The following is a 144,179-nucleotide window of genomic DNA, read 5'->3' as shown; positions in this document are numbered from 1 at the left end:
AATACAAATTTATCAAGTCCAAACACAAGGTAGCTACTGTGAACCGTCGAGGAGTTCTCTTCACTGTCCCTCATCTTCATCACCAGACCCTTAATACAGTCACAACCCATATAGGTGGAAAGTACTCATCAATACAAATTAATCAAGCCCAAACAAAAGGTGACTGCTGTAAATCCTTGACGAGTTCCATCGTCTGTGTTTCGGCTCCATCATCAGACCAACTCCAAACCTTCATAAAGTTGTAGTGGTTTAAAATACCTTATGGAAACACTAACAAACGTACTAGCCGTCTCTATAACTTTCGAAAGTTCCCCTCAATTTCTCTAGGATGCCATCATCAGATCCTGACATGAAAAAAATGGGACCACCCTGGAAGTAAACCCTACAAAACAAAAAAAGATTTTTTAAAGTCGGTCCATAATTGACGGAATTATCGCTGGACATACATAAAAAAAAAAAAAAAAAAAAAAAAAAAACATACATACAGCCGAACGTAGAACCTCCTCCTTTTTGGAAGTCGGTTAAAAAACCTAAAATGCAGCAAATCAATGAAAATAAAACGGAAGCTACATGTGATTCCTACGATGTTTTTTTTTTTCTGGCCAAACTCCTTGAATAATAAGATCATTTTTTTTTTTGGTATAATATTATGATTTTTTTGTTTTGTAGTTCTGCAAGAATAAGAGGAATACTTCTAACAATTGTTGGAATATTCCAAACAGTAGGTGGAATAGCATTATTTGCTACTGGACCATATGTATCTTACGAATGGACGTGTTATATTGGTCTAATTATGAGTGTTGTTTTTACACTCTGTATATTATTTATACCAGAAACACCGATTTTCTATGCACTGCAAGGTAAATTACTTTTTTTATAAATTGATGGATAGGTCAGGCATAATTCGATATAATTACAAAGTACTTATATACCTACGTATAATTTTGTTTTGTATAGATTTAGTTAATTTTCTTATATTACCTATTTTAATTTGTCTACATCTACTTAGTTATACATCAATCTAAATATATAAAATTCAAAGGTGACTGACATAGTGATCTATCAATGCACAGCCCAAATCACTGGACGAATGGGGCTGAAATTTGGCATGCAGGTGGATGTTATGACGTAGGCATCCACTTAGAAAGGATTTTGATCAATGCTACCACTAAGGGGATAAAATAGAGGATGAAAGTTTTTATGAAACTGTCAATTTAAAACCGATTTGGCTGAAATTTAGAATGGAAATAGAGTTTACTCTGGATTAACACATAGGCTACTTTTTATTCCGGAAATGTCCCGGAACGAAAAGTGGACATCCATTGATAATGATTATTATAAATACAACGAAAATTATCTTTTTATCGAGTTGATTTGATTTGTAGATAACGATGAAGATTTAAAAAAAGTATTACAAGACTTGGACAGAATGGACGATATGGACGAACTGTTAGAGACGAAAGAGGAGCTAAAAACGAGGGACACCAAAAGGGAGTGGAAAGACCTTTTTTCCATTAGAAGCAACAGAAAAGCCTTGTTTGTGGTCGTAGTTATAAACATTTTGCAACACGGCAGCGGGGTTATGGCTGTGTTATTTTTTTCAGCAGCTATATTCGATATGGCTGGATCGTCTATACCATCGAGTCTAGCTATGATCATCATTGGATGTTTCCAGCTATCAGGAAGTTGCGTAACGCCGATATTTGTCGAAAGAGTCGGAAGGAGGATCATTTTGATAACTTCCAGTACGATATGTTGCTTGAGTATGGTAAGTATTTTTGTAGTGAAACTTCTTTAGGCGCATGAGGGTAAAATTTTTACAGATGTAACGTCACGCCGGTGTGCAACGGAAGTGTCGAAAAAGAGAGAGTAAGACAGGGCGAACGTAGCATGAAGCAACTAGCCGTGGAGTGAAAGTAGGGAGCAAGCAAGTGAGAAAGATTGAGAGAAAAAGTGAGATAGAGCGAACGTCGTATCACGCACAATGCTATGGAGTGAGAGGTGGGAGAGAGCTATAGTGAGAAAGATCGAACGAGAGAGAGAATACGAGATATCGAGAAATAATACACGCCATATTGGTTGTGTATTCGTTTACTAGTTAATTATTATATTTTAATGACAAATAAATTCCTAACCTATCTTCCTATTTCCCTTTCTCTTAGTCTCGGAAATCTAAAGTTTTAGATTTGTATAAAAATAAACAAGATTTATAAATAAGTTCGCCAAAGAAGTTTCACTTCTGACTTGTGTACTTTGTACGCACGAATTTTTTTTATTCTTTGACAAGTTTATGACTGACTGCAATCTCACCTGTTGTTAAGTGACGATGCCGAGTAGAAGCCGTCGGAGTATGACTGTAATATACCTACTTGAGCCTCTTCCAAGGTAGCCTACTTCCATCTTAGACATTATTGAATATTAGGTAGTGATCGCAGTCAAGGGCTTGTATAGATACTATATACTTGTCAAAGAATAAAAAAATGTAAAAATCTAACGATAGCAAAAGCGGTCTTAAAATTTGGTGATTATCCTATGCACATTATAAAATAAAGTCCTCAGTCGCGTCTGTATGTTTGTCTTTTTGCATAAACTCAACATTGCTGAACAGATTTTCATTCTTTTCTTGTATATCTGAAACTACATTCGAATTTTAACTTGTTATGCAACCGAGTTTAAAATATACTCTGTAGTATAATTTTTATGTAAGTTTTTATTTCTTTTCAGTTCACACTTGGTTTATACTTCTACCTTGACTACATTGAGAATCCTGTGATAATTCACATAAAGTGGTTACCACTAGTTGTACTAATACTGTTCTATGTAGGCTACGATTCTGGCAAGTATAATTCTATAATCTAAGAGCCGGTTTCACCACATTCTGATAAGTGTCTGATAGCTTAATCACAAGTTTTGTCTTAGACCTTTAAAACCTGGCCTTAGTCTTCTTATATTCTTTGCAATAAGTGTTCATTTAGACGAACCCTAAAGCTTCGTTAAATGAACCCTAAAGCTTCGTTACTCCAGTGGTGGTTGAACCATCTTTCAGACAAGCGAAACTTGAAGCGCGCAGTTAGGTCACTTACGTATTGCAAGAAACGTCAGCTCGAACCTATTTTGCAAAATTAGGCATTCAAACGTTGCCCTACCTAATTCATTTGTAAAGTAGCAATATACGTAGCGCATAACCAAAGCCCGTTTGCCATGAGAACCTATTATATTTTGCGGTACTCTCATTCTGAGAGGAGACTTGAGTTCAGCAGTGAGCCGAATATGGGTTGATAATTATGATGATTAGGTTTTTGTGTCAGCCTTGAAAATTGGGATCACGTTAGCACTTTCCCATGATCCAGGAAACAACCAGTCCTTAGAGATTTCTCAAAAATGAATATGAAAAGGTAGTGCTAATTTGATAAATGAATCACGTCAGATCTTGGATCTCTGTTCCATCTTCAACACATCTTTTCTCGTTAGAATTAATTTGCTCACTGTTACTATAGTAAGAAAACAAACAAAAGGGTATTGCTTTGTTATAAATTAAAACAGAATCAAAAATTTAAATCTGCAGGTCTCGGCATAATACCAAACGCCATAATAGGAGAGATGTTCACGAGCAATGTTAGGAGCAAAGGCTCAAGCGTGACCATGACCACGTCGTGGCTGTTCGGGTTCGCTGTATCAACTGCTTTTGGTGCGCTGTTGGAGGCTGTTGGTGGTCACGTGGCCTTCTGGTTCTTCTCCGCCACGTGTGCGGTAGCAGCGCTGTTCACCATATTCTTTATACCAGAGACTAAGGGAAAGTCTTTGTTGGAGATCCAAAAGGCTTTGTGATTTTGTGTGACAAGTTTGTATTATAAGAAAATTTAAAATAAAAATAATTGAAATTCACTTGGGCTTGTTGTGAAATTCAGAGATACCATTTGGTTTATATTTGGACTTCACAAATATGAACCACATGAAAAAATTTAGAATGTTAAGTTTAAGTTTATTTAATTGATCAAAGTTAAAAAAAGAACATACGCTGTATTTTATCTCCGTATTCCCTCATGCATGGGTTTTACGAAGGGAGCTAGTCCATTTATAAAATATTTACAGAACCCCGGGAAATGAGGGGATAATATATGGCCTATGATACTCGCTGATAAATTAGTTTTCCATTGATGAAAGATTACTTTTAATCGGTCATGTAGTTTCTGAACCTATTCGTAACAAACAAACAAACACACACACAATAATCAAACCTTACCTTACCTTACCTCTGTATAATATTAGCTTACAAAAAAGGTAACCTAATCAATGATGTTAAATATTGTTAGATGAGTTACTAGGTCATGAAAAATGAGGCGCTCAAAAGAGGAAATTCCCACATCTTAATGTTAGTTGTAGTCATCAAGGAACGTTATTTAAACAAATAATACCTAAATGTCGTCAACAATGTCGAGTTATGTGTTCAGGAAGTGTAAAAACTGTATATACATATATAAATAATGGAATTAAAGACAAAATTGTGCATGTGTGTGCTCAGTTTTGTAGCCTATTCAAATCACTGTTTTCAGTGATTTTGTAGAGACGTAACCGATCTGAGGGCCTAGTGGCAGTTTGATACTGTTACTGTCATGTAATGTAAACGCGAATTTCTAAGGAATTGAAACAGCGCCATCTATTGACACTACTGCACAACTGTTTCAATTCCATAATATAAATTTGCGTTTACGTCAACGTGATAGAAACAGTATGAAAATATTGAAAACTCCCACTAGGCACACTGTAGTATAAAAATTATCATTGAACCTAATAGGTAGTAAGGTAAACTATTTTTTTTTAGGTTTTTGTTGTAATAACTTTGGAGTGCAAATGCTTGGAGTTAGGAAGCTAGTGTTACATATCGTGCCTCGGAGAGAATGTTACTTATATGAGTAGCTAACGGTCCCGTTAATTATTATCAATGGCATCTAAAAGTAGTCATAGCATGCCGACCAACCAACAGCGTCTAAGTTCCATATCGCCTCTATGTAGTAAGACCTGGCCTTGTTTTAGGCCCTTAACCCGTCAAAGGTAACGGTCTGTGAGACCGGGTGATTTTAAAAAAATCATATAACTTATGCTACCGCATCGCCCTTCACCCATCGTCCACTTAACCTGCAAAGTAGACGGTTCTGGACTTTTGCTGCCAATCCGGTCTTTAGGACCGAGGTCACCGTTGACGTTAGATTGTCATAGTTTGAGTAAGTATTGATATTTCACATGATGTTCACACTTGCGATTTTTTTTGTTAGTAGGGCCTCATTTTACTCATTTTATGTAAGTACCTGTCACCTGATTAACAAAGGGTTTGAAGGAATTCCAGAAATATATTAATTGGTGTACGATTTTTTTAAATATTATCTTGCTGTGCGTTCTTGTTGTGTTGTGTTTTTTTTAAATCTTAGTAATTTTATATGTTTTAAGCGAAGCTTTTAATAATAAGTAAAATTTAACGAGCTTAGTTAAATACCTTTGTTTGATAGTTTAAGAACATAATTATAATAAAAATGAGCAATATACAGGTTGTCCTGTATAGTACTACGACATATTTTGCAGGGTGATAGCTGACATGAAGTAATTTTTCAGCTTATGGTATGGTATTTATTTACTAAACTAATCTGCAGGTCCTACCTACAGATGATTTTGGTATTTTGTACAAAAATCAATATAACTTAAAAACCATAAAATTTTGGCTAACATATATTGCGTTATTTTAGTAGGCCTTGATGTCAGCTGCTATCATCCTGTAGAGTATATCGTAATACGGGACACCCTGTATATACAAAACATTCCGAAAACTATTTCATTACAATACCCGGTGCATGAGACCGACGTCATTGTCGGTGTAAGTCAAATAGACGTAGCCATTGGCGGGTTAAAATAAGCTGACAATTGTGACTTTTATAATCATTACGTGCAAACATGGTAATATAAACATTATTCTGTTCTCATTTGCACAGATTTATCATAACATGATCATAATCTTAACAACGCAAATACTATTTACTGCAAGGCAGTAAGAAATAAGTGTATGTGGATATTGTATATTGTAGTTGTCAAGTGCTATAATTAACAGGTGCATTGAAATGTTCATGAAAATAAGTGGAATTCAAAGACAAGTACTTATATCGTCATGTTGTAAGTTTTTTTTTTTACTAACTTATCCTAATAACTATACAAATCGTATCCACGTGGAATGGTGGCAAGAATACTAGCTGCATTTATGCATGACAGCCATCCTGGCAGGCTGATCCTTTGCGCAAAAAATGAGCCAGCCCTTCTGTCACCAGTCGAGGCAACTAGCCGCGGTGAAATGATTCGGTAAAATTTTTTGGTCCCTGCGGCTCTATGGCCAAAAAGTCTCCACGGCAAAAGGTACAAATATGTAACTCTCTGTCAGAGAGGCATACTTGAGCCACTTACCGGTTTCATCTTTTTCTGCTACGGCTCCCGAGCAGAAAAAGTTTCTGTTGTAAGTTAATTATATTATTTTCTACCGACTTCAAAAAAAGGAGGAGCTTCGCAATTCGACGCGTTTTTTTTTGTTTGCTTTCATATAACTTCGTCATTTATAAACCTATCTTGAAAATTATTTTTGTATTTGAAACAGTATACTTTTACATTGGTACCATTTCATTTTCATGAAAATCGGTTTAGTTTTAGATAGGTTAAAATTATCCAAAATTACACATCATCCATTTGCGACAAGAAACAAGCAGACCCATCACATTAATATTACAAAGTCATTTTTTTGGTACTTTATGTGCTATCTTTTATTCAAATAAAAACCTTATTTTTTCAACGGTCAACATCGGAACGCTACATCACTTGGCGGTTCATCTTTGCCAGTAGGGTGGTAACTAGCCACGACCGAAGCCTCCCACCAGCCAAAACAGTTGTGCAGTAGTGCCAATAGATGGCGTTGTTTCAATTCCTTAGAAATTTGCGATAATGTTAGTGATCGTCACAGTATCAAACTGCCACTAGGCCCTCTATGCAGACTCTCACTCTATGTCTCTTTTCAGTGTATCTGGGACAAGCTTTAGTTGGTTACTCCAACTCTTGGCCAGGGCCAGTGTTGCCAAAACTCCGAGACCTTCGAACATCACCGCTTCCGTATCTACTGACTGAAACACAGCTATCTTTAGTCGCTACTTTCATGTATTTAGGGGGCATAATAGGTAATTCAATTAATATAGTCCTAGTTGATGAAACAAGCAGATTGTATATTTGAGTCAAAAGGTTAAAACGGGCAGATGTGCTCGACTCTATGCAGATTTGAGGACAGTGGTCCCCAGGTCTGCCAACGCCACTTTATGCCTACCAATAATCTGATTATAGTCTGTCGATTGATTGCAGATAAAACCAAGAAAAAAAAAAAAATTTGACGATAAGTCCATCACGACCATAGGGCCATCGGGTTTTTAGTTTATGTAGGTCGGTGTACCAATAAAGAGTCATTATATCGATTTTCAATGAAATTACATTTACATTGTGTTTTCAATGAAATTACTTATCGTCATTTTATGCAAAGTGCCGTAAGTATAGTAGTGGTATTAGCAAGTAGTACTTAATGTTCTTTCATTAACTACAAAAATTCAGCTCACTGTTGAGCACGAGTCTCTTTTAGAATGAGAGCATTACGGCCTTAGTCCATTACGCTCGGCAAGTGCGGATTGGCAGACTTCACACACGCAGAGATGTTTTTCCTTCACTGTTTGAGACACATGGTATTTGATTTTTCAAAATAGTAATGTTATTTTAACGAAAAGTTAAAATGGATGGATGGTTATGGAGTACCTAAACAAGGTCATTTCATTGAATTAACTATGTTAGATGATCACATAAACGAAAGCGATGTAGTTATTTTTTTTTGAATGGTAAACCGAGATAAGTAGTCTAATGGATATGACTTGTTAGTAAAGAGTAAGGAGTTAGAGAGGGGTAGCGATCGGTTGGCGCGGACGACTTGCGATATAAAGCTCTCGTCGTACGGTCGGCTTCAATATGCTCATGGTGTTCCAGCTGTCCACTTTTCTTGTAGTGTAATTTTTTATGGGTTACTTCAGGTAGGCGGTGAAAGTGACTTGAGTGGAAAAGGGGAGTGTTAGTTAACTTTCAAAGACGTCTTTTACCCTACACACAATGATCAGAAGTGCGTGACTCCGCTCAAGGCCATTATCTGCATTCTAGGGTCGTATTTAGGTTACAGTTTGATTTGTTAATTAAGTTGTCCTGGCAAATATTGTGAATCATACCTTTGTTCGACCTTGGTTTTTATTTTTGTAATCCATATCTGAGTCTGCTAAAAATTGACAATGCATTTTATAAATTATATTTCAGGTCCATATATAGTGTTATGGCTCTCAAACGTAAAAGGAAGAAAGCCATGCTTTATACTAGGAGGAGTTATAGTGTCTATAGGGTACATAATGATGGTAACTACTAGAAACTTTGCACTATTGCTAATTGGGAGATATCTGCTTGGTATAGGGATTGGAGCTATTGCAATAACCAACTTGGTCTACATTGGTGAAATTGCGTAAGTATTATTATCAGGTTATATAAACTAAAATCAGCTTATATAAATTATCAGCTTATTTAAATAAAATAAATCATTATTACCATCATCATCATCGTCATCGTCATCGTCATCGTCATCATGGTCATCGTCATCGTCATCGTCATCGTCATCGTCATCGTCATCATCGTCATCGTCATCGTCATCGTCATCATGGTCATCGTCATCGTCATCGTCATCGTCATCGTCATCGTCATCGTCATCATCGTCATCGTCATCGTTATCGTCATGGTCATCGTCAACGTCATCGTCATCGTCATCGTCATCGTCATCATCGTCATCGTCATCGTCATCGTCATCATGGTCATCGTCATCGTCATCGTCATCGTCATCATCATCATCATCATCATCATCATCATCATCATCACCGTCACCGTCATCGTCAACGTCAACGTACAAGAATAATTATTATTCTAAAGTGATTCAGTTATCACAAGCGTCAACCACCAACTCATATTCATATCATCTCATGACATATGGAATACAGCTGAGGGCCTGTACCAAAAAGAGCAACATCCAAATTATACAAAGATTTCAGAACAAGTTACTCAGGAACATTGTAAATGCACCTTGGTACATTCGAAATGACGTTATTCATCAGGACCTTAAAATTGAAAACGTCGACAAAATAATTCAAACAATGTCACTTGCTCATGAACAAAGACTTCACCATCACGTAAACATCGAGGCAAACCAGCTGCCCAAACCACCAAACCATTTCAGTTAGTGTTTACTGACTAGTAATAGTGTAAAGTGCTACATGGAAGAGCTAGGATTTGGACATTATCTAAGTATAATAATAATATATTATAAGTTTAGGTTAAAGTTAAAACACTAATTAGCCACGTATAAGTAAGCTAGATCGTAATTTTAAGAAGTACCCAATTGGTATTTTACAACAGAGAAAAAAAACATCATCTCATCATCGATGGGTTTAATATATCTGTATACACAAACGTGCTTTGTACTGCACTGTGCACTGTATTCAAAGTTAAATGGACTTCTTGGAAAAGATTGGCTTTACCATATTATTAACAATTTGGTTTCAGATCTGCAAGAATTAGAGGAATACTTCTAACAACTCTTGGAATATTCCAGACAATAGGTTCAATAGTATTATTTGCTACTGGACCATATGTATCTTACGAATGGACGTGCTATATTGCTCTTATTGTGACTGTCGTTTTTATATTCTGTATATTATTTATACCAGAGACACCAATTTTCTATGCGCTGCAAGGTATATTCCTTTGTTTATTAACTGTTAAATAGGATAGGCAAAGATCGGTGTGATGCAGCTAGTTAGTTTGTTAAAATTCAAGTATTTAAATTAAGTGGCTTATTGAATACTAGCCGATGCCCTGCGTAGTTTCCGTTTCCGTAAGAATACGGGGCTAAAATAATATATCGTCTCTCACAAATAAAAGTTTTCAAAATCGGTTCAGTAGATCCACAGATGATCCTTTTATCACCACAAACTTTACCTCTGTATGATATTACAATGTTCTGTATTTCCTTTTATTTTTTTATCTTAGCGTTAAAAAAGTCTTTAATAAATAGTTACGTCAATTATCTTTAAAAAATGGCCACTTCATCGTTTTTGTCGTATTTTTACGTTTTTGAGATTGTCTAAAGTGGTTAATTTAAGTTAATGATCTTGAAAATAGTTTTTTGAATTATGGCAGTGGCAATTATATTTTGTCTTTAAAATCATGGAACTTGATTATTTCGACGAAATCATCTTAATTAACGATTTTTCACAAAAATAACGTTAATACTTGCCATTACACTAATGCCATTTTACGCAAAATGACGATAATTGTGTAATTTCGTCGAAAAAACAAATGTTAGATTAGATGCTAGTGAAACCGAATATAATTATAATAAAATGGAAGGTTTGGCTCATATTTTGAAATATACGCCGAAATACATAAATGAAAGGAAGATAGTCAACCTAATATTAAGTGAACTACTATCACCTAATACGACGCAGCTTTAAAATATGGAATATCATATTTTTAATCGAATTCATTTGGTATATAGACAACGACGAAAAATTAAATATCATCTTTTGAACGAGTTGATTTGATTTATAGATAACGATGAAGAATTAAGAAAAGTATTACAAAACTTGGATAGAATGGAAGATATGAACGAATTGCTAGAAGCGAAAGAGGAGCTAAAAATGAGAGACACCAAAAGGGATTGGAAAGACCTGTTTTCCATTAGAAGCAACAGAAAAGCCTTGTTTGTGGTCGTCGTCATAAATCTTTTGCAACACGGCAGCGGCGTTTTGGCCGTGTTATTTTTTTCAGCCACTATATTCGATATGGCTGGATCGTCTATAAAATCCAGTATATCTATGATCATTATTGGATGTTTCCAGCTATCGGGTAGTAGTGTTACACCGATTTTTATCGAAAGAGTCGGGAGGAGGGTTATTTTGATAATATCTAGTACGATATGCTCCTTGAGTATGGTAAGAATCTCTACATATTTTAATACAAACCCTTCTAATTTAAGTTTATTTTTCCTAAAAGTCCTTCAAATTTAAATTAATTTTTTTTCACATATTCTCCGCGTCAGCCTGTTTACATAAACATTATGGGAAATGTTCAAGTATAGTATATATTAAGTAATAAGTTAACGGCTTTAGTGTATATAATGGCTATAATGGCTTTATTTTTCCGACCAAGTCAAGCCATCTGGCAAATTTTATCGAATACGCCGGGATTACTTTGAGATGGGATATTTCTCTTTTAAATCTAAATTCGAATTTTAAGAACCTGCTGTGAAATCAAGTTTTTAAAGTAGCCAATAAATTAGCTTTTCTTTTTTCAGTTCATACTTGGTTTATACTTCTACCTAGACTACAATGAGAATCCAGTAATCACTCACATAAAGTGGTTGCCATTAGTGTTACTGATAGTGTTCTATGTAGCCTATGATTCTGGTAAGTATAATTGTATTCTCAGTTACAATTGGATCAACAACAAAACTTACGGTTACACTATCTGACACTTTTCAGTGAGTGGAGAAACCGGCCCTCAATCTTACATTCTTCTAATAATCTTCTAACTTCTATTTCTCTCCTTGATCCAGTGGTTTTGGTGGTATAAATTCTTTAAGAGATAATTTTTCTCTTATTCACTATTTTTCTCTTCTGTTTTTTCACTATTAGTGAAAAAACATTTTGATTTCTGTTTATTGTCACCAATAGTCTTATCTATTAATGTTATGAATCTATAAGTGTTATTGAGGTATTTAAAAATTTTAATATTAAGAGTATTTATTGTTTTTCTTTTCTAACAAGAAATTTACAATAGCAGCCAGTAATTAGAGGGGTTACTATGGTCTAAACCATTAAAACCCCTACACAATTAAACTTAATCAATCTCGTGCCTCGGAGAGCAAAAGTTTTCTGTCTTATTATCGTCTCATACCTAATCATCAAAAATTATGACACTAAACCATCTTTAAGCAAAATTAATAACTATAACAATTCAAAAATTAACTCTTTACAGGTCTCGGCATAATCCCAAATGTTATAATAGGGGAGATGTTTACGAGCAATGTCAGGAGCAAGGGCTCCACCGTGACCATGACCACGTCGTGGCTGTTTGGGTTCGCTGTATCAACTGCTTTTGGTGCGCTGTTGGAGGCTGTTGGTGGTCACGTGGCCTTCTGGTTCTTCTCCGCTACGTGTGCGGTAGCAGCGCTGTTCACCATATTCTTCATACCAGAAACGAAGGGGAAAACTTTGTTAGAAATACAAAAGGCTTTATAAAGTTGTCTCTCTTCTGTTTTATTAATGGCTGAAGCTGGACTTTGGTGATAATAAATTCTCTTTTTAATTTAATTTATTATTTATTTTCGATCAAATGATTTCTAAAATATAAAACAAATAAATGCACGTTGGGTGGTACACGACTTATGCCGTGGTACACGAATTAAAGTTCTCTAGTACTAATTATGTCTGTGTCATTATCATCGTTATCATCATCAGCCATTATGCGTCCAGTGCAGGACATATGTCTTTTAAGCAGCGCCAGCCCTCTCTTTATTTGACGTTCTGCATCCAACCAATGCCAGCCATCTTCCAGAGGTCAACAGTGGCACTTATCAGGGTTTATGTCCAAATTGCCACGATAAGCATGCGAATCAGCGATCGCAAAGCTTTTTAATCTTTACAAGTTAGCCCTTGATTACAATCTCACCTCATTGTAAGTGATGATGCAATTTAAGATGGAAGCGACCTTCTTAGGAGGACATCATACCGTTTTGCCGGTAGGGTGGTAACTAGCCACGGCCAAAGCCTTACACCAACCAGACCTGGGCCAAACAAGAAAGAAAACCTCAATCGGCCCAGCCCGGCAGGGGGTTCGCCCAGGACCTCCGTTTTGTTTTTCTAATTGGGTTTTTTTAACATAGTTATGATAAAACATTTTAAAACCCTCACATAATAAGCCCTGTAATTTGATACCCATATTGCAGAATTCGAAAAGTTTCTTTTTCATCTCAAGTCTATAGCGTCTCGCAGTTGTCGTATTAGTTTCTTTTCCACATATCTAAGAACACTTGGGTTATAAAGGCAAATTTAAAGATATCTTAGTTACGTAAATTCGTTCAGCTATTTGGAAGATATAAGGTAATAAAAAATATTACATACAAGATAGCCTTCTTGCAGTCTGGTAAAAAGTAAGATAATAAAAGTAAGTAAGCTAGTCAGTCGGGCTATCAAATACAAATATAACTTTTACAATCTAACTGGTAGTTAAAGAGATTAGCGCGTTTAAGCAAACATACAAACACACTATCGCTGTGTAATATTAGTATAGATTAGGATGACACAGTATACATGGAATTTCAATTTAATTCAACCACCACATGAAATAACCCCATATTATTTATGTGGAGGAAGAATCCAGACAAACTAATGCTATATTTTTTTTAAAGTGAGCCCTAATATACTCAAAAATTCACCATTTCATGTAATAGCTACTAGCCTTTACAATAACAGTATTATTTATTAGGAATTTTTTTCAATTTGCAATTGAATAATATTTGCCAAATAATCGGCTAAATAATTAATACCAATGCAAATAGGTTGGATAACAGTAAACAATAGGAGATTATATTATTTCAGTTATGTCTACCAATTTGCTATTGAATAATATTTTTTCATTTTAATCGACTAAATAATTAATACCAATGCAAATAGGTTGCATAACAGTAAACATTAGGAGATTATATTATTTCAGTTATATCTACCAATTTGCTATTGAATAATATATTTTTTATTTTAATCGGCTAAATAATTAATACCAATGCAAATTGGTTGGATAACAGTAAAAAATAGGAGATTATATTATTTCAGTTATGTCTACCAATTTGCTATTGAATAATATTTTTTTATTTTAATCGGCTAAATAATTAATAACAATGCAAATAGATTGGATAATAGTAAACATTAGGAAATTATATTAGATCAGTTATCTCTATATCACTCAAACTCAAAATATTTACACATTTAGTACATATTTTATTCATTTGTTATTTTCCATGTATATATATACACTGGATTCTAATTTATAATATTCACTGTATGCGTAAATTGCACAGCAATAATTATAACTCAGAATTAAATTAAAATGTAAATAATTACAATAATTACATAATTCAACGATTTCCAAAATGAAATACGACATTCAAATAAGTAAACACATAAAATAGTGTTTCGCTCGGCCAAAGTAAACATATTATTTCCCTTCAAACTAATCTGCTGCAGTCATTCGGTACATCAATATTTGGTGCAATTTAAAGTATATTTCAAGTAGACTTGGTTAACTAATTTAACTTAGTTAGCTTAGCTTACAAACTTGACTTACTTACAAGACTTTGCTAACGGTTCGGAAGGCAGGTTCTGCTGTGAAGAGCTAGCAAGCAAGTCGACAGTTGCTCTTTTAAAAGAATCCGACTCTCTACAAATTAACTACAAACAAACAAAACGTTATACATTAAATTTATTACAAACTAGCTGACGCCGCGCGATTTCACTCGCGTGGTTCCCGTTCCCGTAGGAATACGGAAATAATATATAGCCTATAGCTTTCCTCGCAAAATAGGCGATATATATACATTTATAACAGAAAGAATTTTTCAAATCGGACCAATAGTTCCTGAGATTAGCGCGTTCAATCAAACAAACAAACAAACAAACTCTTCAGCTTTATAATATTAGTATAGATAAGGTTGTCATCGAACAAAAAATAACTTTAGGAAGTTCTTCTAATTTTATTTCCAAGATTCACAAAATGCTACAAATCGTCTTGAATATCCATCAAAGTTTTTCCTTTTGTTTCCGGTATAAAGAACGCAGTGAACAAAAAAGCGCAAGCACACTTTACAGAGAAGAACCAGAATGCTATATGACCTCCGATTATTTCCAACAATGCCCCAAAAGCCGTTGTCACTCCAAATCCACATAGATACGACGTTGTTAACGCCACTGTGGAACCTTTACTTCTGACATTGGGTGTAAACATTTCTCCGATTAGCGCATTTGGAATTATCCCAAAACCTGTAACACATAAAATGATTAAAGTTTATTTAACTGAAAATGTTATTAAAAGAATCATGGAAATACTCGTACATTCCATAACATCAGCAAATCAAGAAGCAGTAAAATGTTTTGTACTAATCCAAAAGTCATCGTAAATCATATTGTACACACTTTTGTAATTTTGGAGCCTACTTTAAATAAAGTTTACTTTACAGTTAAATATAAAAAATTGCAAAAACATAAGAATTAAGAAGACTGTAGCAGTTCAGTAGTGTGACTAAATAAATTAATCGGTTCGGGCAGCAACACATGCTTCTAATTAGAATGAATTATGGTATAGCCACTTGCTCCTCACTATCACCGTTAATATAATTCGAGTACCCAGTTAGTATATGTTAGATCGATGTAATTACCTGAATCGTAACCAATGTAGAATAAGATTAGCACCACCAACGGCAACCAGTTGATTATATCGACAACTGGATTCCCTATTCGATCCAAGTAAAAGTACAAGCCTAATGTGAACTGAAAAATAAAACAAAGTACTTTTTGTAACACAAATACTTAGGTGCGAGTTCGTGAACAGCGGAAATGGAGCTAAATCAACACGATTTGACGGGATTAAGGTGACAACATTTGATTTTGTAATATAAATCCACCAAATATAAATCCATGATAATATAAATCCACCAATTTCCCAACCTTGCGTTTTCCGTGAACTTTTGACGGCCTCCGTGGCCGATTGAGGTTTTCTTAATTGATCCAAGTCTGGCTGGCGAGAGGCTTGGAGCCGTGGCTAGTTACCACCCTACCGGCAATGTCGTACCGCCAAGCGATTTAACGTTTCGGTATGTCGTGTAGAAATCGAAAGGGGTGTGGATTTTCATCTTCCTCCTAACAAGTTAGATCTCTTCCACCTAACTAACTCAGGCGAAATTGTAGTCAAGGGCTAACATATAAATATCATAGCAAGATTAACAAAAGCTTATGTTAACATACAACTTACCATAGTTAAAGAACATATAGCCGTTGATATTAATAAAAGTAGTTTCCTTCCAGCGCTTTCAATAAAGAAAGGTGTTATAAAACCAATTTAAAACACATAATAATGATCATGGAAATGTTAGATTCCAACGTAGATCCAGCTAATTCAAAAATAGTAGCGGAAAAGAATATGACAGCCAAAACACCACTGCAGTGTTGCAAAGCGTTAATAAATGTTACAGTAAATAAAGCTTTTCTGTTACTTTTGAGTGAAAACAAATCAATCCAATCTTGGATATTATTTCCTTTATTTTCATCAGTGGATTCTTTTTGACTTTTTATTATTTTGTCTACGTCATTTGCTCTGCCTAAATCTTGTAGTACTTTTTTTACATCCTCATTTTTATCTGTAAATTTAACTTGAGGTTACAAAATGTTTGAGTCTGATGATGATTCTAAGAACCTCTTTCAATAAGTAATTGAAAGTAGTTAAAAGCAGATCTATATACTTTTTAGTATTAACTTTTTCATTAATTAATTGATTGAGCCTTTAGTGACCTAAGTCTCGTTACTTCATTGTTTAGCGTATGTGTTTTGGGATCACAAGGTCCTAGATTCAAGTTCAAACCTATATATTGGTATAAAGTGATATTGAGTTCTTTTCTTTTTTATGTAAGAGTTGGAAAGTTAGTATAACTCCGAATTTCGAAGTTAAGTAAGTTACCCTTCTCATTCTGAGAGGAGACTCGAGCTCAGCAGTGAGCCGAAATGGGTTGATAACGTAAGTAAGTTAAGAAGCCGGTTCCGATCACTGATTACAAGTTATGCTAGCTACTCACCATCCCATAATGAATTTCATTTCATAAGTCCACATATCTGCAGCGCTGCAAGTACTGACTTATTGGATGGTGACAACTTCTGGATCGGGATATAAACTGATACTAAGTTCTTTTCTTTAAAAATATTTTCACTGAAATATGGGCCCAGAGTGGAAAAGGTGTGATACCACTGAACTTGGAAGAGATGCTGGTCCCGATTATTATTGTTAACATCTCGAAGTCATCGATAGTTTACGAGTCAAACAAAATGATAAAAATTGTAACGTATACTTAATAAACAAATAAGAAACACATATTGTGTTAACAGATCCAAAATTGCTTAGAGCAAAAGTAATATCCAACAAGTACCTTGTATTGCATAGAACATAGGACTCTCTGGTATCCATATTAAGGATAATATGTGAGCTATGCTCAATGCAAATCCAACGTAAATAATCCCATAGTAAGTTAGATATGATCCTACGGCATATATCAGCATTATACCAACATTGTTGAAAATACCTATACCCGTCAATAGTATGCCTCTGATTCTTGGAGATCTGAAAAATATAATGGGTATTGTAAGGGCTCTCGTTCTTATTGAAATAAACTTTATTTGCCATAATACACTTAAATATACAAGATGGTCATACAAATATAAAGTCATAGTGTATTGCCATATAAATGACGCGCAAATTTTACAGTAAATATAATTGTTTGAGTATATATTACTTACCCACAATCATACAATTGTTTTAATTACGAAATAAAATTTAAATTTAAAATTATACATGACATATCAAAACGAAAGTTAGTCTACGTCAGAGTACATAAAACATGATAAATAATAATTAAAAAAAAAAAAGAATAATTATAGATTAAATGAAAGTCAAGCATTACTCCTAATATTAGAATGTCATATTGTAATAGAAACAAATCACTGGCTCATCCCTACACTCGTATCGCAGGCAGCGCACGTCTGCTCTCGACCAATAACTCTCACAGACTGACTGATTGCCCCCACTACCAGTATACATGCCACAATGAACATAGGCACATATAGGTATATATTTAATAGACACAATCACTACAAGTATAAATCCTCGTCTACTTTACTAACGTATTGCCATGGATATGGTTTTAATTCATTCATTAATTCAATTGTGTATAAAGAATTTTCTGCTTTCTAAATTGGTCGGCAGGGTTATTTTATATATCTGAGTACAGAAAGCGCAATGTTGGTAGACCAATCATCAGGTGGACTGATGACAGGCGGCTCATGATCTTGATGATTGGTAGTCCCTACAAGAGGCCTATGTCTAGGGTTGCCAACCGTACTATAATATGTAGTATTGCATTATATTTTGGGTCTGCGTACTATATTCTATTGAAGAAATATATAGTACGCAAAAATACTATATTTTTAGTACTGAAATCTAAGAAACAAATGTTTCATTGTGAAACTTTATATACATTAGTTTTTGACAGATGCAATAGCGTAATAACGAGTCTCGTAAATTAAGCAAACGGTATAAAAAAGAAAATATGCATTTTTTAAATTATTAAAAACCAAAGTTTTTAATACTTTTAAAAATTGCATGTAAAAATCATAATATATGACAATTATAATCAGCGCCGGACCGAGGTAAATTTTAGAATGGAGCGAGATCCAATTATGGCGCCTTTCGCGCACGTAAGTTCATCACATAAATTTCTTTTCGATCTTGTCTTTACCATTTCGGCGCCCCCTAGGATTTGGCGCCTGGAGCGACCGCTCCGTTCGCCGTATGGACGGTCCGGCCCTGATTATAATTTAGTCAAAAAAACCTGATGTAAAAAATCAACAAACTCATGTAGGTTAATGGTTTTATGAAAATAAACGTAAAATACTATATTTTCTTGAAGCATACTATATTTATTTCAAAAAATGTTGGCAACCCTATGTCCTGCAGTGGACGTCCATCAATTGATATGATAATGATGATGATGAAGAAGTAATAAAGTTAGTGAATATTGTTGGAACGAATATATATTTATTTATAATAATAAAGCCACATACTCACGCCACGTATACCCCGGGCCAGATTCGAACCTACACCCTCCGAAATCGGAAGCAGAGGTTATATTAAACATCACGTGTCTCAAACGGTGAAGGAAAACATCGTGAGTAAACCTGCACACCAGAGAATTTTTCTTAATTCTCTGCGTGTGTGAAGTCAGCGTGGTGGACTAATGACCTAACCCCTGATGATGACGATGATGATGATGATGATGATGATGATGATGATGATGATGATGATGATGATGACGATGACGATGATGATAACGATGATGATGATACTCACGCCATTTCACCAATGTACACCAAGTTCATGACATTAATGATACCAAGTGCGACACCTGTCAAGAGTCTACTGATACACATCAGGGCCAAGGTTTTAGCAGTCACCATAAACATGTAGGATACCACTGACATTACTCCACCCGATTATTATTCCTCCATTAGATTGAATTACTACTTAAAATTACATAATTTCTGAGAGGAGACTCGAGCTCGAGCAGCGAATATGGGTTGATAATGATGATGATGATGATGATGATGATGATGATGATGACGGTGATGATGATACTCACGCCATTTCACCAATATACACCAAGTTCATAACATTAATGATACCAAGTGCGACACCTGTCAAGAGTCTACTGATACACATCAGGGCCAAGGTTTTAGCAGTCGCCATGAACACATAGGACACCACTGACATCACTCCACCAGCTATCAGGCATGGCTTCCTGCCCCTCGTGTTTGATAACCAAGTTATTATATATGCACCTGAAATTGAAGAATGTAATCTTTAACTCAAACGGTGAAAAAAACATCGTGAGGAATTTGAATAAAGATTTAACGGCCTCCGTGGCGCAGTGGTAGGCGCGGTGGATTTACAAGACGGAGGTCCTGGGTTCGATCCCTGGCTGGGCAGATTGAGGTTCTCTAAATTGGTCTAGGTCTGGTTGGTGGTTAGCGACCGTGGCTATTTACCACCCTACCGGCAAAGACGATTTAGCATTCCGATACGATGCCGTGTAGATACCGAAAGGGGTGTGGATTTTCATCCTCCTCCTAACAAATTAGCCTGCTTCTATCTTAGATTGCATTACTTACCATCAGGTGAGATTGTAGTCAAGGGCTAACTTGTAAAGAATAAAAAAAAAGGAAACCTGCAAACTTGAGAATTTTCTCAATTCTCTACGTGTGTGAAGTCTGCCAATCCGCATTGGGTTAGCGCGGTGGACTATTAGCCTAAACCCTCTTATTCTGAGGAGAGACTCGTGCTCAGCAGTGAGCCAAATATGGGTTGATATTGATGATGATAAATCTTAATCTAACTTATAACTTATCTTAATAACTTCGATAAGGAAGCTGATAGAAGAATACAGCTTGGTTGGGCAGCAGAATTTAAATCGGGTCTTCAAATCGTCAAACCCCAAAGCTTGAAGACAGAAGACTTTTTAATGAGTGTGTCCTGCTTGTCATGATACAAAAGCGGAAACGTGGTTAGATATTAGTAACTTAAATTATATCTATACTAATATATAAAGCTGAAGAGTTTGTTTGTTTAATTGAGCGCGCTAATCTCAGGAACTACTAGTCCGATTTGAAAAATTCTTTCAGTGTTAGATAACCCATTTATCGAGGAAGGCTATAGGCTGTATATTATCCCCGTATTCTTCCGGAAACGAGAACCACGCGCGTAAAACCGCGCGGTGTCATCTAGTGTAACATAAAGATAACAAGTTTAAAATATACTCCACAAAATTATTTTATTGATGTCCTAAAACGATTAGATAAACTGTTTAGTATGATTAGTTAGAATTATATTAACAGACATGAAGAAATCAAGAAATTATTGTAACAATATAAGGGTACGTAAATTGTTTTGGACTTAAGGAATAGTTTCGAGCCAAATCGTAAACATACTCGTAGGTCGAAATTTCTTTTCCAAATATATATCCTGATAATATTAAATAAATTAAGTCATTAACATTAAATAAAATTGCATTTCATTGTTGATGATAGGTAGTAGATTAGTCCCTACAACCTCACAATTTTTACCTCTATAATGATAATTATCAATGGCTCAAACCCATATTCGGCTCACTACTTATCTCGAGTCTCCTTTCAGAATGAGAGGGGTGAGGCCAATAGTCCACCACGCTGGCCCAATGCAGATTGGCAGACACACGCAGAGAATTATGAAAATTTTCAGGTATGCAGGTTTCCTCACGATGTTTTCCTTCACCGTTTGAGACATGTGATATTTAATTTCTTAAAATGAAACTGAAAAGTTGGTGGTGCAAGCCCCGAACCAAATTCGAACCCACACCCTCCTGAATCAGAGGCAGAGGACATATCAACCGGGCTATCATGACTCATTAATGTTATTAAAACTATTGAATTGTGCTTACCAGCTATAGCTCCCAAATAAGTTAATGTAGCGACGACGGATAGTTGAGATTCAGTAAGCAGATACGGCAGTGGGGACTGCTCAAGGTCACGTAGTAATGGCAGGCCTGGTCCCGCCCAGGCACCAGAATATCCATTTATTATTTGTCCTATATATACTGTGAAGAAGAAGGAGAATCTTTAATGTAGAAATAGCCCGTCCATACGGCGAACGGAGCAGTCGCTCCAGGCGCCAAATCCTAGAGCGCCGAAAATGTAATCCTACTCAACCGTACACAGTACTGCGCCTAATTTTCAATTCACCCCAGAGTATGGTCAAGATCTTCGCGTTCCATTACTTTACACTCATAATTTGTTATAGGTATCTACATATTATTAGGAAACAGGAGAGGCGCCTTAATTGGATCTCGCTCCATTTTAAAATTTACTTCGGACCGGCGCTACTAGAACGTTTAAACAGTGCATTCATCTTATTAAATAATACAGTTCTTCTTACTGCCATGTTGTCTTCAAAAAAGGTATCAATATCTTTTTTTTTCTTGAGAAATAATTAGGAACTTAAACTAACTTATCTTACACAAGTCATGCCCAGGTAGAATGGTGACAAGAATACTGGCTGCATTTCCGCCGGATAGGTAGGCTGATCCTTTGCGAAAATCCACCCCTTCTTTCACCAGAATACCCTTTTTAATGTTTTTAATAAATTACTTACAACATGAAGAGATAATAACTTGCCGTTTCACTCCAGTTATGCGTACAAACATGTTAACAATTTAAATTAAAATTTCACAGCATCCAAATGAATTTATCCACATATAACGCGGGCTGTCTCAGTCGAGTATTATTTAATAAGGTTTTGTGGATACAATCATGCTTTATCTCATATCTAGCCAGATTACTTAGATATGAAATATCTTCGAAACATTAAAAAATATTTTCGCCATTATGTAGGTACAAGAAGCGACTATAGTCTGGCAAGTACGTTGATGACATTCATGATATGCGGGCGACGGGGAGAAAGACTACGCGGGTGTGACATTGTGCGTGCGGGGAAGTCTGGTGAATCAGTCGTTTTCATTCATCGTTACACGCCCCCCGGCTCGCGCGAACCGTCGGGAGTGTTACGAACGAAGTTGTCAAGCTAGTGCGTGCGTTCCGGTACGATTTCGTGTAAAAACTAAAAGGAGTGTGAATTTCATCCTACTAACAAATTAGCCCGCTTTTATCTTAGACTGCATCATCACTTACCATCAGGTGAGATTGTAGTCAATGGCTAACTTGTAGAGAATGAAAACTTGTTTTTAACCGACTTTAAAAGGAGGAGGTTATTTTCTAATACATACAGTACCTTTTACTCCATAACCGATCGGATACTAGCTCAATTGATTTTTTCTAAAAGCTTCATCATGATCGGTCGATTAGCTATTAAAAGATGCTTGATTATGAAGTCTTAATTCTGGACAATGCCAGTTTAAGATGAGTAAAGATTATGTAATTTTTCATAATGTATGAACTCAAATCGTGGCAAAATTGATTAATTCTTCTTATTATTTCCAATGTTATCAAAATTATAAAATCATACATCAATAGAAAACCTTATTACAATAGAGGGTATAGTCGTTTAGAAATTCTTTACTGGACGGAACTAAATCACTTATTAATTTAAATTTATAATAAATAAAATAATTATAACAAATACACACCGTCTAATTCACAAAGAGGCAAGGTACACTAGCACTATTATCCCTCTGGATAGCAAGGCTTAACCTTTGGGCCAAATAAGCGCCAGCTCTTGGGTCACCTGAAGCATGGACCAACTTGTCAGACATAGCATTGAAAAATTTTTAGTATCGGTTGACTATGGAACTAAAGTCTCAAAGGCAAGCGCCACAAATACATAGTCATTCGACATGACCGAGTATTTACGACGCTTACAAAATTGAGCGTATTCAGCAACTGCGCCAGGCGTTTGGGACGTGCGTGATAGATGAGACGCTGCCAACGTATCTACGCAGGTTGCGTCCCATACTAAAGCACGCCCCATAGACCACGGCACTATTGTCATCCCATCAGGCCTCTTGCCGTCATCCCTGAACAAACCGGGAGGTTCTAATTGCGCAGGAATAGCTGCAGTGGCCAGTGGGCGACGAATTATATCGTTAATAGTACCGTGGCGATACAAACGACCAGCGCTTCTGCTGCAGCTAAGTCCATGATGACCAAATTGATCCACGCGGCTACCAAAGGATTGATTAATTGAATTTATTCAGTAGTTTTGGCGTGGCGGCCAACAAAAAGTCAGACATACAGACAGACAAATTAATTAATTTAAATGAAACACTAGCTTTCAAATTTAAATATTGTATTCGTTAAATGTACACAATTATAATTCAAAATTAACTTCAACAATGTAAATACAATTCATACGCGTTTCAAAGTGAAATACGACAGTCAAATAAGCAAAGTAAACATTATATTGTTTTCCCTCAAACCAACGTGCTACAGTCATTCATTTAGTAAATTGGGTGCAGTAAATTTAACTTGAATTTTTTTATTAATTGATTATGAAACACGGCTAAAACTCACGTGATATTAGGTCGGAGTATGACCGACTAGTTTCGAACCCATACGGGGCCCTTAGTCATGAGCTGGTTCTTGCATCGCGGCACGATCCAAACTGCGAAGCGGCTGCGCGACGTGCGCGCTGGGAGAGGGATTGAGTGGTGGGGAATGAAGGTTCCGTTACACTCTACGACGGTTCATTAATGTCATCTTCATTAGACTCGTCTTCTTGTAAGCAAAAATAGGGTTGGGCGAGCGCAGAAGCATCGCCTGATGTGACCCCAAGACTGAAAGAAAGATAGAGGACGGAACGGCTCTCTAAGGGATGAAGTGTCCAATAAGAGTTCAAATGGTCATTTCGCATGATCAGATGAAACCGATAGAATGGATAGTATAAACTTATACCTCTTCCAATTAAGCTCGCCATTTAAGAGCCGATGGACGTTGGGGTCTCAAGATGCTGGAATGGCGACCCCGCACCGGAAAACGCAGTGTCGGTCGACCCCCCACTAGGTGGACCGAGGATATCAAGCGGGTTGCAGGGAGCTGCTGGATGCTGGCGGCTCGAGATCGTTATGCAAGAGCAGTCCAGCAATAGACGTCTATCGGCTGATAAGGTAAGTCGTGAGATCGTAGTCAAAGACTAACTTGTCATAGAATAAAAATAAAATGAGTACAATTACAAAGCGGCTTGAATGTCCAACAAAGTTTTTCCTTTTGTTTCCGGTATAAAGAATGCAGTGAACAAAAAGGCGCAAGCGCATGTTCCAGAGAAGAACCAAAACGCCACGTGACCTCCGATAATTTCCAATAACGCCCCAAAAGCCGTTGTTATCCCAAACCCACACAAATACGACGTTGTTAGAGCCACTGTAGAACCTTTGCTCCTGACATTGGGTGTAAACATTTCACCGACTAACGCGTTTGGAATTATCCCAAAACCTGCAAGAAAAAATATTGAATTAAACCACAGAATATAGAAAATGTTACAGGTACAGTAAGGGTAAGCTAGTACCAGTCAGTCTCCCCAACTGCCAACATCACCTGCTCGTGGTGCACCCTGCAGATGGACTTATGAGGCTTTGGCGACAAACAAATGGGGGTATGTTTATTCACATTGGCTAGATTTTTAAATGGCACAGGCCGGTGTCGGGCAGCATTGACACCGGTGCGAGAATTCTGGCCCTGCGCTAACCAACCCGCATGCCCAGCGTTGTCCGTATCGGGCAATTCTTTGTAGATGGACCAACAAAATATGCTTGGAAGTCCCTACAAAAGTCCTGCACTATTATGCAGTCCTGCATAATAGTGATTGAAACTGAAGATTCGTAACTTTAGATCGAAAAAACTTCAGGTAAGCTACTTAGAACGATAATTTACAAACTCAACATTGTAATTTTCAAATTCATCGCTATTTATTTATTGTTTTATTGCGTCGGATAGAGAGAAATTTATATTTCTCTCTATCCGACAAATTTGAAACTCACACTATTTTACACTTCCTTAGCCAGTTTGTTCTTGGATTGCTGGAATAATGTTTGATAACATGTATCAAATTTTACTCAGTAGTTCCAATTTCAGCATATACTGAAGGTGAATTTGGGTGGTTGATGTGTGGAGAAAAATAAACTAATGCTAGAGAATGAATTGAATTACCTGAATCGAAACCAATGTAGAATAATATTAGCACCACCAACGGCAACCATTTGATTTTATCTACAACTGGATGCCCTATTTTGTCCAAGTAAAAGTACAAACCAAGTGTGAACTGGAAATGAAAATAAATAACTTTTTAGGTACTAAAGCTCTTAGCTGTGTATTGGATAGAAGCAGGCGTTACTATGCGGAAGTTCATCATGAATAGATAAAGATTTTTTTATTTTGCTATCATCCGCGAAAAGCCGACGAACCCATGCGACAAAATACTCTCAATTATCCTCAAAAAAAAAACTCAAAAAGAAAAATTGACCTGGGTGACGTTGTCGCATGGGTTCTTCGGCTTTTCGCGGATGATAGCAAAATAAATAAAATTTTATCTATTCTTAGCTGTGTGTTCATCATATATATCCAAAAATTCCTCCTTATTAGAAGACGTTATAAGGAGCATAAACCCTTCACGCAGGTGGACGGGTTTAGCGTCATAAAGTTATAATATTTAACTATTGGATGCTAAAGATAATGAACAGGACCGTAGGCTTAACACTCTCTCCAGGAGGAGAAGACTGAGGACGTAACACTTCGTTAAAATATGCCAGTGTCTAATATTCAAGTCACATCAAACGTCAAGAAAAGGTTCTAATGTAGCTTTGGCCTACACTAGCAGGTCAAGTTTAAAAAAGCATATAAAAAACTGCAAAACTCACCATAGTCAAAGAGCATATAGCAGTTGATATCAATAAAAGTATCTTCCTTCCAGCGCTTTCAATAAAGAAAGGTGTTATGAAACCACCAGTTAATTTAAAACACATAACAATTATCATAGCAACATTAGAATCTAACGTAGATCCAGCTAAATTGAAAATGGCAGCGGAAAAATATATGATAGCCAAAACACCGCTGCTATGTTGTAAAATGTTAATAATTGTGACAATGAAAAATGCTTTTCTATTGCTTTTAATTGAAAACAATTCTATCCAATCTCGGATATTGTTTCTTCTGTTTGTCTTTGTAGATTCCTCTTGTGCTTTTATTATTCTGTCTACATCTTCTGTTCTGCCTAAATCTTGTAGTACTTTGTTTACGTCCTCGTTTCTACCTGTAATTTAATTTATAGTTAAAGTTTATTTGAGTCCAACAGGTACCTTAAGCTCTCCTAGCATTCATTTACTTAACACTTTCGCTGTGGCATTGATTTTTCTGTACTTTCCTCTGGTGCGGTCGGTACAAGGATTTTTGAACTCATACTAAAACTTTATGTGCAACTTCCATCACATTAATTATTTGGATTTACACATTTATTTTTTTGGATTAAGTATACTTACATTAAATAAGCATGTAACTTTTAGTAATAAAGCTATTGTTTATTGTTTATGTAGTTCAGTACGAGGTCCATCGACCTCGTAACTCTTGAACAGGCTAGACGTACAAGGTCAATTGACCTTGTACCGCAGCGAACATGTTAATGGAGAAAATTAGCTGTGTAACAAAGCTATTTTTCAAGGAATCGATAAAGTGCAATATCAATTTTTGCTAGCATACTCGTAAGTGAAAGTCAGTCGATTCTCAACCATCGGTTTTTGAGAAGAATTGCCATGTTTATGTAGCCTTTCATAGTCAATGTGATTGTGAATGAGATGTTAAGCATCACAAGGGTTTCGAACATACGTACGCACCTATAAAAACGGAACCCTTATGATCACTCGCACACATCCAAATGTCCGTCTCTCACAGTCAATCTACAGAACCAATTAAGCTGAAATTTGGTACACATATAAATTCCTGTGACCCAAACGTACAGGTCTACCGTGAACATATGAACACTGAGTAGAGGGCACTTATAAGGGCAAGATGGAAAGTTGAAAAAAAAAACTTTCACAAACTGCATCGTGTGATATATTAAACGAAGAGTAAACATAAAATAAGAATATGTTAATTTTTTTTCTAATTTTGAAATAGATAGTTTTAGAATTTAAATAAAAATTAACTATTCATTCCCCTTATCTGAAAAACTATCGAATCAAGAATTATTATTAAGATTATCATTCAACGTAAAGTACCTAACAATGACTTATGTTTTGCATATTAGACAAGTATTGGCAAATCCCAATTAAAATTTTCTAAAGTAGCGTAAAAATAATTATACCTTGTATTGCATAAAAAATAGGACTCTCTGGTATCCATATCAATAAGAATAAGTAAGCTATGGCCAGTATTATACCAACGTAAATTATGTCATTGTATGATAGGTATGGACCTACGGCGAAAATCATCAGCATTCCCACAGTGGTGAAAATGCCTATCGCTGTCAACAGAATGCCTCTGATTTTTGGAGATCTGGAAAAGAATGATAGGTTTAATAACCCCGACAATCTCTTCGTCTGGATCATACCCAGATTAGATTAGATTAATGTAAAGAAATTTGTGTTAACTTTTTGACGGCCTACGTGGCGCAGTGGTATGCGCAGTAGATTTACAAGACGGAGGTCCTGGTTTCGATCTCTGGCTGGGCAGATTGAGATTTTCTTAATTTGTCCAGGTCTGGCTGGTGGTGCTGCATCATCACTTACCATCAGGTGAGATTGTAGTCAAGGGCTAACTTGTAAAGAATAAAAAAAAAAATAACTAAATTGTAAAATAAATAAAAGCCTTTTGTTTATTCTTAATAGTTATTAATTGATTATTAAATAATAATATTTTAATTTTATAAGTGCATTATAATTTTAAGGGGTTTCTTTTCTTTTATTTAAAAAAGAACCCTTTTCGGTGAAGGCCTTCTCCAGGTGCAGCCATTTAGATCGGTCTTTTGCCTTCACTGGCCAGTTTTTGTGGGTGAAATTCGTTATGTCGTCGACCCACCAATAACGTGGTCTGCCTATGCCTCGTGAATTCATATACCAGTTCTGGCCATTTCGTTATCTTGGTTGACCAGCGGTCATCTGTGAGTCGAGTGACATGTCTGGCCTATTTCCATTACTAATACATTTACTAAATTAACTAGTCACAGTAATTATGCATTTTGGTGTAGAATTAAAAACATTTAATTTAATCCTAAATCCTTAAGTTGGATATTTCAACAAATTATAATGAATGTGATTATCTTTATAACATTAATACGTAATCAAAATGTAAGAGTAATTGTGATAGCCCAGTGGATATGACGTCTACCTTCGATTCGGAGGGCGTAATTAAAAAAAAAATTACGTGTCTCAAACGATAAAGGAAAAACATCGTGACTTTGTAAGGAAACCTAAATATTTTTTTAATTCTCTAATATGGGCCAGCGTGGTGGATTATTAGCCTAACCCCTCGCATTCTGAGAGGAGACTTGTGCTCAATAGTGAGCCGAATATGGGTTGTTACTATAAAACTTCAAGGTAAAAAAAACAACAATATTCACCACTACATTACTCACGCAATTTCACCAATGTACACCAAGTTCATGACATTAACTATACCAATAGTGACACCTGCCAAGAATCTGCTGATATACAACATGGCCAGATTGTTTGCTGTCGCCAGGAATACGTAAGACAATACTGACACGAATCCACCAATCACCAGGCATGGTTTCCTGCCTCTTGTGTTTGATAACCAAGCTGTTATGTGTGTACCTGAAATAGCAGATTGTTTATGTATTTAAAACGGCTTTATTATGTACAGCCCCGGCATGCCATAGGAATTAGCATCAGTGTTACAATATAGACTTATATTAAGGGTTTTTTTTTAATCTTCAGAGTTAGCACGGAAATGCGTGGCATTACATCGTGCTAACTGCCTCTAAATTATTTCTCTTTTCTTTTTCTCTTCCTTCTTATCTTAAGGGGTAAGCCCAAAAAAGGTGTGTATAAAAGGTGTATAGGTATTTTTGGCAGAAGGCTTCAAAACTGGATTTAAAAAATAAAAAAACCAATGTGGAACAAAGATTCTGATTCACAATATTTTTCAGGACACCTTAATTAACAAATCGAATTGTAACTAAAATATGACCCTAGAATGGCAGATAATGACCTTGAGTGGAGTCACGCACTTGTGAACGTTGTATGTAGGGTTAAAGGCGCCTTTGACAAACACTTCCCTTTTCCACTCAAGTCACTCTCCCCCGCCTGTCCCAAGTAACTCATCTGTTATTTATTTGGGATAAGAAATAAATGATGGAAAATATTCATATTGAAACATTGCAAATATTGCGAGCGTATTAGTAAATGATTGATCAATTAAATTAATTTGGTCTACCTACTTCCGTCATACAAACAAATTCAACAGACTTCAAAGTTACAAAAATAAACTAAAAAGCTAAAATAACGTCGTATGTGCTTCCTTCTGATCACTTTGAAGGCGGTCCCTAGCACGCATCCATATCACGCACAATTAAGATATGTTTTTTATCCTTCCATATCCTATCCTACTAATATGATAAACGCGAAAGTTTGTATGGATGTTTGGATGTATGTATGGATGTTTAGATGTTTGTTACTCTTTAACGCCGCTATTACTGAAGCGATTTGGCTAAAATTTAGAATGGAAATGGATTTTACTCTAGATAACAACATAGACTACTTTTTATCCCGAAAAAATCCATGGTTTCCCGAGATTTGCGAAAACTGATGATTTTAATGATATGAATGTTTGTAACTCTTTCACGTCTCGACTACTTAAGCGAATTAGCTGAAATTTGGTATTAAGATATATTATAGCATGGATTTACACATAGGCTACTTTTTATCCCGGAAAATCCATGGTTCCCGAGGGATTTGTGAAAAACTAAATTCCACGCGGATGAAGTCGCGGGCGTCCGCTAGTAAAATACATATTTTAGTTGAATTCGTTTCCACTAGTGCTAAGCTATGCACCAATGAATATGATTGGTGGATATCAAACGCATCCATAACAACGTAGCGTATCACATCTCTGGTAAAAAGCACCACAGTCAGACAGACATACAGATGCAGAGGAAAGCTTTGTTTTATACTATGTATTGATGAATTCTTACCAGGTATTGCTCCCAAATAAGTTAAAGAAGCGACGAAGGATAGTTGAGATTCAGTAAGCAGATACGGCAGTGGGGACTGCTCAAGGTCACGCAGTAATGGCAGGCCTGGCCCCGCCCAGGCACCGGAGAATCCATTTATTATTTGGCCTACGTATACTGTAAAAATATATACAATATATTTAATATACTGGAATGGTGACCCCGCACCGGAAAGCGCACAGTTGGTCGACCTCCCACTAGGTGGAACGATGATATCAAGCGGGTTGCAGGGAGCCGCTGTTTGCTGGCGGCTCAAGACCGTTGTGCTTGGAGGCCCATGCAAGAGGCCTATGTCCAGCAGTGGACGTCTATCGGCAGGTAAGGTAAGGTAAGGTATACTGTAAAGAAAATAAAATCTTTTTAACAAAAAAAATAAACTGAACTAGCTGACGCCGCGTGGTTTCACCCACGTGGTTCCCATTCTTGTAGTAATACGTGGATAATATATAACCTTATCCGATAAATGGGCTATATAACACTGAAAGAATTTTTCAAATCGGACCAGTAGTTCCTGAGATTAGCGCGTTCAAACAAACAAACTCTTCAGCTTTATAATATTAGTATAGTTATATTGGGTGGCTAATAGATAGTGAATAGGACAGCAGTTCTGTATTTCACTACGTTATATTATCTACGGCTTACCAAACTAGAGATATTAGTGAGTACTTCCTCGGACCATTTCTATTCATAAAAGGCTCTACTACTACTGTATATTTACTGAGAAGACAGAAAATATTTCACAGTGTTTATTAAAAAACAAATTACTCACAGCACGACGAGATAATCACTTGCCGTTTCACTCCAGTTATGCGTATAAACATTTTAACAATTTAAATGAAAATTTCACAGCATCCAAATGAATACATCAACACAGATACTATCTGAACTACACTCGTGAACATTTCATAAGGTATGTGTGGTCTTTGTGTAAATAATCATATAATCATATCTGGCCAGATTACTGTTGTAATAGATAAAAATAATATCTTCTATATAACAAAAATTCTTTGTCATTTTTCATCATTCAAATAGAACTCTTCTCTGGCGTATATTCATTCATATAGTTAGATATTCAGCCATGGCTGGATATATTCAGGAATGGCTACCCCGCACTAGTAACCGCAGTGTTGGTCGACCCCCCACCAGGTGGACTGACTACATCAAGCGAGTCGCAGGGATTCGCTGGATGCAGGTTGCTCAGTATTGTGATGTTTGGAAGTCCCTACAAAAGGCCTATGTCCTGCAGTGGACGTCCATCAGCTGATATGATGATGATGATGATGATGAATAAAAGGACGCACAATCATGTAGAATTTCACTTGAAAACTGGCCAGTTTTGCTTTGACAGTTATATAATTATTGGTAAAGAAAATTATACCTAAAGGCCTTTAAATATAGTCCGATATTCAATAAAGTCCCAAACTCAGAGCGAATTCAACCTTAAGGATTGAGTTTAAGGTTGAATTTGCAAATGCGACTACTTGAATTGAGTGTCAAGAAGTTGTGTTTGGCTCTCATTGAGTGGGGACGTTTTTTGGTCGCTGATGTGCATCCACTTTTTAATAGGAGATCGATGCATTCAGCTCGGTTTTTTTTTTAATTTTTGAAGTGATATCTTTACATGGGAGTGTAAACCGCTTCGTAACGTAAGGCGTTACGGCGCCAAGTTACAAGGTTAGAAGGCGGTGTCAAAAAATAATCTTTAAGAGCCAGTTTGGTACAGCATCCATACCGATGAATAGAAAGAACACAGGCACGCTGTTAATTATCGCTTTTTAGAGTAAGCACTGCTGAGCTCGAGTCTCCTCTCAGAATGAGAGGGTTTAGGCCAATAGTACACCACGCTGGCCCAATTCGGATTGGTAGACTTCACACACGCAGAGAATTAAGAAAATTCTATGCAGGTCCTCACGATGTTTATCCTTCACCGTTTGAGACACGTGATATTTAATTTCTTAAAATTTTTTTTTTTTTATTCTTGACAAGTTAGCCCTTGACTACAATCTCACCTGATGGTAAGTGATGATGCAGTCTAAGATGGAAGCGGGCTAACTTGTTAGGAGGAGGATGAAAATCCACACTCCTTTGGTTTCTACACGACATCGTACCGGAACGCTAAATCGCTTGGCGGTACGTCTTTGCCGGTAGGGTGGTAACTAGCCACGGCCGAAGCCTCCCACCAGCCAGACCTTAACCAATTAAGAAAATCTCAATCTGCCCAGCTGGGGATCGAACCCAGGACCTCCGTTTTGTAAATCCACCGTGCATACCACTGCGCCACGAAGGCCGTCAACGACATACTACGACTGATAGTGTTCAGGCAGATCATAAGATAACTTAAGAGATAACCTATCAAGCAAGCCATATTGACGGCCGCGTGGTACGGTTGGTAGTGGCACTTAGGCTTTTGCATCTAAGGACGTGGGTTCGATTTCCCATAGCATATTTACGTGTGATGGTAAATTTCATGTTTTTTTTATTCTCTATAAGTTAGCCCTTGACTACAATCTCACCTGATTGTAAGTGATGATGCAATCTAAGATGGAAGCGGGCAAACTTCTTAGGAGGAGGATGAAAATCCACACCCCTTTCGGTTTCTACACGACATCGTACCGGAACGCTAAATCGCTTGGCGGTACGTCTTTGTCGGTAGGGTGGTAAGTCACGGCCGAAGCCTCCCACCAGCCAATTAAGAAAACCTCAATTGGCCCAGCCGGGGATCGAACCCAGGACCTCCGTCAAGTAAATCCACCGCACATACCTGAGGCCGTCAAAGATTTTTTTAGAAGAAGAAGTGTCTAGATTTGTCTGTATTTAATAGATCAAACGCAAGTGGAAGAGACAATCAGCTAATTATGTAAAACCATTTTTTTTATTGAGAAAGAATACAATAAGGAACTTAAGCTAACTTATCCTAATAACTATACAAATCATGCCCACGTGGATTGGCGGCAAGAATACTGACTGCATTTCCGCGCTGGACAGCCAGTCAGATCAGCCAGCAGGGCTGATCCTTTGCGCAAAAAATGAGCCAGCCCTTCTGTCATTAATAATAACTAATTTTAGTATTAGTTTTCTTGTTGGAAGTTTGAAAATTTTCTAACCTGAATTAGTTTCTTCTATGCTGAAGTTGCTGTAATTAAAATTTTTAAAGCCTAAAGAAGAAAAAGTGAGTAAAGACAAAGAAAGTAGAGGAAGCTTTAAAAATTAAAAAAAGTCTTGTAATGAAACCGAAGCGAGCAGTCTTTTTAAAAAATTATTTACTCATTGAGGTCAATTGGTAAAAAACTCGTGTCTACTTGTAATTACGAAGATGCTGGCATAAATCTAAGGAGGTGCTGAATTTTGCATTATTATAGAGATCAGGCATTTCAAACAAACATACTCTTCAGATTTTATTCTTATATGACTATAAATTGATTAAAATATATTATCAAATATAATCTACAAAGATATCGAAATAAGTAACAGTAGTGTTAGTATAGTTCTGATTGATAAAGCCTTTATAAGTGCCGAATAAAGTAAAATTAGGTGCCTATTTAAGAAATTTGTGGAAATTATTGAAAAATAAATAAAATGTTCAAAAATATGTTGTTGCAACTAGCTGAAGTAAAACGTCAAGTATTCGTTTCGTTATGTTGTAAGTTATGTTATTTTTTTTAAGTCCTTATATACACTTATATTAGAAAAGCTGAAGAGTTTGTTTGTATGATTGAACGTGCTAATCTCAGGAACTACTGGTCCGATTTGAAAAATTATTTTAGTGTTAGATAGCCCATTTATCGAGGAAGGCTATAAGCTATATATTATCCCTGTATTCCTACGGGAACGGAAACCACGCGGATTAAATCGCGCGGCGTCAGCTAGTATTTTATAAACATGGCTTAAGAATTTAATCTCAATTTTTTCTTCAAAGGAAAGTGAACTTTAAACAGTCGGGATTAGATCTACTTTACTTAAAAAAAATGAGAATTAAATATTAATCCATGTTTATAAATAAGAATGTAAGATTTTTATATATGTGTGGATGATTGGTTCATTTTGAAGCGTCGTTGCTTGGATTCGTCCGTTTTCGGAAATAACTCACCCACATCGCCCGACTCCCCCACCAGGTGGACTGGCGACATCAAGCTAGTCGCAGGGATTCGCTGGATGCAGGTGGCAAAGGATCGTGATGTTTGGAAGTCCCTACAAATGCATATGTCCTACAGTGGACGTTCATCGGTTGATATGATGATAATGATGACAATAGTCCAGCGGGCAGGGGTCGAATCCCGACCTCTCTGAGATAAGTCCCTATTAAAGCTTCCTTTAATGGCCTCAAGGGTACAATAGCTCAACGGTAAAGTTGCCGGACTTATCTCAGAAAGGTCGGGATCACAATGATGGATTGTTGTTCTCGATTTATTGATAAAGGTTCAAGGTTACAAATGAAACTCTTCTGTTTACTGGGTTATTCATTATTATAATATTAGCCGATGCCTGCGACTTCATCTGCGTGGAATTCAGTTTCACGTAAATCCTAAAAACATGGATTTTTACGTGATAAAAAGAAGCCAATATGTTAATAGGGATGATGACAGTTTTTCAAATTGTATATAAATCAAGAGTATGTTAATAGCAAAGCAATTTTGTAAAAGTAACAGGGTGTCTGCGATCATTACTTTCGGAGCTACAGGGATTTAAAATGCCAGATTTGCGGCGCTGCCGCGCATCCCTGAAAAACACCTCATATAAAATGGTACGAATTAACGACGTTGTAGGTACATAATGATCGTTAGATTTGTATGGGCGTTCATACAAAATTACTAATATCTTTGTTACTTGTGCGTTTCTATTTATAGTTCAAATATTAAAAAATGTTGAATGTAAAGAAGCTAAAACTGTATGAATTTTCTTCTAAATACGATAATAGATTGTGAAATTTTATAATCTTATTTATTTGCAAATATCCAGACAATTATTGCTTTTTATGTATAAATTAGTTAACATTGACCTTATTTACCCGAATGTATCATAAAAATAAATATATTCAAACCGGTTCACCATCCCCATTTAGGGTATTATCTATCTATCATATCATATCATATATTCAGCCAAATCGGTTCAATAGTTGCGGCGTTATAGAGTAACAAACATTCAAACTAACATCCATACAAACTTTCGCGTTTATATAACAGTAGGATTTGTTAAATAGGTTACGTTGATTGTAATAATCTCAATGCAGTCTCGGATGAGATATGAAACTTAAGACTACTTGTATTGTTATTTCTTTACTACTGTGATTCGAGTTGTGTCGTCAAAAATGTTTGTACAAATAACTGGAGTGAGGCGTCAAATGTTGATTGCTTTTTCTTGTAAGTAGTAATGTTTTTTTTAAAGATTATTTGCCACATTTTTTTCGGGTTCCGTAGTCTACAAGGAACCCTTCTCTATGACCGTATCTTTTTGTCTGTCTGCGGTTTATCTCAAAGATTATTACTACTAGAAATCTGTAGTTTAGCATGAGTACTTTTCATGTCGCAAGTCGTAAAATTAAAATCTCGAAACGTGTAAAGTAGGGATGATTTTAAATTTTACTTTTAGATTCTTTGTTAATTGATTTAAAACATGTCTTATTTATTTATTTGTCCTAGAAATATGTAGTTTAGCATGAGTACTTTTAAATCGTACATAAAAATTTCGTTATAGTCGTAAAATTATAATTTCGAAACATGTAAAGTAGGGATGATTTTAAATTTTACTATTTGTCCGCTTTTTTTAACAATGTTAATAAAATACAAAATTAAAAAATTATAAAAATATTCCACCCTCCCGTTCGGGATATTTGAGTGACCAAACAGCCTGAAAAGGGCTCCAGAGTGAGGAACCTCCTCACAATACGCGCCGTCTCAAGAATCACTGCCTTTTATATCCGACTCTTGATCCAACAGTTAAGTGAAAGCTTCCTGATTTACGGAACAATAATAGTTGACTCAATGAAAAAACTCCACATGGCGGTAATCTCGTGAGCAAGGTCCAAGTATTTTGATACTTTTTTCCTTTTTAGCTTTAGTCAGATAAAAGATACATATAAAGAGACTTGATAACGGTTGGCAATTCACAATCGTAAATCCTTAAGCGAATAAGCATGTGTAATTGGAATGTTTGCTTTGGGCATGCTTATTCAGGAGCATACTTAAAAATAGCATGCTTATTGCTAGCAAATTTAAACAGATGATAAGCATGCTCGTATAAAGCATACTTAATAGCCTTAGACCGTTAAAAAGAAAGGACCTGCCTCGTAAACCGTTACCCCTTTGTCAAAGATCAAGAATCAATGATCTAACGCGTTTATAAAAACTGTTGCTATAGAATCGATGTTTCATTGTTGAAATCGTTTTTGTCGTGTAAAGAGCTCTCTAAAAATGCCGGTTTGTGTAGTTGATTGGCATAAAAACGGCCAAAAACCTGTAGTTTAGTAAAAGATGGAGTAACGTTTCATTTGTAAGTATTTCTACCATAATTTCATAAAATTTGTAATAAAACGATTTCTAAAAAGAATCGATTCTTTTGACGGAACAACTAAAAAATCGATCAAGTAATCGGACATTCTATATATATATATATATATATTCTGTAGATAGTTTAAGCGATGTGTTGGTTAGTCTGTGTAAAAATTACGCGTGTGTGTATTGCGAGTCAATTATATAGTTGTGTAGTATATGGACACATAATATATTTAATGATGTTAAATGTTTTCGATGTGTGAGTTTACCTCGTCCCACTCAAAAAATGTCAGACTTTTTTGTTCGTGAATTTGGGTGCAAAACAGGTCCATTCTTTTTAATGGTCTAAGTAATTGCACGTTAGCATGCTATTTTAGAGCATGTGTAATAACACCTTTACAACCGAGGTTAGGATACAGCGGCGTAGCGTGCCCTGTATCAATATTAGTTGGTGGGCCCAAAAGAGGGGTGAATAAAATAAATGAATAATATTTATTAATTAGCTATTTATACAGGAAGAAATTTTTTTTAGTGCGGATATTTTTATATTTTGTATATAAACAAAATTTAATGATCACGTATTTTTTCTTTTTTTTTTTAACTCAAAAATAACAAAATTATCGTTAGCTAAAGTTATTTACATTTGAACAGAATTTTAGGGTCACCCTATTGTGCGTTTATTTTATTTTCGATTGATACCTAAAGGACGTCACCAGATCACTTTTAAGCTGAATATATCTTGTTTAGTAATAATATGTAAATTATTTTGTTATTTTAGAGACATAAATTAAAAAAAAAATTACATTAAATGTATCGAACTGTTTGTAGATTTATATTCTATTAATGATACAGAACCACGAAAAAAAATATCCGCACTAAAGACCGAATCACCCTGTATTGAGAAATAATATAAATGAAATGAAATGCAGTATTCTTGCCACCATTCAACGTGGGCACGATTTTATACTCGTAGTTATAACGCCGCTGCTGCTGAAGCGATTTGGCTTAATTAAAAAAATTACTTTTCATCCCGGAAAAATCCATGCTTCCCGAGGGATTTGTGAAAAACTAAATATCACGCGGATAAAGTCGCGGGCGTCCGCTAGTTGATCTATAGTTGAAGGCGATTTCAATTTTTCAAACACATTAGGGGGCGCTGTGATATCACCTCTGCCTCCGACTCCGGAAGGTGCGGGTTCTAATCTTGTCCGTGGCCTGTGCATGCACCTCCAACTTTTCAGTTGTGTGCATTTTAAGAAATTAAACGTCACGTGTCTCAAACTGTGAAGGAAAACATCGTGAGGAAACCTGCATGACAGAGAATTTCCTTAATTCTCTGCGTGTCCGCATTGGGCCAGCGTGGTTGACTATTGGCCTAACCCCTCTCATTCTGAGAGGAGACTCGAGCTCAGCAGTGAGCCGAATATGGGTTGATAATTATGAGGGGGCCCTGTATTTCTGGGACCCTGTATACGACCGGTATAGCGGTATCTACGCCCCTGTTAGGATAATCAAGTGTATACTGTATAAGCCTAAGTAAATATTTTACGTTGATTGTGACAATATCATGTAACCTCAACAAAGATAATTATGTAAGAGCCTGGTATTGTCATTGTTTACAATTCAGCGATTCGTGTAGTGTCGCCAAAAATGTTTTCACGAATAACTGGAATTAAGCGTCAAGCGATAATAGCTTTTTCTTGTAAGTTATAAAGCTTTATTTACATTTACAATAGTAAATAAAAAAAGGATAAAATACTAGCGGACTCCTGTTACTTCGTCCGCGTGGAATTTAGTTATTCACAAATCCATGGATTTTTCCAGGATAAAAAGTAGCCTATGTGTTAATCTAGGCTATAATATATCTCAATACCAAATTTCAGCCAATTTAGTTCAGTAGTCGAGGCGTGAAAGAGTAACAAACATTCATATCATTAAAATCATCAGTTTACGCAAATCTCGAAAAATCATGGATTTTATTCGGGATAAAAAGTAGCCTATGTGTTAATCCAGAGTAAAATCTATTTTCATTCTAAATTTCAGCCAAATCTCTTCAGTAGTAGCGGCATTAAAGAGTAACAAACATCCATACAAACTTTCGCGATAATAATATTAGTAGGATTTTTATGTAATTTATAAAATCTGCTATCTTAGTACCCATAACATAAGCTAAGCTTAAAACTACGTGAATTAAAAGTTTTTAAATTACTCGTACCTATTCTATGGGTGCTTTTCGTCCAGAAATGTGCTACATTGCTATGAATGCCATCGATATTCACCAGTCATATTGATTGGTGCGCATAGGTTAGCACTGGTGGAAACGGATTCAACTAAGATATATTTTTGACGTGACAACGTCTTATAATTCGACAGAGCTGGCTGCACACTCGAAAAAAAGATGACGTCATGCGTCGTTCCCTCGCTCTAGGGTTACAGTATATTCTGGTCTATGAAGATTATTAAACAGTATTTTAGAAAAAAACATTTTCTTTTGAAAAATGCAACCTTTCCATCAGTATTTTCTTATGACGTTGTCACGTTCAATTATCGTCAGTAAACCGACTTTACAGACAGCCGATTTTTTATATGGAAGGATGCATGCTACGGATGCGTGCTATGGATGCGTGTTATGGACGCATGCTATGGGCCGGCGCGAGTGGGAAGCTATGTGCTGAGCAGCGATACATCGCATATTCATAGCTCGAGCGACGCATCAGTTCTTCCTCGCACAGCTACATAGCTTTAGTATTGGTGGAAACGGTCACATATTTTTAGCGTAGATTTCACATCTTCGCAGCATAGCTGCATAGCACATCACTGGTGGAAAAGCACCCCATAAATTCAAATTAAAAATATCATTTTAATATGGTTTAGTTTATAAGGCTTAGTTGAAAGTTCAGGATTATGTCATAATTTATTTTAATCTAAAAGTGGTAATAATAGTCAAAAACTTAAAATTAAAGTTACGAGGGTTCCAAATGCGCCTTGGTCCGAGAAGAGCGCACAACAAACTCAGTCAAGGTTTATTTTTTTTTTGTTTACCACCAATTTACAAACTTATTTAAAACTAAACACTTAGTCGTATAATACAGTTTACAGCTAGTAATTAGGCTGGCTCTTCCTAATTCCTATATTACTTAGCCGGAAATTACTCTATCTCTGGCCAAGACAGCTATGATTACCTATAAATAACTTGATGAATAATTAAAGATATATGTAAAGTTAGACGACCGACGATACGAGTTTTTTTATTCTGTACAAGTAAGCCCTTGACTACAATCTCACCTTATGGTAAGTGATGATGCAATCTGAGATGGAAGCAGACTTGTTAGGAGGAGGATGAAAATCCACACTTTCGGTTTCTACACGACATCATACTGGAATGCTAAATTGCTTGGCGGTACGTCTTTGTCGGTAGGGTGGTAACTAGTCACGGCCGAAGCCTCTTACCAGCCAAGTATGTACCTACCTAAAAAGAGTTTATCAACCGCTTCTTTCAGCTGCCTGCTTCACTCTCTTATGTCGTCCAATCATTGTCGTCTTTCTTTCACCGTTTCAGACACGTGATATTTAATTTCTTAAAATGCACTTAACTGTAAATTCGCCTTCATGCCCCGGACAAGACCCTCCAAAATGCAGAGGTCATATCCACTAGGCTATCACGACTCACGGAAAAATATAACACGGAACAAACACAACATGCAAGGAAACCTGCATACCTGAGAGTTTTCTTAATTCCCTTTGTGTATGAAGTTTGCCAATTGGGCCAGCTATTTGGCCTAACCCCTCTCATTCTGAGAGGAGACTCCAGCTCAACAATGAGACTAATGTGGGTTGGTAATGGCTGTCGTTTTTGGCGGTCGGGTGGAAGTCCATTGGATGAATTAAATATTTATGCTCACCATTTTCTTTTTCAGTATATGTCGGTCAATTTGCGATAGGCTACACCACCGCTTGGTCAGGGCCAGTGATATCTAAACTGCGTGACCTTGAACAGTCGCCGCTTCCAGAACTGCTCACCGAAACGCAGCTATCCTTCGTCGCTACGATGCTCTACTTGGGGTGTATACCAGGTAATTTTTAACTGAATTAAAAAAGGAGGTCAATTCGTCGCATATGTCATAACCTATCGTCATCCATCCACTGCTAGACAAAGGCCTTTCTGAGTACGCGCTACCACACATGATCCTGCGCCTTCCTCATCCAACCTTACCTTCTTAATGTCACCGGACGATCTAGCTGGTGGAAGCTGGTACGTGGTGACCACTCCAGAATACGTCTGCCCAAATATGACCCACTCATTGCCTTTGCTAATCCTTTAGGCTAACCAACAGGGTCCATGTTTCCGCTCCATATGACATTACAGTGTGTCTTACACACTCAATAAAGACTTTTATCTACAGGCTTTAGGTTATTGACGATTTGAAGACTAGTATTACTAAGACTAGACCAACCAATACTACCTATACTAATATTATAAAGAGGTAAAGTTTGTGAGTCTATAGGGGTAATCTCAGGATCTACTGAACCAATTTTGAAAATTCTTTTACCAATCTACATATTATGAATAGACAAGAATGTCGTGTTATTTTCACTATTAATAACTCAAGAACGGCTGGACCCATTTAGCTGAAAATTGATGGAGAGGTAGCTTAGAACCAGGAGACGGACATATGATACTTAGGGTAGGTGTAGGGTTTCACCCGTACGAGGTTGCGAAGGTCCACTAGTAAGCAATAAGAAGCCTTTATTTCATCTTCGTACGTACGTCATCAACCCATATTCGGCTCACTGCTGAGCTCGAGTCTCCTCTCAGAATGAGAGGGGTTAGGCCGATAGTCCACCACGCTGGCCCAATGCGGATTGGCAGACTTCACACACGCAGAGAATTAAGGCAATTCTCTGGTATGCAGGTTTCCTCACGATGTTTTCCTTCACCGATTGAGACACGTGATATTAAATTTCTTAAAATGCACACAACTGAAAAGTTGGAGGTGCATGCCCCGGACCGGATTCGAACCCACACCCTCCGGAATCGGAGGCAGAGGTCATATCCACTGGGCTATCACGGCTTTTTATCATCTTTCATTTCATCTTCGTATTCCCATGGTAATAGGAACTACCTAAAAGAATAGGAATTACTTTTCTTCTCTTTCTATTTGTTATAAATAATTTAGAATAAATTTAAATATATTGTCAACTTTAATTTAATTTTGTATGTAATTTTACCTAGTAATCTAATTTAATAATTGTATTCAATGAATTTGTTTTCCTTTTATGCTAATGTTTTATAATAGTATACTTTTTTATTAACTTTGACATAATATAATATTATTATAAGCTTGACATATAATTATTATGAAAGTGTTGACATGAAATTATATAAAATGTTATGTGCGCCTAGCGTTAATATACATATCAGCATATTGTAATGTTAATATAAATATGTTAATGGTTAATATGTGTATTGTTGGCGTGCTTTAAATAAATAAATAAATAAATAAATAAATAAACTACTCCAAAGAAACATCGTGGTTCTGCAACTTCAAACTTAAAATTCCATTTTTAAATTTAATATGGACTACTAAGTATATCTTATCTTTTCTAGACACAATAAAATATCATGGAAGATTATATCTTTTTATTGGCTTTCATAATCGTTATACAATTTTTTATCTTCTATAAGCAAAATTTAATTTATGCATCACGTATATAAGTCTTTGGGGCCGCATTTAAAATATTTGTTCATGACCATACTGTTCACAATTTGTGTATAGGACAACATTAGGGAGTAAATTAAAGAAATAACAGTTATAATGGGTTTTACTAGGATTGCAAAATAAGTACGATACCCTCTCTTCAGTTCCTCTATTTTTGAGCTTCGAATTCATCTCACTCTCTCGCTGTCTGTCTCTTTCTCTTTCTCTTTTTTTTTGTGATTTCATTCATCATCATTTATGATATACAGAGAGATAGAGACGAATACGAAACCCACACTGTTCAGTTATAAATACTTCGTTGCAGAATAGCGCAACTGATGACCAGTTATTTCCTGTTTCAGGATCACACGTAATGTGGATTTGGTTGTCAAACACAAAGGGTAGAATGCTCAGACCAATTATAGAAGGACCTGTATCGCACTCATAGTCACGAACAAAATTGTCTGTCATTTTCTGAGGAAAACGAGCTTAGATTTGGTATATATCTTATACTAAACTAGAAGTTTTTGCCCGTATTTTACACAATTCAATTACATAAAAAGGTATTTTTACGGAGCTCTTTAACTGACGAACACGATTACTACTATTTAATATCGATTCTATAGAGGCAGTTTTTATAATCGCATTAGATCGTTGATCATATACTTTGACAGAAAAGTAACGTTTAGCGAGGCAGGTCCTATACAATAATTGGTCTGAGGCTATGGGCTACGTCATACTGGCCACGGCGCACAATATGTGGATGCTCTTTTATGGTAGATTTATAGCAGGCTTTGGTTCGGGATTGTTATACAGAGGTTTAAATTAACCATTATAATCGAGCTCGTTTTACTCCCGTGGGAGGAATTCAAAAGAATATCGAATTATAATGCGGATATAGTGGCGTGTGTTACGTTCTAATTTTAATAAAATTGCGTAAAAATAGATAAACCATAATCTCTACTTGAGCATCGAATTAATTTCTATTTTTCTTTATTTAACTTCTATCTATCACGTTAGATAGAAGTTAAATAAAGAAAAATACAAAACAAACATTTTATAACTGGCCAGTATGAGTTTCGTATTCTATTTTTCTTTATTTAACTTCTATCTATCACGATAGTTAGAAGTTAAATAAAGAAAAATAGAATACGAAACTCATACTGGCCAGATATAAAATGATTGCCACAGAATAGCGCAACTGATGGCCAGTTATTTCTTATTTCTGATATAAATTTAATGACTTGCTTCTCAAACACAAAGGGTAGAAGGCCGTGTCTAATAGTCAGTGGGCTAGTTTCTGCTATGAGCTACGTCATACTAGCCTCGGCGTACAATATGTGGATATCGTTTTGCGGCAAATTTATAGCAGAGGCTTTGTTTCACAATTGTTATACAAGGGATTCAAATGAACCAGTGTAATCAAAATATATAAAACCATAATCTCTACTTAAGCATCGAATTTATTTCTATTTTTCTTTTTGTAACTTTTAACTATCGTGCTAGACAGGAATGAATACGACACTTCTACTGGCCAGTTATAAAATTATTGTCACAGTATATATAGTAACTGATGGCCAGTTATTTCCTGTTTCAGGTCCATATGTAATGACATGGCTGTCAAACACAAAGGGTAGAAGACCTTGTCTGATGGCCAGTGGGCTAGTATGTATTATAGCCTATATCATACTGGCCACTGCGCACAATGTGTGGATGCTGTTTATAGGAAGATTCATAGCAGGTTTCGGCTCGGGATCTATTAATGTTGGCAACCTGGTGTATATGGGTGAGATGGCGTGAGTATCATCTTCATCATTATCAACCCATATTCGGCTCACTGCTGAGCGTGAGTCTCCTCTCAGAATGAGAGGATCATTCATATGCATCATCATGATTGTTAAATTAATCATAGTTTAAAAAGACGTCATCGGTGGCATAGTGGTATAGCTACTGGCAAAGCGATTTAGCTTTCCGGTACGATAACGTGTAGAAACCGAAAGGGGTGTGGATTTTCATCCTCCTCCAAACAAGCCCGCTTCCCATTTTAGATTACATCATCACTTGAGACATTGTGCTGAGACATCAGGTGAGATTGTAGTCAAGGTCAAATTTTGAAACAAATGTCTTTAAATATTTGTAATTTTTCCTACTTAGTATTTATTATTTTTTATTATTATTGTTGTAGAGATAACCATAATTAAGCTTTAAAATGTGCTTAAAAATTACACTTTCTACAATGAATTTGACCTTGACCTGGCTCATCATCATCATTAACAACCCATAATCGGCTCACTGTTGAGCACGAGTCTTCTCTCAGAATGTTAGTTTTTGTAATTGTTCAATGTTACTTTCAGGTCCCCAAAAATTAGGGGTATTCTGCTTGTGGTATATGGAATTTTTTTCACGATGGGATCCATACTATTGTATTCTACGGGACCATATGTTTCATATCAAGGGACGACATACATTGGTTTAGGGCTCAATCTGCTTCAAGTTGTCGCTATCTACTTTGTGCCGGAGACGCCGCTTTTCTATGCATTACAAGGTACTGGATTGATATCTTCAATACCTATGAATAGAGCATTAATCATCTATATTTAATATTATAAAGCTGAACAGTTTGTTTGTTTGAACGCGCTAATCTCAGGAACGATTTGGAAAAATCTTTGAGTGTTAGATAGCCCATTTATCAAGGAAGGTTAAGGCTACATATTATTCCAGTATTCCCACGGGAACAGTAACCACGCGGGTGAAACCGCGCGGCATCTGCTAGTCTATACTTAATATTATAAAGCTGAACAGTTTGTTTGTTTGAATCCGCTAATCTCAGGAACTACTGGTCCGATTTGGAAAATTCTTTCAGTGTTAGATAGCCCATTTATCAAGGAAGGCTAAAAACTATATATTATCTCCGTATTCCCACGGAAACGGTATCCACGCGGGTGAAACCGCGCGGCATCAGCTAGTCTATACTAATATTATAAAGCTGAAAAGTTTGTTTCATTGAACGCGCTAACCTCAGGAACTGCTAGTCCGATATGAAAAATTCTTTCAGTGTTAGATAGCCCATTTATAGAGAAAGGTTATAGGCTATATATTAGCCCCGTATTCTTACGGGAACGATAACTACGCGGGTGAAACCGCGCGGCGTCAGCTAGTTATTCATAAACATATTGCCCAAACTTTGTGTATGTAACGATACACGTTTATAAAATAAATAATATTACGATCTCAGTAGCTGATTTTTGCAGTATATATAAAGAAGTATTTAAAATCAAGTCTTTTTTGCAACTTTCAAAAAACCGTGTCAAAACTAATGTGTTTTTCAGGTAAATTAAAAATTATAATACAACACAATACAGTAAAAACATTACATTAATTTTGAGTTTGACTCAAAAATGTTTGCAAGTTAAAAACACAGAGTAAAGATCATACAGAGTGAGTCTTTACAAGCAGCGTGGTAAAGGCGGTGAAACTCATGAAAAAACAAATGTCACGCGTCTCCTTGACATCCGTACATATTTTAAAATTTAATACTAACATTAATTACGTAAACCAATATAATACTCAATAATTACCAATGCAAAAATACTCCATCTTATATCTTTAGTTTTTGTGAACAGTTTTTCAAATATTTAAAAACATAATACCCCATTTTTCTGGAATAATATTGAAAGTTACTGATGCGACGTTTCGTGTCGTACTGACTCGAGAATGTATTCGTTTTTGAATTTTGTATTTGGAGCGGCTACGACACCGTCGTTTTCCGTGCGATCCATCTGCCTATTATTAAAATTAAATTATTATCTGTTGTTAAAAAATAGCACTTCCAGAAACACCTTAATATTTATCTTCTTTTATAGGTAGAGAAGAAGAAATGGTAAAGGTATTAGACCAACTGGGCAGGTCACAAGACGTGGACAAACTTTTAAAAAGAAAACAAGAATTCACAAATTCGAATACCAAGCAAGAATGGAAAGAATTGTTTACCATAAAAAGCAACAGAAAAGCATTATTCATAGTTGTGACCATAAACATATTTCAGCATATAAGTGGGGTTCTAGCAATTGTTTTTTTTTCTGCAGCCATTTTTGATATGGCGGGTTCTTCTATACCGGCGCATTTGTCTATGATCATTATAGGATGTTTTCAATTGATAGGCAGTACTGTTACACCATTCTTCGTTGAAGGCTCTGGGAGGAGGAAAATTTTGATGCTATCATGTGCCACTTGTTCTTTAAGTATGGTAAGTAATTAGTTGTATTGTTCAGCACAGCTGTGCTTTTGAATTCTCACCTGCACTCAGTTGAACAGCAAGTGACGTCATAGTGCTAATTATGCTTCTGTCTTTATGCTATTATCTTAGAAAGATCGTCCAATTGATCTTGAAAGGAAAACCCAGTCTTCATATGAACTCGGGTCTAAAATATTTAAACGATACAAATCTGAAAATTGGCCATCAATTAGGACATAATATAAGATCTCCAAAGATCAATTTTCAGAAAAATCTACATTGGCTAAATCAGCCAAAATAATTTTTTAAAGGTTCATTTGCGCAACTTGTTCGGATCCATTGGACATTCCATCAAATTGACAGTTTTTCTAGGGATTTCTAGGGATATATACATATATATATATATATATATATATATATATATATATATATATATATATATATATTTATTCTTTACAAATTAGCCCTTGACTACAGTCTCACCTGATGGTAAGTGATGATGTGATGAAGCGGGCTAACTTGTTAGGAGGAGGATGAAAAACACCCCTTTCAGTTTCTACACGACATCGTATCGGAACGCCAAATCGTTTGGCGGTACGTCTTTGTCGGTAGGGTGGTAACTAGCCACGGCCGAAGCCTCCCACCAGCCAAAATTTTTAAAGATATTAATTTATTTTCAGTTTCTGCTTGGTCTTTACTTCTACTTGGATCTCATTGGCAATCCAATTGTTGATAATATAAAATGGATGCCGCTCGTCGTTCTCATCTTATACTATATTGGATATGATTCTGGTAAATTGTTTATGTTATATACCTACAAGTCGTGATAGTCCAATATTACAGTTAAGTGTTACATTTTAGGAAATTAAATATCACGTCACTCAAATGGTAAAAGAAAAGAATCGTGAGGAAAGTTGCTTACTTGAGAATTCTTTATGTGTGTGAAGTTTGACAATCTGCGTTGGGAAGCGTGATAAATTATTAGCCTAATTCCTTTCATTTTGAGAGGAGACTTGTGCTCAACAGTGAGCCGAATATGGGGTGTTAATTATGATGATAATGTAACTATTAATAATATAAAGTTATTAATTATTATATATTAAGTTATTGAATTGGCCGGCTGAAAGTCCATCTGCTTGTTCACCTGCTTGTTTATACGAGTAACAAATGGGGATGATGACTAGGTTTGAATATATTGATTTTTATGAAACATTCGGGTAAATAAGCTCAATTTTAGCGAATTTTTACATAAAAAAGCAAAGGTTGTCTGGATATTTGCAAAATAAATACCTAAGATTATAAAATTTCAAAATCTATTAAAAATCTTTTATTATTAATTAGATGAAAATTCATACAGTTTTAGCTTCCTTACATTAAATGTGACATTTTTCAATAAATAAACTAGAAACATAAACGCACAAATAACAAACATATTAGTAATTTTGTTTGAACGCCCATACAAATCTTACGATCATTATGACCTACGACGTCATTAAATCGTACCATTTTGTATGGGGCGTTTATTCAGGAATCCGCGGCAGCGCCGCAAATCTGACCCTTTAAATCCCTGTAGCTCCGAAAGTAATGATCGCAGATACCCTGTTCCTTTTACAAAATTGTTTTACTATTAGCATACTCTTAATTTATATACATTTTAAAAAATTGTCATCATCCCTATTATTACTATGAAAAGACATTTTTTGCAGGTCTCGGCATAATTCCCAACGCCATAATAGGGGAGATGTTCACTAGCAATGTCAGGAGCAAGGGTTCCACCGTGACCATGACCACGTCGTGGCTGTTCGGGTTCGCTGTGACGACAGCCTTCGGTGCACTGTTGGAGACTGTTGGTGGTCACGTGGCCTTTTGGTTTTTCTCCGCCACGTGCGCGGGAGCAGTGTTGTTCACATTCTTCTTCGTACCAGAGACAAAAGGGAAAACTTTGTTGGAGATTCAAGACTCATTGTGATTAATATACGTTATTTATAGTTTAATTATATTTATGTTAGTTGTCTAAACATATTTTGTTTTTATTTTTTAGTTATTTAATAAATAATTATATCTTGCGATACTTGTGGTAAGGCATTTTGTTAGTTGGATCCAAGTTGCTACTGGATAGGGGTCCTTACTCACGTCGTCATGAAGAGTACTTCAAATTATACGTGAAGCCTTGAGTTCGTTCAGTTTCTAGAGTTCAAAAAAAATATAACCCGACGTAAAAAGTGGTCTAAAAAGAACGTAACAAGAATTTTTTTCAGATTGAAATAGATAAATGCATAGGAACAATAATGGTCATGGTAGAGCCTAGTAGTAGTAGTAGTCATTCATCATGTGGAAAGCCAAAACCAAGTTTAGAGGTCGCCAACCTTGTCCTACGGCCGCCATCTTGAAAATAGGGGTTGAAATGGTTTTTACAATATAAATAATTTTGTGCGGTTACACCTTCTGGAGTTTTCTGTATTCTAAGGTCTTGTGACAAAGTCTCACTGTTAATAGGTTAATGAAATAATTTAATTAATGCAAATATTTAATTACATAAAATAAAATTCGTAAATAACAATGTCAGTGGCTGAACTTTGAAATATGAACTTGAATTATAAAACAGTAATAATTAGGATTGAAACACAAAACAGTGTGCCTAGTGGGAGTTTTCAATATTTTCATATGTTACTATCACGTTGACGTAAACGCAAATTTATATGGAATTTAAACAGTTGTGTAGTAGTGCCACTAGATGGCGCTGTTTCAATTCCTTGAAAATTCGCGTTTACGTTACGTGACAGTAACAGTATCAAACTGCCACTAGGCCCTTTGCACGTATAACGTGAAAACAGCAAAGATCTACTAATAAAACAGTAGGGTTGGCGACACCTGCCATTGCCTGCACCGCAGTCGCAGGGGTGTGCAACCTCGCATTTTACGTCCGCAACGTACTCCAGAGACGAAAGACCGTAAGTAGTAATCTAGTGTGTATGACAAAGTAAAGTAGGTTATCTCTGATAGTTCAAGCCTCAGCAAGATCTAAAATAATAATATCGTTATATTATAGTGCGTACACGTACAGTCATCAACAAATGGCTTTGAAAATATTTTTTCTCGTCTTTTTTACTTACGAATACGTTTTCTTTAATTCATCGTCAAAAACACATATTTGGGTAAGTATTGAGCTCGAGTCTCCTCTCAGAATGAGGGGTTAGGCCAAGTCTGCCAATGCGGAATGGCAGACTTCATACACGCAGAGAATTAACGAAATTCGCGTATTTCACTCACTGTTTGAGACTCGTGATATTTAATTACTTAAAATGCACATAACTGAAAAGTTAACAGATTCTTTACTTAATATTCATAAAAACGCCCCCTTTCACTTCTTGTCGTCATGATAGAGTACTCCAAATTATACGTGAAACTATAAGCCTTTCAGTAGCTAGAGCTCAAAAAGAATTGACTACAAATTAACGCCGTCAAAGCAGGTTCAATAACAAAATCATCTAGTTAGTCTTACTCAATCCAAGGTTCTGCACCTGATTGGATTTTATTAATGGATACGTATGAGAAACATTTTATAATCCCAGCGGATGTCGCTATTTCGAGATCTAGACCAGACATTTTCCTTTTGTCCAAACAAACTAAGCGAATAGTACTTGTAGAGCTTACTGTGCCGTGGGAGACTAACATTCCGAAGGAATAAAAGTGAATAAATATTAACCTAACAAATGAACTAACTAAAAATGGCTATGTAGTTAGTTTGTACGCCGTAGAAGTAGGTGCGAGAGGATTACCAGCAAAATCTCTCTATAACTTGCTTAAAGACCTTGGCCTCTCTAGAAGTATTAGAACGAGTGTCCAAAGCTGCTCTAATAGGATCTTACCAAATTTAGATAGGCAGGGAGAACAACACGAACAGATAAGGGGAGTGTTGGTCGATCGTCAAGGAATTCCTTAACCCTACATCCAGTAGCCACAAGTCCTGGACTTCGCTTGGTGTTTTTCTCTCTACCACGCGATGGACCCGGCACCTGCACGGTGAATCCATGGAATGCTAAGATATTCGTCTCTCTCTTGCTTTTGTGTGACGTCACACTACTACAACATTGAATGTACCTACCTTATATTTTACGATCTGAAATCTACGAACCTTATTAATTATTTTACAAATATCCCGACAATTTTTGTATTTTGTGTATTAATTAATATAGAACGAATTTTCGCGAACGAACTATATATTTGACAGTAGTCGTTAATTTTATTACAAAATTAGCTGACGCCGCGCGGTTTCACTCGCGTGGTTCCCGTTCCCGTAGGAATACAGAGATAAAATATAGCCTATAGCCTTCCTCGATAAATGAGCTATCTAACACTGAAAGATTTATTCAAATCGGACATGTAGTTCCTGAGATTAGCGCGTTCAATCAAACAAACAAACAAAGAAACAAACAAACAAACTCTTCAGCTTTATAATATTAGTAAAGATTACCTATTTTCAGTGCATTTTAAAAATGCAATATGCCCTGCATACCCTAAAGACCCATTATGAACTTACATGTATATTTAATTTATTAAAAGAAATTAAACAGTAACAGTAGTAGAAAGTCACGTTATTTGTAAATGTCATAGGTGGTTTTGCCCCCATATTCTCACGGGAACAGTCAACTGGGCTTGTATAAACGCGGGGCTTTGGCTAGTAGGTACCTATATCTATACTAATATTATAAAGCTGAAGAGTTTTTGATTGAACGCGCTAATCTCAGGAACTACTGGACCGATTTGAAAAATTCTTTCAGTGTTAGATAGCCTATTTATCGAGGAAGGGTATAGGATATATATTATTCCCGTACTCCTACGGGAACAGGAACCACGCGGATGAAACCGCGCGGCGTCATCTAGTTATAAACTAAATTTACAATCCTAATATCATTATGACAAGAAAAGTCTATTTTGTGTAAAGGATTATAATATATTATAAACGATAACAACACGTTTGAGTGAATTGCCGCTATAAACCGGTTTTTTTATTAATTTATTATAAACTAGCGGATACTCGCAACTTTATCCGCGTATAATGGGGATGATGACTAGGTTTGAATATATTGATTTTTATGATACATTCGGGTAAATAAGGTCAATGTTAACTGATTTATACATAAAATGCAAAGATTGTCTGGATATTTGCAAAATAAATAAGATTATAAAATTTCTAATTCTATTAAAAATATTTTATCGTAATTAGATGAAAATTCATACAGTTTTAGCTTCCTAACATTAAATGTGACAAATGAACTATAAACGTAACGTAGCAGAAATAACAAAGATATTAGTAATTTTGTTTAAACGCCCATACAAATCTAACGATCATTAAATGCCTACGACGTCATATGTTCGTACCATTTTGTATGGGGCGTAATTCAGGGATCCGCGGCAGCGCCGCAAATCTGACCCTTTAAATCCCTGTAGCTCTGAAAGATCGCAGATACCCTGTTTCTTTTACAAAATTGCTTTACTATTAGCATACTCTTGATTTATAGATAGATATACTTTATTTGCACACCACAAATACAAATACAAGTGAAATAAAAACAAATTAGGAAGAGATCAGCATACAAAAGGCGGCCTTATCGCTAAGTAGCGATTTCTTCCAGGCAACCTTCGGTTTAGGAAAACTTAAGGACATCAGCAGGTGGCGTAAAGCAAAAATAACCATAGTATTAGTAATACACATACATACAAATAATTTACATCCTAATACATAAACAATATTACACAAATACTACAATAATGAATAAAATACATATCAAAATATACTAAAAATACATTATATTGAAGAGAAATAATATACACAGATCGTATTTATTATTTCTCTTAGAATTTATATACAATTTAAAAAACTGTCATCATCCCTATTCAGTTTTTCACAAATCTCGCGGTTACTATGGATTTTTTTTCGGAATGGAAATGCCTTAAATGCCTGAAATGTGTTAATCCAGAGTATAATCTATTTCCATTCCAAATTTCACCCGGGTCTCAGCTGAAAATCAGCGCTGGGCATTGCTTTCCTGCTATGAACGGCTAATGCTGAGCTGTAAACCCTTTCTGTTTGGTGTCACAGACAGTCATATAATATCTAAGATAGGATGTACTGTTTGTGACACTAAAAAGTGAATAAATTTATTTTCTTTCTTTCTTCTTTCTTAGTCGCACGGTATAGTACGAAAATCTCGCAAATTTCAGAGAGCTATAAGCCCAGCTCCTATTAAGTACCTACCCTATGAGTTTTGATTATTTAATTTTTAGTACTGGTTCGGATTAAGTGTTTCAATTCGAACCAGTAATTCCCGAGATTAGCGTGTTCAACCAAACAAACAATCAAACTCTTCGGCTTATTATTAAATATTAGTATAGATTTAGATTAGATAGCAGTATTACCATATTTAGATATACTTTTGGCCACGTTTCGCCTTTATCACGTGAGTTGAGAGCCGATTTTTGCAGAATAAGTAAAGAAAGCTATTTGCAATCAAGTGGTAACCTTGTGGGCATTAAGAGCGCGCAGCGCGTCGGTACGATACGGATAAAATTCGAAGCGCAAGCGAGACGCCGAATTATGACTTTTACGTGAGTGAAAAGCACGGAGCGATTGACGCGCGACGCAAATTTCATGACGTGAGCGCCAAAACCATTTTTACCTAAATGCAAGTAAATTAAACAACATAACGTAAAACAAAATGGCCATGTTCAAGATATATACCTAATTGTCTATACAAAATAAAAAATTAAGAAAATAAGTTTGCTTTTCCTGAGATTGAAAGCAACATGTGAGCAAAACATGTATTTTTCAAAAAAATAAACTATCGAGAAAAGTTTTACAAATTGTGTATTTTGTATAGTCATAACGAAGCTAACATTTTGAAATATCATTTACCCAAATATCCTAACTTTTCCAGAATCTGAGATCCAGAACCATTTGTAACCACCAAATTACATATTGCACACTCTTAACATTAGGTGCGCAGTGGATAAATTATACGAGAATTCTAGTTAAACTTTTCTATCACACGTACTTACAGATCGAAAAGAAAGAAGAAAGAGGAAATTGGACATAGATTATATAATTCTATATAATGGTCAGCGTATAAGAGCCTTGATAGCCCAGTGGATATGGCCTCTGCCTCCGATTCCGGAGGGTGTGGGTTCGAATCCGGTCCAGGGCATGCACCTCCAACTTTTCAGTTGTGTGCATTTTAAGAAATTAAATATCACGTGTCTCAAACGGTGAAGGAAAACATCGTGAGGAAACCTGCATACCAGAGAACTTTCTTAATTCCCTGCGTGTGTGAAGTCTGCCAATCCGCATTGGGCCAGCGTGGTGGACTATTGGGCCTAACCCTTCTTATTCTAAGAGGGGACTAGAGCTCAGCAGTGAGCCGTGATACGGGACACGTGATATTTAATTTTTTACACCGGATTTAAACCCACACCCTCCGGAGTCGGAGGCAGAGGTCATATCCACTGGGCTATCACGGCCTAAATGTTACAAATAATGTCAATTTACAATCTAATTTTATTTAATATCAATTTAGTAATATAGATATAATATGGTACAATGTCAATTGAATTATTGTCGATTTTAAGTATGTCAATGTTTAATTTTGTTATTGAAGCGCCCATTTTTGGGCATATGCCTCCTCCATCCTTTTTCATTCAATGTTATTTATCGCACGTCTTCTCCATCTATACTTATATTATAAAGAGGTAAAGTTTGTAAGTTTGTAACATTCTTTAAATGGGGTAATCTTCGGAACTACTGATCCGATTTCAAAAATTCTTTCACCAGTAGAATGCTACGTTATCGAGGAGTGATATAGGTTATATTTTATATAGGTATCACATATATTAGCAGAGTTATCATAGTTTATGTCATACAGGTCGGACCGACCATCATAAACAGACTTATTCGCATGCGCTGCATTATCCATTAAAATTGAAATTAATGTATGGAGATTTTATGTACCTCTAAAAGTTCTACAAAAAAGTCCGCGACACCATATATCTATCATCTATATTTTAGCGGATATAACACCTTTAGTGTTTTAAAAAATATTAATTTTATATACTTAGGTTTATGTCATTATTTATACTACTAAACTGAAAAAATTAGGGTAGGTAGGTAGGTAAAATTAGTTGAAGGTTTACATCGAGTTTCACGCGGACGAAGTCGCGGGCATCCGCTAGTATATTATAACCTCAATGTCAATGAGCTCGCCGTATTTGTATATATATTTTTTTTTGTGCTCGCGGTCTCCCTCATCGTTCATCCTCATCGTAACTCTTGCGATATAGCCTGCTCAACGCCTTATAAGGAGACAATTCATTTCAACGGCCTGCGTGGCGCAGTGGTGTTCGCGGACTTACAATAGGGTCCTGGGTTCGATCACCTGCTGGGCTGATTGAGGTTTTTTGTCTGGTGGGAGGCTTCGGCCGTGGCTAGTTACCAACCTACCGGCAAAGAGGTACGTCGTGTAAAAACCGAAATGGGTGTGGATTTTCATCCTACTCCTAATAAGGTAGTCCATCTTAGATTGCATCGTCACTTACCATCAAATGAGATTGTAGTCAATGGCTAATTTGTAAAGAATAAAAAAAAGTAAATCTAAATTTTCAATTAGAATAAATATATTTCATCTTTATTCTTAACTAGCCGAAGCCTCCAACTTTGTCCGCCTTTGGACCTCCTTAGTTCGGCCCTATCGCAAAATCCGTTGTTAGTGGATGACCTACTAACTATTAACTACCTCCCTGCCAAATTTCAACATGGTACATCAAGCAATATTAGAGATTTCGTAATGAATGACCTTTCGCATTTATATATTAAGATTAGAACTTAAAATTAAAAATTGTGTGGTGAAAAAAAGGTGCTGACTCTGTTTTAGAACGATACTATATTAATTAAAAAATATATGCTAAAGTTTTTTTTTTTATTCTTTACTAGTTAGCCCTTGACTACAATAATCACCTGATGGTAAGTGTTGATGCAATCTAAGATGGAAGCGGATGGTATGCGCGGTGTATTTATAAGACGAAGGTCCTGGGTTCTGGGTGGTAGTCTTACATATAGTTAAACTTGACGTTTCAAAAGTGCTTGTAAACTAAGCCTACTTTAAATAAATGAATTTTGATATTTTTTTTAATTTTACATATACAGATTAATTGCTTATGATACACGGCTAAAACTCACGTGATATTAGATCGGAGTATGTCCGATTTGTTTCGAACCCATACGGGGCCCTTAGTCATGAGCTGGACTAGTCGGGCATACTCCGACGTAATATCACGTGAGTTTTAGCCGTGTTTCATAATCAATTAATATGAATAACACTCACGATAGTTTATATATACAAAGTAAAAAAAAATAGTGTAAAGCATGTTTGGATTACCCATTTGATTATGTGCGTGGATATACCTTGATACTTATAATCATATCTTGAAATTTAATCTTAATAAACACAAAAGTAGGTTTATAAGATCAAGATATTTTAGTTTATCTCACCATTTGCAGAAGCAATGCACTAGTAACCGTTTTTAAACTGTGATTTTTATCAAAACATACATACATTGTATTTTTTTTGTTATCCATTTAAATCAAATGTTTTTACAAAATACTGGAATAAAGCGTCAGGTGTTAATTTCGTTATGTTGTAAGTGTTTTTTTTTTATTATTTTTATTCTTTACTTGCCTTGCCTGCCTTTGACTACAATATCACTTGATGGTAAGTGATGATGCAATCTGAGATGGAAGCGGGCTAACCTGATAGGAGGATGATGAAAATCCACACCACTTTTTGTTTCTACACTACATCTTATCGGATCACTAAATCGTTTTGTGTTTTATTAGTTATTTCTATGCTTGAGTTATGAATGACTTAAATATTTTTACAGTTTGATATTACATCTTAGTGTCAATTAACTTTTAGATTCTTAAGTAATAAATAGGTCAATAAATGAGTAACAAATAGTACAATCTTTTTTTTTTTAGTCTCTCATTATTCCTGCAATCTGTCGTGAGACATTCAGCGGGATTTTAAGTATTTGAATTATGGCGTGTTTGGTGCGAAATCTAGTGATTTGCCCAAATATAATAATGTAGTGTCTATTTCATGACATCTTGTGGTGCTCGGTCTCGTGAGCATTTTGAAAGTTGTACCGTACCAGCTCTTTTGTGTGAAGTGGGTTTCCGATACTACGCCATTTGTTTCTAAAAAATAGTTTAACTTCGAAAGAGTGGTGTGACAGGCCATTTGGGTTCCATAAAACTATTTGGAGCTGCTCGAATTTTGACACATGACTGTCATTAAATTGGTGAGTAGATTTGTCACGGTGCATAATTGATTCATAATTTGATTGAACATATTTATTAGATTCTTCATATCATTTGGATTATCGGAAGATTCTGGGATATTTGAATAATTTTTTGGTTGAGATTTGTTTTTAAGGATATCTGCATAGCTTGTTTCAGGCATTTGCCGTTGTTGTCTCAGCGTTATAGGATTGATTTGTATTTTAGGATGTCCTGATTCTGTAGCAGGTATTTTAGGGCGTAGCGGAGGATATTTCTGCTTCTGTAGTTCTTTATAGACACTGCATCCCTTGTAATTTGCCGGGTGATTTCCACCACATAATACACATTTGACTGAGTCTGATCGTTCTTTGCGTATGCAGTCTTTTGAGGCGTGATTCCCAGCACTTTTTATGCACTTTGGCTTGCGGTGACAATATGCTTTGGTATGTCCGTAGTTTTGACAGTTGGCACACTGTGGAATGTGGCGGGTTGGTCTGGGAGGTTCAAATGTTATCCGACAGCTTAGAAGGCTTTTGACGTCGTATATTTCTTTATTGTTTTGTTGTGGAGATAGTTCCACTATAAACATGTGAAGTGGTTTCTTAGATATTCGTTGTTTTATATTCCAGATATTAACTGTTTCGTGTCCAAGATCTAGCAGAGCTGCCTTTATTTCTTCCAAGTCAGTGGAAGGGTGAATCTTCTTTAGGTCTATATGTGTGTTCTTGTTTAGGTCTATGTGTGTAGTAATCTGTACCTCTCGTATCCAGCTGTTTTTCTACTTCCCTGTAGACTTCTTGAGTTTTGAATATAATCTTTACTCTATTACCGCTTAATATTTTTAGCTCATAATTTTTACTTGCATAATGGTCTAGAAGCTGTTTTAAAGGTGTGATGTTTTCTACTCCATCCAGAAATATTGGAGGGGGCCTTGGGATTTTCTTAGCTGGGACGGCTGATTCTTTGTCTTCGTCGTCCAGATCGAACTCTTCAAAAGAGTTGGAGGTTTGAATCGGTTGATTTAGCCATTTACTATTAAACTTGGTCTGTTTTTGTGCATTGAAATTGTTGCTAGGGCTGGTCATAGGACGTTTTTGTAGTTTGATTTGTCTGTGCTTGTAGTTTGTGCAGCTTTTTTGCCAACAATAAGAGATTCTTCAACATCACTCACTGAATTAGTTACACGTTGGAAGACACTTGGGTGTAATACTTGTTGCACATATTATCTGTTTCCAATATCATGAACTTCAGCAGGGTCCTGAGAACTCCCTCCTGGAGAGTCGTCGGTCACATTGCCTGATCCGGGAACCGGGGAGCGCCGGGGGTTAGCCGGGTTAAAAGACATCGCATTCTCAGTATAATACTAGTATTTAATAGTACTAGTGTAAGTAAATTATATTTTATTACAGATCACTTATTTATTACGTCTTACGCAACAAATAATGTAGGCCATCGTAACTCGCGCGGCGAGGCCGGTAAGAAACGCGGACGGTAGCGCTGTGTCAGCAGTTTAACTGTAAACGCGAACGCGGCTGTTTTAATCGGAGTGAGAATTACGAAACAATCTTAAGTTTAGTTAGTCATATAGGGCAAACTTATTACCACAAATTGTGTTTAAAACGTTGCTTATTTTAACTACATAAACAGTAAATAAACAAACATATTTTTAACAAATAAATTAACCGACTTCAAAATCACAAAAATAAACTAAAAAGCAAAAAATAACATCGTATGTGCTACCAAGTCAGTGACGTATTAATTAAATAAATAATAAATAAATATACTTAAACAATACACATCACTATCTAGCCCCAAAGTAAGCATACAGAGTAGCTTGTGTTATGGGTGCTAAGATAGTTGATATTATAATATTAATATACAATTATATACTACATATAAATACTTATATAATGTATAAATACACACAGACACTGGAAAACACCCATGCTCATCACACAAATATTTTCCAGTTGTGGGAATCGAACCCACGGCCGTGGATGCAGAAAGCAGGGTCACTACCCACTGCGCCACGCGGCCGTCAAAGCAATTAAAGCCGTTTCTGAAAGAACCACAGGAAAAATCTGTCTGAAAATCCAACAACTTCATGATTTAAAACGACTTGAGTTAATGCATCACTGTGTTGGCATCGCCTTCAAAGTGAAGCACATACGATGTTATTTTTCGCTTTTTAGTTTATTTGTAAGAAGTCGTTTGAATTTTTTTGTTAAAAAGATTTTATTTTTCTGTTTTCCTAGTATAGTGAACGAAAGCGCCACAGTACGGGCAATTTCGTTATTTCAATTTTACCACAAAATTACTAAACCAATTTTCATGAAAATTAAATGGGACCAATTTGGAAGTATATTGTTTCAAACAATTTTTTTTTTAAGAATGCCAGCAATGGGCTATCATTTTTTTGTTACTGGGCTATCACAGTGGTTAAGTAGCAGTCACAATACTGCCCATTGTCAACTCACCTTGTAACGAAGTGAGAACAGGTTTTGAAATTTTGGCGCTAACCCGATCAGAGTCCAACTATAACGAAAGTAAAATTATCATATAATAATAAATTGCCGTGATAGCCCAGTGGATATGACCTCTGCCTCCGATTCCGGAGGATGTGGGTTCGAATTCGGTCCAGGGCATGCACCTCCACTTTGCAGTTGTGTGCATTTTAAGAAATTAAATATCACGTATCTCAAACGTTGAAGGAAAACATCGTGAGGAAACCTGCATACCAGAGAATTTTCTTAATTCTCTGCGTGTGTGAAGTCTGCCAATCCGCATTGGGCCAGCGTGGTGGACTATTGGCCTAACCCCTCTCATTCTTAGAGGAGACTCGAGTTCAGCAGTGAGCCGAATATGGGTCGATGATGATGATGATTATTGACATGTGAGATGTGGTAGCCCGGTGGATATGACCTCTGCCTTGGATCCTGATGGCATATCTTCGCCTCCAGTTTAGGGCATGCGCCTCCAACTTTTCAGTTATGTGTATTTTCATAAATTAAATATCACGTGTCTCCAACAGTGAAGGAAAAAACATCGTGAGGAAACCTGCATACCTACCTAAAGGCACTTAGCACTTTAAACTCTTATTTAATGCACAAAAATACCAATAAAGCACAAAAATACTGATGTCACGGTTCGCGTCGTACTGACTCGAGAATGTATTACTTTTTGAATTTCGTATTTGGAGCGGCTACGACACCGTCGTGTTCCGTACGCTCCATATGTATATTATTGACTAATCTGTGGTAATTTCAGTATATATTCAACTCTCGTGAATTTTTTTACGTATCCATAAACAGCCGTTTAGCCGGTAGAGGGTGGGGACACTTGACTCTAACAAAAATTAGCTTTTAATAGCTTAATATTAATATTTTACAAACGGGTCCTTGAATCAAAAAACGTCCATAAATCTTATTTATTTATTTATTTGTAACTAACAGAATTTAACAAAATTTATGTACAAAAAATATAAAATAAACAATAAAAAGGCCACATACAGTTACAAAGAAAGTTACAATATAAAGTAGGTATAACAAGTGAAAATGAAAAATATTTTTTAAAAAAAAAAAAGAAGTGAATAAAAATATATATATTATTAAGTTAATCACATATAAGAAAAATAGTACAAAATTTATTTAAATAATTTATTTAAAAATTCGCAAGTTGAATGTAAGTGAATGAGCGAGAAAGTGTGTGTGTGAGTCGCTGTGTGCGTGTGTCTAAGAGCATGAGAAAGAGAATGGACTTATAAATACCTACCCAAAGATATCCCACACTGTGAAATAAATGAGTAAAAAAAATTCATCCCCACTTTACATGTAGGGGATGTACCCTAAAAAAATATTTTTCAAAATTTTATTTTTCGACTGTGTTCAAATTTTTGATTTTTAATGTACATATACATGATAATTTACAGCTTTCTAGTATTAATATTCCGCTTAAGCGCTTACGGACGTACGGACAGACAGACAGACGGACATGGCGAAACTATAAGGGTTCCATGGAGACTACGAAACCCTAAAAATAAGTGTTGAAATAACCTTCAATTGAATTTTGGTGCGAGCGACCGGCGTCGCAGTTGACGGGTTAAACACAAAAGCAGATAATTTATACACACTCAAGATATTTCATTTTATTTCTCCATTTGTCATGGTAATTCACGAGTAGCGGTTCTGAGATTGTGTTTTTTTATAATACATACATTTTTTTAATTGATTTAAAACAAATGTTTTTACAAAATCCTGGAATAAGGCGTCAGGTGATCGTTTCGCTATGTTGTAAGTATTTTGTGTTCAATTGAAAATGCAATTTCCTTAAGAGCACAAATGTATGAAAATTTAAAAATGTCCTGGAATTAAAAATTCAATTTATTTTGCAAACCAGTGCATAATTTCCAAAAGTGACTATCGTGTTAATAAAATTAGACTTTAAAATTACTAAAATTACTTATTTAAAATTAATCAAAAATAAAAATATATTTGTGAGATGTATGTAGAGAATATCCGACATATGCTCTTTCCGAAATTGCATATCTATACTAATAATATTATAAAGCTGAAGAGTTTGTTTGTTTGTTTGATCGCGCTAATCTCAGGAACTATTGGTCCGATTTGAAAAATTCTTTCAGTGTTAGATAGCCCATTTATCTAGAAAGGCTATATATTTTTTCCATATTTCTACGGGAACGGGAACAACGCGGGTGAAACCGCGGAGTGTCAGCTAGTGCTGTGAGTGGATAACAAAAAGTTAAATTGTCCAGGGATTTCAGGCAACTTTAATTAGATACTCACAGCACAAGGAAACAATCACTTCAAAAATTATTTTATTTAGAAAATTCCCCATTCGGTAAGAAACCAAATAATTTCGTAGACCCTCGCTTACGAATCGTGAACCCCCATTTTTTATGTCACGTCAACTTAAACCTCCACCGAGTCTGCCGTAGACCCCTAGGGGTCCACCTCGAACACTTTGGGAATTGAAGATCTAGAATAAAGGTATACGGATATATGACGACCTCCATAGACCTGTTTACTGGATGAAAATATTTTTATATATATCCAATTATTTAAGTCATAACAAATCTACATAATCAATTTGTACTACAATCGATTTTTATGTCTAATATCCCATAATGAGGTTTTATATATGTAAATCGTAATGAAATATGCTAAACTGATTCCATAATAAATTAAAAAAAAATCAAACTACGCTAAATAGAGATGCTGTTTGAAATCACTGGATCTAAATTACGCCAACTATTAATTAAAGGAATGTTGGCGATGCTTTTTTTTTTAATGAGCAACCACTTAGCTATCACGCTTGATGGTAAGCGATGACGCAGCCTATGACTTGCCCAGAAGATGCCTATTCACTCTTGACCTACAATATGGGTATCTTCAAGATACCCATATTGTATCTTCAAGATATCCATATTGTAGGTGGTGGAGAAAACTGAAGCTGGGAGAGCATTCCACATCTTTGCAGTGCATATAAGAAAAGTGGAAAAAAACCTCTGTGCCACGCTCCGCACACATGCACCCTTGTTTGCATACATTAAAATACTCTAATTATAAACTCTGAATTTTAAAGTATAAATCTTAATAAATTGCAGATATATCCTTGTTATTTATTATAGGTGTATATACTTTATACATTAAAAATAAATGCACTTCACATTATAAATTTATATATATATAAATTACATTATATATATCTTTATAACTCTAGTTTAATTAATAACTAATTATTTATTTGAATTTAATTGAAAATTATTATTTTAATTTAATTCATTTGAATTTGTTAGAGAATTTTAATGTTTTTAATAAAATCCTATATATATTTTGATTTAATTTTTCTTTTAGGTTACATTGGGCCCATATTAGGTGGCTACGGAGGAGGTTGGTCAGGGCCCATCATACCAAAGTTGCGTGATCTGGAGCAATCACCTCTTCCATATTATCTGACTGAGGCTCAACTGGCTCTAGTCGGCAGTTTCGCTTACTTGGGAGCAATACCTGGTGAGTGTTACACATACCTACTTTAAATAATACTTTAACTTGTTTATGGTAAGCTAGCTTGTTTACTTATCAATTTAGTTTTGTTGGTTTTTTTTTCTCTTTCGCCTTTTCTTTTAATTTATCTCTATTATTATTATTATCTCTTTTTTCATATTGGATTATGTTTTATTGGAGTATGTTTTCCTTGCGAGTTTGCTATCTAATTTGTAAAATTTATTTGCGAAAACTTGTAATTGACTACAATCTGTTTTCTATGTTGTTACTTTTATTATCTTTGTATTAAGCTGTAAGTTTTCCTTTCTAAATAAATAAATACAAAAAAGTCTACCTGGTTAAAGGTCTCCAAAGCATCATTAATAAAAAATATTTTTTGTTGTTTTTCTTATCTCAGTGTTACATTTTCTGTGTATTCTTTCATTTCCATCGCACTTTGCCATGCTTGTATTAAGTTTTATACATTTTTTCTTTCGTTTATTTATTTGTCCTTAATTTTTAACAATGTATATAAAATAATAAAATGTAATATTATTATATACATTTTTGAATCACATCATATTTTATTATTTCGTTTTTTGATAACCAAGTTTTTAAAACTGTAACTCTAAAAATGAAGGACTTTCCATACAAACTTCCAACCCCTATTTCACCCCCTTCTTATTTTATTTTCGCAATAAAAAGTATCCTATAACCTTTTCCATATTATGGTCTCAAACCAAGCAAAAGTTTCATTTGAATTAATTCAATAGTTTCAGCGTGATGCTCGAATAACAAAAAAACACTGGCAGACAGACAGACAAAAAATCGAAAAAAAAAAAAGTTTTTAGCTTCAGTATCAGATCATATAATACAAAATTTTCAAAATATCTTCAATGTACAGAATTAGACCTGCTACAGTTTTATTAATTAAGTAATGTAATGTAATTTTTTTTTTGTAATTTTTTAGGTATATTTTTTTGGATTTTTATATTTAATTTGTGTGAATATTCAAATGTCACATGTTTTTAATTTTATTGCTTTTAGTTTATTGTAGTCTGACATTTTTTGCATATTAATTTGCATTGTTTAATTTGACATTCATTCATTTCTGACATCTGTAGTCATCATCATCATCATCATATCAGCCGATGGACGTCCACTGCAGGACATAGGCCTTTTGTAGGGACTTCCAAACATCACGATACTGAGCCAACTGCATCCAGCGAATCCCTGCGACTCGCTTGATGTCGTCAGTCCACCTGGTGGGGGGTCGGCCAACACTGCGCTTACTAGTGCGGGGTCGCCATTCCAGCACTTTGGGACCCCAACGTCCATCGGCTCTTCGCACTATGTGCCCCGCCCATTGCCACTTCAGCTTCGCAACTCGTTGAGCTATGTTGGTGACTTTGGTTCTTCTGCGGATCTCCTCATTTCTGATTCGATCACGCAGAGATACTCCTAACATAGTGATGACCTATGGTTCCGAGACTTGGTCGCTAACCATGGGCCTCATAAGAAGGCTCAGAGTCACACAGCGGGCGATGGAACGAGCTATGTTAGGAGTATCTCTGCGTGATCGAATCATCTGTAGTATTGACATAATATTAATTTGTGTACACTGTGTTAACCTATAATTAGCTGTTTAATAACTACTCATATATTTATTTCAATGTAAATCATTAACATGTGAAATTGTAGCTCTTGGTTATCCTAATAAAATAAATAAATAAAATAAAGTATAAGTAGGATAGATATAGATATGAGTATTAGCTAAATAGCTTCTAACTTTGTAAAATCACCAATGGCTTTTGCTCTAAGTTAAGTTTATTCTTAATTCGAAATATATTTTTTTTTAATTCCAGGTCCATATATAACAACCTGGTTACTAAATTCGAAAGGAAGAAAACCATGTCTCATAGGCGCCGCTATCTTGGGGGTGATTGGTTTTATATTTAAGGCAATATCCAAAAACCTGGCGATGTTGTATATTGGTAGATTCTTAACAAGCGTCTCATTTGGGACCAATACTGTTATTAATTTTGTCTACCTTGGTGAAATTGCGTAAGTATTACAGAGGGATTATTTTTATAGATAAACACAATTGGTATAAATCTCGTAAAGTTGAATCTTACTACCCTACGCGAAAGTTTGAATGGATGTTTGTATGTTTGTTTAGATGTTTGTTACTCTTTAACGTCGCTACTACTGAAGCGATTTGTAGTAAAAATAGATTTTATAGGCTACTTTTTATCCCAAAAAAATCCATGGTTTCCCGAGAATTGCGAAAACTGATGATTTATATGATGTGAATGTTTGTTACTCTTTCACGCCTCGACTACTGAATCGGATTAGCTGAAATTTGGTATTAAGATATGTTATAACATGGATTAACACATAGGCTACTTTAAAACCGGAAAAATTCATGGTACCCGAGGGATTTGTGAAAAACTAAATTCCACGCGGACGAAGTCGCGGGCGTCCGCTGGTCAACCAAAAAAATATTATTAACCTACCCACCAATGGGATGTTCACGTCGATACACATGCTGAGGGTGGGTGCCCGATCACGGTGTAACCATGTTTCCTTGCAATTAGAGGCGCAAGCGCAGCTTACGCGGAAATTATTCAGCAGTGACAAAAAAGTGTCGCCAAGAGCAGGTCGATGGACTAGGTAGAGATAGATAGACTAGAGAAGGAAAAAGGAAGCGAACTTACTTGGAAAATCTGCATGTTTATTTTATCTATATCTCTGACGGTTTATTATATCAAAGAGTGATCCAATTATATCTTCTACGGAGGTTGTTGTTGGTTGGGTACCGTTACTGCTATACTTATTTTAGAGGTGGAAGATCAATGATCTTATGCTTAATCCGTACCACTCGCGAAGATTTTAAAGCCATGAGATTCATCGTCTTCCAGGACTTTGGCTTACATAAACCTTGCATTTGATATTTATCAAAACACATGATGTGTCCCAGATACTGAAGTTTCCTGCATTTAATTTTAGTTAGAACTTCCAGCTTCTTTCTTATCATCTTCAAGAATAGGCTTTAACGTATTTAATGTAAATTGTTAGTACTGCTACACACTAATATTTTTTTTGTAGATTACGTCTTAAATGAAATGGTTTTTTCATGGAAGGCCTTGTACAACACAGTTTATAACTTTTGTAGGATCACCGTTATCATATTTTGTTTATGTGTCCTGTCTTTAAATTGTTTTAAATAAAACTTTTTAATAATTTGATTTACAGATCTGCAAATATAAGAGGAATTCTAATGTCAATCATGGGAGTAATGTTTACAGTGGGCTCAACAATGGTGTTCTCCATTGCACCATATGTCTCATACAGAGTCTCTGTTTACATTCCATTGGCTATCAATGTATTCCAAGTGTTTGTATTGTTTACATTACCGGAATCACCGATATTCTATGCAATTCAAGGTAATCTTATATCTCTGCGAAAGCTTTTACGTTACCTGATAATTCGCTAATATGATTTTAAATATCTTTCTATAATACTAAAGCCAAACTCGGCCTGGAATTCTTATTAATACCACAATGGTTCGCTACGTATTTAAGTTAATATTAATGTTATTTTCATACATATTTTAATTTTTTTTTATATAGGTTAGGTACATATACAATATTTTTTTTTGTCACATGTCAATCTTTTCCTACTATAATTGAATATTACATATTTAAAATGTACACTAACTATTTCTAGTAATATAATATAAAATGTTTACTTATAAAATTATTGTAAAAAAGTAAATTTTAAATGGTGAAATTGTCATTTGAATCATTAAATACTTAATAAATAATTTGCATGCCAAATTGGCAAGATACATTTACCATCTACATCTACCGACCACCTGTATATATATCATGCATGTATCTGCAAATAAATAAATTGATTGATTGATTGATACGTTCATAATTATGTCTGACTCGTCATGAACATCACATAAACAGCATTTGAGCACTATAGTCTTGAATAAATATTTTGTTCATAGGCCCAAAGACTATGACCACCATAACAACTCGCAAGATTAGACTCTCAGTTGAATATGATGATAATGATGATGATGATGATGATGATGATGATCATGATGATGATGATGATCATGATGATTTTGAGCTTATTTGTCTTGATAAACACTCTGATGGTACATGTCAGTGGATTGGCGGGCTTATGATAAATTTATTCGATTTGTAATGATCACTATCAGATGTTAACGAGAACAATCGCAGCTAACCAACTTACCTGTTTAGGACAATGATATGTAATATCATTGACTCCGAGCTGAGAATTTTATCAGGAACTTCTTGGAAGAAAATAATAGCTCAACAATCAAAAGACCTTCAAAACTCGTCCCCATCACCAAAGCAATCAGAGGCAATCATTTGTGTTTATAATAGTAGGTAGGTAATTTCCAAAAATACATTTTCAAATATTAACTCAAATTACAGGTAAAAGAAAAGAAATGATAGCAGTATTAGAAGATTTGGGCAGACCGAATGACGCGGACAAAATAGTGTCTACAGCAGATGAGTTAACAGAAACGAATACGAGTACTATAAAAGAATGGAAAGAGTTGTTTATGGTTAGGAGTAATAGAAAAGCATTGTTTATAGTCGTTGTAATAAACGTTTTGCAACATGGCAGTGGAATTATGGCCGTGCTATTCTTCTCAGCGGCCATTTTTGATATGGCTGGCTCAAATATAGATTCAAATTTGGCTATGATCATAATAGGGTGTTGCCAACTGGTGGGGAGTGCAGTGACACCATTGTTTATAGAAAGTACTGGGAGGAAGAGAATTTTAATTATATCAACCTCAGTGTGCGCGATAAGTATGGTGAGTGATTATCCCATTTTAAACTCAATTTCTATTTAGCGGCCCTCGCCTTACGGCTCGTGCTTTAAAAATACCTCGTACTTAATGAATCTTTACAGCCCTTTATATAACAATCTATTATTTCTTTCTAGTTCACCCTCGGATTATATTTCTACCTACTCTCCAAGGGTTTTCCTGTGGTTTACACTATAAACTGGTTACCTCTGGTTGTTCTTATATTGTTCTTCATTAGCTATGATTTTGGTGAGTTTTGTTTTTAATTTTAAGTTAATCTAGTTTTAATCATTATCATTATTAAAATCACATAATCGTCTCAATGAGAGGGGTTAAGTCTTAGTCCACCACGCTGGCCCAATACGGATTGGCAGACTTCACACACGTAGAGATTCAAGAAAATTCTCATGTATGAAGGTTTCCTCATGATGTTTTCCCTTCACCGTTTTAGACAAATGATATTTAATTTCTGAAAATGCACACAACTGAAAAGTTGGAGGTGCATGCCCGGACCTGATACAAATGTATGCCTTCCGATTAGAAGGCAGAGTCCACTGGGATATCACATTTCAAGTAGTTTATAGTTTAATTATTTAGACTTAACAATAGTTAAAGGAATTTTCAGATACGACACACCTGATGGCAAGTGCAAATCCATCAGCTGTAAACAGAGTAACACTTCTTAGGGCATGCATGGAATTTGTCCTACAAAAAGCCGTTAACTTGAAAATTTTACCTTATTTATTATGACCTCAACTCATATATGCCTTAAATAGTATTACGAGTAGGTATTTTTTTTTTTATTCTTTACAAGTTGGCCCTTGACTACAATCTCACCTGATGGTAAGTGATGATGCAGTCAAAGATGGAAGCGGGCTAACTTGTTAGGAGGAGGATGAAAATCCACACCCCTTTCGGTTTCTACACGGCATCGTATCGGAACGCTAAATCGCTTGGCGGTACGTCTTTGCCGGTAGGGTGGTAACTAGCCGCGGCCGAAGCCTCCCACCAGCCAAAAAGGTAGTGTGATTCTGGTCACAAAAATTATATACGATATAATTTAACTCAACAAGTGTCATGTCACAAGTTGCGTCGAGCTTGAATGGTATTTTTCTATACTAGCTGATACCCGTGACTTTATCCGCATAAAACTAAGTTTTCTATAAATCGTGTCCATTCCAAATTTCGTCCAAACAGTGACGTTAAACAGTAGCAACATCCAAACATTCATACAAACTTTGGCGATTATATAATAACTAGCTGACGTCACGCGATTTCACCCGCGTGGTTCCCGTTCCCGTAGGAATACGGGCATAATATATAGCCTATAGCCTTCCTCGATAAATGGGCTATCTAACACTGAAATAATTTTTCAAATCGGACCAGTAGTTCCTGAGATTAGCGCGTTCAATCAAACAAACTCTTCAGCTTTATAATATTAGTATATATAATAATAATATTAATAATTAAACTCTACTAATGACCTATGAGTAGATTTTAAGAACGATTATATATAAATTATAATTTACAGGTCTCGGTATAATACCAAATACACTGATGGGGGAGATGTTCACATCGAACGTAAGGAGCAAAGGGTCAACTTTGACCCTGACAACGTCTTGGCTGTTCGGCTTCCTGGTGTCAACGGCTTTTGGCGCGTTTTTCGTGACCATCGGCGGCCACGTGGCGTTTTGGTTTTTCTCCGGTACTTGCGCCTGCGCCTTGTTGTTTACCATTTTCGTCGTACCGGAAACGAAAGGAAAAACATTGTTGGAGATACAACAATCTTTGTGATATATAAATACTAGCGGACGCCCGTGACTTCGTCCGCGTGAAATTTAGTATTTCGGAAATCCCTTGGGAAACATGGATTTTTTTTGGGATGAAAAGTAGCCTGATGTTAATCCAGAGTTAAATTCATTTTCATTCTAAATTTCAGTTAAAGGCGGCGTTAAAGAGTAACAAACATCCATATAAACCTTCGCGTATATAATAAGATAAATAAAAGAAAGAAAAAATTAAGGTATCAAAAATAAATCTTAATTTTCAGCGAATTAACAAAAAATGGTCGTACTGAAGTAAAACAAAGGTAATTTGAAGCTTGAAAGAAAATCATACATTTTTGGGCTCTTTTTGAAAGTGCCGGCCAACAAAAAAAAATTACACGAATTGTTAGAATTAGCCATTTGGAGCCATAGTTAAATATGGCTAATTTTCGGACCTAGCTTCAATTTAGTTATTTTTTATCTCGATATGATCATTTCTCGTCGAGCTATCGGATTTTAAAAGAAAATCGACAGTCGTTTTTAGAACTTGAATGAAATTTCTACAAAGTTCTGGCATGACTTTCCTTGAAAAAAAATCCTTAAAACGATTTTTAAAAATTGTAATAAATAGGACTTTTTAAGGGGTCTCTTCTACGTGACGATTTTTATGAAACTTCAAGCTTCAAATAACCGTTTTTCTTTTACTTTAGTATGAGTATTTTAAAATTTAGATTTTTAGTTCCCTTAATTTTTTCCACTATTTTATAGCAATATTTATTAGTTGATAGATATAATATTAACTAGACTAAATTAATATAAAAAAAAATATCTGTATTTTTATTGAACATTAATGTCAATGTTGACATTCAATAAAACCAAAGAGATTATAATACTTTTTTGTATGTGTTGTGTATTATTGTAGCAGTAGTATTTAGTGATTATTTAATTTAATTTCAATGTTTTTCTAATGTATTTAATATAAAAAATATTTTATTTACCTATTTATTATTTGGACCACCAACAAAATTATATGTTTAAAATAAATAAATTAATTAAACAAATAAAAAACCCGACTGCATAAAGTATAACAAAACTGAAAAGAAAAAAAAACAGTCCAGAAGTGTAGAAAGCAATTTGAAAACAGTCGGGGCCTATTAAATTATGTAGAAGAAAATCATTCTATCCAATATCTAAGGTCCTGACTGAGCTTGTTTTTTTCTTTTCAGTTTTGTTGTTTTCTTTTGCCAGTTTCAGCGATGTGAAATCGCTCATTTCCATGGCAATTTCGTTGTTAGTGATATTTTATTTTTGGCATCCCATAGAAATAAAGTTCAAATTCTAATAAAACATTTTAAAGGCAAATATTACGTCGACGACTATAAAATAACGGAATTTCCGGATCGACAATCTAAATAGGTATATGTTGCCCGCAACATACACTATATACGTCTCAATATCTACGCCTAAAAAGTGAAAGGTGCGCAACCGAGGAGCAGCAGGCTGCACCCTAGTGGTACACTGAGATACATAATAAGGCCGCTGAAGCCTTAAAGCTACTCCCAACGTCACAAGTCCTGGGGCCTGTTCGAGTTGTTTCCTCTACCACAAAATAAAATAATTTGATGGCCTCCGTGGCGAAGTGGTGTGCGCGGTGGATTTACAAGACGGAGGTCCTGGGTTCGATTCCCAGCTGGGCAGATTGAGACTTTCTTAATTTGTCCAGGTCTGGCTGGTGGGAAGCTTCGGCCGTGGCTAGTAACCACCCTACCGGCAAAGACGTACCGCCAAGCTATTTAGCGTTCCGGTACGATGTTATGTAGAAACCGAAAGGAGTGCGGATTTTCATCCTCCTCCTAACAAGTTAGTTCGCTTACATTTTAGACTGCATCGTCACTTACTATCACGTGAGATTGTAGTCAAGAGCTAACTTGTCAAGAATAAAAAAAAGCCGCTGAAGGGATCCCTTAAACCTACTCCCAACGTCACAAGTCCTGCGATCTGTTCGAGGTGTATCCTCTACCATAAAATAAGAGTACAATCACAGTCTCTGCTACCCATCACATCACAATATACAGAAACAATGTACTCGTAAGATATGTTTGGATTACCTATTTGATTATGAGCACGGATATACTTGATATCTTATACTTATATACTTGATCATATCTTTCGATTTAATCTTAATAAACACAAAAGTAGGTATAAAAGATCAAGATATTCTAGTTTATCTCTCCATTTGCAAAGGCAATGCTCGGGTAGCAGTTTTGAGAGTGCGCTTCTCATTAATACGTACTTGCATTTATATATTTTTTTATTGATTTAAATCAAATGTTCTTACAAAACCCTGGAATAACGCGTCAGGTGTTAATTGCGTTATGTTGTAAGTGTTTTGTGTTTAGTTATTCCTGTGCCTGAGTTATGAAGTGGAGACGTAAATATTTTTACAGTTTAATATAAAATAAAGTAAGACTAAATTAATTAATTAAATAGGTATAGGTAGTTAGTCATATACAACATACCTAACTATTAGCATATATGTATTTGTATATGTATACAAAAAAAGCACTTGATTTCGGTTTGGTACAGCAAAATCTATATTCTACCTTAAACCTAATATTATATATTAGGAAGGTAAAAGTGTGTGTTTGTAGAATTGTAAGAATCTATTGAACCGATTTTTGAGTTCGAGTTATTTATGAGTGCCGTATAACATCACGTATGAAATCATCAATGAAAATGGGGAAAAATTAGGACAATAAAGGACAACTGGTAAAAGACTCGATTTGTGAAAAATCGCGTACAATAACTTAGCCGTTTAAAAGGTCTGAGGGTTGAAATTGGGGAAGAATAACCGAATGTCTGTAAATATACTCGAGTGGGGTCTCAAATGAAAGCGCACTGAAAGATTGATGACTTGATCGAGAGTGTACCTAATTAATAATTTCATGACCTTGGGAGGTTTTTCAAAATTTTCAGTTTTATGTTATCATTTTTTCCCAGCTGGAAAATATAACAACAGCCACAATATAATATAACTATTATTATTATCCTTATTCTATCTGTTCCACTTCATTTTATATACAGCCTGGGTATAGTTTTCATATTTTTATTCTTTACCCTTAACTATAATCTCACCTGATTGTAAGCGATGATCAATCTATGATGGAAACTTGTTAGGAATAGTAATTAAAATCCACACCCCTTTCGGTTTCTATCATCGTATCGGAACGCTAAATTACTTGTCGGTACGTCTTTGCCGGTGGTAACTAGCCACGACTGAATCCTCCCACCAGCCAGAATTGGAAAGTTTAAGAAAACCTTAATCAAGCCAGCTAGCCTAGCTAGGGGAACGAACCTAAGACCTTCTTGTAAATCCACCACGCATACCACTGCGCCACGGAGGCCGATTCTTTGCATGCTCTGCGTAATCAGTCAAGTTATAAATTATATTTGACTTTTGGAATTGTTACCCTTCAAAAGTTCTAAAAAGAAGTCAGTGACTTTTAAGGATTATCTATAAGTAGGTAATCTTCTTTATGGTAACCAAATTTATTCTAAAATAATGTATTATTTGCGAATGATAACATTAAGGTAGCCGACCGCCTTATAGCATTGCAAAGTACTCGTATAATGCCGTGCGTCTTAAAATTTCGCGTAAGAAAGTATATTATAATAGACTAGCTGACGCCGCGCGGTTTTACCAGCGTGGTTTCCGTTCCCGTAGGTATATGGAGATAATATATAGCCTATAGCCTTCCTCCTTTGAGCCGTGATAGCCCAGTGGATGTGACCTCTGCCTCCGATTCCGGAGGGTGTGGGTTCGAATCCGGTCCGGGGCATGTACCTCCAACTTTTCAGTTGTGTGCATTTTAAGAAATTAAATATCACGTGTCTCAATCGGTGAAGGAAAACATCGTGAGGAAACCTGCATACCAGAGAATTTTCTTAATTCTCTGCGTGTGTGAAGTCTGCCAATCCGCATTGGGCCAGCGTGGTGGACTATTGGCCTAACCCTTCTCATTCTGAGAGGAGACTCGAGCTCTCAGCAGTGAGCCGAATATGGGTTGATGACGACGACGAGCCTTCCTCGATAAATGGGCTATCTAACACTGAAAGAATTTTTCAAATCGGACCAGTAGTTCCTGTGATTAGTGCGTTCAATCAAACAAACAAAATCTATATTAATATTATAAAGCTGAAGAGTTTGTTGTCGATGGACAACCACTGTTGGACACAAGCCTCTTACATGGACTTCCTAATACTACGGTCTAGAGCTGCCAGCATCCAGCGGTTCCTTGCAACCCGCTTGATGTTCTCGGTCCACCTAGTGGGGGGTTGACCAACACTGCGCTTTCCGGTGCAGGGTCGCCATTCCAGTACCTTGCGATCCCACCGTCTGAACTCTTCGAACTATGTGGCCTGCCCATTGCCACTTCAGCTTCGCGACTCGCTGAGCTATGTCAGTGACTTTCGTTTGTCTGCGGATCTCCTCATTCCTGATTCGATCACGCAGAGAAAAGCGTAACTCGCTCTATCGCCCGTTGAGTGACTTTGAGCCTTCTAATAAGGCCTAAAGTAAGCCTTATTATTTTTGTGTATGATATATGTGTATGATATATCGCTGTATAACTTCACACTACGTCCGATTAGCAAATAATAATTTATGCTAAAAATGGCAAATAATATTCCGTTTTGAGAGCTAGTTCTCCCTAGCATGTATTTGAGGGCCTCCGTGGCGCAGTGGTAAGCGGGTCCTGGGTTCGATCCCCGGCTGGGTCGATTGAGGTTTTCTTAATTGGTCCAGGTCTGGCTGGTGGGTGGCTTCGGCATAGCTAGATACCCTACCGGCAAAGACGTACCGCCAAATGAAATAGCGCTCAGGTACGATGTCGTGTAGAAATTGAAAGGAGTACGTAGATTTTCATTCTCCTCCTGACAAGTTAGCCCGCTTCCATCTTAGATTGCATCATCACCTACCATCACGTGACATTGTAGTCAAGAGCTAACTTGTCAAGAATAAAAAAAAGCCGCTTAAGGGATTGGCCTATATTATACCCATTATACATACTTATGTGTATGGATATACCTACATATTTAATTTATCATATTATCTTACTAACCCTCCAATGGTGACGCATGTGTCTGTGAGACCGGGCGATTTTAAAAATTTAGATACTCTTGTTGCGCCAATGATTATTGCGATTATCGTCGTGATTTCCAGTAGCTGCATTGCCCTCTTCCGATCTTCAACTCACTTGGCAACGTCGAAGTGGACAGGAGCGCTATGCTGTAACTCGGAAGTGCGAGTTTCGTATTCACCTTTTCATTTCTCTGCTTATCACTATAGAAAGGGAAAGATAGAGGTGAATTAGAAACTCACACTTGGTAGTTAAACAAAACATCGTTTTGTTTAACTAGCAACAACAAAATTATTATTAAAAAAAAAAACATTTTACGTGTAAAATGTAACTAATTGTTTACGTTCTAAGCGAAGTGGTAGTGGTAACTTAAAGTTCAAGTTAAACAAGAGGTGATTTAAATATGTTTTTTTTTTTTATAAATAAAGAACATTATAACAAAAGAAAGAAATGAATAAATATTTAAAATATTTAAAATAATTTTTAATTGAATATTCAGGTGCGTGAGACCGGCGTTGCCGTTAACGGGTTAAACGCAAAAATGTGTTAGCGATCAAGATATTTTATTTTATCTCTCTACTTGCAACGACAATGTATAAGTATCAGTTCTGAGATTGTGCATTTTATTGATACATAGTTATATAATTTAAATTAAATGTTTTCAAAAAATCCTGGTATAAGGCGTCAGGTGATAGTTTCAATATGTTGTAAGTTTTTTGTATGTCATTAAAGTTATTCCTGTGCATAAGTTAAAAATTCAAAAAAGTCAAAATTTCTTTATTTCAATTAGGCTTAGTTTACAAGCACTTTTGAAAGGTCAAGATTATGTCATAATTTAATTTAATTTAATGGTGGTAATAATAGTCGAAAACTTAAAACTAAAGTTACGAAATTGGAGTTATGAAATTGGAGTTTTCACACTTACATAATTTTATCGGGTTTGACTGACTTCCAAAAAGGAGAAGGTTTTATGTTCGGCTGTATGTTTTTTATGAATTTTCACCGATATTACCATCAATATTGTGGACCGATTTAAATTTTTTTCATTTTTATTTTTAGGTTACATTGGGCCGATAATAGGTGGATACGCAGGAGGTTGGTCAGGGCCCATCATACCAAAGTTGCGTGATCTTGAGCAATCTCCTCTTCCATATTATCTGACTGAGGCTCAACTGGCTCTAGTCGGCAGTTTCGCTTACTTGGGGGCAATACCTGGTGAGTAACAACGAACAATTAAAAAAAAATCCGGTAAGTTAGTTCAGTAATTTAAAAAAAAAACTGTATGTATGGAGCCATGAGCCAGGCAGAAGTCATATCCACTCGGCTATACCCAGTCCGGGGCATGCACCTTTTTATGGGGCCAGCGTGGTGGACTTTATTAGTCTAATCCTGAATTCCTAAATTCCTGAATGAATAAATGGTTTTACAGTTTTAATTCTTTGTTTTGGTTAATGTATTATTTACGTAATTATATATATTTATATTTGACAAGTGCGTTATCGTTAAGACTTATTTTTATGGCGACCTCTACCACATTTATCACGCATTCATTCATCCCATCACATCATATATTTTGATAATCGTTTCTTATCTGATTAAATGATCCGTGTGTCGTGACATAAAAGCTGGCACGTATTTTATAGTATTATATAAGTTTATGTTTATTATTTATAGTATTTTTGACGGCCTCCGTGGCGCAGTGGAATGCGCGGTGGATTTACAAGACGGAGGTCCTGGGTTCGATCCCCGGCTGGGCAGATTGAGATTTTCTTAATTTGTCCAGGTCTGGCTGGTGGGAGGCTTCGGCCGTGGCTAGTTACCACCCTACCGGCAAAGACGTACCGCCAAGCGATTTAGCGTTCCGGTACGTTGCCGTGTAGAAACCGAAAGGGGTGTGGATTTTCATCCTCCTCCTAAGAAGTTAGCCCGCTTCCATCTTAGACTGCATCATCACTTAACATCAGGTAAGATTGTAGTCAAGGGCTAACTTGTAAAGAATAAAAAAAAAAAAAAAAATTAAATGTCATAATGTATGTCATTTATGGATATACCTAGACTTTAAAACAACATAAAATTGAAAATTTTAAATACCCTCGAAGGTTATGATATTATTAATTACACTATCAAGTCATATTAAACTGTTTCATTTGAGATCCCACTCGAGTATATTTGCAGACATTCGGACTTTTAAACGGCTCAACCGATTTTCATCAAACATGCCTTAAAATAGTCGCACATAAATCATCTTTAATACCAAAAAAACTGTATACCGGGAGCTATGGTGCTACAGATATAATGACAGACACGTGAAACTTATAACAATCTTGTTTTTGCGTCGGGGGTTAAAAAAAACAAAATGACGTAAGAAAGTCTTTAAAAATATAATAAAATATAATTCCGTCCAGGATAAAAGTACCTATGTTTTATTTTAGTTATATTTGAACGCTTTTTTGACGTCCGTTAAAAAAAATCTCGTGCGAATGGGGGCTAACTCATCGAAATTACATGCACCGATACACTCACTCTCCGCGAACTCTTCCGGATTTCAGGTAGAGAGGACTAGAGAGGATTGGTCATCGCTAACTTATGTAACTAGACTTTTTCAACGGTCAAAGTGTCTCTCAGACCACACGTCATTACTTAAAGGTTAATATTATAAATGCTATTTCTGTCTATGTAATAAAAAAAAGGAAAATATTTATGAATGTAGTCATAAATAGCAAGCGGGCTATATAAATAACTGATATTGATACATTCATAACAGCTTATTGATTTAGATAAGATATAATAAATATACCTACCAAATTATCCACATGGATAATATAATCTTGGTCCCATCAATGTACAAGCTGACAAGATAAAGGGTCAGTCACAAAAATCATAGTTAAAAGTGGCACCATTTAATCTAAATTTTTTTTATTATTCTTTACAAGTTAGCCCTTGACTACAATCTCACCTGATGGTAAGTAATGATGCAGTCTAAAATGGAAGCGAGTTAACTTGTTAGGAAATCTTGGCGATACGTCTTTGCCGCTAGCGTGGTAACTAGCCATGGCCGAAGCCTCCCACTAGCCAGAACTAATTAAGAAAATCTAAATCTGCCCAGCCGGGGATCGAACCCAGGACCTCCGTTTTGTAAATCCACCGCGCATACCACTGCGTCACGGAGGCCGTCAAAAAAATATAATATATTAATTTACAAATACAGACTTAAAAACATAAACGCACCCACGAAACTAATAATAAACAACGTTTCTCTGATATTTTTATTTTTTATATGACCATTTTGAAATCGTCATGATTGAATTGAATTATAATTTCACCTAATACAACACTTTGGATATCAAGAAGAATCCAACGATATCTTAATTACGTAAAACCGTTCAGCGGTTTGGAAGATATGAAATAATAAAGAATATTACATACATACATAGATACATACATACATACGTACATACATACATATATACATACATACATACATACATACATACATACATACAAGATATGCGCGTAACCCTTCTAGCAGTCGGGTAATATAAAGCGAAAAATTACACTATTTAAGCCCTCATTCGCACGGGAGCTTTTTTAACGGACGTTAATTATGGGTTCAGTACAACAAATGCATTTCCAAGTATAAGTTCACACGACAGCGTTTTTAAAATACGACGCTTTTTTCGAGCAGATTTGCATTATCAATTTTGGGTGTTGGAAATATACCTCCATTTAACTTCATAAGTAACAAGTGTTTGAACGCTATTTTAAAGTCCGTTAAAAAACTCTCGTGCGAATGAGGACTTACAACTTCATTTTGGTGTTCTAAAAGTTGTCTCAAATCTTTCAAAATATCCCGTATCTGCGTCGTAAGTTATTCAAGAAAGTGTCATAAAAATTAAATTTTTCAATGATGTTTTTTATTTTAGAATTTAAACTATCGTGTTATTCATAATAATTGATTATGAAACACAGCTAAAACTCACGTAATACAACGTCGGAGTATGCCAGACTAGTTTCGAACCTATTCGGGGCCCTAAAATTCCTAAAAGGCCCCGTATGAATTTAAAACTAGTCGGGTATATTCCGACCTTATACCACGTGAGTTTTAGCCGTGTTGCATAATCAATTAATATTCAATGATGTTGTCTATGTCATTATGATATTTTTTATGATATGAGATTAGATAAAAGTATTAATTATTTACATACAGATGATAAACTTTGAACGACATTTCCTTTAATTAGATACAAGCCTGATTGTTAAATCCGATTGAAATTGATACCTACACTGATAGCCTGCGATGTGGTCATAGTAGGTACTTTATGAAAATCCAGACACCGTCTCCTTGAATTAAAAAGAGACGCACCCCAATGGGGTTGATGACTAGGTTTGAATATATTGATTTTTAATGAGGTATGATGTAATAAAGAATATTACATACATACATACATACATACATACATACATACATACATACATACATACATACATACATACATACATACATACATACATACATACATACATACATACATACATACATACATACATACATACATACATACATACATACATACATACATACATACATACATACAATAATTTTTCTAAAAAGATTTTAATATTTATAATGACTAGCAAGTCAATCGACTATGCTAGCAACAAAATTAAACAAAAAAGGTGTGAGTGATATTTCACTAGTTAGGTACTCGTTGAGCCACAATGATAAAAGCAAACAAAAAATCGAACGATGAAACGAAAGGCGAAAACAACGGGCAAAATGCCCAACAAGCAGCCGTACTTACAAGTGCTGACACGAAGAGGACGCAGGCTTGGGTACATCTCGAGAAGCTCATCACTGAGCTGCATGAGTTTGTACAACAAAAGATTAATGTCCATAAGGAGATAAAAAGCAAGGTAGCCAGTATCGGTATTGCTTACAAGAGGTTAAAAGCAATAGAAGACGGGCGTGTTATCTACCAAGGTCCTGATATCTCGGCTCCCGAAACTTCAAGCAAACCAATATCACCTCGGAGAAGAACCGTGACAGAGACGACATCGACAGTGGACACTGTGAATACAGACTGTGAGTCGGTATCTGAGGCCGGACGCGAAGTTCGCAAAGCCAAACGGAGGAAGCCAACGTCACCAGAAGTGACTAACGAAAAGAAGAAGAGGAAGGAGGAAGGATCAACCCCTCTCATGAAGGAAACAACGCAGCCCCTTGACAAGAAGATATCAGACTGGCAAACGGTTTTGACAAAAAAGGAGAAAAAGTTGCAACACAAGAGGCAACAAATACTAGTGAACAGGCCTAATGCATTGATTGTCCGACCGAAAGAAAAGTCAAAATACGCCGAGATTCTAAGTCGAGTCAAGAAAGATGTCCCTGACGAACAAGCCCGAGCCTCGGTCGATAAGATACGCAGAACAGCTACTGGGGACCTGCTGATTATTCTCACAAAAGAGAACACAGATAGAGGACATAATCTGCAAAAAACCATCAACAATATCCTCGGGGATGACGCCCAAGTCATTAGTAAAGGGTCTGAAGAAGATATTGAAATCAGAGATCTTGATGAAATGACAACAAAGGAGGAAATTCTCGAAGCATTACATAAGGTTATCGGAGCAAGAGACGAAATCACGCTGAACGCCATTAAGTCACTTCGTAAATCATATGGGGGCACCCAAACTGCGCTGTTGACATTGGCAACACCAATAGTGAAACAAATATTGAAAGAAAATGGCAAGATCAGGATTGGCTGGGTAAATTGTCGGATACGAACAGTGGAGAGACCCATCAAGTGTTTTAGGTGCTGGCACTATGGGCATCTCGCTACCAACTGCAAGGCCAAGGTTGACAGATCCAATCAATGTGCAAAGTGTGGAGAAGAAGGCCACAAAGTTGCTACTTGCAAAAATGAAGCTCGTTGCACACTTTGTGTTGAAAAAAGCATTGAGAACTACTCGTATGCACACATTGCCGGGAGCAGCAGATGCCCAACCTATAGAGAGGCACTCAAGATGGTTCAGAAAAAACAAAAATGATTAAAATACTACAGATAAATCTAAACCATTGTGAGGATGCGCATGATTTGCTCATGCAAACAGTGCATGAACTGAAGCCAGACCTCGCACTAATCTCAGAGCCCTACAGGCACCTCACTTCTAAGCCCTGGGAAACGGATAGCACCTCAAAAGCCGTCATCTGGGCCTGTGGGAAGTACCCGTTTCAGAGCGTAGTCAATGTTACAGAAGCCGGTTTTGTGGTGGCAAAGCTCGGAGGAATATATTTCTACAGCTGCTATGCCCCACCCAGTCTTCCATTCAACGACTTTTTGGACTTCCTGGACCGGCTTACTGAAGATGCAAAACAACACACTTGCGTGGCAATAGCCGGGGATTTCAACTCTTGGGCAATAGACTGGGGCAGTAAAAAGACAAATACGCGAGGAGAAGCTTTACTGGAAGCCATGTCTACTCTCGACGTAGTTTTGCTGAATAAAGGAAACAAACCGACATTTACTCGAGGTGACTCGTCGTCTATAGTAGACCTTACATTTGTCAGCAGCAGTCTCGTTAAGGGGAGTTACTCTTGGGAATTAATGGACTTGTACACAGCCAGTGATCACAGCGTCTACATTGTATGGGAATTAGAAGTTAGCCAAAACATCAAAAAGGTCCACAAGAAAACGAACTCCATTGGCTGGAAAGTGAGTACCTTTGATTCTGAGATCTTCAAAATAGTAATGGATTGCAGCCTAACTGCCGACGGAAATGCTGAAAATAAGGTGGAAGAGGTGATGAACAGAGTGACGGTAGCCTGTGACGCCAGCATGCCTCGGAAACGCAAATTTAATCAGTTTCCACCAGTCCACTGGTGGAATGACCACATCGCAGCTCTCCGAAAAGAATGCCTCACTAAAAGAAGGGCATCACAGCGCGCCAGTAATCGACCAAACTATAAGAAAATGATAGCAGACTATAAGAAAGCACGCCTTATGCTAAACAAAGCCATAAAACTTAGCAAAAGGCAATGCTGGAGAGAATTAATTGATACGATAGAGACTGACCCGTGGGGTAGACCGTATAAGGCTGTAATGACTCACCTGAAATACCGATCAATGCCATCCCCCACGTGCCCCAAACTCCTAGAGACTATTGTAGCAACATTATTTCCTCAACAAGAAGAACTTACGAACTCGATAGACCAGTATAACATAGGAGAAATCCCTCTGATAACAGAAAAACAATTGATGGAAGTGTGCAGTAAGGTAGGGAATACAAAAGCACCAGGATTGGATGGAATCCCAAACATTGCCCTAAAAGAAGCGATCAAAGCGGCACCACAATTGTTCTTGGGGGTTTACAATGCTTGCCTTAAAGAGGGTATTTTTCCTCAAAAATGGAAACGACAGAGGTTAGTACTTCTACCTAAAGGAAAGAAACCGGCAGACGATCCATCAGCTTATCGTCCACTATGCATGTTGGACACAGCGGGCAAAATACTAGAAAGTATAATCCATAGAAGGATCGAATCTATAGTCGAACCTCAACTTTCTAGCAACCAATACGGATTCCGAAAAGGACGCTCCACCTTGGATGCAATTGACGTTGTGGTTAACATAGCGAAAAAAGCAATCGCAGGAACAAGATGGAAGCGAGGCGCGAAGAAGTACTGCCTAATTGCAACGCTGGATATAAAGAACGCGTTTAACTCTGCCAAGTGGAACTGCATCATGACAGCTCTCACCGAAATGAATGTTCCAGGATACCTGCAAAGGATGGTGAGAAGCTACTTCAGTGGCAGGGTGCTGAAATATGATACGGAGGCTGGCCAAAAAGAATATAAAATTTCTGGAGGAGTACCTCAAGGTTCCGTTCTTGGACCATTATTATGGAATATTATGTACGATGGATTACTCAAATTAATAATGCCAAGAGAAGTCAATCTTGTGGCATACGCAGATGATGTGGCCTTGGTGATTGTTGCAAAACATATCGAAGAGATCCACCTGGCTTTTGATACTGCCTTCGAAAAAATCAACTGTTGGATGGACACAGTTGGCTTAAAGTTAGCTGAACACAAGACAGAGGCAGTTCTCATCACTAGCAGGAAACAACTCGAAACCATCACACTGCGAGTTGGGGCTCATGAAATTATATCTCAGCCGTTCATCCGTTATCTGGGAGTAATGATTGACGCTCGTCTCAACTTCAAACAGCAGGCTGAGCATGTATGTGCCAAAGCGTCGGTGGTAAGAGCGGCTTTATCACGTCTGATGCCTAATATCGGAGGCCCGAAACAGAAGAGGAGGACACTATTGTCATCAGTGGTCACATCTGTCCTCACATACGGAATCTCCATATGGGGTGATACACTCCGTATACAAACATCACGGAGAAAACTCGTGCCAGTGTACCGACTGAGTGCATTAAGAGTAGCTAGCGCTTTTCGCACAGTGTCTGATGATGCAGCATGCGTAATCGCTGGAATGCTGCCAATTGAAGAACTTGCAGAAGAACGGAAAGCTCTGTACCGTCGAAAATTATCAAGTAGTCTGAGCACTGGGGAAATAAAATGTGAAGAACGTCGCAACAGCACGAAGCGATGGCAAAAAAGATGGGATAATTCGGTAAACGGCAGGTGGACGTATCGCCTTATTCCCAAACTAGATGTCTGGCTAGACCGCAAGCATGGAGAAGTCAACTATTACCTAACACAGATGATCTCAGGGCATGGGTGTTTCCGTGAATATCTGTATAAGCACAAGCACAATACATCTCCAATGTGCCCGTCCTGTATCGGAGTCAACGAAGACGCAGAACACGTATTTTTTACGTGTCCTAGGTTTGAAACAGCACGCAATGCCTGGGAGAATATCCTTAAACATAGAAGTAGGCCAGAACATGTAATTAAAGACATGATGTCGTCGAAGGAAGCCTGGGAGGCAACAAGCGTGTTTGCGACGGAAGTTCTTCAGGAACTTCGCCGCATTGAAAGAGCCGAAGCAAGTACCTGAAGAAGCAGTAGCGCAAGACCTAACGGCGGGTCCGCGGGGGTCACAGAGGCTGAAGACCAGAGGAGGAGGTTTTTTAGTCGGTAGTGGTTACCCGAGCCCGACTTACCGGGGCAGACCATCAAGCCCTGATGATACGTAAATGTATTTTTCCGAAACCTCTGAGGAAAAAAAAAAAAACATACATACATACATACATACATACATACATACATACATACATACATACATACATACATACATACATACATACATACATACATACATACATACATACATACATACATACATACATACATACATACATACAAACATACATACATACATACATACATACATACATACATACATACATACATACAAGATACGCGCGAAAAACATAACCCTTCTTGCAGTCGGGTAATAAGGATTCCAAAGAGGCGAAACATTAACATTATTTCATTCATTAACTTAGGTGTTACGAAAAATACTAATTTTATTGATATATATTCTATTAATTGATATGTCATAGTTATTAGATAAGCTTATATAGATATTAAGAGACCCTTAAATAATAAATATGTGCTATTTATCGCCAAAAAAAAAAATTCATACTTCGTGTCAAAACTTCGAAAAAACACTTGCAAAAGCTGAAATTTTAAAATAAATTAATACCTACTTGAAAAAAATCTTAATTTTCTAAATAATTAAGTAAATTTTTCATAATTCTAATTTAGAAATCTTCCTTATTTACAGGTCCATACGTAACAACCTGGTTACTAAAAAACACTTGCAAAAGCTAAAACTTTAAAATAAATTAATACCTACTTGAAAAAATCTTAATTTTCTAAATAATTAAGTTAATTTTTCATAATTCTAATTTAGAAATCTTCTATATTTACAGGTCCATACGTAACAACCTGGTTACTAAATTCGAAAGGAAGAAAACCATGTCTCATAGGCGCCGCTATTTTGGGGGTGACAGGTTTTATATTTTTGGCCATATCAAAAAACCTGGCGATTTTGTATATTGGTAGATTTTTGACGAGCGTCGCATTCGGAACTAACACAGTTATTAATTTTGTCTACCTCGGTGAAGTTGCGTAAGTAAGACAGAGATTATTTTATACACAAACCGTAGTGAGGTATAAAAGCTGCTAGTAAGTTGAACTATGCTCAGTAATACATGTTTGGGTATTAGAAATTAGCGATAAGAGGTATCACGAGTAACTGCAGCAACACATTGACAAGCCAACTTCAGTGCGCTTGATAACATATATGACCTCTGAAAATTGTCCCACAAAGATTACACTTGATTTTTTCGTTATTTTATACAGTAAACCTAACCCAAACTAATTAGTAGTTGAGACTTGAGACACCTTAGATTACAACGCTGATTGTAGATTTAGACTCCCGAAAAACATCCTTTACGATCCTGACAGAGGCAAGACAGAAGATTGCCACTTCAGCTTCGCAACTCGTTGAGCAATGTCGGTGACTTTGGATCTCCTCATTTCTGATTCAATCACGCAGAGATACTCCTAACATAACTCGTTCCATCGCCCGCTGTGTGACTCTGAGCCTTCTTATGAGGCCCATAGTTAGCGACCAAGTCTCGGAACCATAGGTCATCACTGGCAACACGCACTGTTCGAAGACTTTTGTCTTCAGGCACTGAGGAATTTCGGACGAAAAGATGTCGCGAAGTTTTTCGAATGCAACCCAGCCATTGTTCAATTCCGTCATTTACGAGGGCACGTTGAAGCATGGCAAAGGAGCGTGGTGCGTAAGCTTCTGGACAAGGGCGGACTTGGCATCAGCGGACTGATATACTCAGGCCAAAACACCCTTCCAGAACATCTCAGAGGAAATGCCCTTTAAGAGTCGTTCCGCCCATCTCCTCTGTATCTGCCATCAGACCCATCAGGCAATGCTTCTGCGCTCGCTCGAACACCCTGGTGACGATGCTGAAGTCCTACTAAGGAGCCAGCGGCACTTACTCAGTCAGAAGAATAAATATCTGATAGTCGTTATTAATGAATTTATTATTATCCACCCGCCTACAATTTTATATTTATATCGAACCATTGCGAAAGTATTTTAGTCAGGAGGATTGTTGTCTGCAAGGTCTTCAGCTTCCTTGGATCTTGCCTTTTAGGATATACTGCAAGGTCAGATATTTTTGATGCCCCATATTGTGTCCCACATACTAAAGTTTCCTGCATTTAATTTCAGTTAGAACTTGCAATTTCTTGCTGTCAGAGTATAAGGAGATTCACATCAGAAGCGGTTTTCTGCAAAACGCAATTATTGAATGAAAGTCTGTCAGGTCTAACAATTCCCACTAAGAATGTGGGATAAACCCTGAGTGGCAGAGAATGACCTTGAGTGGAGTCACGCACTTGTGAACGATGTGTTTAGGGTTTAAGGATCCTTTGACTGTTAACACTCCCCTTTTCCACTCAAGTCACTCTCTCCGCCTATGTGGACGGCTCGAACGCCATGAGCACAATGAAGCCGTCCGTACCGCAAGTCGTTGCAACGCGGCGATAACATTGCTTTCTTTAAAAATAGGTATTAACGAGTTTAATTTGACTTGCAGATCTACAAATATAAGAGGAGTGCTTATGTCTGCCATGGGAGCCATGTTCACTGTGGGCTCAATAATGGTGTTCTCCATTGCACCATATGTCTCTTACAGAGTCTCTGTTTACATTCCTTTGGCTATCAATGTATTCCATTTGATTGTGTTGTTCACGATACCGGAATCACCGATATTCTATGCAATTCAAGGTAATCTGATATTTTTGCGAGTGCGTTTAGTACTTGACCTGATGATTCGCATATATCGTAAATAGAGAAATTAATAATTTAATTCTATTGCATCGCACCCAAATTTACCAACAAAATTGTCGGCCATTTTTGATATATCAACCGCATATATATCAAATGCCGATATATCAAATGCCTTCCGATCCGGTGGTAGAATCTTTACAAATAGTCAACTGACGTTTTAAAAGTGCTTGTAAACTGAGCCTACTTGAAATAAATGATTTTTTGATTATATTTTGCACTAAATATAACTTTAAATTTTAATTGTAATAAACAAACATGTATTTTTTTACACACGTCGGAAGTCGGTACTTATAATGAGCTCCAGGAATCTCGGAACTGTTTTCCGAAATATTTACTGTTTTCTAAATCGCCGGGTATGATGTACCGGATCTCATTAACGGCAGATTAGATGACGTTAAGGTCTTTTGCGATCATCAGAAGATACATATATAAATAAATTTTTCAGGTAAAAGAAAAGAAATGATTGCAGTATTAGAAGATTTGGGCAGACCGAACGATGCGGAGAAAATAGTGTCTGAAGCGGATGACTTAACAGAAACGAATACGAGTACTATAAAGGATTGGAAAGAGTTGTTTATGGTCAGGAGTAATAGAAAAGCATTGTTTATAGTCGTTATAATCAACGTTTTACAACATGGCAGTGGTGTCATGGCAGTATTATTTTTCTCAGCGGCCATCTTTGATATGGCTGGTTCAAATATAGATTCAAATGTGGCTATGATCATAATAGGGTGTTGCCAGCTAATGGGGAGTGCAGTGACACCGTTGTTTATAGAAAGTACTGGAAGGAAGAATATATTAATTATATCGAGTTCAGTGTGCACGATAAGCATGGTGAGTAAGTTTTATAATTAATGACGCCGCGCGGTTTCACCCGCGTCGTTCCCGTTCCCGTAGGAATATGGGGATAATATATAGCCTATAGCCTTCCTCGATAAATGGGCTATCTAACACTGAAAGAATTTTTCAAATCGGGCCAGTAGTTCCTGAGATTAGCGCGTTCAATCAAACAAACAAACAAACAAACAAACTCTTCAGCTTTATAATATTAGTATAGATTTGTTTATGCATGGTATCTATATTGAAACACGACGGCAGGAATAATACACGCAAAGCAGCATCATTATCAACCCATATTCGGCTCAATGCTGAGCTCGAGTCTCCTATCAGAATGACTGGGGTTATGCCAATAGTAGACGCTGGTCCAATGCGGATTGGGAGACTTCACACACGCAGCGAATTAAGAAAATTCTCTGGTATGCAGGTTTCTTCACGATGTTTTTACCGTTTGAGACACGTGATATTTAATTCCTTAAAAGCACATAAATCACTTTTTATTTTAATAGAGATTTTGCTTATGATAACAAAATGTCAACCAAAATAGAATCTTTTTAACAAAAAATTTGAACCCACTTCAATTCCTTTAGAAAGCGAAAAATAACATCGTACATATGTCTTTTCTATTGATCAGTTTGGAAGCGGTGCTGTGCCAATTAGGCTCATAAAGTTTATTTTGTTTTTTTTTTGACACCGCGATTCTTGAAACGGCGCGTATTGTGAGGTTCCTCACTCTGAACCACCGATTGCTTGGGCACTCAAATATCCCGCAGCGGGAGAGTTGAACATTTTTTTAATAAATTTCAATAAAGTTTTGTACTTTATTATTGTTAAAAAATAAAAAAAGGATTAAGTAATAAATAAATACAAGACTAGTTATTCCTTTTGCCTCTCCAGTAAAGCATAAAGACTGCTAGAGAAGGGTCCGTCAATACTCATACTGGAGCTCGAACCCGAGACCTCCTGGGTTATAGAAGAAGAAGAAAGAAAGAAAGCAAATAAATATATTCAAATCTAAAAGTTATAGTCTATAACCATTGAGCTATTGAGGTTCTACATAGGGATCTAGATAAGTAATAATGACCCTCGATTTAGCTTTCAAAGTCATTTTGAAGTTATGTTACAAGACTAAAGTTTGTATTAATGAATGTACATTACTCTTTCACTGCGTCATTTACCAGTATCAATGGTCTAAAGTCTTAACTAGTTTGACAGGGTGGTCCAGGTTCGAGTCCCAGGCTATGAAAATATGTTTTATTTTTTTTTTGATTGTTCAATACACAGTGGAAGATTTACAAATTTGCCTCCAGTAGGCTTTAATTAGGTACATAGTACCTAGATGTAAAGTATATATAAATTATATTCTATACTAGGGTTTAATAACAATACAGACGTCAGAGTGTCACGAAAAAAAAAGTTGTATTCTCTATGCACATCATGTTTTTCCTCTATTTTTCTTTATTTCTGTAAGACGATAATTTTTGGCCCAAATTTGCCGCCCCTAAAATCTGCCGCCCTAGGCTCCAGCCTACTCAGCCTGATCCACCACTGTTAATACATATATTCACTGGATGCAGGTGGCTCAGTATCGTGATTTTGGAAGTCCCTACAAAAGGCCTATGTCCTGCAGTGGACGTCCATCGGCTGATATGATGATGATGATGAAATACATATATATCTACCCCAGTCAAATAAGGATTACACCTCGGAATGAGAGATAATTAACTGTAAACTTGTATAGGTATAATATAAACCCACTAATATTATACAGGAGAAAGTTTATGTGTGTGTAAGTGTGTAAGTATGTTTGTTCCTCTTTTACGCTGCGTATACTGAAGGGATTATGCTAAAATTTGGAATGAAAATAGATTTTACTCTGGATTAAAACATACGGTACTTTTCATCCCGGAAAAATCCATGGTTCTCGTGGGATTTGTGAAAAACTGAATTCCACGCGGACTAAGTCGCGGGCGTCTGCTAGTATGCCTTATATTTCTCGATTAATGTAGCTTAAAATTGATGAACTATATATTTTTTTTTAATATTCCAGTAATTAAGGGACAGACAAAAAAAAAACAAAAAAATAAATATTCCTTCTTTATAATATTAGCTTAGTTAAGCATATGACATGAATATTTTTGTTTTTTTTTTTAGTTCACCCTTGGGTTGTATTTTTACCTACTGTTCAAGGGTTTTCCTGTGGTTTACACTGTGAACTGGTTACCTCTGGTTGTTCTTATATTGTTCTTTATTGGCTACGATTTTGGTAAGTATTTTTTATTATTTTAGCTTATATATCATATTTATGGTAAAGTGTATACCTACAATATAAACTTCTATATTTATACATAAAATGGACTCGCGCTTGAATACAATCATGCCTCATTATCAACACAAATTCGGCTCACTGCTGCTCGAATCTCCTCTCAGAATGAGAGGAGTTAGACCAATAGTCCACCACGCTGGCCCAATACGGATTGGCAGACTTTACACACGCAGAGAATTGAAAAAATTCTCTGGTATGCAGGTTTCCTCACGATGTTTTCCTTCACCGTTTGAGATACGTGATATTTAATTTCTTAAAATGCACACAACTGAAAAGTTGGAGGTGCATGCCCCGGAGCCGATTCAAACCTATGGCCTCCGCAATCGAAGGCATCATATCCACTGGGCTATCACGGCTCTCAATCATAATATTATTCTATCCTAGAATTAATTTCATAACATAAAACACTTGTTTACAATAGCTCAGTGTTTTAATTGCATTTTTAATTTACAATTTTCATTGCAATATTATGCATGTGGACAATTTATGTCAGATACTATTTTAATTTTCATAATTGAAGTTTAATTATAGGTATTATGAGACCAGCGCGGTTTCGCCCGCATGGTTTCCGTTCTTGTAGGAATACGGGGATAATATACAGCCTATAGCCTAAATGGGCTATCTAACACTGAAAGAATTTTTCAAATCGTACCAGTAGTTCCTGAGATTACCGCGTTCAATCAAACAAATAAACTCTTCAGCTTTATAATATTAGTATAGATTAAAAAAAAAAACTGTCAATGTCACAATATTCAAAAACAATGTTTATTTATTAAATAAATAAAATCGTAGTGAAATACGTTGATATTTGGCAAATAATATGTTTTTCGAAACTATTAATGCGATGTCGCATTCGTTGGGGGCATTTTCCAACAGTTGGGCGATCTACACCAGCCAGTGCCAGTGAGGCCAGCTGTGGACTTGTTGGTCTTGATAAGGACGTCCTCAGTGATCCTCCGTTTTGTTTGCTTGCAATGTACTATATACCCCACAATGGGGATGATGACTAGGTTTGAATATATTGATTTTTATGATACATTCGGGTAAACAAGGTCAATGTTAACTAATTTATACATAAAAAGCAACGATTGTCTGGATATTTGAAAAATAAATGAGATAATAAAATTTCAAAATCTATTAAAAATCTTTTATCGTAATTAGATGAAAATTCATACAGTTTTAGCTTCCTTACATTAAATGTGACATTTTTCAATAAATGAACTATAAACATAAACGCACAAATAACAAAGATATTAGTAATTTTGTTTGAACGCCCATACAAACCTAACGATCAGCGAGCCAAAGACGTCACTAAATCGTGCCATTTTGTATGGAGCGTTTTTCAGGGATCCGCGGCAGCGCCGCAAATCTGACCCTTTAAATCCCTGTAGCTCCGAAAGTAATGATCGCAGATACCCTGTTACTTTTACAAAATTGCTTTGCTATTAGTATACTCTTAATTTATATACAATTTAAAAAACTGTCATCATCCGTATACTCTATTAAGATGACAACATAAAGACTTATTGAAGCGTATAGATTAAAAATAAATAAATTATTTACAGGTCTCGGTATAATACCAAATACACTCATGGGAGAGATGTTCACATCGAACGTAAGGAGCAAAGGGTCAACTTTGACCCTGACAACGTCTTGGCTATTCGGCTTCCTGGTGTCAACGGCTTTTGGCGCGTTTTTCGTGACCATCGGCGGCCATGTTGCGTTTTGGTTTTTCTCCGGTACTTGCGCCTGCGCCTTGTTGTTTACCATTTTTGTTGTACCGGAAACTAAAGGAAAAACATTGTTGGAGATACAACAATCTTTGTGATAATATATCTTCACTAGCCGACGCCTCGCCCGACCCGGACAGTTCCCGTTCCCGTGAGAATACGGGAATCAAATATAGCCAACGACACTCGCAAATACCGTGGCTTTCTTGTGGTAAAAGAATTTTCAAAATTGGTTTAGTAGATCCAGAGATTACCCCCTACAATACCACAAACTTTTCCTCTTTGTATTATTAGCATTAATTATTGATAGAGTTAATATTAACTAGACTAAATGAATATAAAAATACTGTATATTTATATTGTCAATGTTGACATTAATTAAAACCAAAGATAAATAAATATAACACTTATTTAAATGTGTATTTTGTTTATTATTTCATCAATTTATTTTTTTATGTTTTATGAACAAATTTTTAAAACTGTAACTCTATAAAAGAGAAAGACTTTCCGTAAACTTTCAACCTCTATTTCACCACCTTCTAATTTTATTTTAGGGTCAAAAGTACCCTATGTTTTGCTCCAAGCTCCAATCATTAAACCTCATTTTGGAACCAAAATGAAAATTCATTTTGATCGATTCAGCCGCTTAGCCGTGAAAAGGTAACAGACAGATAAACAGACAAACATACAGACTTACTTTCGCATTTATAGTAATTATTTTATTTTACTTTATATAAAAAATATAGATTGAGAGTCTACGATAGCCAGACATGCTGGTACCTCATTTCATTTATTCTGAAAAAGAGAATGGCGAGATTGTATGTCTTTTGAGACTAGCAGGTAGAAGTAGCGTACATAATGGAAACCTATAAATAGTTGTTTATCGTGATTAAACTAAGAAAAAATCAAATGGTAAGCAGTCTTGAAAAGCAGGGAGAAAAAAGATATACCTTAAAAATAGTAGGTATCCTATCTGTACATAAATGTGAAAAACACCACCGCTGACATACAATTGCGTGATTGCTTAATAAATATTACAAGGCGTTTCGTAGGCAACAAGTAGAACAATTTTACTATGCTAAGTATAGAAGTAATCTTGATTCCCGTTCTGGATTGGCAGACTTCACACACGCAGAGAATTAAGATAATTCTCTGGTATGCAGGTTTCCTCACGATGTTTTCCTTCACCGATTGAGACACGTGATATAAAATGCACACAACTGAAAAGTTGGAGGTGCATGCCCCGGACTGGATTCGAACCCACACCCTCCGGAATCGGAGGCAGAGGTCATATCCACTGGGCTATCACGGCTCTAAATAATCATCATCATTATCAGCCAATTAGCTTCCACTACTGGAAGTGCTAAAAAAAAATCCCCTCTTAAGGATTTCCAAACAACACGGTTTTGAGCTGCCTACATCCAGATGTTCCCTGCGACCCCGCACCGGAAAGAAGAGTTGGACCCCCTAAGTGGACCGAAGATAATCAACCAGCTTTCCGGTGCGAGGGTCGCCATTTTCGCAACCTCGCGAGGCCCTGGAAGTTTGAACTTTACCGTTGTTTTTGAAGCGTTGCCGTGATTTTGAATGGGACATGATTTCTCGTTTTATGCTGTGAAAAATATATAAAAAATACGATTTATACTTGGACGTTTTCCTCCTTTCGTCGTATTCCTCATTACTGAGAGTCGTAACACAAGCTTGATTCTTAACGATGTCACGCCATGACAATCGGCTTTTCGCGACTTGCAGAGCCTCGTGTACCTTGTCGAGAGTGGCGCGAATTTGTTCTGACCAACGCATCGGGCTACGTCCTCGAGGTCTCTTTCCTTCCACTTTGCCGGTGATCACTAGTTTCTCTAAGTTATCTCCTCTCCTGGCAATGTGGCCGAAGTACTCGAGGATCCTCTGAAGACAGGTGGTGGACAGCCTCTTCGAGATGTTAAGTTGTTTTAGCACCGATACATTGGTTCTATGTGCTGTCCACGGAATACGGAGCATTGGACGTTTCTGGGACCTTGAAACTTGCTACCTTCCTAAACTACCATAGCTCCTAATCCTAAAGCATAGTTCCTAAACTTCCAAACTTACCAATGGTAGGATCAAGCAAAGGTAAAAAAACTGGCTATTCAGTTTTCATAAAATGAGATAGGTATGGCTGTCGCAGTCTCAATCTAAAGCATAATAGTTTAAGTGCTGTCCAATTCTGTCATTATTCAACTGATCTAAGTAATTAGATTTCGACCATTATGCAAATGGGAACATCCGTGAAAGAAACTTTCGCAAATAAATTTCTCTTTATCTTTCATAAAACGAATTTTGTTATCGTGCGATAAATCTTATGATTTACTTATAAATCTAATCTTATTAGATCCCCACTCGGGAAATAACCGATGTAAGCAAATTACTAATTATAGTGACTGGTTACCACCCTACCGGCAAAGGCGTACCGTCAACCGATGCCGCGTAGAAACTGTCAGAAGTATCCAAGTAAGCTGTGACTTCAGGTGAGATCACTATCAAAAGCTGACTTGTCACAGAATAAAAAAAAATTAGCTCACAACCATCCTATACTGCATGGTCACTTATCATCAAGTAAGACTGAGGCGGGCGGGACATGCGTCGACACATTAGCACCGTGTTATATCAGGGAGACAGAATCAAGACCGGGAGCCGCAGCAGAAAAAGCTGAAACCGGTAAGTGGCTCAAGTATGCCTCTCTGACAGAGAGTTACATATTTGTACCTTTTGCCGTGGAGACCCTTGGGCTATGGAGTCGCAGTGCCAAAAAAATTACGGAATCATTTCACCGCGGCTAGTTGCCTCGACTGGTGACAGAAGGGCTGGCTCATTTTTTGCGCAAAGGATCAGCATGACTGTCCAGCGCGGAAATGCAGCCAGTATTCTTGCCGCCAATCCACGTGGGCATGATTGGTATAGTTATTAGGATAAGTTAGCTTAAGTTCCTTATTGTATTCTTTCTCAATAAAAAAAAAGTAAGACTTAGATCGTAGTGAAGGGTCTTAATCGCAACTTATCAGAGCTAAAAAATTGATTAGGTAACCCACAGTAAAGGTAAATTACTGTAATTGTGTTCTTTTTGTGAAATAAATGTCTTTGATCCGAATTGGACCTTTCTCGACGTGACCGATTTACTGGTACATTGCCTTGACTACAATAAATCTAAAATGGTAAATGAGACAAAATTATTTTTGCCAATGTAATGCTGGTCCTTAATTTTATCTTTTCTTGTGTCTTTATTTTACAGCTTAAAAAAAATAAATATTGAAAAAACCCTTATTTTTCAAGTTAAAAATCTTTTTAACAAAAAAGTTAAACCTACTTCAAAACCACAAACATAAACTAAAAAGCGGAAAATACCATTGTATTTTGCTACTTTCTGATCACCTAAAAAAACCACGATAAAGAACTGTATTAGCACCGCCTTCAAAGTGATCAGAAGATAGCACAATACAATGTTATTTTCCGCTTTTAAGTTTCTGTTTGTGATTTTGAAGTCTAAACCGACTTCAAAATCACAAACAGAAACTTTTTGTTAAAAACATTTAATTTTTCTGTTTTTAGTGAGTTATAATATAGTGAACGAAAGCTAGAAAAGAAAATTACTAAACCGATTATCATGAAAATGAAATGGGACCAATCTGGAAGTATAATATTTCAAACAAATAAAGAATTATCAAAATTTCATAAGCCCCCGAAGGTCACGAAATGAAATAATGACTTTTATGCTAGATATTCTTTCCATCGTATCAGAAAAGACGGTGGTGATGGTGATGATGATGGTAATGGTGATGGTGATGGTGATGGTGATAGTGAAGGCGAAGAGAAAAGTGATGGTGAAGGTGAAGAGGAAGGTGATGGTGATGGTGATGATGATGGTGTTGGTGAAGATGATAGTGATGGTGATGGTGATCATGATGGTGATGAGGATGGTGAAGGGGAAGAGGAAGGTGATGGTGATGGTGATGAGGATGGTGAAGGGGAAGAGGAAGGTGATGGTGATGGTGATGGTGATGGTGAAGGGGAAGGTTAGGGTGATGGTGATAGTAATAGTATGATGAGACCTAAGTTAAACAAAATCTCGTAGAAGGAAATTGTATAATATACATTTTTTACCATAAGATGTTTATAATTTTATTACCTTAAAGTTTTTTTTAAATAACAATAATGTATTTAAATAGCTGCATATATTAACAATTAATTACCTTTAATTAGATTATCATTTTGATATTATTTTTCGTTTACTTAATTACGAACGAGTTTATTTTTAATCATTTTTCACACACTGCTAGGCCAATATGCGATGAATGAACCGATGTCCAAATTAGTGTCATTTAGATTAAATTATAGGATGACATGATTATGCAACTGTCAATCTAAATTAATTAATTAATAATTATTTTTGATTGACAGTTGCTTAATCAAGTTAAGGACAATACAGTCATTTGGTGCTAAAAAATTAGGTTACCTGGAAGTATTCAAGGAATTTTGAAAATTGGTATTCATATAGATGTATATGTATAGATGTGCTCTTTGCGAATTTCATCTTTGCCACCTCGTAACCGTTTTCCACCTCAGAGATGGCGTTTAAAAACAGTTTTTCGACAATATCTCCTTTCCCTCTCATTTTACGTACGTACGTATAACGTACGTATAATTAATTAAACTAGAGAAAATTTCCTATGAATAAATCATAGGAAATTTTCTCTAGTTTAATTAATTATACGTATAGCTATTTTCACCGTTGTATTTTCACAGTTTGTATGTTAAAATTAACTTGATAGTAATCAGTTGAACAAAATGTTCTACGGATCCCTGACTAAGAATATTTATGATCTGATCGAGATTGTAATTAATCAATTCATGACCTTCGGAGGTTTTTCAAAATTTTCAATTTTATGTTATTCTACATTGCCTCGCGCTTGACCATAATCTCACCTGATGGTAAGTAATCGATAAAATGTTTCAAAAGTGGCTGTAAAACAAACTGATTTTTATTTTAAATGAAATGAAATGAATTGTTGAATATCCTAGACTTGGCTGCTATGCTTAGATTTTCTCTGCGCGGTCGAATCAGAAAGATCCGTAGAAGAACCAAAGACACTGACATAGCTCAGTAAAGCACAAAACTGAAGTTGCAAATGGTAGGGTATACTTGTAGTTCGAAGAGCCGATGGACGTTGGGGTCTCAAGCTACTGGAATTGTGACCCCGCACCGAAAAGAGCAGTGTTGGTCGATCCCCCTCTAAATGGAGCGAGTTGCACGAAGGCGCTGGATGCTTTTTTTTTTTTTTTAATTATTTACAAATTAGCCCTTGACTACAATCTCACCTGATGGTAAGTGATGATGCAGTCTAAGTGATGCTGGTGGCTCGAGACCGTTTTGTTGGGAAGTAAATGCAAGAGGCCTATGTCCAGCAGTGGTCGTCCATCGGCTGATAATGATAATAATGATGAAATTTGAATTCCTCGTACAAGTACCAATGAATCGAACGAATGAAGGAATGTTTTATTCTTAATGAATGTATTGCTAAAATATCTCAGACCAAATAGTAGAAAGACCAGTATCGCACTGAAATTCACGAACAAAATTGTCTGTAATTTTCCAAGGAAAACGAGCTTAGATTTGGTTTATATCGTATACTAAATTGGAAATTTTTGCCCTTTTGTACACCATGTATCTTTTTTTATTTTTTACAAGTTAGCCCTTGACTACAATCTCACCTGATGGTAAGTGATGATGCAACCTAAGATGGAAGCGGGCTAACTTGTTATGAGGAGGATGAAAATCCACACTCCTTTCGGTTTCTACACGGCATTGTACCGAAACGCTAAATCGCTTGGCGGGTACGTCTTTGTCGGTAGGGTGGTAACTAGCTACGGCCGAAGCCCCCCACCAGCCAGACCTGGACCAATTAAGAAAACCTCGATCGGTCCAGCCGGGGATCGAACCCAGGTCCTCCGTCTTGTAAATCCACCGCGCATACCACTGCGCCACGGAGGTCGTCAAACACCTACACAAAAAGGTATTTTTACGGAGCTCTTTAACCGACGAACACGATTTACGAATTACAACTATGAAATATCCATACTTTAAAGACAGATTTTACTATCGCATTAGATCATTGATAATATAATTTGACAGAAAAGTCTAGCGAGACAGGTCCTTTACAATAACTGGTCTGAGCTAAAATTCGGTCAATTGCAGTGCAAAGTTTTGCTTGTACAAGTGTTATACTAAGGTCGCTTAAGATAATAATGCCATCTTGTTCAATACGCAACACTTATTCTTAAGTATTGTTGTATAAAGTATTGTCTGAGCTGGTTGTGTTGATAATTATAAGGTTTTTGTTAGTGTTTAAAGTAAATTAATTTAAAAATGTTTTTACCGGTTTTAACTGGTTTACAGCGTCAAGTGATTATTTCGTCGTGTAGTAAGTTATATTTTTATTACTTAAAACAAAGTTAAACTTATATTATAACGTTTGGTAATTTGTGAGGTTGATGAAGATCTTGATATAATGATCCGATTTATTCCGATCCGAGATATTTATTAGAAAGCCACGTTATTTGTGAGTGTCATCCTACTAATATTATAAGCGCGAAAGTTTGTATGGATGTTTGGATGTATGTTTGGATGTTTGTTACTCTTTAACGCCGCTATCTTGACGACGAAGTCGCGGGCGCCCGCTAGTATGCTATATATTATCCCCGTATTCTCACGGGACGGGTGAAACCGTGCGGCGTCGGACAGTGTTATATTAAAGGTACTCGTGTTTTAATTTAATGTGCATTTATTTAATTAAATGTTATTAAAGTTAATGGAATAAGAGCCTGCATTAGTCAGACTTACCTCATTTTATGAAGGCTGTAAGTTTGTTTGCTCATGCTCCTACCATAGGTAAGTACGGTAGCCAATTATGGAGTTTGGACTTTGTTGGCTTTGGAAGCCAACAAACAAAACGGGACTAACGAATACGAGATAGTCCAGTGACTTTATATTCTTTTCAGTCTATCCTTATCGTACAAAAGCGCATTTTTTTATATTTTCCTGGGCATAATTGGTATGAGAAATAATGTCCCCAGTTCATAATTGACAATCCATATTCAGTTTACTGTTGAATCGCACACACACAAGTCTCATCTCAGAATGAGGGGTTAGGCTAATAGTCCACCACGCTAGCCCAATGCGAATTGGCCGACTTCACACATTTAGAGAGTTATGAAAATGCTCAGGTATGGAGGATTACCCACGATGGTTTTCGTCACCGTTTGAGATATGTGATATTGTAAATTGTAAAAGTTGGAGCTTCATGCTCCAGACTGAATTCAAACGTGACTACATATTGGCATACGTTCCGTATAGTCAAAGATTTTGTACTATTAGATATGTTACTAGTGGCTCATAACTTAGGCGAACAAATGTGCCTAATTGTCTTTATTTCATATAATCGCATAGTAAACAACGAAAGTTATTTAACCAAATAATAATAATACACTGAAAAATGAAAGTTATGTAACTAATAATAATAAGACAATATTTAACTAAATATTGCCTACAATTTTAAGTTCTATGTTCAGGAAGTGTAAAAACTATAATTACATAAATTTATTGTAAGTAAACACACAATTTGTGCTTGTGTGCGCTCAGTGGAGAAGCTAAATTCGGATAACATGCTGCGGTGATTTTGAAGGCACGAAACATATCTAATAGTATAAAATCGTTGGTCTAGACTCTATTGTAGCTACCGTACATACCTATGAGCCTTTTCCGTGACAAACGTATAGTCTTCATAAAATGAGGAAAGTCTCGCTGTTGCAGGCTCTAGTTCTATAACAGTACACAGTAATCGGTTTATGTAACACCTTATTATATTTAAAAATAAGTTTAAAAGAACATTTTCCTCGATCTAACACTTACAATACCTACCTATTGTGCACAGCATTGTGCCATTTTTTTTGTTAACAAGTAGCTATCTATATTAGTTGCATGTCACGAAGGCCATTTTGACGTTACTGATTTTTAATAGAATAATTGTTGTACTTTATTACCAACCAGCGTCGATGGAAGCGGGCTAACTTGTTAGGAGGAGGATGAAAATCCACACCCCTTTCGGTTTCTACACGGCATCGTACCGGAACGCTAAATCGCTTAGCGGTACGTCTTTGCCGGTAGGGTGGTAACTAGTCACGACCGAAGCCTCCCACCAGCCAGACCTGGACAAATTAAGAAAATCTCAATCTGCCCAGCCAGGGATCGAACCCAGGACCTCCGTCTTGTAAATCCACCGCACATACCACTGCGCCACGGAGGCCATCAAAATCCGAATCCGATCCGAAACTACTTAAAGGCTATTTGCCTCTTAATCCTCAAAAACTAAATTCGCTTATCACAAGATTATCTCGTTGGTCGCATGATAACACCTCAGGGGGTCTAGCATTAAGGGAAGAGAAATGGACAAAATGTCGTTAAAAAAACTCATCATAATCGAAACTATAATATAATGTTTTATTTTTCAGTTTACTTGGGACAAGTCGTTTGCGGATACACCTTGTCCTGGACGGGACCAGTTATACCAAAGCTGAGGAGTCTTGACCAGTCTCCGCTGCCATATCTGCTCAGCGAGACTCAACTGTCGCTAGTTGCTACCATAGCTTATTTGGGGGCTATTCCAGGTTGGTTTTAGTATGTGTTAAGGGCATTAGGGTAGTGGTACCAAAAGATGAACGTCAACGTCAAGCGTTTTATACAACTTTGAATATTTGTAATATTTACATTTTATGACAATAATACTTGTTGTTTCGGTTTTATGTTGTAGATATATAAATAAATATACTTAAACAATACACATCACTATCTAGCCCCAAAGTAAGCATACAGAGTAGCTTGTGTTATGGGTGCTAAGATAGCTGATATTATAATATTAATATACAATTATATACTACATATAAATACTTATATATTGTATAAATACACACAGACACTGGAAAACACTCATGCTCATCACACAAATATTTTCCAGTTGTGGGAATTGAAAGCAGGGTCACTACGCACTGCGCCACGTGGCCGTCAAAATATAATTATATATATGTAAAAATGTTGCTTTATATGGGTAAAAATATTGCACACATGTAAGTACTGAGGTACATTTTACATAACGAATTTTCTTCCCGATCTTGCCGATGTCATATAATGGGATCTGTACATCTTTTGACGCCACTACCACCCTAATATCCATAACACAAGCTTCGCTTTAGGCCTCAATAGTGGCGTGATTAAATGTGATTCATTATTTTTTAATAAGCTCCAAGCTAATATTTCTAATTGTCAATTTCAGGTCCATACATAACAGTATGGTTGGCAAACACAAAGGGTCGGAAGCCTTGCTTCATATGCGGAGGAGTTCTAATGGCAGCGGGATACATATTAATGGCATCAGCAAACAGCTTGGCAGTGCTATACATTGGCAGATTTGTGGCAGGAGTGGCATGTGGAATTATCGGTGTTATGAATCTGGTTTACATCGGCGAAATTGCGTAAGTATGTATATCAGTGATACTTATTGATAATCTTTTTTTTTATTATTATATAATTTCTAGATATAGATCTAGGCAAGAAATGTTTCGGCGAATTATGCTACAATCCATTACCTCTAAATGACAGTTACAATTAATGTATGTGGAAAGTCCTCATCAATACAAATTAGTGAAACACAATCACAAGGTAGCTACTGTAAACAGTTGAGGAGTTCCATTAACTGTCCTTCGTCTCTATAATCAGATCTCTAATATCAATAGTCGATAGTCAAAACCTATCGAGGTGGAACGTACTCATCAATATAAACTGATCAAACCCAATCACAAAGCAAGTATTGTACAGCATTATGGCGATTCATTACCCGACGTGGCCCGATTACGATTTTTGAAAGTTCCCCTCGATTTCTCCAGGATTCCATCATCAGATCCTGACGTGAGAACAATGGGACCCCCTGGGAAGACCCCCTATACTCTTTCAAACAAAAAAGAATTATTCAAATCGATCCAGGCGTCTTCGAATAATCGCGTAACATACATACAAAAAAAAAAAAACATAGACATGCATTTGAGAACTTTCTCCTTTTTTTAAAGGTAGAAAGTACTCAATTTTCGGTTAAAAATGTGTCGACCTGGTGAGGCATCCACCTTAGATATAGAGTATCCTTGCTTTTGTATGGGTTTGAGTAAAATTTTGTAGATGATGATGTATTTTGTTTATAGATAATCAAGCGTTAAATCTCTGTAATCTTCTTGTAATTACTTAATTACCTGTAAATATCTACTTACTTAAATACTTGATATTTAATTACTTGTAATCTATTTCTTATTTACAGATCAACAAAAATCAGAGGAACACTTCTGACAGCTCTCGGAATATCTACGACGTTGGGTTTCATACTGTTGTTTTGTTTTGGACCATACGTTTCGTATCATCCGACGACGTATCTACCATTGGGTTTAAGTTTAATTTACACATTTTGTTTACTATGGATACCGGAGACACCAATTTTTCACATATTAAAAGGTAAAATTTACAGCTATTGGAATTTTACCTCAAATGCGTAGACCATTTTTTAAAAAAGACATCTTATTCGTTTATAGTTATTCGTACGGTTACTGTATGTATTGTAAATTCGATAATCTAAACATTATTTAGGATACAGATTGTAGTTATTTTTAAGATACAATTTTTTTTTAATTCTTACAATTTGGCCCTTGACTACAATCTCATCTGATGGTAAGTGATGATGCAATCTAAGATGGAAGCGTATAGCGCGCATACTCCTTTTCGGTTTCTACACGACATCGTACCGGAACGCTAAATCGCTTGGCGGTACGTCTTGGTCGGTAGGGTGGTAACTAGCCACGGTCGAAGCCTCCCACCAGCCGCAAATAACGTAAACGCAAGAAACGCTTAGTTATTCTAACGAATATTATAAACGCTATTGTGAGTTTCTTTGTATATTTATTACGCTTTCATGATTAAACCTATGGAAAGCTATGGAATAATAATAGCTATGGAAATATTAACAGCTATATTAGCAGTGAATAACGAGATCTATATTTTGTTCCCACGGTAACGCTAACTACTCAACGTACAAACTACATAGATGACTTAAACTTAATTTACGTAACGATTTTTTATAGGTAACGACAAGGAATTGCTCAGAAGTCTACAACTTCTCGATAGATTAGAAGAAAAAGACAAACTATTGGAAATGAAAAAGGAAATGTCTGAAACCGATTCAAATCAAGATTGGATTGAATTGTTTACTATCAAAAGTAACAGAAAAGCATTGTCAATAGTGGTCGTTATAAATATTTTGCAACACTGCAGTGGTGTTTTGGCTATAGTATTCTTTTCTGCGTCCATTTTTAAGATGGCCGGATCATCGATAGATTCTAATATAGCAATGATAATAGTTGGATGTTTCCAGTTGTTAGGAAGTACTTTAACACCATTGTTTGTTGAAAGAATTGGGAGAAGAATTATTTTAACTATGTCAAGCGCTTTGTGCTCTTTGAGTATGGTAATTATAAAACATATATTACTTTATTTAAACTATTCTATTTTAATTAGAATTGCTTCATTTGCCTGTGTTCGTAGTTTCAACAGGTCTCGATAGATGGCGGTATAAGTGGTGTGACTCGCGCTAACGTTTGTTAATTCGAATTTATAAAGTACATATACGTACCACGATAAAAAGACGAGATTTTTAATGTTAAAAAGAGGGCGCCGCGATACGCATAATAACAAAAGCGATGTCGTGAGTGTGGTTTGCCTAAACAGCCAAAAACGCGAGGTCGTTGAAAAAAGAAAAAGAACGAGAAAGAGGGTAGATTGATTCTGCCCCTAACAGCTGACTTCACTCCTCATCTCGCTACTTCAGTTCCGTCGTGACCACGATCCATGCAACTGGGTCGAAATATCGAAATTAAAAATCTCGTCTTTTTATCGTGGTATGTATCCGTTTAAATAACATTCATAATGAACAACCACGAAATAAGTTTAAAATCATCATATACGTACATACCATGTTTGATAGTTTTCTCTCTGTTCAGTTTACGTGTGTGCAGTTAAAGAAATATTCAGTTCAGTTAGTCAGTGTTTCATTGGACCCGGTTACCAATCACAATTATTTATGTTCTCCTATTAGTTATTTAGCGATGCTAATTTTGTCTGTTTGTCACGTTTTAGTTTTTACTACAGAAATATATTAAATTATTGTCGCAAAAGTAACATCTGGAACTTATAAAAGATACGAAAATAAGAGTATCGTAGAATTTGCCAAGTATTAAAACACCATAGAAACTATTTTTATGTCAGAAATCCTTTCAATCATAATAAAAATATTTATACAATCTTTATCAATCAAGCATAATCAACCACATTATAATTGGTCCAATAGTTAAAAATCAGGGGTGTTATTCTGATTGTCTCTATAATTTAGTCCTTATCACGTCTACAGACAGATATATTTAATATACAGAAAGAATACCCAAGCGTGCCACGATACTAAATTAATTGTATCCAACCATCAAGGTTTTTGACCAATTGGAACGTAATTGGTCAAAATCTTGAAGGTTGGATACAATTAAGATATATTTAAACCACTTCTTTTTTCACGTTGAAGCGTATTAATATATGCGTTAGCGCTTGCTTATAAAATAAGTACTTTGTGATGACTCGATGCTGTGTTTAGCTTTATCTTAGGTTTCGACAGGACCTGCAATTAGTTCATTTATTTTCTTAACAATGATAACAGCTGTATCAAAGGCACTTTTGGTTAATAATTTGGTATTTCTATTTTCAGTTCGTTCTTGGTTTATATTTCTTTTTGGACCACATTGGAAGTTCAGCCATAGATAACGTAAAGTGGTTACCAATGCTGCTCCTTATTTTGTTCTACGTTGGCTATGATTCAGGTGAGGCTTCACATTGAACGCTTATTTTATGTGATCTATTTTATTTTTTAATTATTTCATCAATTAGTACAACTCGATCGATTACCAACAAATTAATACTGACGTTTTCAGAACATTTCTCTGTGATGTTAAGGAATTAGTTTTACCAAATTTTAGCAGACTCCGACGTGATAACAAAAATAAGAAAACTAATGTCGAACAAAGGTTATAATTATGATTCACAACATTTGGCTCGACAAACTTAATTAACAAATGAAACTGTAACCAAAATAAGACCCTAGAATGGCAGAAAATGACCTTGAGTGAAGTCACGCACTTGTGAACGTTGTGTGTAGGGTTAAAGGATCCTTTAACTGTTAATAAACACTCCCTTTTCCACTCAAGTCACTCTCCCCACTTATCCCAACAATAACAAGAGATGTGGACCGCTCGAACGCCACGAGCACACTGAAGCCGCAAGTCGTTGCAACGCGGCGATAACACAAATCATTTTATTATATTACTAGCGACTTGCCCCAACTTCACACAGGTGCAATGCCGATATTTACGCGCTATTTATAGGCACGCTCCCGCCTCCCCGGCCGGCTGGTACCGCCGCAAACCCTACGTCCCGCAATTTTTAAATCTGTAATACACAAAAACATTTGAGACACAGCATGCTACAGCTACCTATAGACGAAACGGTTTTTTTTTTATTCTTTACAAGTTAGCCATTGACTACAATCTCACCTGATGGTAAGTGATGATGCAGTCTAAGATGGAAGCGGGCTAACTTGTTAGGAGGAGGATGAAAATCCACACCCCTTTCGGTTTCTACACGGCATCGTAGCGGAACGCTAAATCGCTAGGCGGTACGTCTTTGCCGGTAGGGTGGTAACTAGCCACGGCCGAAGCCTCCCACCAGCCAGACCTGGACAAATTAAGAAAATCTCAATCTGCCCAGCCGGGGATCGAACCCAGGACCTCCGTCTGGTAAATCCACCGCGCATACCACTGCGCCACGGAGGCCGTCAAAAAATTACTATAGTTTCCTTTTGCGACGTCTTTTAGTTGCAATGGTAAGAAGTGAAGATAATTAAAAACAAATATCTCTTTTTGATTTCTATAGTGGTACTTACGCTACGGCGTCTCTCCACGCACTGGCGTCACTGTTATGTGTACTATCCTCAGAATAGCACTATTTATTGAATGTCTATATTTATTGCAGGTCTCGGCATAATTCCCAACGCCATAATAGGGGAGATGTTCACGAGCAATGTCAGAAGCAAAGGCTCTACCGTGACCATGACCACGTCGTGGCTGTTCGGGTTCGCCGTGACGACAGCTTTTGGTGCGCTGTTGGAGGCTGTTGGTGGTCACGTGGCCTTCTGGTTCTTCTCCGCCACGTGTGCGGGAGCAGCGCTGTTCACCATATTCTTCATACCAGAGACTAAGGGGAAAACTTTGTTGGAAATACAAAGAAGTTTGTCATAGAAAACTAAACTATTTTTATTTAGTGAAAAGGATGTGCAGTGCGAGGGGTAAATTTTATCAAGGTTAATAAACTCACTCATGATTACCTCAGCTCAGCAGACTAATTCACTAACTTTGACATATGTTAGTTGCCATATACGAAATTGACATTCTATGTTACAAATGTCATTTGGTGCCTACTGGAAACCCTTCGTGGATATCATTCAATAGGAATAAATTTATTATGAAACATGGCTAATACTCACGTGATACAACGTCGGAGTATGCCCGACTAGTTTTAAACTCACACGGAGCCCTTAGTCATGAGCTGGCTCTTGCAACGCGGACGATCTGTAATTTATAACGCGGCGGCGCGCACGGCCGCTCGTAGCGCGCGTTGAGAGAGGTGTTGAGGTTCATGACGTATGGAATCTAAACTAGTCGGGCATACTCCGACGACCAAATTATTGAATAGTCCAGCTGGTCTATTTTCTTTAAAGAGCTGACATTCAATATGCCAGCCCCCCTAGCCAAGTGGCACGTCGATTCTCTTTCTACGATCGCTAACGCTTCGAAAACTAGAAAGATGTATGGGAATGACATTTGCTATCGGTTCGTGATCAAGATCTGTCATTCCCATACATTTTTCTAGTTTTCGAAGCGTTGGCGATCGTAGAAAGAGAATCGACTTGCCATCTGCCTAGGGCGGCAGGTTGTTAAACGTTTAGTTTAGGCTTAGCTATTTCATTGGATGTCGACTTTTAATGTAAATTCTAGTTATAATTAAGTAAATAATCTAGCTGGAGGGATGCGACATAGGAATAGCGTCAAATGAAATGAAAAATATGGATTTAAAGCTAACAGTGAATAACAAACCAACGGCGGAGTTTTATTAAATGAATCCTACTTATACTATTTTTTTATATCTTTCACGGACCAGAATTAAAAGAAAGCGAGAAGTTAGTCTTCGCTTAATAAACTCGAAATAAAATATCGCTTTCATAATTCTTAAATGAAATGTCCTCTGAGTATGACTTGATTTATGAATGGAGTTTTTAATTTGGGATGGATTTGATGAAGCGTCAGCTGAAGTCAGTTGCAGATTGTGAGTCTACTTTTTTTTTTATTCAGATTAGACAACAATCATGACTGGTGGAAAGTATTGATGAGGTCTAAGTTTGAGCGTACCTCATCATCATCATTATCAGATGGACGTCCACTGCTGGACATAAGCCTCTTGCATGGACCTCCAAACACAACGGTCTCGAGCCGCCAGCGTCCAGCGGCTTCCTGCAATTCGCTTGATATCCTCGGTCGACAAACACTGCGCTTTCCGGTTCGGGGTCGCCCAGCACCTAAGGACCCTAACTTCCATCGGCTCCACGAACTATATGCCCTGTCCATTGCCACTTCAGCTTCGCGACTCGCTGAGCTATGTCAGTGACTTTGGTTCATCTGCGGATCTCCTCATTTCAAGGGGGCGTGCTTTTAGCGCGTCTGAACGGGTTTGCATATTGAGTAGGTATGCTAGTCGATCAGCATTGCTATTCTGTATTCTCTTCACCTTCATCTCTCCCTGTCTAAGACGGTACTATAGACAGAGAGCGATAGATACAAATTAGCATGTGTAATTGGAATGTTTGCTTTGAGCATAAGACTGTTTGCGACTACTACTACTACTTTTGTTCGTCTTTCTTTCGATGTGACATATCTAATAGTATAAAATCTTTGCCTGAGACAATAAATAAATAGACACAGCATCCTGTTGACTAACCTAGATTACTAGATTGCTTTCCTTGTATTTACTTAATAAATTGACTCCACATATTCTAACTAGATCACCATGTATGTATCTAGAAACATGACACTACCTTTTACTAACATAAATAGTAGTAAGAGACCTTGTTGTTGAGTATAATTGTTTACAAGTATTGCCTCTTATTCATATTCTTATAAATTACATATATATATTACTTCTTTTTTTTAATTTTTAACAATATAAGTATAAATACAAAACATTATTAAAAATTTATAAATAAATTCAACTTCCCGCTGCGGGACATTTGAGTGCCCAAGCAACCGGTGGTCAGGGCTCCAGAGTGAGGAACCTCCTCACAATACGCGCCGTCTCAAGAATATCCTTTTGTATCCGACTCTTGATCCAACAGTTAAGCGAAAGCTTTTTAAGGTGTTGGTCGAAGCTTTTCGCTATAAGACCATTGACTGAAACAACTATCGGAACAATAATAGTTGATTCAACATTCCACATGGCGGTAATCTCGTGAGCAAGGTCCAAGTATTTTGATACTTTTTCCTTTTCGGCTTTAACCAGATTATCGTCATGTGGAACTGTAATATCAACAATTATTGCACGACGCACTGACCGATCGACTAGCACTATATCAGGTCTTAATAACTATTAGCTGACCCGACAAACGTTGTTTTCCACTCGTAAATTGCTAGCGGACGTCCAAGAGTTTAAAAAAAAAAATCAAAATTCATTTATTTCAAGTAGGCTCAGTTTACAAGCACTTTTGATAAATCAGTTGACTATTTGTAAAGATTCTACCACCGTTCGTCTACCCTTAAACCTCTTACATACAGTCCTCTCGCAAAATCCGTTTTTAGCGGACTTTTACATTTTTTCGTTACGTCCCTACAAAATCACCGCAAAAAGTGATCCGAATAATAGGCTACAACACTAAGCACACATGCACAATTTTGTCTTTAATTCCATTACATTTTTATGTATATATAGTTTTTACACTTCCTGAACATACAAAAGTCAAAAGTCAAAATTCATTTATTTCAATTAGGCTTAGTTTACAAGCATTTTTGAAAGGTCAAGATTATGTCATAATTTCATTTAATTTAATGGTGGTAAAAATAGTCGAAAACTTAAAACTAAAGTTACGAGGGTTCCAAACGCGCCTTGGTCCGAGAAGAGCCCACAACAAACTCAGCCAAGGTTTTTTTTTGGTTACCACCATTTTACAAACTTATTTAAAACTATACACAGTCGTATATTACAGTGTAACGCCAAGCTTTTTTATCATTAATATAATCATTAACACTATAATGAGCCTTTCCCAAAAGCTTGCGTTTAATGAACACTTTGAACTTTTTGAGAGACATTCCAGTAGCTTCATGTGGTAGTTTATTATAAAAACGTATGCAACTGCCCTTAAAAATGACAACTTTACATTGAGACGATATTTAGGTATTACTAGCTGACGCCGCGCGGTTTCACCCGCGTGATTCCCGTTCCCGTAAGAATACCGGGATAACATATAACCTATAGCCTTCCTCGATAAATGGGCTATCTAACACTGAAAGAATTTTTCAAATCGGACCAGTAGTTCCTGAGATTAGCGCGTTCAATCAAACAAACAAACAAACTCTTCAGCTTTATAATATTAGTATAGATTTGTTTAAATAGCGGTGGTTGTTGACCACAATTAACATTGAGTTGTGTATAAATTACACAACTCAAACTTTTGAGCGCCTCATTTTTTAAACACATCTAACAGTATTTAATATCATTGCTTTAATTAATAAAAATTAATTAAAGTCTACATTCGAGCATGTTTTTGAAGTATCCAACTCGTTAAAAAATGTACAGCACTTGGCAAGTGGCCATTAAATTTACAGAAAGAAGCTCAGGTAAATTCCCTTTTATCTGTCCTGACCTCCGTACTCTCTCCTAAGCTTCCCAAGAGTTTTAAATTTCTAATCTACCTTCAGTTTAGAAAACTGGTGAATTATAATTATCTGTCAGGTCTACGCCGTGTTAAGTTGTGTTGCTATTTAATAACTCACTATTTGTATTGAGTTTGTAGTTACCTATATTATATTATGATATGACAATTGTAACTAGTTTTAAAATAATAGGCTGTTTGACACTTTTTTTTAAAACATACTTAATTTGTTCATGAACGTTCTTCGTTCGTAAAAATATACCTAAATATATATAAATATTTGAGACCTTTGAGAAAATTTACTTTTGACCTAAAGGGCAAAACGCTGTCCGCCATGATGATCTACAATTAATTATTTACTCGTATGACATTACGTCAATTTAGTTTTGTTTACTACATTTCGCATTTAAATTTTTATTAAAAACCATGATCTCTTTTATAACGCAATTTATACGCAATTTTTAACTTGATTTTCTAAAGTAATGTTTTACTGTTTTTTATTAAAATTACTAAACAAAAAATTATATTAATTTTCATATGAGTTAACTACCCTACTGCAATAATTTGTAAAGTTGTGTATAAAAATAAATAAATTTATTTCATAAAATAGAAACTCAAATAAACAGATAACATAAACACCGCCGTGATAGCTCAGTGGATGTGACCCCTGTCTTCGATTCCGGAGGGTGTGGGTTCGAATCTGGCCCGGGACATTCACGTCTAACTTGCCAGTTATGTGCACTTAAGAAATTAAATATCACGTGTCTCAAACGGTGAAGGAAAACATCGTGAGGAAACCTACCTAACAAAGAATATTCTTAATTCTCTGCGTGTGTGAAGTCTGCCAATCCGCATTGAGCCAATGTGGTGGAGTATTTGCCTAACCCCTCTTATTCTGAGAGGAGACTCGAGCTCAGCAGTGAGCTAATATATTGCCTCTTGCTAATATTTTGCCTCTGACTAACTCTGATCAGCAAAAACTTTTACGTGCTAATTTGCCTGAGGAAAATAAACTGTTCCGAGTATAGAAACATAATTTAGTTTCCAACGCCTTAAACAAATATAAACCTACCACTTAACCTCCCTAAAAATACATTAACTTGTTAATATTTATGGGGCTAAAACCATTTAGGGTTTGACAGCTTGATATGTGGGGCAAAATTGTGCGAAAGGGCAAAAGTTAAGTGTTGTCTGTTATGCTCGTAAGTAGCAAAGTCATCGGTTGAACGCAGGGCTGACCTAAATACATACCCCTAACATTATAATCCAAATCACCATTATCATATAGGCAGAGAGATTGTGGACGAAGTTGTCGATCTAATCAAATTATTAACCCGTCGTGAATGAGGTGAGAAATAGCTATACCGACTATGATGTGGGTATGTTATACCCAAATATAAATTTGTCGATTTTGATACCTGTTTGGACTTTAAAATAACACTTAAGTATTAGTACTGTAAAATTAGGTAATAAGATAAAAACCCAAATATAGTTATAAAATTATTTATATAAGTTTGTATGAAAAGGAAATTAGTATTTTTAACGCAGAACAATATTTTCAACCATTTTATGAAATTTTATTTACTTTATATCATAACATTTAGAATAGTTAAATAAACTGTGCACATAGAATTAAATAATAACTAGCTGACGCCGCGTGGTTTTACCCGCATGGTTCCCGTAGGAATACGGGGATGATAAAGCCTATAGCCTTCTTCGATAAATGGGCTATATAACACTGAAAGAATTTTTCAAATCGGACCAGTAGTTTCTGTATTAAGGCGTTCAATCAAACAAACAAATTATTCAGCTTTATAATATAAGTATAGATCCGACATAAGATTCCAATTCTTCTATGCAAATTTACTTAGGTAAGCTTTTTAGTAGCAGTTTTGTTTCATATATATTGGGTTTTCACGTGTGGTTTACTCCTCTGTCGACGCAACTGTCACAATTCACGTTATTATCACTTAATATCACTCTCTAGACTACCCCCTACAGTTAATGAGCCGGTCGAGTTCCAGTGACTACTCAGATCCGAAATAGTGTTTTACAAATCGCTGGGTATGAGATACCCGACCTTACTCACGGCGGGTTAGCACGGTTCAGAATTACGGAAAACATAAAAAACTAAAAGGGCAAGAGGCTCTTTATAAAATATCATCATTATCAACCCATATTCGGCTCACTGCTGAGCTCGAGTCGCCTCTCAGAATGAGAGGGGTTAGGCCAATAGTGCACCACGCTGGCTCAATGCGGATTGGCAGACTTCACACACGCAGAGAATAAAGAAAACTCTCAGCAAAAAAAGCAGGTTCCCTCACGATGTTTTTCCTTCATCGTTTGAGACACATCATATTTATTTTCTTAAAATGCATACAACTGAAAAGTTGGAGGTGCATGCCCGGGCCGGATTCGAATCTATACCCTCCAAAATCGAAGGCAGAGGTCATATCCATTGGGCTATCACGGCTCGTAAATACAAACTTAGTAAACACATAGGAAATTTGGTTGACATGTTTAGAAGCTGATAATATAGCCTATTATATTTTAAAACTGAGCATTTTTGACAATATTACCTTGAAAACTTCCTTGTTATAAAGTCAGTTGAAACCAATTAAAGGCAACCCAAAGCTCAAAGAAGACATAGCATACTGTTGCTATTTGGTACTATAGGTGACTGATCAATATCCCATTAAAGCGATGCAGTCAACCAAAACATGGTCTAATGGCTTCACATCACATAGCAACGTTTTGTGGTTGTAGCCGGTGTCCTGTGTGTGGGAGCCCTTATAAGCCTACTAGCAGACGCCCGCGAATGATCCCTACTATCACCCCTTAAAGGGATCGCTATACATTTCCAGTGTCCCTGCATATCTTGAAACCATTTGTACATAATTATGACTTCTGTGCCATTACTAGCTATTGCGAATTCGTCTGCATAAAATTTAGTTTTTCTCTAATAGCGTGTTTCATCATATCAGCTGGTGGACGTCCACTGCAGGACATAGGCCTTTTGTAGGTACTTCCAAACATCACGATACTGAGCCGCCTGCATCCAGCAAATCCCTGCGACTCGCTTGATGTCGTCAGTTCACCTGGTAGGGGGTCAGCCAACACTGCGCTTACTAGTGCTGAAATAAAAAAAAACACCAATGAAAAGATACATTATTACCGAATAACATAGACAACTGTATCCCTGCCACGAGAACGAAAACAGTGCGGGTAACTTGATGAATCCAATAGATTTTAAAATGGAAATTTAACTAATCTACCCTTTAATAAGTTCTCAAAAGAAAGCCGATTGAAGTTGTTAAAAAGATTAAGTTAATCGGCCGTGAAATAATATCCTGTCCCTTTGGGAATTACTTAGCTAAGTTGTCAGAGCGCTACTTAGCTTTAATTCTATTACAAGTTAGCTTTTAACTGGGATTTCACTTGACTTATAATTGAGATACAAGTCATGATGAACTGTAGAAAAATAATTCAATTTAAGTCACCATTTTACTTTACTGAAAAAATTCTTAGAAGAAAGAATAGCTGTAATAATTTAATCTCTGTTGTACTCGTAGTATCGAAACCTTCAAAGATTAAAACGGCCAAATTATTAAAGAAAAAGTTTAATAACCATACTCAACTATTGCATTTGTATTATGTACACATAATAACGATTATGTGTACATAAAATACATAAAGCTCTCAAGGATGAGAGCTATATTAATGATTTTTATGAAAATTTTATATTTCCTTTTATTTATCTTTATAATATTATTAGGTAGTTAATTTAGTTTGGTAAATATTATTGTTTTAGTTGGTATAAATAATTGAATTTTTTAAACTCTTTTTTTTGATGTTCCTTACAATACCTATTGCTCGTATGCGATGATTTTTTATTTTTTAAAAATTATTCCTTGACTGCAATCTCACCTGATGGTAAGTGATGATACAATCTAACATGGAAGCGGGCTAATTTGTTAGGAGGAGGATGAAAATCCACACCCCTTTTCGGGGCCACACGCACACGGGCCACGCGCGACAGCCACAAACGCCGCCACAAGAAGCAAGAAGGGGCCACAAAAGTAGCTGAAGCGCGCGAAACCCTTGTGGCCGGTGGTCGACACTTGCGATGGTGACTGCTACTGCTCGACTCTAACAGGTTTACTGAGATAAAGAAAGAAAGAAAGAAAAATGCGTTTATTTCGAAATTATGCCACACATCACAATATTGCTCGCACAACACAGCTCTGTTAGTATTAGTTTGTATTTACTTCTTGTTTTTTTTTTAATTTGTTTTTTTAGCTGAATAAAGGATTTTATTATTATTTTTATTATTATTATTAATATTATCAATATCTCCAGTACACCAGGATATCCAGGACAATATTAATTTCGATGTGTCGCATAACCCAGAAATTGGCCCCAGCTCAGCATAATGCTACGTAACATATATAATTTGAATTTGGACACGTAGCGCTGATTTTTAGTTGGAACCACAGATAAGAGAGAGAGAGGTGCGGAATCGCGCGAGTGGCGTGTGTCGGCGTTTAGTGGTCGGTGCGGGCCACAAGAAGCGAGTAGCGACGATTGTAGCGTGTGGCGGCCACCGGCGTCAACCGTGTGTGACGAGTTCAGTGTTTGAAAATTACAGGAAATATGCCGGTAGCGGCGTTTTGTTGCTGTGGCCGGGGCCCGTGTGTGGGAGCCCTTAGTGTGATAAAAACTTTTAAGAATAAATATTTTTAACACGTTCGCTGCGGCACCGATTTTTCTGTACTTTAGTCTGGTGCGTTACGAGGTTTTTTGACCTCGTACTAAAAGTTTCTGTGGTGTGGTGCGAGGTCTATTGACCTCGTAACTTTTGAAGAGGCTAGACTTACGAGGTCAATTGACCTCGTGCCGTAGCGAACGTAAATATTGATGTGATATAGAAGAAGAAGAAATATACTTTATTGTACATTAAAAACAAAAATAAACAATAACTTATAATAACACTTAGAAACTAATGTACAAATGGCGGTCTTATCGCTAAAGAGCGATCTCTTCCAGACAACCACTGTGGAAGAGAAAAAAAACGTAAGCACCGATTCGGGTATACGCACACAAAAAATAAGAAAAGTTAAGTAATTTAAATACATAAATATTAAGCAATAATACATAATAATAATACAAAGACTATACTTAACTACATCATACATATATACATACATACATACATACATACATACATACATACACACATACATACATACATACATACATGAAAACCTGCAAAACATAAAAACAAGACGGCATCTAAGGGAAGACAAAAGAAAAATAAATAAACAAAATAATTCAAAAATAATAATAAATAAACATACACATACAAGCGTAATTTGGATTAATAAGTTAAATTAAAAGATCAGGGAGGAAAAAAGTGCATGTTTACCAGCCGTTTGAAAGAGGTTAGAGATTGGGCACGCCGAGTGTCTAAGGGCAATGAATTCCAGAGCCGAGCAGCTTTAACAGAAAAGGATTTAGAATAGAAGGAAGTATTATGGGAAGGAATTTTTAAGATTAGGTTGTCTTCAGAGCGAAGGGAGCGACAGTGAGTATCACTTAGAATATATTGAGGAACGGATCTCTAAAAAGTAACCCCGTCGAATTTTCCCCGTAGACGTACGCTACGGCACTCCTTTCCCATTTATCATCAAAAATACGATCGCAACATTACTCATCCTTTGTGCTCGTTTAAATATTCCGCTGAGAGTCAGGGTGAGACTGGGCTCTTTTATATGAGAATTTGTGAGATTATTCTCTCATTTAACCTGCAATATGGGTCACCTAGGCAAAAATACCTGCTTGAGTGTGTCTTATTTTAGTGATGTCCTCGCCTATTCTACTAATATTATAAACCCGAAAGTTTGTATGAATATTTGTTACATTTTAACGCCACAACTGCTGAAACAATTTGGCTGAAATTTGGAATGAAAAAAGATTTTATTCTGGATTAACACATAGGCTACTTTTCATCCCAGAAAAATACATGGTTCCCGGGATTTGTGAAAAAGTAAATGTCACGCAGACTAAGTCGCGGGCGTCCCTTAGTTTCTTAAACGCATAAAGTTTAAATTCGACATTCAGCAGATGATATGAACGTTCCCCTGGGGGTGCCTCTACAAGTCTACAACATCTATGAATTCCACTGTTAAAGTTATATTCGGATTGTGTTCTATGTGAACTTTTTGTTGGTAGATTTGAAAGTCATATTGAAATTGTGTGTATTGTCTGTGTAATGTTTGTGTGAAAATTTTCTTTCGCACTACCTGAAATCTGGGTCAGCTAAAACAGCTAGACAAAAATAGTACCGTTTGTTATATTTAAGCGATTTCCTCGCCTATTCTGGTGTATTTTAGGTCAGTTTTTAATAGATGTTTGCTAAATTAATCGTGTCACTGTTGTCTGTTTAGTATTCTTTGTTATACTAGAAATAACGGTACAAAATGAGCAGGTTGATTTCTTAAAATAGGATTAGGTTGATTTCATTAACTGTTTCATAAAAGAGTATTAACTGGTCATTTACAAGACCTTGTCTCGCTCAAGTTTAAGTCAATCTCTGTCTATTTACGCGTCACTCCCTGAGGCTTGGACACAAATCCACCTGAAATAAAAAGCGTTTTTTTTTTAGTTTATAAAAAACTAGCGGACGCCCGCGACTTTGTCCGCGTGAAACTCGATGAAAACTTTTTAGAATATTTTATGGTTCTATCTTTTATAGTTTAGTCAGCGTACGTAAAATAAGTAACTTTTCTGGTTGATTTTTTGCACCTTGTGTCTTAAAAATCCAAATATCTTACGGAGCCCTATTTTTTTCAAAATAAAATTTAGCCTATGTTACTTGTGGATAATGTAGCTTACGAATGGTGAAAGAATTTTTAACATCGGTCCAGTAGTTTTTGAGCCTATTCATTACAATCAAACAATCAAACAAACAAACAAACATACAAACATAAAACAAAGTTTTCCTCTTTATAATATTAGTATAGATATATATAATATAATAATAATAATAATAATAATCGTTTATTTCTTAGTAATATTCAGTTTTAACAAATAGGGGCTGAAACCTCCTTGTAGGTATATAATAACCCGTGTTAGGAGGCCTCGCTCTTCTATAACAGAGGTATTAAAATTACTAAATTAACCAATAGTTTTTTCTTAATAATTATAATTACTCACAGTTATCACAAATGTGTGTGCGTGAGTGTGATGTGTGTGTGCGCGTGTGAATATGTGAATGAATGTGTTTATGTATGTGTGTGTGTATGTGTGTGTGTGTGTATGTGTGTGGGCGTAAGTGTGCATGTCGATGTGTGCATGCAAGTGAGTGTAAAGCTGTATTAAATTTAAGTCTACGTCAATTTGAGTTTATGTAATAATAGTGATTCTGTTTCTTCATAACTTTTTGTTTTTAGCCAGTTTGTAAGTGTAATTTTTATTTCGTGAAACTTAGTTGGGTAAATATTAAGCGTTTCGTTAATTTTATTATACAGGTTTGCTGATTTTACCCGATACTGATTCTGAGAAAATGAGGTTTTTACAGCTGATACATTAATAACATTAACATTCCTCCTTTTGTTTTTATTAACAGGCACATATTTTAGGGATTTATGTACTTTTAGAATTGTCTGTAAAATATATAGCTGTCTTACAGTCAGAATTCCACTTGAAGAATAAAGTGCGCTCGTAGGGAACCTATATGGCTTAAAGTACATGACCTTTAGTAGCAATCTTTGTGCTCTTTCTATTTCAATAAACTTAGTCTTGACTGCCCCACCCCAAATTGGAAGGCAATAGCTTATCACAGATTGAGCCAAAGCAATATAAATTCTATTAAGCAGGACGTTAGAGGCTATGTGTCTTAACATCTTAAAAATCCAGATCAGTTTCCTTAATCTGCCACTAATAACATCTATTTGGTCATGCCAAGATAGCCTCTGGTCTATCGTAACACCTAGGTACTTGGTCGATTTAACCCTACTAATAATGGAACATTCATCGCTGCAGCTACTATTACAATTAGACGAATGTAATACTATGCTGTATTCGTTATTTGGTTGAGTCCGATTGTATATTGAGAAACACATGAAGTTTGTTTTGAGAGTATTTAGGGTTAGCAGGTTATTACTTAACCACCAAGCAATATATGAAAGTCCTCGTTCCGTTAAAATCTTGACTTTTTCCCAGGTAGAATCATAAAAAACTATGGCCGTATCATCTGCATACGAAAAAATTTTAGCATTTGGAATTTTTAAATCACACAGTTCATTTATATAGATTAAAAACAGCGTTGGACCCAAGACGCTGCCTTGTGGAACACCGTAAGATATATTAAGGTCTTGGCTAATATATTTACCAATTTTTACTCTCTGTGTGCGACCAGTAAGGTAGTCTTTGAAAAGAGCAAGCGAAACATCTCTAATTCCAAGATTTTCCAACTTCCTTACAAGAATGGGGACAGAAACTGTGTCAAAAGCTTTTCTTAGATCTAGAAATGTAGCTAAGCACTTTTTTTTGCTGTTGATTTGTTGATCCACAAAGGAGGTAAGAGCTGTGACAGCGTCATCTGTGGATCTACCGTGCCTAAACCCATACTGTGAATCTGATAGAAGGTGGAATTTTTCCAAGTAATTTAATAACCGCAAATTCATTATTTTTTCCATTATTTTCGAAATTGATGGCAAAACTGATATGGGACGATAGTTATTGATGTCATCTTTGTCTCCACTCTTGTATATTGGAATTATGTTAGACCTCTTGAGCGCCGCGGGAAACACGCCTTTGTTAAAACATAAGTTTATTAAATGACAAATAATTGGAACAACATGGTCTCTAGCCAATTTTAAAAAGCTGGATGGTATATTATCCCAACCCGGGGAACTGTTTGATTTAAGATTCATTAGTATGTCATTTACTTCTTCAATGTTAGTTTCTAACAAGACAAAAGAATTTAATTGGGTCTTATAATTTAAATTTCGAGTTTCAAATGGTTCCTGCCTATAGTTAATATCCTCAGCTAGCTTTTTCCCTATATTAGCAAAATAATGGTTTACATAATTGATTGATTCTAATGGAGAAGACTTTGTGTTTAGTAAGTTAGAATTGTCAGAATTTGAGTGATTCATATTAGTTACTGATTTTATATTTTGCCATAAAATTTTAGAATTTTTAAGTGACATCTCTAATTGTTTTTTGTCATAAGAACGTTTTAGTTTTATAATTAAATTTTTACAGAAATTTCTATATCGTATGTAACTTATTCTTAGAATTTCATTTTTAGGATCTAATTTTACCTTTCTTTGCATTTTATTTCTATTTCTTATGCACTTTAGAATTCCGATAGTGATCCATGGTTTGATTATGCGTTTGTTGCTAGGTATCTTCACTATGCGCGAGTTTTCATTCAGCGCTTCGGACAAGTAGTTAAATAATTTATCAGTTACTAGTTGCGGGTCATAGCAGAAAAGCAGCTCTGACAGATTTTTCTGTGCCAGACTTAGTAGTGCTGAATCAAAATCCGTCACTATTTTAGTCATTTTCTTTGACTTAAAATAAGGCAACAGCGAAGTAAGGTTGAGCAAAATCATGGAGTGGTCTGTAATAGTAGTATTTAAGACTGCAATTTTAGCAGATAATTTATTTTTGTCAAGTTTAATCATAAAGTGGTCTAGGCAGTTATTTTCTCTAGTCGGTAATATGTGACCAGGCATGATGCCGTGTAAGGATAGCATGTTAAGGTAATTAAGTTTGTTATTATGCTCGTACATTTGTTCATTATCTTTATTTAATATATTTATGTTAATATCACCAGTTAAGATGATTGTTTTGCTAGATTTTAAAGATTCCAAATGCAAATTAAGTGAATTAATAAAAGGTTCAGCATTACAGTTGGAAGGGGAACGATAAATACCTAGAATTACACTACTATTTGTGATAATTTGAACACACGATGCATGCTGCAATTTGATTTCTTTAACCGATTTGATTGCTAAATCATTTTTAATGTACACAACTACCCCGTCGTTCTGATTAATATGATGCGTTGTGTGGTGTGTTGTGTAATTCTTAATATTGGGGATAGGTTTGGTAAGGTTAATTCTACATTCGGTAAGAATAATTAAATCTGGGACAAATGTTAGTAACTTAAAATTTAAATTGAGATCCTCCATGTTACTGTAAATACTTCTAATATTTTGCGAAATAATGGTTAGGTCGTTCTGTTTAACAGGTAGAAGTTTGGCTACGTCATCGATATCACAACTAATGGCATGTCCGATTTCCATATCGTCTATTTCGTTCTGAGTGATAAGAGAATTATCCATATTTTGAAGCATTATTGACACTGAGGGGGTATTTTATATTATATGCATGAATTAGATAATTAGACCTAATATATTCCGTAATATGTAAAGCAAATTTGTAAAATAAAGTGTGATCTTTTAATGTAAGCTTAGTTTTATTAATTATATGTGTTAAAATAAAACAATTTATTTCGGCAACGAGTATGGGTGACATATGTATATGCAACATAGAAAGAATTCGAGGTGTGTATATAATTATTTTGTTATGATGTGTGCTTGTGTGTGTGTTTATATAACTTGAGGAAGTGTATGTTGTATTGTGCAAAAATATTGTAAGAGTACAAACTAAAAAATACATAAGTTTTATAAAATAATATTTTTTTACACTTAGCGCGAAGAATAGAAATAGATTACTACTATATTTGAAAAGGTCTTCTAGTCATGCACCTTGTGTCAACTGGTGAATTTGAGCTTCAGACTTAATCAAAATGATCTGGGTATTTTCTTCCTTCCTAAGGTAAACTTTCCCATAGGCAGTCCAACAGAATTTATATTTCTTGGCCTTGACTAGATCTCGCGCCAGGAAATACAAGCGGGATCCTTTGGCAGTCAATTGTTCAGAGACATAAATTGGTACATCCTGTTTCGAGTGACACCCAGCATGTTTGGCCGCAAGTTTCGTTTTATGTTTGTAATTAAATGCTTTACTCATTTTTAAGAAATCAGTTTTTAAAATGGTGGAGGAGGTTTCTACTATAATTGGCGTATTATGCTCATCCTTCTTACTACGTACCCTATACACATCCTTGATGTCACTTTTGTCCATTTTGCAATTAACGGAATTTGACAAACATAGTACCATATCAATAAGGTTCTCTTTCGATTCTCCACTCATTTTTGGAACATTTTTAATTTCTATATTTGATTTGCGAGCATACATTTGCAAGTCTTCAACTTTGTTTTCGAGTAAGGCTATATACTCTCTGTCTTTCTTTGACTGGATCTCAAGTTGTTGTATTTTATCTTTAAAAGCTTCGTTTTGTGCCGTTAGATATGCAATAGATTTTTCAATACTTGAGTTAGACTCCCGGATTTCAGTAACCACAAGGCTAATCTTTTTTATTTCCTTTTGCTGGTTAGCCATGAGTGAGGATATGAAGCTCTTCATATCGGAAGTGTCATCCACCTCCTCCCTCCTGCGCTTAACACGAGCGCAAACGATATTTGGAGGTGTTTTATACATATCGGTTTGAAGTAAATCGGTTTCCGACAAAGATTTATCCATTATTTTCAGAGTTCTAAAGTAATCAATTGTTAATTAAAAAACCGATATTATAAATGAAATAAAATAAACAGATCTCAGTAAATATTTCAGTTCAAGATTACGGTAGAAGATCAAGTTCACAATTCACATGCAAAGATTCAATTCGCCGGTGAGCGTCTCATCGCATCAAACTTTGTAGGTAATTCAATCGTGAGTCACTCTCATACACCGGGCGCGCGGTGACACTTGCAATGTAAACGGTATTTTTTGTCGATGTGAAATACAAAGTTGTGATTAATGTATAATTATTGTGGTTGTCTTTAACTATAAATTGTGGATATTAGTGGATTTTTGGTTTGTTGTTTCTGATAGTGATATTCTGGCGTTGTTTAACCACTATTCACGAGTTTTTGCTGTAGTTCAGTGGCGGTTCCCAAACAAAACAGTTTTGATTTATAGCTTTTCGACAAATGTATATTTTTCGGAAATAACCTTCCCACTTGTTAATCACGTAAGTATCTTTCACTTTATGTATATTTAGAGCACTTTACACAGTTTTAGATAATTTTAGATAATTATTAGGCAAATAAACTTTTGTTTACGTACTCGCGCCACTAGCGCCAGAGCGAAGAGGGAACAAACAAACATACAAACATAAAACAAAGGACACAATATTTACAAGCGTGCTTAGCAATTGTGGTCACGTTTTTTTCACGTCAATTTTTGACGGCCTCCGTGGCGCAGTGGTATGCGCGGTGGATTTACAAGACAGAGGTCCTGGGTTCGATCACCGGCTGGGCCGATTGAGGTTTTCTTAATTGGTCCAGGTCTGGCTGGTGGGAGGCTTGGGCCATGGCTAGTTACCACCCTACCGACAAAGACGTGCCGCCAAGCGATTTAGCGTTCCGGTACGATGTCGTGTAGAAACCGAAAGGGGTGTGGATATTCATCCTGCTCCTAACATGTTAGCCCGCTTCCATCTTAGATTCCATCATCACTTACCATCAGGTGTGATTGTAATCAAGGGCTAACTTGTAAAGATTAAAAAAAAAAATGTGGTGGTAACAATCCTCCTTCTCCAGCGGCCGCCCACAAACATTTGTAAAAAGTAATGTATAATATTAAGTTATCTGGTGAATATAAAAAACCCGGGAAATATAAAAAAAAAACTGCAGAAATGACAAAAGTAAAAAAAGCTATAGGTACTTTGTGATGAAAGAGTTGGTTAGATTAATCAAAAACTAGAGATTTCCCCAACTAATTTAGATACAGGTCCCCACTAAGGGACGCTACGCCGCTGGCTTAAAATAGCTTACCCAGGATTCAAACCCTGAACCTCGTGATCCGAATCAACAGGCTTACAATTAACTAACGAGGCCGGCAAAATACATTATTCTTATACAAATAAAACAAAAAATGGAATATCAAAAAGGCGGTTTTACGTCGACGGGGCTAAAAAGTGCTTTGTTTACTTTTCTCACCCAAAAAACGAACGTCATTCCGCCAGAGGGAGACTTTTATTTCGTACGAAATTTAAATACAATTGGGGTTAAGTGCTTTTACGTGCCCCATCCGGTCACGAAGGACCAAAACACAGGGCGGCGTAACAGTTGGTGGTTCACAGATTCTGTCAAGTTAAGCCGTTGTAAGACGTTTACTAACCGATTTTAGGGTTCTGTAACTCGTACTAGGCACAGTACGGGTTAGGAGTAGCCTAGTAGGGTTCTGTGTGCCTTCGATGCTTTAATACTGTTACTTTTATACTGTTGGTTTTGACGGCCTCCGTGGCGCAGTGGAATGCGCGGTGGATTTTCAAGACGGAGGTCCTGGGTTCGATCCCCGGCTGGGCCGATTGAAGTTTTTTTAATTGGTCCAGGTCTGGCTGGTGGGAGGCTGCGGCCGTGGTTAGTTACCACCCTACAGACAAAGACGTGCCGCCAAGCGATTTAGCGTTCCGGTACGATGTCGTGTAAAAACTAAAAGGGAGTGTGGATTTTCATCCTAACAAGTTAGCCCGCTTCCATCTTAGATTGCATCATCACTTACCATCAGGTGAGACTGTAATCAAGGGCTAACTTGTAAAGAATAAAAAAAAATACTATCGCGTTAACGTTTTAGCCGGTTGGAGAGATGTAATGAAAGACTTGGTTTGTATCGAATTGTATCGAATGTATTGAATATATTTCGGTCAGAATGTATTAATTATATCTACAGTTTACATTAAATAATATTAGGTACGCGCGACAGTAAACGAAATCTAAACGACCAATCACAATAACGCTGGTTGATATCGCGTACTATAAAACCGCGGCGCCGATGGTCGCGGTATCATTCCACACTAGAATTTGATGTAGGTATGTACTCCGATGATCGGCGGCTCGCGAAGACTGGACTTATATATCGGCTCGCCTTGCGCGCATAGTTAGTCAGCTGCCGCAAGGCGCAGCGAGCGGATGTATGTAGGTAGGTAGCTACAGTACTCATCCCCTAGTGAAAACGTACAGGCAGTCTAGACACTCGCCCGGATCTTGTTGTTTTCAAAATCGGCTTGATCTGTTTGCACGTTGCTGGAGGTCTTGAATCTTGCGTCTTCACTGATGATTCGGGCTTCGAAGTTGTAGCTTTCTGCTCTGTGCGCTTCGTATACTGCTCGGAATCGTCTGTGTTGATCGTGTATGCAGGCTTGAGTCTGTCAATTGATATGACTGCGGAACGTCTCTCTGGCAACTGTAGCTTGAAGGTCTTGCTGTCTCGTTCTAGCACCTTGAATGGACCTTCGTATGTTGCTTGTAGAGGTTTTCTAACTGCATCGTTTCTTAAAAACACGTATTCGCATGTTTGGAGATCTTTGTGTACGAATACAGCTCTTTTGTTTCCGTGCGAGGCTATTGGTTGGCTGGGCTTGACTGAATTGATTGATTCGCGTAGTCTGCTCACATAATCATAGTTCAAGTCTTGCTCGTTTGATGACGTAGTAGTGAAAAAATCACACGGCAGGCGTAGATTTCTTCCGTAGGTGACTTCGGCGGCGCTGACGTTAGTGTCTGTTCGTACTGCAGCTCGTAGACCCAAAAGTACTGTTGGTAGCTCGTCGATCCACGTAGTATGTTGCGATAGACGGGCTTTCAGTGATGTCTTGAGCGAGCGGTGCCATCATTCAATAATTCCGTTTGCTTGCGGATGGTATGGCGATGTACGGGTATGTTGTATGCCCATAGTTCTCAGCAGCTTCGTGAACAGGTTGCTGGTGAAGTTTCTGCCCTGATCTGTAGTGACGTAGCTGGGTGTACCATATCGACATATCCAGTGTTCGTAGAATATCTTCGCAACTGATTTCGGGCCATCTCGTTGCTCGATCGATCATTGTGACGAGATATCGATATCCTTCGGGAGACGTCTCTAGAGGGCCCACGCAGTCCAAATTCACGTGCTCGAACCTATCGCTCGGTGGGAATGTTGATGGGCTGCTCTTCGTGTGGCGTTGTACCTTGCATCGTTGACATTGAATGCAGTTCTTCGCTAACTCTCTGACTTCAATGTTCATTTCAGGCCAAAAGAATCTCTCCGTGACGAGTTTGAGTGTAGATCGTATGCCTGGGTGACTGATGTTGTGAACAGCGTCGAATGCGGCTTTGCGAAATTCCGTAGGTATGTACGGACGAGCAGACGATGTCGATGTTTCGCAGTAGATCGGCGACTTCAAGTTTGGTACTATGATTTTCTTTATCGAGAGATTTTCTTGTTCTTGAAGTTTTTTGATTACATTGCTCTCTTTGTCTTGCGCTTCTGCGATTTTTTCATAGTCGAGCGTCGATGGATATGACACACTGTCGATAGGAACGCGACTCAGTGCATCGGCGACTACGTTGTCCTTCCCGTTGATATGACGAATATCAGTTGTGAATTCACTGATAAAGATCAGCTGTCTCGCTCTTCGCGGTGTTTCGGTCGTGGAAGGCGGCTTCTGTAGAACGTATGTCAACGGTTTGTGATCGCAGAATATTATCAGGCTTCGTCCTTCGAAAGTTTTCCTGAAGTGTTTGATTGCCATGTAGATTGCGAGTAGCTCTCTGTCAAACGTGCTGTACTTTTTCTGAGCGTCTGAGAATTTCTTCGAAAAATATCCGAGCGGTTGCCATGCTTCGTTGACGTATTGTTGTAACACAGCACCGGCTGACAGGTCCGAAGCATCGCTGAATATTGCGAGCTGCGCTTCGTGCGATGGATGTGCTAGCAGGGCTGCGTTTTGTATGGCTTCTTTGCACGCTTCGAATGATTTCGTTGCTTCGTCGCTCCATTCAATTTTTGTCCGATCTTTTTTCTTCGAGTTGTGTAAGTAGGCGTGAAGTGGAATTTGAATTTCGGCTGCTTTCGGAATGTGTTCTCTGTAGAAATTCGTCATTCCAAGGAATCTTCGTAGCTCTTCGATAGTTTTCGGTTTTTCGTACTTGCAGATTGCTATGATTTTTTCTTCAGGCGGTTTGATTCCCTTTTCGCTCACGTTGAAACCGAGAAACTTGACTTCAGGTTGACCAAATACACATTTTGACGGGTTGATTGTGATCCCGTTTTCTTCCAGTCTTTGTAGAACCATTCGTAGGTGTTTTTCATGCGTGGTTGCATCGGGACTTGCGACTAGAAGATCGTCGATGAATGCGAAGACGAAGTCAAGGCCGTGTAGTACTTCGTGGATGAACCTTTGGAAGGTCTGTCCGGCGTTTCGTAGTCCCGGCGTCATCCGAGGGAACTCAAATAATCCCATGGAAGAAATTAGGGCTGTCTTCGCTATGTCTTCTTCTCGGACTCTAATTTGCTGGTAAGCTCGGTTGAGGTCGATGGTTGAAAATATCGTCTTGTGCGCCAGTTGATGTGTGAAGTCCTTTATGCGAGGTATCGGGTAGCGGTCTGGTATCGTGCAGCTGTTGAGTCTTCGATAATCACCGCAGACTCGTATATCCCCATTCTTCTTCGGAACGACGTGTAGTGGCGATGACCAAGGGCTTTTGCTTGGGCGGCATATTCCTTGCTCGATCATGTTTTCGAACTCTTTTCGGACGAGTTCATACCGATGTGGTGCGATGGGACGAGGGCGACAATGCAGTGGAGGGCCAGTCGTTTCGATGACGTGTTCGACGTCGATTTTTGGTGACAGCTTCATCGACGTCAGTCTTGTCACTCCGGGATAATCAGCCAATATGTTGTGGTATGACTCTTGCACGTCGATACTTCGTATGGTCGGTATGTTGGTTGCACAGATGAACGACTGCGATGTTAAACTCGTCTTGCCATCGATGAGTCTTCTGTTCTTCAGATCGACAATCAACTGGTGATGCTTCAAGAAATCAGCTCCGATGATTGGTTTGCTGACTTTCGCGACGATGAATCTCCATTTGAACACTCGACGTAAGTTGAAGTCTAGTGCCATAGTCTTCTCACCGTAGGTCGGGATGACTGTATTGTTAGCGGCGTAGAGTTGAAACTTCAGTGGCTTCGGTGTTTGCTTCGCAGTTGGCGGTATAACGGAGATGTTCGCCCCGGTGTCGATTAGGAATGATGTTCCAGTCTTCTTGTCGGTGACAAACAAGCGGTATGAAATTTCTGATACGCCGGATCCCGCTTCGTCCAGCGTAACTACTAGTTTTCCGGCTTCGTCTGGTAGGAGCACGGCTTAGTGCATCTTCTTGCGGCTGCCCCAAAACGCCGGTGGTAGAAACAGTACGGCGACGGTGTCGAGCTTCGAGATCTGCGTCCGTTCGAGTTTGACCGATTGCGTCGATAGTTTGGTCTTCCGCGGTGCTGGCAGTTTTGGTGAACCATCTTCAACGCAGCGACTTCAAGTGACAGCTTCCTTATCTCTTCGACTAGGAACTTCGTATCGCTGGGTGGAACGCTCGTACTGGGGCTTTCGACGGCTGCGATGTGTGAGCTTGGGCTTGATTCCACCATCTTGTCGGCCAATATAGCGAGCTCGTCTAGTGCGGTCTTCGTGCTGAATGATTCGCTTGCGGCGAGTACGGATCGCACATGTGATGGTAAGTGATTAGTCCACAGTATGCGTAGCGTTGAATCCGGGACCTTTTCTCTGGCAAGAAATCTCATGCGGCGAAGTAACTGAGTAGGCTTTTGGTCTCCTAGCTCAATTTCAGACAGCAGCTTTTGCAGCTGGCGGCTGTCAGATTCTTCGTATGCGGAGATGAGGCGGTTCTTCACTGCGGTGTATAGGTCCGTTGCCGGTGGATCGAAGAGTATATCGGAAATTTGCTCGATATCTTCCTTTTGTAGTTGCGCAATGACCATTTGTGCCAACTGGTCCTGACTTTTTTTGAGATCAGCAGTGGCTGCTTCGAAACTGATGAACCAGAGTCGTGGCTTGTCTCTCCAAAAAGGTGGAACTCGCATTGATAAGGCGATTCCTGCGATTTCCCCCTGGCTATCTGCTACTGAAGCGTTGTTAGGTGATGCCATTTTTTATTATTATTCTTTTTTTAATTACTAATGTTTTTTATTTTCCTTTTTTTTTAGTTGATTGAAATTTTTTTTTTTTTTTTGGCTTTTCACCGTGACGCGCTTGCTTGTTTTAAGTCGGGTGTGCTTCTGTTGTTCTTCGGATTTCTTTGTCGGGGTGCTTGTTGTTCCTCGGGGTCACCACTTTAGCCGGTTGGAGAGATGTAATGAAAGACTTGGTTTGTATCGAATTGTATCGAATGTATTGAATATATTTCGGTCAGAATGTATTAATTATATCTACAGTTTACATTAAATAATATTAGGTACGCGCGACAGTAAACGAAATCTAAACGACCAATCACAATAACGCTGGTTGATATCGCGTACTATAAAACCGCGGCGCCGATGGTCGCGGTATCATTCCACACTAGAATTTGATGTAGGTATGTACTCCGATGATCGGCGGCTCGCGAAGACTGGACTTATATATCGGCTCGCCTTGCGCGCATAGTTAGTCAGCTGCCGCAAGGCGCAGCGAGCGGATGTATGTAGGTAGGTAGCTACAACGTAAACGCGAATTTATATGGAACTGGCTGACGCCGCGCGATTTCACCAGCTAGGTTTCCGTTCTCGTAGGAATACGGGGATAATATTATAGCCTAAAGCCTTCCTCGATAAATGGGCTATCTAACAATGAAAGAATTCTTTAAATCGCACCAGTAGTTCAATCAAACAAACAAACAAAACGTGCGATACTTAAGTCGTCGTATTGTTTTAGTAGGTATCTGTCGAATTTTGGTAATTTTTGGGGATTGTTTGGGATTTTTGGGGGCGGGGCTTACAAGGCTCTTTTGAAGAAAAGAGACCCTTATAGGGTCACTATTGTTCGCCTGTCTAATAATAATCTGTCTGTCGACACTCTTTTTTGAGAAATAGTATTTCTAATTATGTAAAATGGTAGGTCCAACCTGCCCTTTTTGGGTCCAGTCTAGGGCCGAATAACGCCGTTCTGTCTCCAGTCTCGATTTATATACTGTGTGATGATTTATCAACCCGACGTAGTCTGCGCTGGCAACTGGCTTCGAGAATGTTCTTGGGAGTGGTGGAATCCTTGCTGAGCTGGTTGAGATCCGTACACTTTGTTACAAGTATTCGAATCACAAAGAACAAAACAGGAGGCGTATTAGTTGGCGATTTATTTTTATAAGAAAGGCAATCGACAAAAAATGTCGGCCGGATTTCAAAGAATTTTTATTATAGACGTAGTCCGTATAAGTAAATATTCACGTAAAAAATCTATATGACCATTTACAGACGAAAAAGGTCGTTTGCAAGCAAATAATGGTTTCGGATATCTTCTTTTCTCACCAGAATTTAGCCTACCGACTCTTCATTCATTGGTTGATAAAGGGATTGTGAAGGACCCTATGCGAGTGCCCGTAATACCCCAAATACAAAAGGATGAGTGATGTTCCCCGGTGATATGGAAGATAAATGAACGTAAAGGATACACGCCTTGTGCGTTATGGAATCCTGGTACCTATGGGATTTTTATATCCTTCTAAATTCTCTCCTCGTTGGTTCAGTGCTTAGCCTATGTGGCTCTCGATTACTAGATGCTGGGTTCGACACCTGGGTCGAGTTACGAAATACTAAGTTTTTTCCAAGAACATTGTACCCTAAGTACAAAAGGACAAGTGATGTTCTCGGTGATATGCAAGATAAATGAATCTAAAGGATACACTCCTTGTGTGTTATGGAATCCTGGTACCTATGGGATTTTTATAGCCGTCTAAATACTCTCCTCGTTGGTCCAGTGGTTAGCCTATGTGGCTTTAGATCACTAGATCCTGGGTTCGACACCTGGGTCGGGTTATGAAATACTGAGCTTTTTTTCCAAGAACATTGTACCCTAAGTACAAAAGGACAAGTGATGTTCTCGGTGATATGCAAGATAAATGAATCTAAAGGATACACTCCTTGTGTGTTATGGAATCCTGGTACCTATGGGATTTTTATAGCCGTCTAAATACTCTCCTCGTTGGTCCAGTGGTTAGCTTATGTGGCTTTAGATCACTAGATCCTGGGTTCGACACCTGGGTCGGGTTATGAAATACTGAGCTTTTTTTCCAAGAACATTGTACCCCATGTACAAAAGGATGAGTGTTGTTACGCGGTGATATGGAAGATAAATTAACGTACAGGACACGCCTTGTTTGTTATGGAATCCTGGTACCTATGGGATTTTTACACCAAATTTTAAATTCTCTCCCCGTTTGTCCAAAGGGTTAGCCTATGTGGCTTTAGATCACGATGTCCTGGGTTCGAATCAGCTAGGTTATTCTATAACGATATTTTTATAAATTTTTTCTTTCTTCTTTTTATTTTATTCTTTATAAGTTAGCCCTTGACTACAATCTCACCTGATGGTAATTGATGATTGAAACTAAGATGGAAGCGGGCTAACTTGTTAGGAGGTAGACGAAAATCCACACCCCTTTCGGTTTTTACACGACATCGTACCGGAACTTGTAAAAAATAAAATAAAATAAAAATTAAGTAGTTCAATCTGACGTTCGCTGTATAATCGTATAGCTTATGAATTAACTGAAATACTCAGGGAAGTCTATCAAAGTGAGGTTGGTAATTTATTTCCACAATGTATTTCCCAGAGAAACGATTCATATGTGCCAACATTGGGTTCATTTTTCATTAATATCGGCGGAAAACATTAGTCATTCCCTGCAAATATTACTGTACGGTGTGATCTTCCTTTAAGCCCTTCTGAGCGAAGTGAAAAGTCTACGGAATTCCTATGCTAAATGAAAACGGGGATAATATATAACCCATAGCCTTTCTCGATAAATGGGCTATATAACACTTAAAGAATTTTTTAAATCGGACCAGTAGTTCCTGAGATTAGCGCGTTCAAACAAACAATCCCTTCAGCTTTACAATATTAGTATAGATATGCATTCATATTTCGTCACTAATAGATACACAAGAGAACCAAGGTCACAGACATAGCTCAACGAGTTGCGAAGCTGAAGTGGCAATGGGCGGGGCACATAATTCGAAGAGCCGATGGACGTTGGGATCCCAAAGTGCTGGAATGGCGACCCCGCACTACTAAGCGCAGTGTTGGCCGACTCCCCACCAGGTGGACTGACGACATGAAGCGAGTCGCAGGGATTCACTGGATGCAGATGGCTCAGTATCGTGTTTGGAAGTCCCTACAAAAGGCCTATGTCCTGCAGTGGACGTCCATCGGCTGATATGATGATGATGATGAGATACATACTCATTATTTTTTTAATCTATCAATACATTTAGTTGATTAAAAAGAAAATTTCTGGATTTAAAATGAATTACAAAAGATTTACGGTGATCCAAGTCTAATTGAAAGTAGGTACAGAAATCCGGACGGCTCTTCGAAACATTTGTAATAACGTAACTTTGTTCCAAAGTAATTAGCTGACTGTAACTTATTTTGAATTCTGTCAAAAGTTTTCAGTACAAAGTACTAATCTTTTACTCGCAATAATATAACACTATTGAAAATTTATAAAAAAAAATAATAATAAAAAAATACAACCGACTTCGAAGTTATTAAATGTTTTTACTAAACTAAAAAGCGAGAAAAATAACACCGTATGTGCTACCTTCTCAGTTTATTTAGTGCGATCAGTTACAGCTCGTGCAGATTAACTTGACACTTGGCTCGTATTATGTTTGTACTGAGTTTGTATGGGTGTGTTTGGTAGCAAGGTGTCAAGTTAGTGCGCACGGGTTAGAAGGTCAAGGGGACGCTTGACGTTTGTTTTTTTATGGGTTTCAGCGGCTTCACCACGCTGCTTGTAAAGGCTCACTCTGTATGATATTTAATCTGTGGTGAAAATGTATTAACACGTTCGCTGCGGCACTGATTTTTCTAAATTTTTCTCTGGTGCGGTACGAGGTTTTTTTGACCTCGTACTAGAACTTTATATGGTCCGTTACGAGGTCAATCGACCTCGTAACTCTTGAAGACGCACGAGGTCAATTGACCTCGTACCGAATGTATTAAGTTAACGACAATACCTATTCAGACAATTCATTGCTTCACCGAGCGGTGAACGTAATTGGAAACGACAGACAAACTTTCGAGACGTTGCAAGTAATTTGTTAGTACAACACTTGAAGAAGAAATTCAAATTTATTATGAAATACGTCTAAAACTCATGTGATCCAACGTCAACGTATGCCCGTCTAGTTTTGAACCCATACGGGGCCCTTAGTCATGAGCTGGTTCTTGCTTTCTAATTATAAAACTTTCATAATTTTATATGTATAATAATGAAATGTTTTATGTGTGTTATGTGCATGTGTGTATCACTACCGGTTTGCACACATGAACATAACACCCATAAAACATTTAATTTTTCGTCCTGACTTCGTTATTTTACAGCCCTTTTTGTACATCATAATTAGGGCCCGGATTAATATGTAAATACATATGTTTAATTTACGTGATTTTCGGCCTAGAATCAGTTTTTTAACATCGATAATCATGTTTAGATTGTGAAAAACCAACTTTCATTTTCCATATTTTTCCATATTTCAAGGTTAAGTCCATATTTTACAAAAAATATGTCACAATCATCCATATATTCACAAAAATACATGAAATTTACATTCCTGCCACCACACGGCTGCGTATTTTGTTTGATAATGTCTAAAAAAAATTAACAAAATTCTGTGCCGAATTTTTGAGGGCGATATAGATGGCTTACACGATTACTGAATTAAAAAAAATCAAGATCAAATCTTTAAATTATCAAAGTTTTAATTTTGATTTTAAAGAAGCGCGTCATTGTGTATTGCAACCAATTTAATAATTAGCCTTATTATATTGTATTAATTTGTAATTGTAATGGAAGTTGAATAAAAGTGTTATTTTTAAAAATAATGCTTAATTATGAAAAGTATTGTTATTTTGCACTCCATATTTTTTCCATATTTTCGATTTTTTCGTCCATATTTTATGTACATAATTTAGATTTTTTAATACATATTTATCCGGGCCCTAATCATAATTATATGAGGCACAGTCTTCTGGGATATTCTCAGAAGACTGTCAGCCACATACTTTCTGCAATATTAAGGCCAAATATATAAACGTTAATATGTAGAGTTTATAGATTCAGGGGGAGATTTCTATAGAATGTAATATATTAACAGCCAGTTTCTTCATGTAAAGCTAAAGTAACAGTAAAAGTAGTAAGTAGTAAAGAAGACTTTATTTTTCAGTGAATAAGACAGTCACTTTTGATTTATGACGTTACTTTGACTGTTACTTGCGATGAAGAAACTGGTTGTACGTAGGTAGTTAAATTTTTGACGACCTCCGTGGCGCAGTGGTATGCGCGGTGGATTTACAAAACGGAGGTCCTGGGTTCGATCCCCGGCTGGGCAGATTGAGATTTTCTTAATTGGTCCAGGTCTGGCTGGTGGGAGGCTTCGGCCGTGGCTAGTTACCACCCTACCGGCAAAGACGTACCGCCAAGCAATTTAGCGTTCCGGTACGATGCCGTGTAGAAACCGAAAGGGGTGTGGATTTTCATCCTCCTCCTTACAAGTTAGCCCGCTTCCATCTAAGACTACATCATCCCTTACCATCAGGTGAGATTGTAGTCAAGGGCTAACTTGTAAACAATAAAAAAAAAAAAAATTTGTACCAAGAATACAACTTTATGCAATCATCAGTCCTTAATTAGAAGTTTCAACACGAAATATTAAAAAGATGAAACGTGAATTTTCCATAAAGATTTTCCAGCTAAAACAGAGTGTAAAATTCTAAAATTAGATTGCTATGGTCCATTTTTCTTTAGCGTAGACGATCTTTTTTACGAGGAAAACGAAAAGATGAAAATTGTAAAGCATATTTTGAAATAGCAATTTTTTCACAGGATTTACATCAATTTTAAGTCTCGAATCTTGTTTAATGTTTTCAAATCATAAACAAGTCATCATCATCATTATTAACCCATATTCGGCTCACTGCTGAGCTCGAGTCTCCTTTCAGAATGAGAGGGGTTAGGCAAATAGTCCACCACGCTGGCCATTGGGTCAGCGGATTGGCAGACTCCACACACGCAGAGAATTAAGAAAATTCTCTGGTATGCAGGTTTCCTCACGATGTTTTCCTTTACCGTTTGAGACACGTGATATTTAAATTCTTAAAATTTACACAAATGAAAAGTTGTGCATGCCCCGGACCGGATTCGAACCCACACCCTCCGGAATCGGAGGCAGAGGTCATTTCCACTGGGCTATCACGGCTTATGATATAATATTTTTTGTTTCAAAAACAATTGTTTGGATGTCTTTTTGTCCGAGCTCTGTCGTCTTTTCACTTATTTGACCCAGCCGTGGATCAAATCCAGGACCTCCGTTTTGTAAATCCACCGCGCATACCACTGCGCCACGGAAGTTGTAAAAACTGACGAACTGGAGCAATAAACCCAGGATCTTAGAGTTGGGAACAGCACTACCAACTTCATTATAGATCAAAAACTCTTTATAATAATAAATAATTAACATGAATAAGCTGGTTAATGGATTTTACCGATCAATTATATAGAATTTCAGCGATAATTTGGCAAAACCACGGTTATTTACTGGATAATTAGCTAAATAAATGGAAATTTTGACGGCCTCCGTAGCGCAATGGTATGCGCGGTGGATATACAAGACGGAGGTCCTGGGTTCGATCCCCGGCTGGGCAGATTGAGATTTTCTTAATTTGTCCAGGTCTAGCTGGTGGGAGGCTTCGGCCGTGGCTAGTTACCACCCTACCGGCAAAGACGTACCGCCAAGCGATTTAGCGTTCCGGTACGATGCCGTGTAGAAACCGAAAGGGGTGTGGATTTTCATCCTCCTCCTAACAAGTTAGCCCGCTTCCATCTTAGACTGCATCATCACTTACCATCAAGTGAGATTGTAGTCAAGGGCTAACTTGTAAAGAATAAAAAAAAAAAAAAAATTTCCTCGTCAGTGCAGTTGTGTGTATTGTGTGCTTGATTTGACTCCTGTTCGTTATTGTTATCAACCCATATTCGGCTCACTGCTGAGCTCGAGTCTCCTCTCAGAATGTGAGGGGTTAGGCCACCACGCTGGCCATTGGGTCAGCGGATTGGCAGACTTCACATACGCAGAGAATTAAGAAAATTCTCTGGTATGCAGGTTTCCTCACGATTTTTTCCTTCACCGTTGGGCTATTATTGTTTTAGATTGTCTTTATCTTTCTTTTCACACTCGGGCCCAAAAAATTTCAAACGATACAAAGCTGGAAATTGGCCATTTTGGACATAATTATAAGGAAATCTTATAAGGACAATTTAAAAAAAAAATCTATGTTGACTACGCTTTGTGTAGTATTAACTTGTGAATGTATTCGTTTTTGAATTTGTATTTGAAATGGCATCCCTGACGTGTTGCGTACGCTCTATCTGCCTTTTATTCTTTAATCTGTGACATTAGTGTGATTATCATAAGCTATACTTTATTTATATATTTATTTATTTACCGCGTAGTTCTTGTGCCCGTTGAAATACGGGTATTTCCACGGGCACAAGAACTACGCGGGCGAAACCGCGTGGCGTCTGCTAGCTGTAAATAAGCTCGAAATAACGTAGCTTCATACAATAACACAAATAATGCGGTGTCACGCCAAATTATGATTAGTGCCGGCGAAGTGTCTGCTATATTGACGTTGATCTATGTTGATCTATGACACCGCTGCTCGCTTTGACATTCCGACAAAGATTTTCTACTATTAGATATGTTACGTCACTACAAAATCACCACAAATAGTTATCCGAATTTTTAATGAGCGCACACATGCAAAAATTTTATTTATTTATAATAACCCTATTGCACAAAAAAGAAAAATAACAACAAAACACTACTAAAATGAAAATTATCTATACTAATATATATTATAAAGCTGAAGAATGTTTGTTTGATTGAACGCGCTAATCTCAGGAACTACTGATCCGATTTGAAAAATTCTTTCAGTGTTAGATAGCCCATTGACCGAGGAAGGCTATTTATCCCCGTATTCCTACAAGAACGGGAACTACGCGGGTGAAACCGCAGACGCGTCTACTATATAATATAAAACAATAGATACAGATTAACTATTTCCACTTTTTGTACAATTTTGTATTTACTTACATTATATATTTATGTATTTACAGTTTTTACACTTCCTAATCACAGAACTCGACATTCTGGACAGTATTATTTATTTTAATATTTGTTTAAAATTTTCGTTGTTTACAATGAACTAAAATAATAAATGACATGGTATAAAAAAATTGCCACTTACTAACCCCAATTCAACGCGTATGTTTTTTTTTTTAATGTTTGTTACCTCATAACTTCGTAATTTCTTAACTTTGACGGCGGTGCGAACACAGTCATGCATTAACTAAAGCCGATTAAGTATATCATAAAGTTTTAAGATTCAAAGACAGTTCTTTCCCGTGGTTCTTTTAGAAATGGCTTTAATTAATACGTCACTGGCTTGGCACCTCCTTCAAAATGATTAGAAGGTAGCACAATACAATTTTATTTTTCGCTTTTTAGTTTATGTTTGTGATTTTGAAGTCGGTTCAACTTTTCCTCCTCACTCCTCCTTTTTTGAAGTCGTTGAAAAATATTTTATGTCCGCCTCAGTTTCAACGCACTAATGCCATATCTCTAGTGTAAAATATCTTTACATCCCAAGTGTAAATGTATTTCGTAAATTCCAGATAAAGAATAACATAAGAATTTAGAATATAACCTTCTTCTTTTTTCAACTCGGTTTAAAAGATATTCATCATCATTAACAATTATTCGGCTCGCTGTTGAGCAAGAGTCCCCCTCAGAAAGGGGATAGTCCACCACGCTAGCCCAATACGGGTTGGACTTCACGCGTAGAGGATCAAGAAATTTCTCAGATGTGCAGGTTTCCTTGAGAGTATTTGGAGGTGTTGATATTTATTTTTTTTAAATGCACATAGCGGAAAAGTTGGAGATGCATTTCCCGGACCGGAATCAAGGCAGAGGTCATATGCATTGGGTTAAAAGATATGTTTATTATAGGTATATTAAAAATCATATCTACGAGTATATTAATATTATAAAGCTGAAGAGTTTGTTTGTTTGTTTGAACGCGCTAATCTCATGAACTACTGGTCCGATTTAAAAAATTCTTTCAGTGTTAGATAGCCCAGTTATAGAAGAAGGCTATACTATATATTATGCCCGTACTCCCACAGGAAAAGGGACCAAGCAGGTGAAACCGCGCGGCGTCAGCCAGTTTTATATAAAATGAGTGCCTTATGGCGCAGAGCGTAGTGACCCTTTCTGCAATCAAGACCGTGACTTCGATTCCCACAATTGAATAGTTGAAAAATAACACCGGTAAAAATTTCAGTCCAGATAACAGCAATACTTGGCGGTAGAAATGCGCATAGAACAAAAAATTCTTGTAAAATACTCGACCAGGATTCGAACCCGGGCCCGCATGATATTATTATGTCTCTCAAAAAGTTAAAAGTGTTAATGATTATATAAAATAAAAATTTATATAATCATTAACACTATAATAAGACTTTCCTAGAAGCTTGCGTTTAATAAACACTTTTTAATGATAAAAAAGTTAACTGCATAATACGACTGTGTGTTTAATTTTAAATAAATTTGTAAAATGGTGATAAACAAAAAAAAATCTTGGCTGAGTTTGTTCTGGGCTCTTTTCGGGCCAAAGCGCATTTGGAACCGCTAAGTTTTCGACTTTTTTTTACCACAATTAGATTAAATTAAATTATGACATAACTTGACTTTTCAAAAGTGCTTGTAAGCTAAGACTAATTGAAATAAATGAATTTTGTTTTTTTTTGCATTTTGATATGAAACCTGTGCTTACCACGGGGACTACAAGGTTGAATAACGTATTTATGAATACATGAATATCAAATGACCTAGACGAAGTTAAGAGCTTTACATAACAGTATAGGAGAGACTTAAGTGAGTTCTCTGACCAAGTCAATCAAAATCCGTCTCACATTTTCATTTCTCCGGTACCTCAGAGACTCAGTTAAGTCAGTTATAATTAAAGCAACTAGACGTTTAATAGAGCGAGTGACCGACATAATATAACAACATAGATACGATGTCGTGTAGAAACCTACAGGGGTGTGGATTTTCATCCACCTAACAAGATAGCCTGTTTCCATCTTAGATTGCATCATCACTTACCATCAGCAGGGTTATTATGTAACTCGGTGTACTATTCAAGTAATCAGTCACCACATAGTTTTTCATCGTATTTTCGTTTTTGTGATGATTTAAAATAGTTAGTTCAACGAAATAAGCTTGACTACACTATTTTACGTTAAGTGATGTTTTTTTTTGTTTCTTCAATCATCATACATGATTATTTCAACGGAATTACGAGAATACCAGTTAAAATAACGTTACTATCTGCTACTATCACTACTTGTTATTAATGTAAAATAACAAGTAGTTAAAGTAAAAGAATAAAATAAAAAAAAAATATTATTATTGTTATTAAATATTTTTAGACATTTTTATAGAAAATTCGTATTATAGTGTTAATAATTATATAAACGATAAAAGCTTGGAAATGAAATATATTACACGACTGGCTACTTTTATACCTACCTATTGTTAAATGGTGATAAACAAAAAAAAACAAACACTTGTAAAGAATAAAATAAAAAAATAATTTATTTTTATAGAAAATTACTTTTCTATAAAAATATATATAGCATCGTCCGCGTGAAACTCGATAATGATGACTCATAAAGTTTTCACCCCCCAAAAAGTATCTCTGTAACCCTCTTCGTATTAAGATTATATAAACGATAAAATAGCTTAGAAATGAAATATATTACACGACTGGCTACTTTTATACCTACCCCGTTTTCACCACCTTCTGATTTGTTTTTCGCGACAAAAAGTATCCTATAACCCTCTTCGTATTATGATCTTAATTCGTTTTAAGTTTCATTTGAATTCGATCAGTAGTTTTAGCGTAATGTCTAGTCAACAAAAACACGTATAGACAGACAGACAGACAAAAAATAAAAAAAAATATTTTTGGGTTCTGTATCGATTATATTGCCCTCCAACAAAAATTTTCAAAATATCTTCAATGTACAAAATTGGATACAGTTTTATTATAAGTATAGATTTAACTTCTAATCAAGTATTTAACTTGATTGCTCCTTCGCTTAGAGAGTTACGATCCTTACGGTAAAGTAATTCCTCCCTAAGCAATGATTTATCTTAGAAACCGTTTGGTAAAATTAAATTAGATTATAATTTTATTTGTTGTTGTAATAACAGCACAACAGTTGTTGTAATAACTTTAAAGCAATTATAATTTTAATTTAATTCGAATTTTGTGTACTTTTACAACATTACCTTATTAGCCGATAGACGTCCACTGCTGGACATAGGCCTCTTGCATGGACCTCCAAGCACAACGATCTCGAGCCAGCATCCAGCAACTCGCTTGACATCCTCAGTCAACCTAGTAGGGGGTCGACTAACACTGCGCTTTCCGGTGCGGCGTCGCCATTCCAGCACCTTGGAACCCCAACGTCCATCGGCTCTTCGATCTATGAGGCCTACCCACTGCCACTTCATCTTCGCGACTCGCTGAGCTATGTCAGTGACTTTTTTTCGTCTGCGGATCTCCTCATTCCTGATTCGATCACGCAGAGACCAAGCATAGCTCGCTCCGCTCGCCCGCCCGCTGAGTGACTTTGAGCCTTCTAATAAAGCCGATAAGCGACCAAGTCTCGGATACGTAGGTGTCCAACACGCACTGATCGAAGACTTTCGTCTTCAAGCACTTTTATAACATTAACAACTCACGAGTCTCCTCTCTAAATGAGACCGGTTTCGCCTTAGTCCACCTAATACGGATTGGCACTCATCGCACATAGAGAATTAAGAAAATATTCAGGTAAGCAGGTTTCCTCACGATGGTTTTCCTTAACCGTTCAAGACAATTAATTTCTTAAAATGCCCCGGACTGGATTAGACCCAACCCTCCGAATCTAAGGCAGAAATCAAATCCATTGGGCTATCACGGCTCTCAAAATTCCTTTGCCAGCCTTTCATCATTAACCTATATTCGGCTCACTACTGAGCTTTAGTCTCAGAATGAGAGGTATTAGGCCAATAGTCCACCACGCCAATGCAGATTGGCAGACGTCACACACGCAGAGAATAAAGAAAATTCTCTGGTATGCAGAATTCCTCACGATGTTTTTCCTTCACCGTTTGAGACACATGATATTTCATTTCTTAAAATGCACACAATTGAAAAGTTGGAGGTGCATGCCCCGGACCGGATTCAAACCCACACCCTCCGGAATCGGAGGCACTGGACTATCACGAACTCACGCTTTACCGTGGAGCAATAGGGTTAAAACTGTAACTAACTGTAAATAAACTGTAATTATTAATCTAAACTCCAATTAATAGCGTTAATTTGTCTTCAATCCTGTATCCCAAGGGTCGTGTGTTTCAAACCCAATTATAAATTCTCCCGAACCCGCCCGGCATTGGTTTTACGATTTATTTGGGGATGCACACAGATTAAAGAATGATATGCAGATAGAGTGCACGGAATACATCTGTGATGCAATAATTCCAAAACAAATTCAAAACCTGTTTACAAAAACAAAAAAAAAAATAATGAAGTATTTTTTATAGGTAGTTATTGATTTGTATAGTATGATATTAATTAATGTAATTCTTGTTAGTGAAAAATATAAATTATGTAAAAAGTTTGTATATGGTAGATAGCAACATTATGCGGATATCAAGGAGACGGACGCGTTTGTTTTTTACCCGACTGCAAGAAAGATTATGTTTTTCGCGCGTATCTTGTATGTATGTATGTATGTATGTATTCTTTAATACCTCATATCTTCCAAACTGCTGAACGGGTTTACGTAATTAAGACATCGTTGGATTTGTCTTAACAAAACAAGTGTTTTTAGATTGTTGATATTAAAAAAAACCAACAAGAAGACTGTAAGACGCTATAGAATCGAGGTGAAAAATATTTTTTTTTTTTCGAATATTGCAATATGGGTATCAAATTCAAGGGCTTTTTTTACAATTTCAAAATGGTATATCATGGTCATGTTAAAAAATACTACAATTAGACAAACATTATTTATTAATTGTCTATACCAAATACGAGGCAAATATGAGGCAGATGACTATAGGTGCGAGCAGGTTTGTGAAGTGAAGTTATAAAACATCTAAAATAGATTAAATTAAATATATTGATCATAAAAATTGGACAAGTGCGAGTCGGATTCGCCCACCGAAGAATATCTACTTAACCTCGGTTGTATGTATACAATTAATTATCTTACTTTGTAACATGTAACACACAATACATACATACAAGTAACAAATAAATCCAAAATTCACCAACTATCGTAACTAAAAAGTGTGAAACAAATAAATTAATTGAACAAATAAAAAAACCCGACTACATAAAATATAAAAAAAACTGAAAAGAAAAAAATGTGTTTCATCGGCATCACTATGCGGCTCGTCAAGACTCATTCTGTATCATTCTCTACTCTGTGGGGCTGTACAATTGATTCCCAGGTGTACTACATGTTAAGTAAATCATATTATGGGATAACATGGATTAGTTGTTTCCCGAGCATTGAAATAAATGTTTTCGGTTTTGTTAAAATGTATGTTTTCAGTTAAATGGTTGTTTAAGTTAGAAGAGAAATATATACGTGAAAACATATCAGCCTGACAAACTTGGCTTCACATTTATAATAGTAGGGGAGACGAAGAGCGGATTTTTGCAGTTACAAGTGCGTCCGATGAACATATTGCACGTTGTTCAGTACCTCCACCAAGTATGAGCCCTTAATATTGGTGGGTACGTTTAGGGCAACCAAAAAAAACTTAACTACAGAAATACTCAACCAGCACGTCAGATTAAGATGAGGTAGGTGAGTTGATAGCTAAAAGGTGTGCATTTCGAAAATCTGACAATTTGAGCGTAACGTAATAGAATGGGAGGGTTCCAAAGTTACAAAATAAAACCCTTATATTTCAATTATCGAGCCACGATTGCGGTTAATTATTTACTTATTTTGAATAAAATAATCTTCTGAATAATCGTATTTAATTATAACATTAAATGTAAATTAAAATTATGTAAGTTGACTTGTAGAAAATTGTGATTATAATATGTAACAAATGTCATCCGATGCCTTCGTGGATATCATACGGTAGGTAGATGACATTTCTTAATTGATGTTTATTTTATTATAAACTAGTCTATAAATTAGTCTTTAATATCAACATGACGTGGTCTACAAGTTGATATCAAAGACTAAATTAGTGAATGTGCGAGTGGGTGACATCTGTCAAGTAGTAACAAAAAAACTCCTCCATTTCCGTTTCCATTTCAGTGTGAAAGTAGAATTTATCAACATTTTTGGACAAAAGCTTTAATAAATGATGTTTATGGTAGTCCAGGCCCAAGATATTTTTCTCGCGTCAAAAGTAAAATACAATTCCACACTTCATAAGTACTTGTGAACCTCAAATGAACTGTCGAGAGAACATTAATCTTTGTTTTTTTGTTTCTAGAGGATTCCCTTTATCCCTCCGTTGCGGAGTTTTTAATATCTTTGAAGGACTTTTTTTTGGGACCCTGGAATTAAAAATACGGAACATTTTCTTCGTAAAGATGCACACACATTGGTACCTCATGTTTTCATTCGTTGTACATTTGGCAGCCGCGTGGCATAGGTATGTCAAAATTCAAAATTCATTTATTTCAAGTAGGCTCAGTTTACAAGCAGTCTTGATACGTCAGTTGACTATTTGTAAAGATTCTACCACCGGTTCGAAAGGCAGATTCTGCTGAGAAGATCATACAATATTATAATTTACAATTGATGACAACATTGCAATTTCTTATAGTTTTACTTCCTGTGTGAAGGTGGAAGCTGATTCAAAGGCCTCCAAGCATCTTTATCATTAAGGAACTCATCAATGTTGTAGTAACCTCGACCAATTAAATGTTTTTTGACACATTGCTTAAAGCTATGCATTGGCAGGTCACAGTCTTGGGGACGTTTTTCCATTGCCTAGGTCTGTTTATCTATACAGCTCGTCCGGATTATATTGACACCTGGCTCGAATGATGTTCGTACTGTGTTTGGTTGGTTGTTTGGTTGCCAGGTGTTAAGATAATGCGCACGAGTTATACTAGTCTTACAAATATTATAAAGAGGTAAGGTTTGTGGTATTGTAGGGCATAATATATGGATTTACATTGGTACCTGATGTTTACATTCGTTGTACATTTGCCGGCCGCGTGGCATATGTTTTCTATTTACTGACTCTCAGTATATACCTACTAATATAATACGTAAATATGTGGCTAAAGAAAGAAAATCTCAATATCTCGTAGCTACTGGTAGCTTAGTTATTATTGAGATTTCTCTCTTAAACAAAATTTTTGGTAAGAATTTCGAGCCCAGAGTTGGGAAGCTAGTGGTGTCAAACTCGGCCGGACCTCTGAGAATATCACCATCATCATCATCATCATCATCATCATCATCATCATCATATCAACTGCAGGACTTTTGTAGGGACTTCCAAACATCATATAGATCCTGAGCCGCCTGCATCCAGATAATCCCTGCGACTTGCTTGATGTCGTCAGTCCACCTGGTGGGGGAGTAGACCAGCACCTTGGGACAACACCGTCCATCGGCTTTATTTTTATTTTTATTCTTTATAAGTTAGCCCTTGACTACAATCTCACCTGATGGTAAGTGATGATGCAATCTAAGATGGTAGCGGACTAACTTGTTAGGAGGAGGATGAAAAACCACACCCCTTGCGGTTTCTACACAACATCGTACCGGAACGCTAAATCGCTTAGCGGTACGTCTTTGTCGGTAGGGTGGTAATTAGCCACGGTCA

The 144,179-nt window shown here is 36.7% G+C and overlaps 8 protein-coding genes across 8 annotated transcripts; 6 read left to right on the top strand and 2 right to left on the bottom strand.

Moving 5' to 3' along the window:
* Window positions 1-675: 675 nt before the first annotated feature.
* LOC112045438 (facilitated trehalose transporter Tret1-like) lies at window positions 676-3,828 on the top strand. The gene is made up of 4 exons (XM_052888876.1): window positions 676-860; window positions 1,386-1,768; window positions 2,725-2,836; window positions 3,566-3,828. Exons 1-4 carry the CDS (start codon window positions 794-796, stop codon window positions 3,826-3,828), a joined length of 825 nt encoding a protein of 274 aa, XP_052744836.1. The 5' UTR covers window positions 676-793.
* A 2,092-nt stretch (window positions 3,829-5,920) lies between these two features.
* On the top strand, window positions 5,921-12,423 carry LOC112045436 (facilitated trehalose transporter Tret1). Its single transcript, XM_024081604.2, has 7 exons — window positions 5,921-6,159; window positions 7,047-7,202; window positions 8,365-8,563; window positions 9,652-9,842; window positions 10,699-11,081; window positions 11,444-11,555; window positions 12,127-12,423. Exons 1-7 carry the CDS (start codon window positions 6,108-6,110, stop codon window positions 12,387-12,389), a joined length of 1,356 nt encoding a protein of 451 aa, XP_023937372.2. The 5' UTR covers window positions 5,921-6,107; the 3' UTR covers window positions 12,390-12,423.
* A 2,425-nt stretch (window positions 12,424-14,848) lies between these two features.
* Window positions 14,849-34,808, bottom strand: LOC112045416 (facilitated trehalose transporter Tret1). The gene is made up of 10 exons (XM_052888875.1): window positions 34,769-34,808; window positions 30,643-30,798; window positions 29,065-29,263; window positions 27,796-27,986; window positions 26,696-26,748; window positions 25,650-25,761; window positions 24,677-24,935; window positions 16,171-16,225; window positions 15,578-15,689; window positions 14,849-15,182 (listed from the first exon to the last, which is right to left on the bottom strand). Exons 1-10 carry the CDS (start codon window positions 34,806-34,808, stop codon window positions 14,920-14,922), a joined length of 1,440 nt encoding a protein of 479 aa, XP_052744835.1. The 3' UTR covers window positions 14,849-14,919.
* Window positions 34,809-46,964: 12,156 nt separating this feature from the next.
* Window positions 46,965-49,071, top strand: LOC112045424 (facilitated trehalose transporter Tret1-like). The gene is made up of 3 exons (XM_052888874.1): window positions 46,965-47,114; window positions 47,783-47,894; window positions 48,764-49,071. Exons 1-3 carry the CDS (start codon window positions 46,965-46,967, stop codon window positions 49,069-49,071), a joined length of 570 nt encoding a protein of 189 aa, XP_052744834.1.
* A 12,494-nt stretch (window positions 49,072-61,565) lies between these two features.
* LOC112052123 (facilitated trehalose transporter Tret1) lies at window positions 61,566-70,180 on the top strand. Its single transcript, XM_052889053.1, has 7 exons — window positions 61,566-61,721; window positions 63,306-63,461; window positions 65,300-65,498; window positions 66,690-66,880; window positions 67,910-68,298; window positions 68,430-68,541; window positions 69,824-70,180. Exons 1-7 carry the CDS (start codon window positions 61,670-61,672, stop codon window positions 70,084-70,086), a joined length of 1,362 nt encoding a protein of 453 aa, XP_052745013.1. The 5' UTR covers window positions 61,566-61,669; the 3' UTR covers window positions 70,087-70,180.
* Window positions 70,181-76,261: 6,081 nt separating this feature from the next.
* LOC112052122 (facilitated trehalose transporter Tret1-like) lies at window positions 76,262-92,099 on the top strand. Its single transcript, XM_024091061.2, has 6 exons — window positions 76,262-76,411; window positions 85,100-85,298; window positions 86,798-86,988; window positions 87,497-87,885; window positions 90,043-90,154; window positions 91,780-92,099. The coding sequence occupies exons 3-6, from the start codon at window positions 86,823-86,825 to the stop codon at window positions 92,040-92,042; spliced, it is 930 nt and encodes a 309-aa protein (XP_023946829.2). The 5' UTR covers window positions 76,262-76,411; window positions 85,100-85,298; window positions 86,798-86,822; the 3' UTR covers window positions 92,043-92,099.
* Window positions 92,100-98,274: 6,175 nt separating this feature from the next.
* Window positions 98,275-107,259, top strand: LOC112052119 (facilitated trehalose transporter Tret1). The gene is made up of 7 exons (XM_052888977.1): window positions 98,275-98,399; window positions 100,486-100,641; window positions 101,304-101,502; window positions 102,336-102,526; window positions 103,150-103,532; window positions 104,817-104,928; window positions 106,136-107,259. Exons 1-7 carry the CDS (start codon window positions 98,345-98,347, stop codon window positions 106,399-106,401), a joined length of 1,362 nt encoding a protein of 453 aa, XP_052744937.1. The 5' UTR covers window positions 98,275-98,344; the 3' UTR covers window positions 106,402-107,259.
* A 20,054-nt stretch (window positions 107,260-127,313) lies between these two features.
* On the bottom strand, window positions 127,314-128,144 carry LOC128199448 (uncharacterized). Its single transcript, XM_052888986.1, has one exon. It carries the CDS (start codon window positions 128,142-128,144, stop codon window positions 127,314-127,316), a length of 831 nt encoding a protein of 276 aa, XP_052744946.1.
* Between the last annotated feature and the right edge of the window lie 16,035 nt (window positions 128,145-144,179).

Source organism: Bicyclus anynana, chromosome 24 (genome assembly GCF_947172395.1).
Source record: "Bicyclus anynana chromosome 24, ilBicAnyn1.1, whole genome shotgun sequence".
Taxonomy (NCBI): Eukaryota; Metazoa; Arthropoda; class Insecta; order Lepidoptera; family Nymphalidae; genus Bicyclus; species Bicyclus anynana.
This window is presented reverse-complemented; position numbering and strand designations above follow the sequence as displayed.

Coding starts and splice junctions, on each gene's coding strand:
- LOC112052119 (XM_052888977.1), top strand. CDS start 98,345: ATGTTTTTACCGGTTTTAACTGGTTTACAGCGTCAAGTGATTATTTCG. Junction 101,503..102,335: donor GTTTACATCGGCGAAATTGC/GTAAGTATGTAT, acceptor TCTTATTTACAG/ATCAACAAAAATCAGAGGAA. Junction 104,929..106,135: donor CTACGTTGGCTATGATTCAG/GTGAGGCTTCAC, acceptor TATTTATTGCAG/GTCTCGGCATAATTCCCAAC.
- LOC112045436 (XM_024081604.2), top strand. CDS start 6,108: ATGTTCATGAAAATAAGTGGAATTCAAAGACAAGTACTTATATCGTCA. Junction 8,564..9,651: donor GTCTACATTGGTGAAATTGC/GTAAGTATTATT, acceptor ATTTGGTTTCAG/ATCTGCAAGAATTAGAGGAA. Junction 11,556..12,126: donor CTATGTAGCCTATGATTCTG/GTAAGTATAATT, acceptor AACTCTTTACAG/GTCTCGGCATAATCCCAAAT.
- LOC112052122 (XM_024091061.2), top strand. CDS start 86,823: ATGTCTGCCATGGGAGCCATGTTCACTGTGGGCTCAATAATGGTGTTC. Junction 86,989..87,496: donor GATATTCTATGCAATTCAAG/GTAATCTGATAT, acceptor TAAATTTTTCAG/GTAAAAGAAAAGAAATGATT. Junction 90,155..91,779: donor CTTTATTGGCTACGATTTTG/GTAAGTATTTTT, acceptor AATTATTTACAG/GTCTCGGTATAATACCAAAT.
- LOC112045438 (XM_052888876.1), top strand. CDS start 794: ATGAGTGTTGTTTTTACACTCTGTATATTATTTATACCAGAAACACCG. Junction 1,769..2,724: donor CGATATGTTGCTTGAGTATG/GTAAGTATTTTT, acceptor ATTTCTTTTCAG/TTCACACTTGGTTTATACTT. Junction 2,837..3,565: donor CTATGTAGGCTACGATTCTG/GCAAGTATAATT, acceptor TTAAATCTGCAG/GTCTCGGCATAATACCAAAC.
- LOC112052123 (XM_052889053.1), top strand. CDS start 61,670: ATGTTTTTACAAAATCCTGGAATAAGGCGTCAGGTGATCGTTTCGCTA. Junction 61,722..63,305: donor GGTGATCGTTTCGCTATGTT/GTAAGTATTTTG, acceptor TTTTTCTTTTAG/GTTACATTGGGCCCATATTA. Junction 66,881..67,909: donor GATATTCTATGCAATTCAAG/GTAATCTTATAT, acceptor CTCAAATTACAG/GTAAAAGAAAAGAAATGATA.
- LOC112045416 (XM_052888875.1), bottom strand. CDS start 34,808: ATGTCGCCAGTCCACCTGGTGGGGGAGTCGGGCGATGTGG. Junction 25,762..26,695: donor ATTTAGGCAGAACAGAAGAT/GTAGACAGAATA, acceptor TTTCATTTCCAG/TTCACACTTGGTTTGTACTT. Junction 15,690..16,170: donor CTATATGTTCTTTAACTATG/GTAAGTTGTATG, acceptor TTTATTTTTCAG/TTCACATTAGGCTTGTACTT.
- LOC128199448 (XM_052888986.1), bottom strand. CDS start 128,144: ATGGCATCACCTAACAACGCTTCAGTAGCAGATAGCCAGGGGGAAATC.
- LOC112045424 (XM_052888874.1), top strand. CDS start 46,965: ATGGCGGGTTCTTCTATACCGGCGCATTTGTCTATGATCATTATAGGA. Junction 47,115..47,782: donor CCACTTGTTCTTTAAGTATG/GTAAGTAATTAG, acceptor ATTTATTTTCAG/TTTCTGCTTGGTCTTTACTT. Junction 47,895..48,763: donor CTATATTGGATATGATTCTG/GTAAATTGTTTA, acceptor ACATTTTAAAAA/ATTGTCATCATCCCTATTAT.